At 37.2% G+C, this 127,511-nt stretch overlaps 6 protein-coding genes and 1 pseudogene across 10 annotated transcripts; 3 read left to right on the forward strand and 4 right to left on the reverse strand.

Annotated features, from left to right (window-relative positions):
* The first annotated feature begins 16,486 nt into the window (after positions 1 to 16,486).
* LOC126627684 (uncharacterized) lies at positions 16,487 to 22,897 on the forward strand. Its single transcript, XM_050297196.1, has 7 exons — positions 16,487 to 17,622; positions 17,810 to 18,023; positions 18,796 to 18,863; positions 19,040 to 20,696; positions 20,812 to 20,960; positions 21,428 to 21,614; positions 21,707 to 22,897. The coding sequence occupies exons 2-7, from the start codon at positions 17,873 to 17,875 to the stop codon at positions 22,345 to 22,347; spliced, it is 2,853 nt and encodes a 950-aa protein (XP_050153153.1). The 5' UTR covers positions 16,487 to 17,622; positions 17,810 to 17,872; the 3' UTR covers positions 22,348 to 22,897.
* Positions 22,898 to 23,549: 652 nt separating this feature from the next.
* Positions 23,550 to 25,598, reverse strand: LOC126627688 (uncharacterized). Of its 3 annotated transcripts, XM_050297201.1 has the most exons (5): positions 25,444 to 25,585; positions 25,215 to 25,333; positions 24,793 to 24,882; positions 24,179 to 24,252; positions 23,550 to 24,060 (listed from the first exon to the last, which is right to left on the reverse strand). In XM_050297201.1, exons 3-5 carry the CDS (start codon positions 24,862 to 24,864, stop codon positions 23,808 to 23,810), a joined length of 399 nt encoding a protein of 132 aa, XP_050153158.1. In that variant the 5' UTR covers positions 24,865 to 24,882; positions 25,215 to 25,333; positions 25,444 to 25,585; the 3' UTR covers positions 23,550 to 23,807. The 3 variants fall into 3 exon arrangements, with proteins under 3 accessions (XP_050153158.1, XP_050153156.1, XP_050153157.1); XM_050297199.1 differs by lacking the exon at positions 25,215 to 25,333 and having other exon boundaries at positions 25,444 to 25,598; XM_050297200.1 differs by having other exon boundaries at positions 25,215 to 25,579.
* Positions 25,599 to 32,816: 7,218 nt separating this feature from the next.
* Positions 32,817 to 45,969, forward strand: LOC126627682 (mediator of RNA polymerase II transcription subunit 12-like). 3 transcript variants are annotated; one of them, XM_050297193.1, is made up of 13 exons: positions 32,817 to 33,165; positions 34,560 to 34,783; positions 35,132 to 35,191; positions 35,464 to 35,569; positions 35,933 to 36,001; positions 36,135 to 36,188; positions 36,353 to 36,460; positions 36,986 to 37,135; positions 37,253 to 37,600; positions 37,698 to 40,057; positions 40,686 to 43,301; positions 44,230 to 44,554; positions 45,100 to 45,969. In XM_050297193.1, the coding sequence occupies exons 2-13, from the start codon at positions 34,659 to 34,661 to the stop codon at positions 45,550 to 45,552; spliced, it is 6,774 nt and encodes a 2,257-aa protein (XP_050153150.1). In that variant the 5' UTR covers positions 32,817 to 33,165; positions 34,560 to 34,658; the 3' UTR covers positions 45,553 to 45,969. The 3 variants fall into 3 exon arrangements, with proteins under 3 accessions (XP_050153150.1, XP_050153151.1, XP_050153152.1); XM_050297194.1 differs by having other exon boundaries at positions 34,598 to 34,783; XM_050297195.1 differs by having other exon boundaries at positions 34,606 to 34,783.
* A 1,023-nt stretch (positions 45,970 to 46,992) lies between these two features.
* LOC126627686 (rop guanine nucleotide exchange factor 2-like) lies at positions 46,993 to 50,491 on the reverse strand. Its single transcript, XM_050297198.1, has 8 exons — positions 50,252 to 50,491; positions 49,513 to 49,868; positions 49,195 to 49,311; positions 48,934 to 49,088; positions 48,776 to 48,850; positions 48,386 to 48,679; positions 47,452 to 47,796; positions 46,993 to 47,259 (listed from the first exon to the last, which is right to left on the reverse strand). Exons 2-8 carry the CDS (start codon positions 49,823 to 49,825, stop codon positions 47,137 to 47,139), a joined length of 1,422 nt encoding a protein of 473 aa, XP_050153155.1. The 5' UTR covers positions 49,826 to 49,868; positions 50,252 to 50,491; the 3' UTR covers positions 46,993 to 47,136.
* Positions 50,492 to 52,288: 1,797 nt separating this feature from the next.
* Positions 52,289 to 59,724, reverse strand: LOC126630155 (elicitor-responsive protein 3). The gene is made up of 5 exons (XM_050300285.1): positions 59,658 to 59,724; positions 59,271 to 59,336; positions 58,989 to 59,127; positions 58,724 to 58,859; positions 52,289 to 52,393 (listed from the first exon to the last, which is right to left on the reverse strand). The coding sequence occupies exons 1-5, from the start codon at positions 59,722 to 59,724 to the stop codon at positions 52,289 to 52,291; spliced, it is 513 nt and encodes a 170-aa protein (XP_050156242.1).
* Positions 59,725 to 64,556: 4,832 nt separating this feature from the next.
* Positions 64,557 to 66,039, forward strand: LOC126627687 (gibberellin 20-oxidase-like protein; annotated as a pseudogene).
* A 640-nt stretch (positions 66,040 to 66,679) lies between these two features.
* On the reverse strand, positions 66,680 to 70,594 carry LOC126627685 (transcription factor MYC1-like). The gene is made up of 8 exons (XM_050297197.1): positions 70,138 to 70,594; positions 69,444 to 69,704; positions 69,177 to 69,273; positions 69,011 to 69,025; positions 68,839 to 68,895; positions 67,836 to 68,735; positions 67,269 to 67,706; positions 66,680 to 67,028 (listed from the first exon to the last, which is right to left on the reverse strand). Exons 1-8 carry the CDS (start codon positions 70,251 to 70,253, stop codon positions 66,957 to 66,959), a joined length of 1,956 nt encoding a protein of 651 aa, XP_050153154.1. The 5' UTR covers positions 70,254 to 70,594; the 3' UTR covers positions 66,680 to 66,956.
* Between the last annotated feature and the right edge of the window lie 56,917 nt (positions 70,595 to 127,511).

The raw sequence follows: 127,511 nt of genomic DNA on the forward strand, positions 1-127,511 counted from the left end.
GTTACTTTAGATTAACATGCGTTCAATTTATATTGAGAATAACATGAAAGCACGTGTGACTGTTATATCTAACACGTGAATAGTTTACTATAACACTATATGTGTTAGAATATAAACAACTAATTGGCAATGAATAGCAAGCAACTTATTTAGGCCGAACTTCTACTTACAATATGGGATACTCTCACCAAATATAAAATCCCTAAAGTTGATATATTTCCTAAATCTGTTTTCAAGGTTAACACCAATTTTTTCTATTAAAACATCAACATCCCATAACCTCTTAAACAATGACAATGGATCATTTCCACCAAGTCCACCAAGGCACACAATTCGAGTCTTTAAAATTTGATCCAACAGTTACAAACAAGGGTCTACTTTAAAAGTTATAATAACTTTAACCGTTTGATTAAATTTCAAAGGTCTAGATTGTGTGCCTTGGTAGACTTGATGGAAAAGATCCGGCCAACAAAAATAAATATGTTTGAATTTTATACTATTTTTTTTAATTGACGATGGAGCATTTAGGGTAAACCGAGTGACATCATTTGGTATGAGCTTTACATTATAACCTTAACACAAACGTAAATATTAAATTTGGCTGTTCTAATAAGATGATGGGAGTAATGGCCAAATTTGATAACCCAAGCTCAACAATTTTATAGACACCTAACGAAACCCAAATTATCCTAAATTTGCACCAAAATAACCTACCAAACAAATAAATAAGTTGCACCAAATAACCCGTTACGTCTTTAAGCAACCATGCAACATTTATGAATTGAAACCCTTTTTTTTTTTAAGGGTTAAAATTAAAACTCTTGTGGAGCGTTTGATTGATCTGACCAAACTAAATTGAATTATTTAACACCAACTTTAGTTTGGACGAAACATGAGATTAATTCAGAATAAGCTGGGATTATACGTTATTTATGTTGGCTTATTTTACACCATTTAAAATGAGGTGCCTAAATAGAACTAACCCAACTCAAGCCAAATCAATTCAAGCTAATCAATATGGTCCAAACTATGCTAATCTTGTCACTTAGTACTATGATTTAGTGGTATTCCTTTAAGTGAGAAGTTTTAGATTCGATTATCGTCAAAAGACGAATTTGAACCACATTAATATGACTCGTCCATTGTCAGGCTTAGCCCACTCTTCTACCCTCCAATGTAGATAATATCGAGAGAAAAAGAAGAAGAAAAAAAAAAACTAAGCTAAGTTAATCCTATGTATGAAACGTATCCTAATGTGCATCTATTTTCCCACCAAATCAGTAGAAAATGTTACAAGCAGAAGGAAAGTTGAATGGTAAATCCAAAAGTACCATTTGTCTCCATTTGCATGCAAAGTTGGTTGGAAATGATTGTATTTGAGTGAGTGGTTCTTGTGGTCCTTGAAATTCCACTAACCCTTATGCATCTTCAACTTCAAGACAAAGCTGCATCATTGTTTGCTCTCCGTCACTCTCCCTTCTCTAGCCTTCTTCTATTTGACTCTTTTATATATTAATACTAAACTAATTTTTGTTAATTTTTTTTTGTTATATGGGTCATTGAAGACTCAAACAATCATAAATGAATCAATCCCCATCATCGTCACCTTCGTGAAAAAAGTTGGAAAACTTACTGGACATCGTTGATCATACAGTCACGTAATATTACTATTTAAGTGTTAGAATATGAGATAAATATTGTCGGTCATGCAATCACGTAATATTATTAATTTGTTTGGTTGTATTTTTGCATATGGTCTAATATCCTAGTGAACAGGGTGTTGGGTTTCTATTCATGCATCCTGAGTCATTCTCCTCTCCCCTAAATTATTGTAATAGTTTCATACTCTTTTCCTTCCCCTTAATAATGATACATTAGAAGAAGAAAAAATGAGATGGACGATATTGTTAATATTTCATGTTTCTATAGTAATACTACTAATAATTAAATTAATAGATATACATTATATACTATATATGAGTGAATCGATAACACTATATGGAAATGTGACCGTTAATCAGATAAAATTTTGTTGGTATGGTTCTAAAACTTCTAAAGTTGTAAATGTTTGTACCATACTTAGGGCCTCCGTATTTAGATCTCGTATAAATACTCAAGGGACTTAAATATAATTATGTAATAAAGGAATGTGCAAACATGTAATAAGTGAGGAGCCCTTATTCTATAAAAGGACTCCTCACCCTCACAATTAGAGAAGGCCATTTTCTTAGGCCATGGGAAGAGTTATCTCACCCTCAGAAGCTCTCTCCCTCACTCCCCTCACTTCTCAGAGAAATACAATATCAATGTGGACGTAGTCAAAACATTAAGGTGAACCATGATAAGTCTTGTGTTGTTTACTTTCATGCAAATTCACAGTCGGATTTACGTTGTTCCAAGACCTCCAGTTTTGTGCATCAACATTTGGCGCCATCTGTGGGAAACGATACAAAAAGTTGTGTCAGTTCTCTTTCATTTTTTCACCTCCACCGTGACTCTGCAAGAAAAACCCAAATTAAACAGAAATCTCTGCCTCTTAGTACATCATTTTCTATGTTTCCATTATAAATCTCTGCGATTTTTCACTAAACACCATTTTTCCAGACTCATGTAAAATACCCTGTTTCTTATTTAAAAGAAAAATGGTGGATCCTGATGTCGGTGACAGTTCTGGCGAGGAAGACAGCGGTGGGAAACCTGCCCTGCCATTTTCGTCCCTGTCCACCATGGCAAAGCTAACCCAAGCCCGTTGCTCGCCTTCAGGCTTCGCATCCAGCTCACTTTCTCGCTCCCGATCTTGCTCTAGCTCGATGGTGACGGTAAGCGAGATTCTCAGGTGGAATCTAACCGAAAGTTTTGATCTTTCCGGTGATTCGCATGTGGGTTCCGGCGAGCCGCATGTTCTTGCTGTGGATGACAGCCACGTGGATCGGAAAGTCATTAAATGCCTGTTAATGATATAATCCTGCAAAATGACGGATGTTAACAGTGGGACGAGAGCTCTGGAGTATTTGGGCTTGGATGGAGAGAAAAGCTGAGTCGACCACTGAGTTCTACTCAATCACCGAGTCGACCCGCCATGGATCTGGAAACTGGGTTTTATCAAAATCATATAAAGAGAGTGTCATTCTGACTCTGGCTTACGAGAGCCTCGGCGTCGTCTATGGCGATGTAAGCACTTCGCCTCTGTACATTTTACAAAAACACATTTGCCGTAGATATCGAGCAGTCAGAGACCAACGAAGAAATCTTTGGCGTATTGTCCTTCGTCTTCTGGACTCTCACTCTCGTCCCCCTTTTCAAATACGTGTTTATTGTGTTCAAAGCCGACGTCAATGGCGAGGAAGGAACATTCACCTTGTACTCGCTGCTGTGTCGACACGCTGTCGCCAGCCACAAACGTGCCAACAAGAAAAGTTCCGACCCCTTGGATACATTCTATAAGGACAACCCCGAAACCGACGAGTGCCGTACTTACAACAACTGATGGGTGGATCTCAATCTGCCTATGCCTTGGCCCGGCTTTGAGGTTGTCGTGCTTTAGATTTCACAGTACTTTCTCCATCCCTGTTTATGTTAATTAAGGTGGACTAAACTGAAACTGTTGTTGGGATACTGTCATGAAAAACTTGATTTGGAATGTTTTTTTTTATAATTATTTTGCTTTTGCTGCTGTCGACCACTATATACGCCCCAGTGACGCCCACACGAGGTTAGAGAGAGATGGTGGACATGGAGGATAACTTCCTTGATTTCGAGTCAGAAGACCCACTTCTCACTCACCTTGCCGTTACCAAAAGAAGAAGGAAGACTTGGAGATACGAGGTCAGGAAGGTTGGACGACTCTTGCTCATGCTACTAGAGACAACATCAAGATGGTTAAATGCATGGTTGCGAAGAATAAGAAATCACTCTGCATTGCCGAAGAGTACCAAAGGACTCCGATTCTCATCGCTGCTCAGTATGACCGATGGGATATAGTTCGGTACCATTACTCTCTCACTCCATCGGAAGATCTAATGCCGAACATTAGGAACTTTGGTGAAGAGGCAGCGCACAGACAGACAGAGATCGAGACGCAGTGGAAAGCAAAAGGAAAAGAGAAAAAGAAAAAGAAAAAAAATGAGTGATGGGCACGACTAGGCTGTCCAAGAAAAGCAAGTGGTTTGCAAGCAAAAGATACCTTACAAAGCAATATGGATGGACAGAGAAGGAGTGGGGAGAAAAGGAAAAGCAGAAAGGAAAAGAAAAAGTAAAAGCAAAAGCTTCCGCAGCCATCTGCCATACCACTACCTAACCTTCAATTGTGCAGATACTATCCCATTAACCAGCCATCTGCCATACCCACTTTCTGCTATGTAGTTTTGAATGATGTAATTTTTTTTTTATCTTTCGGAGATATCTGTATAAACCCTATCAGTGGGTAATAAAAAATAAAAAAAAATGGCAAAGCCCAAAATAAATGGGCTGGAATGTTGTGTAGAGGGCGAAGGCCCATAAGCCCAAAATAGCTCAAACTAGGCGATCAAAAGTACGCCCAGTACTCCAAAATTATTCGGCAACCTGCCACTATTACCACCAACCAGGTGATCAAAAGTACACCCAGTACTTCAAATTATACATGAGCATTACTCATGTCAATCATACATAAACATTCATGAGCATTACTCATTCAATCATACATAAACATTCATGAGCATCACTCATGTCAACATTCATAAGCATCACTCATGTCAACATCCTTAAGCATCACTCATATCAATCAACATAAACATTCATGATCATCACTCATGTCAACTAGCTTCAAAAGCTTCATTTACAAAAGCTCTAGCTTCAAAAGTTTCATTTACAGAGCTCTAGCTTCAAAAGCTTCATTTACAAAAGCTCTAGCTTCCAAAGCTTCATTTACAGAGCTCCAGCTTCCAAGCTTCACTTGCAAAGCTTCACCTACAAAGCTTCAGTGCAAGGTATACAAATACCGTCTCCGAACAACCGCCACTTCAACCCATACATGGATTCAATTTGAAGTCTCCAGTCAACATGCTCTATTGACCGAAGACTTGGAGGACTACATTATGTACCATATATTGGGCCTCAACTAGGCCTCATGAAAAACACTTGGGGGACTCTAGCCCATTATTCATGTATTGAGGAGCGAACCTTTATTCTATAAAAGGGACTCCCTCACCATCGTTAGAGAGCACCCATTATTCATGTACTGAGGAGCGAGCCCTTATTTTATAAAACGGACTCCCTCACCTTCATTAGAGAACAACGTCGCCAGCTGAGCAACCGTATCGCCGCGAGCATCACTCCTAACCCATCACTTATGTATTGAGGAGCGAGCTCTTATTCTATAAAAGGGACTCCCTCACCATCATTAGAGAGCATCGCCGCCTACTGAGCAACCATTTCGCCGCAAGTATCAACTCTAGCCCACCACTTATGTATTGAGGAGCGCCCCCTTATTCTATAAAAGGGACTCCCTTACCTTCAACGCCATAAGCCGATACAACCGAGGCAACATAAGCCACAAGCAGAGCAGCCTCGCAACATGTGCTACTTCGAGTTGAGCATCATTTCAGATTGAGCACCGCCTCATATCGAGTATCAGTTCAAGACGACATCTAGTTACTTCGGCCCACACATGGACTGAATTTCAAGTCTCCAGCCAAAAGACTTTCTTGACTGAAGACTTAGGGGACTACTGTTTGTACCATACTTAGGGCTTTTGTATTTAGATCTCGTATAAATACTCAGGGGGGCTTAAATGTAATTATGTAATAAAGGAAGGGGCAAACATGTAATAAGTGAGGAGCCCTTATTCTATAAAACGACTCATCACTCTCACAATTAGAGGAGGCCATTTTCTTAGGCCATGGGAAGAGTTTTCTCACCCTCAGAAGCTCTCTCCTTCACTCCCCTCACTTCTCATAGAAATACAATATTAGTGTGGACGTAACCCAAACATTGGGGTGAACCATGATAAGTCTTGTGTTATTTACTTTCATGCAGATTCACGGTCGGATTTACGTTGTTCCAAGACCTCCAGTTTTGTGCATCAACAGTAAATAAAAACGAGTATTGTACTTTACAATATAAATATGTCACTTCAATTATATTATAACATGTAAATTAATAACAATATTAAGATGAATTATAAAAGTTATCAACATATTTGGTGATATAATTCATGTTAGCTAGCTAGTAGTGTTTCCTTAAATAAAAAACAATTCCCAACATGATCCAAGACTTGGACATTGTCCTTAATGGGCAATTTCCACTGTCCAAACAATAAACAACCTTGTTTTCCACTTGTGTGTTAGTTGGCAATTTGGCATAGTCAATGTGTCATTGTTATTGTGTGATCAAATAAAGAGGTCCTTTCCACACTGTAAGTCTAAATTTTTTGAACAAACGATATTATCTACACCAAAAGGGAGATGAGTGAGCTTAGCTTCACAATAGATAGCAATAATGTGGTTCAAATTTCCATTTGACGAGAATCGAACCTAAGACCTCTCACTTACCAATAAAAAATAATATCACTAGACCGTAATATTAAGTGGCACTGCAAGTCTAAACTTATAATTTGTAAATTTTACCCACCCCAACACCTAATAAGATGACTTTGGGATGAAAGTATAATAGTAAAAAGAAACATTTCAACTCCAAGTTCTTGTCCTTTTACAATTGGTTTTCCCTCTCTTTTCTAAACAACAAAATTCCCACTTGATTATTTTTTTTAATCGATTTGTGCTACCCCAGCTTTTTTATTATGGCCGTAATCAAGCTGGTTAGAGAAGTGAGCTCAACTCGTTGTACTTAAGTTCTAATTGTTCTTATAATATTTCGAGATTTTAGGCCATTAGATTCTTTAGTTTCCTTGACCAAATTAATAAAAAATGATTTCAATCCATTGTTCGGATGCAAGCTACATAGTAGAGTAGAATTTTATTTTTTTCCATAAATTTTTATAAATATACGTGACATGTGAAGTGATTCGATGGACATTAGGGGAGAGGGGCAAAGTACTAGCTTGTCTCATATGGGCCCTTTTTTTTTGGTAAAACGATATATTTTTACACTAAGTGAAATGAGGAGTTTGGTTAAGCCACACAATAGGCAACCTAATTTGGTATCGGATTCACCATCCACAAGATTCGAACATAAGATCTCTAATTTACAAATGAAGATGAATATCACCAGACTGTAGTACTGAGTGGCTCATATGGGCTTTTGATTAAACAAAAAAGGGTTTTTATCACAAATAGTCATTGAGATTGATCAAACATATCATTTTGATCCCTTACTTTCAAAATCAATCAATATCGTCCTTGACATTCATTATCGAACATCAATTTGGTCATTCCGTTAAGATTCCGTCAACTACCCACAAAGCCAATGAAATGGTGATTTGTGGATTACACAAAAAAGGTCTTTTATCGCCAATGGTCCCTGACATTGATCCAACTCCTCATTTTAGTCTCTGAGTTTCAAAAATCTATAAATTTGGTCATTGACTTTCAAAACTACACGTCAATTTAATCTTTCTGTTAAAGTTTCATCAATATCTTTTGTCCCACTAATTCAATCATATGGCACCACGTGGATTAACTATAAGAATTTTTTTTTTTGTTTTTTTTTTAAGATTTAAAACTAAAAGCAAAATAAGAAACTAAAAACCAAAACTAAAAGAAAGAAAAAAAGTCCTTGTCGTCTTCATTAGGGCATGCTAAAAAAGAAAAGGAAGGCACCATGACACCACTAAAGTACTTGACCTCCTGAACTCATTCCTCATTCTCTCTAGTTGGTAATAATCCTATCAAATTTGAATTGAATTTGGATTCGATTTTATCGAATTTAGATTGAATTTTTTTTCCAATTGGGGTTGTGGGATGCGAGAAAAATGTCAAAGCAGAATACTCGTTCGCTGATTCTCTCTTAAAAAATAGTTTCTTATATTGAATCCACGTGGAGCCATATGATTGAATTAGTGAGACCACATCAGCACATAAACGAAAAATATTGATGAAATTTTAATAGAATGACTAAATTGATGTGTGATAGTGAAATTCAGGGACCAAATTTATCAATTTTTGAAACTCATGGACCAAAATGAGGAGTTGGATCAATGTCAGGGACGATTTACGATAAAAACACTTATTTTGTATAATTCACACTTGTCACCATTTCATTAGATTTGTGGGTCCCACATACAAACTAACAAAATAGTTGATGAAATCTTAACAAAATGACCAAATTGATATGGGGTAATGAATGTCCGGGACGACATTGATTGATTTTGAAAGTGAGGGACCAAAATAATGAGTTTGATCAATCTCAGGAACCATTTGTAATAAAAACCCAACAATAAATCAGCATTGAAGTTGGTAAAGTGTGTGTGGTTTTGGTGGACCCAGCTGCTTTGCAATGCCCAACTGAACTACCTTGAAGCTCAACTGCTCCTCATATTAATATGCATTTTCCCATGCAAATTCTTGTCCTTTTTTTTGTTAATAATCAAGGGTTGTAATTGTAAACTGAGGTTTCTTTTACTTTACATGCAGTAAATTTACAGCTGAGGTAAGTGACATGATGATTTGTAGTTCTAAGATATCTTTTTTGAAATAAGGTACAATATTCATTAATAACAAATGGAATACGTACATCAATGAGAATATGGTGCAAATAAAGGGCCTCGACAGTGGCGAAGCTACTTGAGAGGAAAGAGTGGTGGCCGCCCTCCCCTTGCCGGAAAACACGACTGGAGCATTGGTTCAGCCTCTCTCCTCATCGAAAAACTCGATTGGTTCATCCCTTCCTTGTTCGGTGATCTCATTCTGCTGCTTCGCAGCAAAGTTGATTGCCTTTTTTTTCAAACATCTAGGCCAAAACAACGTTATATGTGGGACCGTGTATCCCCTCATTCCCTTTCAGTCTCTATCTAAATCCTTTTCTTTTTCAACCATTGCCAATCAGAGAGTAAAGTTGTAGCGCTGCCTCTCAAATTCCTAGCAATGGAATTAAAAACCACTCAATCCCATTTGGCTTTTTGCTGATGCCAGCTTCCAGCCTTTAAAGCCACTCTTCAAGTAAATTTTTTAATTCCTAAATTTATAATCCCTAACCCTAATTAATTATTTAATACAAATTTTTGTTTAATTGGCATAGAATCATATGGTAATAAACTAATATGTTATTGGTTATTGATTATTGATATGATTCTATGATTATGAATATGAAATTATGAAATTATTTTTTAGGGTAAAAATTAAAATTTGAATTCTTGATTATTGATTAATTAATTGAATTATTACATAATGTATACAATTATTCATTTGATTAGTTGAATTTAATTTTTATTTATTGAATAATTTGTATACTTATTGGTATTGATTAATTTAATTGTTGGTTGGATTAGTTATTATGCATATTAGTATAGTCTACTCTAGGATTAAGAATCTAAGATTTTTTTTTTCTTTCCATTTTACAGTTATGTAATGGAATGATATTATAAGAAACAATGCTTAAATCCTTCTTCAAACATTTCGAGTAGTCGTTCTCTTTCAAATATTCCGAGTTGTCCTCTTCCTCCTTCAAATATTCCAAGAAGTCATCCTTCGAATATTCTGAGTAGTTCACAACAAAGTGAGGCCATTGAGTTGGATGAAATATTGGCTAATCTTCCTGCAGACCCTGGACATAGACGTTGAATGCTTGATTATCCATCTAATTATCATGAAGCAATTTGTAGACACTATCTCTAAAATGATCATTGTCAACCTAGAGACCACATCTTGCCAAGAAAAGTTAGTAACAATAAATGTTTTATCACCGGTTGTTTTGATAAGTTTAAGTGGTTGGAGTATATAGTATATCAAAAGATGCTGCATTTTGCTGTTATTGCTATCTTTTCAAATGTGATTTTGATCAAATGGGTAGCACTGGAAGTGATGTCTTCACTGAGTAAGGGTTTACAAATTGAAAGAAAGGACCTGAAAATCTTCGAGTCCATGAGAGAGGTGTTGGAAGTCTTCATAATAACATTGTACAACAAGCTAGAGATTTGATGACGCAAAAACAACATATTGAAACATTTTTTATTAAGCAAATCGATGAAGCTCGCATTAATTATCATACTTTATTGAGTGCCTCACTTGAGTGTACAAGATGGTTGTTGGGACAAGGTTTACCTTTTCATGGCCACGATGAATCGTTGAAATCAAACAATAGGGGTAATTATTTGGAGCTTATGCAATTTTTTTCCAAGCATAATGAGAAAGTTAGGAAGGTTGTGTTTGAGAATGCTCCAAAGAATCTTAAGTATACTTCTTTTGATATTAAAAAAGATATTGTATGTGCTTGTGCCATTGAAACTATAGATGCAATCACTAAAGATATGGAAGATGCATTTTTTTTCTCTTTTGGTTGATGGATCACGTGATGCTTCAACTAAAGAGCAAATGGTGGTAGTATTGCGTTATGTGAAAAAAAAAAAGTAATTGAAAGGGTTTTGGGTGTGCAATATGTCTTCTCTACAACTAGTAGCTCACCTGAAGAGACTATTGAGAGATTCTTTGCTACAACAAATTTGAGCATGTCCAAGTTATGGAGACAAGGCTATGATGGAGCTAGTAATATGAAAAGTGAGCTAAATGGCCTTAAAAAAAGATTTTGAACAAGTATCCTTAAGCATTTTATGTTCATTGTTTTGCACACCAACTTCAACTAGCTATTGTAGTTGTTGCAAAGGGAAGTGAGGGTGTCATCATTTTCTTCAACAATGCTAGTATTTTGGTCAATACTATTGGGATCATCGTGTAAGCATCGTGATGCATTTAGAGAGACAACAAGAACAAATTAAAAAAGCTCTTGATATTGGTGATCTTGAAACGGGTGGAGAGTTAAATCAAGAGAGTAATCTCATGCGTCATTGTGATACACGTTGGAACTCACATTATAGTACTATAGTTAGTATTATTGTTATGTTTGAAGCCGTGGTGGAGGTGCTTGAATGGATTAAAGATGATACCAACCAAGACAATTTCGGTGAAGCGAGTAAGTTATTCCATGACATACAAACTTTTGATTTGGTGTTTCACATTTTTTTGATTTGGTGTTTCACCTTTTTTTGTATGAGACTCGTATTGAGAATTACAAATGAGTTATCACAAGCATTACAAAAGAAAGATCAAGATATTGTGAACGTAAGATCCCACATCGACTAGGGGAGTGATCCTTATATGTATATTCTCATCCCTACCTAGCACGAGGCCTTTTAGGAGCTCACTGGCTTCGGAGTTCATCGGAACTTGGAAGTTAAGCGAGTAGCACACGAGAGCACTCCCATGATAGGTGACCTATTGAAAAGTTCTCGTGTGAGTTCCTAGAAACAAAACCGTGAGGGCATGGTCGGGGCCCAAAGAGGACAATATCGTGCTACGACGGTGGAGAGGGAATGGGATGTGGTGGACCCCGGGTCGGGATGTGACCGTGAATGCGAGTAGTGGGAGTATTCAAGCAAAGACTACAATCCTTGAGAAATGATGACTTTGGGGACTTGCTTGATGGTGTACAAAAGTTTTGTGATGAACATGATATTGTCGTTCCTAACATGGACGGTTTGTTCCTAACATGAATGATTTGCATTTCGTACCCGAAAAATCAAAGTGTAAAGCTCCAAGACTCACAAACTTTCATTACTATCGTGTGGACCTCTTTAAGTCCTTGATATGCAACTAAAGGAATTGAATGATCGCATCAATGAGGTAAACACCGAGTTGCTTCTTTGTATGACATGTTTGAGTTCGGTGAAGAATTTTGCATCTTTTGACAAAGAAAAAATTGTTCGTCTAGCCCAACTTTATCCTCAAGATTTTGATTGTATGGACCTCATGAATCTTCCAATTCAACTTGACAATTACATTCACGATATGATGATGCATAGTGAGTTTTCTTCATTAAGAGGAATTGGTGATCTTGCAAAGGAGTTGGTGAAGACCGGGAGGTGTGCAAGCTACATGTTAGTGTATAAGCTTCTTACATTGGTTTTGGTGTTACCGGTTACAACTGCTTCGGTGGATAGAGCATTTTTGCTATGAAAATTGTGAAAACACCATTGCGTAACAAAATGGGAGATCATTGGTTGAGTGATAGCATGTTTGTTTACATTGAGAGAGATGTATTTGCTCTTATTGATAATGAGCCTATTATGCAACGTTTTCATGATATAAAACCTCGCTGACAACAATTGTAATTTGTTTGTATTGATAAATTATGGGACCTCGCACTCTTTTAACTTTGCCCCTCCCCCGGTCAATTCCTGGCTTCGTCATTGGGCCTCGATGAAAATCTTGTCAAAGTTTTCAACACGGTTGAACGAAAAAGAGTATCCTGCACTAACATAATTAATTAGATTTGTAGTTCAATATCGAAGGAAAAAGAATATCACGCATCAACATAATTAATTAGATTTGTAGTTCAATATTAAAATACTTATATTCATATTCATGACAAATACAAGATGTATCTTATATTCAGACAATTTCATAACTCAATCGATCGCTTAAATGTTGTTAATTAAAACAATTATTTTTGGTCAAACAAAGTAAGTGCATAGATGGTTGTTTTTCTTCATTAGGAGGGATGTTTCGACGTGTAATCTCTTTCAACATTTCAAAAAGAAATAATGTAAAATGGGTGACTTATTAGATTAACAGATAGAGTTTAGGTAACTCGTTAACTTAACAGATTGAATTTGGATGGCCTGTTAAATTAACGGGTCAGGTTGAACACGATCCAAATCTAATAAACCGAACCCGTTTACAGGTCTATTGACTATCGCCAAAGTTTACACAAAAATCTACAACACTTTCACATGTATTTAACAAAACATAAAATTTTCCTTGGTGATTATTTGGTGTAAATTTTGTTTTTCATGTCAATATCTCTTTTAGTACTGCAGATACTTTTTTTATGTTGTATATTGCTTAAGTTCTTAAGGTTATTATTAACTTCGCTTCTTTTCAACAAAAAGAAAAGACATAACTTTTCTGAGGGTCAGGGGGTGGTACTTTCTTTACAGCCCACCTTCAATTAAAATTCAAATTTTAGCCTTCATTTGATATAATTACTTGACAAAGCGTTAAAATTGGGTCAAAGATACTGATACTGTCTTAATTCAATTTAGTTTCGACCTCTTTCATTCACTTTATGTTAGTAGAATGGAAAAAGTTTTGAGGTATATGATCAAGCCATTATCCATGAATATACCACCAATTGATAGGATATGCTAATAATAATGTGTAGGGTTTTTTTCAAGGTTTGTCTCTGAAATTAAACATTTCAATCAAAATGGTCCATGAAACAGGAAATCTGTCAATTTGATCACCAAAAATGGCTGTCAGAAATTAATATGGTCGTTCCCGTTAGCTTTCCGTCAGTTTTTCTATTAGTGTGTTGATGAGACATATGAATGAATCTCACTTATTCAATTATATGTCGCCATGTAGATTCATCATAAAATTAATTTTTTTTAAGATTGAAAAACTAAAAATGACAAAACTTAAAAAAAAAAAACAAAAAAAATCCTCCTTAGAATCTCTACCACTGCTTCCTTCCCTCTCTTTAATATATGGATGGATTCAAGTCGTTATAAAGGAAAGCTGTAGTGAGACATGAACAAACTGTCCGTCTGGCTTGTTTGAAAGATATATATATATATATATATATATATATATAATTTAATCCCTCCATTCCAATTAGGCATATTTGTCGATTTGCTCTCTAAATTTATATGGAGCTGTCAATTTCCCCCTGAACTTTAATTTAACTGATTACCCCTTGAACTTTTATAATTATCCAATTTCCCCCTTGAACTTTAATTTTAGCAGATTACCCCCTTGAACTTTTATAAATAGCCAATTTTTGTCCTGCGTTAGATTTTAAAAGTTTACATCCAATTTTTCATCCATTTTGATCACGTAAACAACACATGACAACTATATGAGAGCAAAAGTGATGAAAAATTGGGTATATGAAAAATTGAATGAAAGTTTTTAAAATCTAATGTCAAGGGGAAATTGGCTATTTATAAAAATTCAGGAGGAATAATCGGCTAAAATAAAAGTTCAAGTGGGAAATTAACTAATTTAAAAAGTTTAAACGGGTAATCGGCTCGCAGCTGCATATAGGTTTAGGGGTCAAATAAACAAATACATCTTCCAATTAATATATCTTTCAAACTTGAAGCCAGACAGTTAGTTTGTTCATGCCTCACTGCAGGCTTCCATTATAACGACTTGAATCCATCCAGATACTAATGATGCGAAGGACGACCGCAACGTTTTACCACCAAACCGCTGACACAGCTTTTAATCGTCATTCACTGTTTTCTAATGTACCTTTCTCTTTTCTTTTTTTTTTGCTTTTTTTTCATAGGAAAATATGTAACACTGTTAAATTTGCTTGCAAAACTATGTTTCAGTATATAGATAATGCGCAATATATACAGAACTTTGTGGATTTGTATTAGTTATTCGACTCGTGTCTACTCAATTTTCTTTAGCGTTGATTGTGCTATAACTTATTTCTATGGTTTGATTACTTAGGCTATAACCAAAATTTACTTATTCTTTTGTACAATATTTACTTATTAGATCTTAGAGGTGTAGTGTATTAAAGATTTATGCAGATTTTTGTTGAGTTTTTAAAGTGATAGATTTTCACGGATTTAGTAAACTTTATTACTCTAAACTTCATAAAATTTCATAGACTTTTAATATATATACTTTTATGAAAAGTAAACAAATTAAATGATAAACTTTTGCATAATTCTATGGAGTTCTATGCTATAGTTTAAAATTTCGTGGATTGTCATGAATTTTTTAATGACCAACTTATTAATATGCATTATTATGTTTTAGTTTTCATTATCGAAATGGTGATCATGACCATGGCAAGGTAGTCTTACAAGGTGATAGAAGTGTCACGTGTTGATTGTTGGCAAGAAGGTGATAGTAAAGTTGGTGTTTTTGGTGGTTGCCATAATAGCATGGGTGGTGATTGTGGCGGCGGGTGATGTTCGAGTGGTAAATGAATACCACAAGAATTTCATAAACTTTTTAGAGATCATAAAAAGTCTTTATTCCATTAAACTCCATATGCAATATACTCCAGTGTCGAATTGGTTAATCATTGTACATTTTAGGTTTTGAGTAACCAATGAAAGAAGTCTAAACTTGAGGTTTATTTTATACTCTACTTAATAATAATCAACCATGTCAACAAATAAACGCTATCAAAGTTGAATAAAATTGAGTAGTATAAGTGAGAATATGTTTATGCTGAACTCATGATATACAATAAAGAACAATGGAATATCGACTTTGGACTAAAAGAATAGAGGAAGCTGCTATCAAACTATCAAAGAGAGAAAAAAATTGGATGTCATCACGGACTATGCCGCCCTCAGACATTACTTCTGCAAGGTTTTGTCTCTCATTTGGTCAAACATTGATGACATATTTGATAACAATAATTACTAAAGATAGTATAAAACAATGTTCAGTTGTATTGTATCTGATTTGATTAAGAGTATTTGCCATTAAATTTGAACGATTTCTTTACTTGAGGTTTTGAGTTCCATTAATCTTTCTTAATAAAGAAAATTATAACATTGGTCATTGAATTTTAGTTAAATTGAATTTTGGTTCTTAAACTAAAAATTTGAGAGCATTAGTGTTTGATTTTGTAACAATGTGAAGTAATGTCGTTTTGGTAAATAGTACATTTTTGCTCATCCCTTAAAGTGGGGAGTGCTCACCCCACATTAGTTTCTGTAAGATTAGTTTTGTTTATTAATCTAAGATTATGAATATTGAAATTTAAACTAATTTAAGAGTAATCAACGGGGGTAGCATCTCACTCATTTTTTGGGTGAATAAAATTGCTCTTTTTGGGTAAATTCGTTAAGCTTCAGTCCCTCATTTGTCTCTTTAAAACTTTATTTTGGATAAAAATTCTAACCGTGTTACTTAGGCTAACCCTATATTTTGAGAAATTAACAAACTAGTATTCGTATTTAAAAACTTATAGTTTAGAGACCAAAACTTTGACCAAGCGAAAATTCATACACCAATTTCTCTTTTTAATACTTGTTTGGCTGGTGCTGTACACACGTTTTTTTTTTTGCTTTCCACGTACTTTGTAAACTTTTGTCATTTAATCATCTTTAATTTATTCAACCCGATTATGAAAAATTAAAAACAACATGTGAACAGTGAAAGGTAAAAAACACTATCCGTGACTAACATCACCTTACTTGCTTTTCTTGGATGAAACTCAAAATAAAAAATAAAATAAAAAAAGTCTAGTTTGTATCAATGTGTCCGTGTGTTTGTCTCAACGCTCAGAAACTCCCTCTCTCAGAAGCGTACACGACACAACTTGGTACATACATTTTCCTGTACAGCTCCAAAGTAAAGGTTTTTAGGGAAAGAGAAAGTCAGAGAGTGTGGGGAGTGGGATGGTGGTGAGTAGTGGCGACTTTGATGATGGTCTGGAACAGCAGAGAGGAGAGAAAATGGAGAGAGAGAGAGAGAGAGAGCCCAGACTTTTCTTCAATACAAAGCCTCCCTTCAATGGAATGGACCCCATAAAAAATGAAGCCTAACCCCAACTGTCACGTACTCTTCTTCTACTCTCTCTCTAACCCAACGCCACCAGCAAACATTGTAAAGCTTTTGTCTTTCCCTTTCCCACCATCACTTCCCTCTTCTCTCCCTCCACTTTTCTCAGTCTTTAATGGCTGCTCATTTCACCATTCTCCTTAAAAAATAGTGGGTCGGTGCTGGATTACCATTTCCACCCCCTTTTTGGCTGTAAAAAAAGATGCCCACAAGTTTTCAAAAAAATAAAAAGATGCCCTCTTAGCTAAAAATTAGAGAAGTCTTTGTTTTTCACCATTGTTTGGTTCAATTTTCTTGAATTTAATCTGGGTTTTCTCCAAAACTTCTCATATTTTCAGCACTGGAGATAATTCTGCAAAAAAAAAAAAAAATATTGGGCTGGATTTTGGGTGTTTCAAAAGGGTCGTTTTCAATGCTGCATTGCACTAAGCTGAAACTTTCATGCTGTGCTGTTGTTTTTTTTTTAATAAGAAAAACAAAAAACACCAGACGCGTGCCTGAACTTTTCTGAATTATCAATTCCATCGTGCAGAGCTCATGAATTTTGGATCGAATTTCTGAAAAGGAGAATTGGGTTTCTCTCAAACTTTTGTGCATCTCAAGCTTCTGATCAATTCTCCAACATCATTGCTTACTTTTGTTCCCTGAAATTTGAGGGGTGAATTTTTTGCCTTTGACCCCATTTGTGATGATCATAAGAATTGAGGAGGCATAATTGTCTTTGATAAGTCTCTTCTTCCAAGTGAAGGCCAAATTGCAGTAAATTTGAGCTTTTAGGAGTGAAAAAAGAAGGCTTTTGGTATCTTAAGCTTCGCTCTGTGAGAAAACTTGAGGAATTGGAATTGGAATCTGTTTGGTTTATGCAACAGACTTTTTATCCAGCTGCATTTCTGTTCTTTCGCTGTATCGAATTCGAGCCTCTGAATTTGAGGTAATTCCTTCATGCATGCCAAATTTTAATGATTAGAGTACTATCAGCATCTCTTGTATTTGATCCTTTTTGGAGTCAAATTTTGCCATGATTTGGTAGACATTTCTTTATCTTTGAAGTTTTATGTATCATTCAACTGCTGTTTGTTGAGTTTTTGGTTTTTCTGTTTGTTGGGGGTTTCTTGTAGCCGGAAGAGTGACAGATTTTGGATGTACAAAGCCTGTTAAAGTTAAATATTCATCCCTTAGTCATGGCAAAGAAGTCCCAGAAACGCTCTGTGCGGTATGAGAAAGATCAGTTGGGCTGCATGTGGGGTTTGATCAGTATCTTTGACTTCCGGCACGGCCGCCCCACCTGGAAGCTGATTTCTGATAAGAGGCATGGAAGTAAGCTAGCTGTTGGTAAGAACTCAGAATTCAGCTTTAACTGGAAGTGGTATTTTCAACATCCAAGGCTTTTGTCTGCTATTTGTTGCCAAGTTTTTTCATGCTGAATTGAAGTCACTGTGTGTTTTGGGCATTCTCCGGACAATTTTACTTAGTTGACATGTTTATCTGATGGGTTTTTCTTACTCTGACCTAAAATTAGGTTGGTCTTTACACGGTTCGGCTCTAGGCGGTTAGTCACCGTCTCGATTAATGCCTAGGCGTTTGAACATTAAGAAGGGCGCCTAGACCTACTGAGGCGCTTGCCTAGACCGCCTAGGCACCCGCTTAGCCCGCCCATACCCGCCTAGACACTAGCCTAGGTTGCAACTCATTTAGACAGAAAATAGATAACTTTCGTTTTACATTTTTTTTTCTTTCAATAAATTGTAAGAGACTTGTTGAATACTTAAGGGAACACACATTATATACTTGTTCTCCATGATTTCATTGTGTTCCAATAGCTCATAATATATATGTCATTCCATTTTGTAGTTTATGATAAAATCATCTATATTTTAATATAAACACACTTATTTACATGAAATATAATAGATTTAACTAAATCCGCCTAGTCTGCCTAGGCGCCCGCCTAGACCCCGCCTAGCCGCCTAGGCGCTAGGTCCCATCCCGCCGCCTGACTAGCGCCTAGCATCTTTTAGAACGTTGGTCTTTAGTAAATTTGATTTGGAATCATCTAAAGGGCAATATTTCGTGTTGTCATTGAATTTCTATTCTCTTTCTGCAGGTACTGGAATTTCAAGGAATAAGTTCGAGAGTTTGAGCAATTTGGATGAAAACTTTCAAGGCACCCTTGTAAGTGTTGTTAACTTACATGCATATACCCAACTGAGCTTGTACTTTGAAATTATATGCTAGTTTCTCCCGAGAAGCAAGAGTAAGGCGGGGGGAGGGCGGAGCTGGGGAGTTTATGTAGTTATTCACTAATTGAGTGATTGTGTAACTTATAGATTCTTACTAAAATGATTCAGGATGACAATGAGAGCTCGAAAGCAATGGTGGCAGTAGATGCTTGTAAGCCTAGTGTGAAGAAACTCATGGAAGAAGAAATGTCCAGTGAGCAGGACATGAAGAAGGAGATAAGCAATGATGTAGTGGAAACTAGACAGTCTGATTCAAGCCAGAGCAGAAAGGACCACAAAAGAGCAAAGAAGACTCGCAAGAAAAGCCATGATATGGACAACCATAATTTGAATGCTTTTGAGAACTCAGAATCTGGATGCTCTTGCAATCAGAATCTAGAGCAGAAACCTAGAAGTAACGTTGGCATGGATGAGATAATAGAAGAGGTATGTTGCCAGATCCATCAGAAATATATTAATGGTGTGAATCATGATGTGAATGGTGAAGCTCCGGCGAAACCAAACTACAAGCATTCTGATTTCGAAGAGAAATTATGCGTGGCAATCAAGGAATTCATGAATCATAAGTTTACTGATGGGAAACAACTTACGGAAGATCAGAAAATCCACCACTTCAAAGAACTACTGGATGCGCTCGAGGTCTTAAGTTCAGATGAGGAATTGCTTCTGAAACTTTTGCAGGATCCAAACTCACTGTTGGCAAAACAAGTCCAAATGTTGCAGGATGCTCAGATAGAGAAAGATGAAGAATGCGTTTCCTTTGCAGAGTCCAAGTTGGCCGAACAGAAGCTTGGTGATGTTAAACAATCTGAGGAGCTTGTCAACCGTAAACAGCGGTACTTTTTCAGGAGAAAGGTCAAGCCTCAGGAAAGAAACCCAAGCAAGGAAAATGAGGACTCTGAAGCTTCAAAGATGATCGTCATTTTGAAGCCTGGGCCTCCAGCATTACAAAATTCTGAAATTGAAGATGGTACAACCCCAGAATCCCATAACAATGTAAGAAATAAAGGGCCAAGTGAAAGATCCCACTTTTTTCTCTCGGAAATAAAAAGGAAACTGAAGAATGCAATGGGAAAGCAACACCATGGGTCATCTACTGTTGGAAGTTCAAACAAACTGCCTTATCAGCGTCAAAATTCGGGAGGTAGAGACAAAGGAATTGGTAAGGAAAAACTTGAAAGTTCCTCTGGTAAAGAACATTTCTACATTGAAAGAATTGCTAAACCTTCCAGTGGTGTCAAGAGGGCAGAAAAGACTGGGAAAGTGAAAGAATCTGAAATAAGTTTGAAAAATGAAAATCATGGCCTTGCGGATGAAAGGCTATCTAAACTCTACATTGAGGCCAGGAAGCATCTCTGTGAGATGCTGAGTAATGGAGATGAAGGTGTAGATATCTCAAGACAGCAGTTTCCTAAAACCTTGGGGAGGATTCTCTCTCTTTCGGAGTACAACGTTTCACCTTTTGGCAGTCCTGGAAGGGACTTGGAGCACGGCTTTGTTACGGCACAGATGAGATTATCGGTCTATGACAAACTTTTGAAGGCCAATGAGAATAAAAGGTCTCCTAAGCGAGAGAAGAATGTCAGCCCTCTTGGTGAGGTAGCAGTAGCACACAACTTAGAGAGTCTGCCATCTGTTTCAGACAACAACGTTGATTGTAAAGTACAGCCTACTAACTCAATACCAAGCACCTCAGATAATCTGATTCATGATAATGAAGTTGAAGAAATCCATCCTTTCATCATGGATGAGAAGAACTCTGAAGGTATTGATTCTCTGAGCTGTTGAATTTACAATGACAAACATTTTGAATCTTTGATTAGTGTCTCTGCTTGCTTTTAAATTCTTTGGTATTTTAGCATTTTATAATTTTTTTGTAGGTGATGTCAAGATTGAAAAAGAAAATGAAATTGTTGTTCGGGAAGAAGCTCTCTCTGAACGCAGTGGTTCTTCAGTTGCCATAAATGACCAAAATGAGGACATGTCTGAAATTTTTAATGATAAAAGATCTTCGGAATGCTCACAACAGGTAATACTATCTTACTTTATTGTGCATATGATTTTTTCTTCTTTTATTTTCAAATTTTCACATGTGAAGAAAAACTGTGTTAAGATGAGTTACAGTTTGAAATCAACATTTTTATTGGGTAAATCAATATATTATTCTCTGAAGCTCTGAAACACATTTAAAGGTCTTTCAAGATCTACAAAAGCTATTTCATGTAATGTATATATCTAAATCTTTAAACAAATGACCAAACACATGCTTTCTTTTGTTCTCCCTAACCAAACACCAAGCTCTTATGAAAAAATGTCACCTGTAATGATGTATTATTGGATTTTCGTCTTTGTCAACATATAAGGATGACGGGATGAGAGGGGCATTACTGGGCAAGACCCAAATATTAGTCTTATCTACATGTGCATTTTCTTTGGTAAACTTGCTGGTTATATCCGCCATCTCTATCCTGACAATCATTTTTACCTATCTTCCAGGATTCATATGACGAAAACCCAGTGCAATCTTCTTCATTAGCATCCCCTTCCAGCTCTTCAACCACCAAGCATGTTGAAGATTTAGAAAGTGCTATTGATATACAAGAGCGTCCAAGTCCTGTTTCAGTTCTTGAGCCACTATTCACAGAGGATGATATCAGCCCCGGGAAAACGATTTCTCGATTTGGTATGCTTCATACTAAGACAGTTGATTGACTTCAAATCGTTGTATGCTTTTTGCATTTCTCCATTAATATTAATTCATTCACTGATCTGCAGGAGAGCTACAACCACTAAAGATCGAATTTGAAGATTATGAGCCTTCAGCCACTGAGCAAGCTAACAATGTGAAAACCTGTACAGAAGGCAAGGAACTAATGTTTGATTTTGTAAAAGCAGTCATGCAAGCCTCCAGCTTCAATTGGGATGACTTCTGTATGAAGTGGCTTTCCTCTGACCAACTTATTGAGCCATCATTGTGTGATGAGGTAGAATTTTTTCCTAACCAGCTTTGCTATGAGCCGAAGCTCCTTTTTGACTGTATTAATGAAGTTCTGCTGGAGTTCTGTGGGCGTTATTATGGTTGCTTCCCTCGGGTGTCATCCGCGAAACCTAGTATAAGGCCAATACCAGATATGAAAACTGCTATAGATGAGGTCTGGATCGAAGTTTATTGGCATCTCCATCCACTTCCATTGCCTCGTACATTGGACCAGATTGTCACAAAAGACATGTCAAGAACTGGAACGTGGATGGACCTTCGATTTGATGCTGATATCATTGGTGTCGACATGGGTGAAGCCATTCTCCAAGAATTGATGGAAGACGCCATATTAAGCTATGTAGAAGGAAGTCTCAGAAGTGAAGATACTTCAGTTATGGCTGAGTCAAATGAAACAGAGAGCATTCTCAACTTATAAAACTCAGTCTGACTTCGATATGCCCATACCGAATACCAAGCCACCTTCTCGCTGAGGCAGTTGGAAAGCAAGTCATGTATGTGCATCCAAAGGGTGAGAAGCAAAATTTTAGCTTTCTTGGAGCACCATGGATCTGGTAGGAATTGGCTTTGCAACTTTGTTAACTGAAATCATGTAGATGGTACATAATCTGTCACATGTCAAAACTAAGGCTCACGGGGCGCCGGGAGCAGCAGTCATCACCTGAAAGTCCTTGATAGCTTGGGAACCGATATTCGGTCAGAACTCGGAAACTTTTCTGCAAGTCGATTATACAAGACAGATAAGTAATTTTGAGAGTTGTTCTTATTAAGTGTAGATTTATAGAGGGTTGGAGTGTTTAGTAGAGGGTGTTGTTGATTTCATTCATTGTCAACTGTGTTCTTTGTATTTTACTGTTGTATTTGAAACCTGTAAGGGTTGTTTTGTGACTGACTATTACTGGTGTTGTAATTAGCAATTACAAAGAAAATAAAAAGCTCATGCTAAGTTTGTTGTGTGGATTTAACAAGTTGGATTGTAAATTTGCATTTCTGAAAAAATTATATTACATATGAAGTGGAGATTCTGTTATTTACTCCAATTGATGCAAGTGTTTTTCAATCTTAAAAGTAAATTAAGAAGTTAGCAAATTTTATTTATTTTTACGTTTACAGACGATGGTATAACGTAGACAAAATTCATATAAATTAGAGGGAGGAGGTTCGAACTTGATGTAGTGGTGAACGCATACTGCTCTAGCCAACTTGATTAAGCCCAAGTTTGCGGAAATTAGCAGACATTGAATTCAATACTGGTATGTTTGGGCGAGGAACTTTCAAATTTTAAGGGATTTAAGCATGGTGATGAAGAAAATGATTTTGATAGGAGTAGGAGGGTTTAAAAATGCACCACATGAGCATTTAAAAAGGCATATACAGGAATTTGCAAATGACTACTTTCCTCTTATCTAACTTTTTGTGATCTATTTCTTCGAGTTGCCTGAATACCTTGAAATTTCGAAGTTGGATTTCACTAGCGCTCTTGACGATCTTGCGAAATTCATATTGCTACTTTAGATAAATCTTTTGTTTATTCTTTTTATCTTTATTTTTGAACTGAAAAACTGTATTAACTCTACCTTGATTTGAAACTTGTTAGGTGAATGTTACCACACAAGCCTCTTTAATAATAACGAAAAAATTATTTCTTAAGAAAGTGACTAAATTAATACAACAATGTTGTGCAGAGCAGCTCATTTGGCTCCCGTAACACAATTTACAGATACTACACAAATTAGCATTCTCATGAATTTGTAGTTGTACATTAACTCTATGCACGAAAATTGTATGGGGTTGAGTGAAAGAGAACCAAGGCTCTAGAGATTCACTTCCGACAATGTGAGATGGCTAATTTTCTTTTCCTAAGATAAGTTGAAATGGTTACTTTTGCCTTTTCTTCGCCCGTAGAGATGGGGTTACTGGAGCTGCCGGTCTTTTCTTTGCAAACGCACTGGTTCTGCTGTCTTCTTCATCATCATCGTTGTCATAATCTCTAGCAGCTAGTGCAGACTCCTCCGCAACTTTGGCAGCATTTCTTCTTGCGGCATCCAACTTGTAATGTAATTTCCTTTCAAGGGGATCATTTGAAGGTACAAATTTGGATGGCCGGGGAACTACAGCACCTAGTCCAAGCCTGCAAAATCCAATAACGAGTTCTGCAGAAAGTCAACAACGATACATAACAGCCAATGTAAACAAACTGAAGATAATTATACTCTTAACCACCCAAATAAATAAATGAATCAACTTGCCTAGCAGGTCGAGCATGTATTTCAAATGGCTCATCTTCTGCAGGTTCACTCATGGTATTAAGCCATTTTTTAGCCTGCACATCAGTCAATTTTCATACACAAAGAAAGTTAGCTTTTTGAATGTCAACAACGTTGCAAAGAACCGTATAGTACTTAAAACACCACGATTCATGACACCCCATTCATAAGGATTGTCAACCAGATCGCTATGGCATCAATAGCAAAAACAATGCCCATAAGCATAACCATGTAAAAGTCGCACAATCCTCAGCGTTATCATGTACCCAAAAAAAATCCCATTTGAAACATCCTGGGGAGGTTTCAAAATTAGTACAAATTCGAACGCCATTATTTTCTTGTCTGATAGCCAGCTACATATATTCACAACCCAATTACAGATGACAAAACAACCTTTTAGGAGTGATCACACACACACACACACACAAAGATACACAACTCCCAAGAAGCAACCATTTCATATCATCAAATCTCAAATTCTAACCGATGTACATTCTATGCCAGGTTCGGGTTGCTCTAGACCATATAGACCAGACATGCTAGGAGTAACCAGAAATGTACATTGTTCATAGCACCATGGGGAAAAATCATCTCACCAAATCCAAAGCTCTATCCAATTTAACTATTCCGGGACGTTTCTTTTTCTGCGGCGTCTTGTCGATGCTCATTGCAACTCCTTGCACAGCCTGCAGAAGATAAAACAGCCTTGAATCATAAGCATACCCAACGAATACTTTCTTATTTATTAGCAAGTAAAACCCAATTCATCAAGTAACAGCTAATTAGCCAAAAGGGTTTTGGCCGAAAGCTACAATCATTCGTTTCAGTTTGAAGCATCGAACCAACAATGTGGATTGCAACCTAAAGTCTGTACTGAGCCTACAATTTCAAGGCACTTTAAAATCAAAGCTACCCTAACGGTACTGAAATATTGGCAAACCCAAATCAAATCAGAAAATCTAACAACGAAAACACCATAACTGAAGCCGATACAAAGCTAGGGTTTTGAACAACGTACCAATTCCCAGAAAAGCCAAGATATTGGGAAGGTTTGAATTGGGTTCTGAGCAGGAGTGAGGATTTTAGGGTTCTTTTATGGCAATGGCGTGCAAAAGGCCAAGACTTTGGAAGAAAGAACTGCGAAAATAAAAGTGAAAATTTGAGATTGCAACGGCGAGGGTAAGAGATTCAAAGAGAAATAAATGGATTTTCAGAATTCGAAAAAGAGAGAGATTGATGCTTTTTACAGGTTTTCTTTTGTTGGGCTTCAACCGAACAATAGGACGCACATAAAAACTGTGGAATCTCGAAATAGAATCGAACCATGATAAATAAACCATATCGACCAAAAAATGTCAACGTAGATTCAAGAATCGGACTAAATCGTTTAATATCAGTTTCAGTTTTTATGTTGATAGAACCGTTTAAAACTGAACCGTAGCTATAAATAATTAATTAAATTTAATAGTTGTATACAGGTGTTACTAAATGAGTGGTGGAAACCAAACTAGTTTCATCTAGTGTGAACGCATGAGAGGATTTCTCGATTAGGTCTTTCACTTGTACGGTTCACCTATTGAGATAAGGCACGTATTTGAAAAAAGAAGGTCATTTTCCTTCGAAGATATCCAAATTTGACATTAAAGTTTTGATTTCATATTTTTCTTGGATAGAATGATCTTAAGTTATTCAATTACATCCTCCATTTTTCTTTCCTTTTTTCCTGAACATTTTTTTTAATCTCTTGGGAAGTCACTTTTGGGCTTAAATTATTGTATTCGTACTAACATTCTTACTGGATAGCGGATGTATTTGTATATGTATTTTCGTCTAGAACACCCCTTAGTGCTTAGTTTTGTGTATTTGAGTCTAGTTTTCAGTTTTTGAGTCAAGTTAGTGTAGATTAGCATCCCTCCTTATCTCCAGCCTAGAACGATCCCTACTTACACATACTACAATTATCTAAAAGTAGGTTTAATTTGTGTGTTAGTTTTGACCACATCAGATCTATATAGCTTAACAATATTTTGTCTTCTACAATGTTCCTGAATCTTAGAAGGTGATCACTGTCTTCCTTCATTTAGAGAATGAGGCACTACAATGGTTTCACTGAAGAGATTGCTTGAACTCTACATCAACTGGGGAGAATTCACAAAGGCTCTTTGCCAGAAGTTTGGGTAATTGGAGTTCGAAGATTACACAAAGGCCTTGTTTGAACTCAGGCATACAGGTACACTTAGAGAATATATCATTGAGTTTCGTAGATTGGCTAATCATACAACTGATGTATGATTTATCTTATTGAAAAGTTATTCTTCAAGAGGGTTGAAACATGAGCTGAAATTTGATGTTAAACTATTAAAACCCTTTATTGTGCATGATGCAATTGCTATTGCCTTACAAATTGATGCCAAATTAACTAAGTTAAGACCACTAGCTCTTAAGGCCTTGTATAGCCATAAATATATGCATACACCAGTACCTATTGCACATGTACTAAGACCAAAACCTCGTGCCTTGCCATTTAAGAAACTTACCCCCAACAAGAAGTACGAAGAAAGAATGATAGGTGAAATGTTAGTTATGTGAAGAAAAATCGGTTAATGGGCACAAGTGTGCACATAATCAACTCTTAATTCTTGATGTATTGGCTAATGACCTAGAATTGGAGGAAATAGGAGAAGCATTGCATACTAAAAAGCCTGAACTGCAGCATATGGAGTTAAGTGAGTGTGTTTTTTATGGCACATCCTCCAACGAAATTTTACAATTTTACAAACCATGAACTTAAATAATGTGGTCAATTGTCAATCAGTGAGAACTTCTTCTAGATTCGGATAGTACCCATAATTTTGTGGATGCTAGGCTAGTTAACAAAATGGGGTGGCAAATACAAAGCATTAAACCATTTGAAGTGATGATTGTTGATGAAGGTAAGGTGAGAAGCCAGGGTTATTGCAAACAAGTTCCTATGGAAGTAGGTGATTACCATGGTGCTAATGACCTTTATTTTGTACCATTGGGAGAGTGTGACATAATACAAGGGGTACAATGGTTATCTTCAGTGAGTCCAGTGCTGTGGGACTTTTAACTTACTATGAAATTTGAGGTAATAAAGAAGAAGTACAAATAAAAAAACAGTTTATTACCACAACCTTCTGTGCATGAAGTTTCTCTTCAACAATTAGACAAAGAGTTGTATAATTCTAATATAGGGATTTTGTTGTATTTGAGAGCATGATACCACTAAATAAGAATGCTTCCCTTAGACATTAAAAAAAACTGCATTTTAGGACAAATGAGCGACACTATGAATTCCTTATGATGTCTTTGGATTAACCAATGCCACAACCACCTTTTAGAGTCTAATGAATGACATCTTCAAACCATTCCTCGGACAATTTGTATCAGTGTTCTTTGATGATATTCTGATGTACATCAAGAATTGGGAGGACCACTTGTTTCACTTATAGTTAACATTTGAGCTATTAAGGACTCATCAGTTGTATGTGAAGAAGCAATAACTATTCTTATGGGTAAAGTAAAAGAATATATGAGACACGTTGTATATAGGAATGATGTGGCAGTTGACCCTACAAAAATTCAAACTATAGTGGAGTGGCCAATTCCAGCAAATGTAAAAGAGCTCAGGGGGTTCTTGGGACTCACATGATACTATATAAAGTTTGTGTCTGGTTATGGTAAAATATGTCAACCTCTTTATCAATTGACAAAGAATGATGGGTTTCAGTCGACTCAAGAATCTCATGAGGCTTTTCAACACCTCAAGCATGTCATGACCTCTCATCAGGTCCTAGTTTTACCTGATTTCTCCACTCATTTTGAACTGGAGTGTGATGCTTCAGGAAATGGCATTGGTGCTGTCTTGCAATAAACATGTAAGGCAATTGCTTTTACAAGTCAAACCCTAGGACAAAAAACAAAGAACTCTTCACATATAAGAGAGAGAATTGATTACAATTGTTCCATGCCATCAAAAAGTGGCAAAACTATCTCCAAGGGTGCCATTTTGTGATCAAAACTGACCATAATAGTTTGCAATACGTCCTAAATCAGATTGCAAATACTCTCTTTCATAAAAAAAAAATGGGTGGCAAAGTTACTAGGATTTGATTATGAGATCTATAAGCATGGAGTTGATAACACTATGGCTGATACATTGTCTAGGGTTCTAGGATCTTCTATCTTACCTAAAACACATTTGGAATATGAAATTCAAGGCCAAGAGTGCAAAGCCATTTCATATCCATACTTTGGGTGGTTGGATAAGCTCAAGATGAGTCTAGAACAAGATCTATGGATTTCACAAATAACAAGTGAAGTGAAAAGGAGTTTTGCAAGATCAAGTTTCAAGTGTGGATTCAGCTAGATCCAATTATCACTTAGACAATGGTTTTCTAAAGAGCACCATTCTACTCCTATGGCAGGTCATAAATGGGTTTTAAAAACTTATCATAGTGTTAAAAAAGAGTTTTATTGGGTAGGGGTGAATCTTTGGCTACAACTGTAGTGACACTTTGGACAATTAATTTTAGTTTTAGGGAATTCAAATATTTTGATATAATTGGAGAAATTCTTCCATACAAATGTTGTTTTTAGATTAATCTTCCATATACAAAGTTCTTTTTATATTTACTATTTCTCATGCTAGTCTTGATAATTTGATCAATTATTATTCACATCTACACTTTTGCATGCTAATCTTGATTATCTGATCAATTATTATGAAAAACACATCAACTTGTGCGTTAGACAATCAATATGTAATGCCCCAATTCATATATATATATATATCTCTCTCTCTCTCTCTCTCTCTCTCTCTCTCTCTCTCTCTCTCTCTCTATGTGCGTGTGTGTTTATTTGCACGCATGCATTTTTGCACTTTGAAAGTAAGCTCTCATGCTATAAATGGAGAAAGGAAGCCTAAAAGTTCATTGTTATTAGTGGAAGTATGTTATAAAAAAAGGTATGATATTAACCAAGTGCATGTACATCTCCAAGGATGAGACATATATAGTTATCTGGAGGAAGTCTACCTGTTTGGAAATGGCAAGAGCAAAGTAAGGGAAATGACATGTAAATAGCTCTCTTAAAAAATAATTACTTTTTTGCAAGTCCATCCATTTAGCAAGAGCAAGGCAAGAACAAAGGCAATTGTTGTTCACAAATATATTTTTTAAATATTTTATATGTGCAGGGGCATTTACTCTTATAATTTTAAATACACACTGACCTCTCATTTACTTCTTCCATATTCTTTTTCTTTGACGAAACTCTCTCTCTCCTCTTCCCACCACCTAATTTTCTCATCGAATCCACAAAGCCCAAGAAACTCTTCTACGCCACCACCCAAACTATCTCTCTATCCCTTCCTCCCACTACCCAATTTCCTCCTACCACTCAAACTCTATCTCTTCTTCTTATAGACAACAATCTGCCGATAACAATATGAGAGTCAGAAGATTCATTAGTTCCCAGCTTTGAAAGAAGTTGATGTTAAAGATGCTGCACAAGGTCCAAGCTCTGGACGTTTACAATATAAGGTCAAGCACTTGCTCAAGCTGGAGAACGCACACCTGTGGTCAAATCACACCCAGTTCCACCGGCATAATGTCATATCGACATCAACTTGTTCTTTGGTGTAAGGCTAAACTTAAATTGCAAAGGCAGTTGGCAGGCTTTGCATGGCCCACCAATTGCCCTCCACATAAATGAACTGCTAAAAGTGGTTTTTTGGACGAAAGGGCAATTTTACAGCTCATACCTTACCCTTTGGATAACATGTGGACTTGCTCTTAGGGCATATATTGGAAAGCTACATCACTGCCCTCCATCTATGATGGTGTCCTAAGAGCATCCCTAATGGAGGCTTTATCCTCTTTTGAGGCAGCTACATTTGTAGCTTTAGTGAAAAAAAAATTCATCTTCAATGGGCAAAAAAATAGGGTTACATCCACCACATGAGCTAGCAACTTCATTCATTAGGTAGCAAAAAAAATTAGGCTATATCTAACCCCAAAAATCAAGGGACCCACAACAATTGAGGACCCGGTCTTGGTTTTTTTTGTTTTTTTGTTTTTAGTTTAGAAATGGGTAGGCTTGATTTCTAATTCCAAAAATAATTTCAACGATTTATTTTTTAACCGTTTGTTTGTTAAGAAAACATAAACAAAAGGCTATTTCTTGTGTTATTGATCAAGAAAAAGATATTGTGCTTTGTGTTAATTTTCTAGATTGAAAAGTGATGCAATGAATATTGGTAGTTTAGAGACCTAAACTGAAAACATAAATAAACAACATACCTAAATTGTAAGGGCATTACAATTTTGTTATTTGACGGCATAAACAAACAAATCCAATGGTTGTCATGAAATAAAATCTTATCTTGTTAGATTTCATAGAAACAAACCAACAATTGAGTTTGAGATAAGAGAATCTAATCCAACGGTGCATAAGTCATAAAATCTAACTTTGCTAGAATTTAAATTTTTTTAGGTTGAAAAGTTCATAAGAAAAATTTAGGCTTATTTTAGCTACGGCCCTGGAACTTCATTCTAATCTTACTTTGCCCCCTGTAATTTAAAAGTCACCATTTTACTTCTTGAAACTCAAAATTCGTTCCATTTTGACTTGTGGACTCTTTCTTTTACCTGAAACTTATAGGTCGTCTCCTAAAACATATATGGGACCCAACACTCAATATGCTGCATGACACATCCCGACCTAGATCGAGGCATGTTGGCCGTCACGTAGGTGTAAGCCAGCACGACTCGATTCGGAGTCCTAGTGGACATTCCGAGTCAGGGTGTGTCACCACATGTGTAATAAATTTGATTATAAGTCTCCATTATGTGTCAACATTCAACAATCAGAGCATATTAAGTTTAAGGAAATTGAAGAGATGAAAAAAAAATAAAAAGAAATTGATTAGCCTGACTCACCCAAATCAAATCCACATAAGAAACAAATGGATCTAAGGTAATGTGGAGCGAATTTTAAGTTTTATAGAGACAACTTTCAAGTTTATGGGGGCAAACTGAGATCAAAATCGAGTTATAGAGGCAAGACACGAAGTGAAGCGAATTTTGAGTTGCAAGAAGTAAAATGACGACTTTTGAGTTACAGGGAGCAAAGTGAGATTAAAATGGAGTTTTAGCGGGCGTAGCTAAAAATAAGCCAAAAACTTAAGATAACATGTCAAAAATCAACCTAAGAAAAGTTAAGACAAAAATAAAGTTACTGACGTAATCAAATTACTATATAAATACATATGTAGCCCCATATAAAGCTAGAAAGGTATTAACCCCTCATTGAAAAAGATTTTTTTTAGAGCCCCAAAAAGTTCTTGAAGCTCTAAATTAGGTTATATTCACTAACCTTTTCAACTCCATATAAAGTCACTCGTTGTAGAAGCTCTAATATTGTCCTAGGGACTACGGAGAATAACTAAATCCAAAATAGTATTTACTCTCCATACTTTGACCTTGAAAAGTAACAAAATTTGTTGGTGAAAACTTTAGTAGAATATTCAGATGCATAATACATGATAATGCTAATCCTTCAATTAATTTGTCTTGCAAATTTCTTCAGTTAGCCGTAAATAAATTAAAGAAGAGTAAATTGTAACAATAGTCCATCAACTTTAATCAAATTGGAGTAATGGTCTTTCAACTAAAAATCCATTACCATTGGTCCCTCAACTTATCAAAATGTGTAGCTATAGTCATTTTCATCAATTTCGTCAAAATTTTGTCAAAATAAGTTATGTTGGAATAACCATTTATATAATTAGAGTCCCTCAACTCATCAAAGTGTGTAATTATGGTCATTTTCGCCAACTACGTCAAAAATTTTGTCAAAACGAATTATGTTGGAAGGACCATTGCTACAATTGGGTTAAAGTTAATGGACTATTTCTCCAGTTGAATTAAAGTTAAGGGATCAATGGTAATGAATTTTTAGTTGAGGGATCATAGCTGGACGTTTTGATGAGTTGAGGAACTAATGGTAATTGATTTTTAGTTGAAAGACTATTACTCTAATTGAATTAAAGTCAAATGACCATAGCAACAATTTACTCATTAAAGAATACCAAACAAAATGTTTGAACATTATTACTTTCTTTCCCTAAAATCGAACCAGTTCCTAAGTGTGTAACAACTCACTTGTTGAATCAACTAACTCACGACTCAATTATTTCACTTTTCGAACATCTCTCCATCAACCCACCATAAGAGAAAGAAATCCACCATGTAAAGATGAAGCATTAATTATGAGCATCATGTTAATCTTGGCGTGGATGTGGATCAAATCAAACCATAAATTCATTTAAATTTTGTATATTTCTTACCAAATCCTAAACATGAGGATGCAGATCACCAATTTTCTGTTAAAGCACAGAAAAACACACTTTGTATCGAGAAGATATTTGAAATCTGATTCAGCTTAAATAGGGTATCCCAACTTTATCCCCATTATACCCCCTCAAAAGTTGCCATTCTGCGGCAATCTAGCAAAATCAAAGAAGAAAGACAAGGGCAAAATTGGAACAAAAGGTAAAAAATGCAGAAAATAATTTTATAATGACTTACTAGCTCCAGATCGCCCATCCTTTCCTCTTTATTCTAACCCAGGAAGCAACGGACGCATCTTCGTCATCATCAGCAACAAGATTAAAAGAGTCAAACTCCTCGACCCTTGTTCAGTTCATCCCAATTTTCTCTCTCTACAACTTTCTCTCTCTAAAACCCATATCCTTCCTCTTGGAATCTCAAACCTTTCAGAGCCACGCCTCTGCAATCCCAAATCTTTTTCATTATTTTATTATACAGTTTTGTCCCTAAGTCTTCGCCTTTTTTACACCCATTGCCATAAAAACCCTAGCCTCACTTGCTGCTGGAAAACCCAATTCGCGAAGCTCCCGCAATACCTCTCCCGTGTGGAAATTGGTATTTTGTTCGAAACCCTAGCTGCAATTTATGGTGCTTTTGGTGTTAGATTCGATGATTCGGAATGCGAATTTGTTTCAGTACCGTTTGGAACTTAGCTCGGATTTAGGGTTCTTTGAAATTCTTTGGCTCAATAGCAGATTTAGGGTTGTATTAGTGCTTAGGTTTGGTATTGTTAATATTACTTTGTTTTGAAAATTGTTGCGTTTCTTTTTTGGGCACATAACCGATTGAGCTTGCAGTTTAAATATTTGAAATTTCTAATGTGTTTTAGATAAAGAATTGCAGATCGAATTGTTTGGGTTAAGTTCTGTTGCTTTTTTTGCCATGTTGAAAATTGGGACTTATTATTTACGTATATGTGTAATGTGAAAAATATGAACTTTATGAAACTGGGTTGCGAATTACGAGGCCAAAGATTTTATTAGCTGCTCTACGAATCTAACGTTTCATTCATTATATCAAGTTTGGCAACTTTAAGCAAATGCGCATCTCATTTTAGGTTCGAATACTCCTAAATGAACTTACTATTCATCGAGAGAAAATCAAAACTTTAGGCATTTCTTAGATATGTTTTGCCTGAACATGCGTGTGTAAAATTCTATATGTTAGTTGCTTTAGTAGAGGTGGTGTTTTTTTTCTTCATATTGGAACTCCAAACTATTTCATGATTTATATTGGAGGGAGCAAAGTTTCACGGAGCTGTAAATACCCGATAATTGTAAATTTTAGTGCCAGAAGCTTTAGAAGTCAAATTTTCAACATTATTTGTAGGATTAGGTTTACAATAGACTGTAATAACTAATCAGCAACAAATAGATTCTGTACTTGAATCACACTTTTCGAATCATCCATCTTCATTGTAACTTGTTTCTAAGAACTAAACTTCTTTTGCGCCATACTCCATCTGTCCCGTCTATATATAAATTGTGCCTTGAAGTTCATACATTATGCATACCATGCGATTCATCATAGGGTCTGAAAGAGTATGTCATGTTTACAAGAAGAGAGTTTTGCCTTGAAGGAATGTCAATTTGCATTATGTAGCTTATGACTGATAATATATGCATACATTATACTCATGAGGTGAATCCTTATGTAGCTTATGACTGATAATATTTGCATATGTTACACTCATGAAGTGAATCCTTATGTAGCTTATGACTGATAATATTTTCATATGTTACACTCATGAAGTGAATCCTTGCGGGTTGCATCCATTATCATCTCAAATTTGTATTTCTTCATTAAACTAATGTAACTGTACTTTCTTCTGGTGATGGCTTTCATCGGAATTAACGGGGGAACTGGGTTGCATCCATTATCATCTCAAATTTGTATTTCTTCATTAAACTAATGTAACTGTACTTTCTTCTGGTGATGGCTTTCATCAGAATTAACGGGGGAACCATGATTTAACTTAGTGGTCTAGCTTGGCAGCTTCTTGTAGCAGTTCGATGCTGGGGACAGTATGCCGATGATAGTTGGGAGAAATGCAAAGGTATCCTCCCACTGGCTGCACTAGTGCAGTTAACAACACAACAATAGGTGGGACATCAGGGAGGGATTCTACCCGAGCTGAATCGGCTGCATTGCCTAACTTACCTCTAGCTTCTAGGTAAATGTGCTCCACAAATATGGTGCATTACATTCTCTTTCATGGAAAAAAGTCTTGTTTTAGGTCATACTGTAATTTTAATTTCAATGGTATTTATTGTCTAGCTTTTCTATTTTTTTAATGAATAGTGTGTTTCTCATAAAAATTTAAATGATATTTATTACGTCATCATTTATTGGCTAGTTTGGCTCAAAATTTTGCAACTTCTAACATTTCCAATATTATATTTTCTCTATAATGGATGTATAACTTAGGTTTTTCTTATACGGAGTTACTCAATCTTTTGATTATTGATAAGTTGACTGTTTCCTTGTTATAAAATTTGGTGACCTGTTTTCAACTATGCAGGCGCACATCGCAGTTAAACCCTTACAAATTGAAGTGTGATAAAGACCCTTTGAATACCCGGTAATGTTCACAAAGATTAGTGCCCTTTTCTTGAAATATCTGTAAAGAAGAGACTTTATGTGCTGTTACAGTCTCGAGTTCCTTTTTTTATTTTATTATAATACTTACTTAAATGAAACAGGTTGCAGGAGTTTTTTACTGCTGGATATGCTAACTTATATGTTATTTTTAAAATGTTATGTTTATTTTATTTTTATATTTTTTGTTCATAAATTTATGTCTGCTGATTGTGGTTCTCAGTTATAAGTCATTTCCATTTTATTTAATCTCAGACTTGGGCCACCTGACTTTCACCCCCAAACGCCAAATTGCCCAGAGGAGACTCTTACCAAGGAATACGTGCAAGCTGGATACAGAGAGACTGTTGAAGGAATTGAGGTACAATTTTATATTCTACTAATTGGTTGAAATATATCAAGATGCTCTTAATTCTTAAGAAAGACTACCTATCTGAAAACCCACTATAGTTCTCTCTTCACAAAAACCCACCAAAGTTGATTCCTTATAACCATTTGTGAGCATCCTTCTACACTTCTTCGAAGAGTCATTTTTTGTCTTTTTCAATTTATAAGCATTTATGCTGCATATTTTAATGCTGAAGGCCATTTTTATATGGTCTGCTCGTATTGGATAACAATAATTATTGTTACTATTAATCTTGTTACGGTATTTTGTGATTCAAAATTTTGTGGGTCCAAACACATGGGTGTTTATGATGACTTTGCTTGCCAAATTTTCCAGGAATCTAGAGAGGTTTCTCTGAGTCAGGCTCAAGCTTTTAGCAAGCTTCTTGTCTTCAGGTGCAAAGAGGTACTCACTTAGTTTGGAAAGTTGTGTGGGCTATATCTATTTTGATAGTGATTTTGTCTACCACTTTCTTTGGTTTCATGTATTTTTCAATACTAGTAGATTATATGATATTTTGGGTTGTCTTAATTTCCAGGCAATCAAAAAACGTTTTAGGGCTATCAATGAATCCCGGGCTCAAAAGAGGAAGGTAGTTTATCCTGGCTCAGCTGTTTTTTTTTTTTTTTTTTGTTTAGGAAATTTCTTCTGCCGCAGAAATGCATATTGCCATATGCTTTTGCATTAAAGTGGTTTGGGGGTATGACTGATGTCACATTATGGACTGCTGTATGTTTATTTTTTTTTGCATGGCAGGCTGGTCAAGTGTACGGTGTTCCTCTTGTTGATTCATTGTTGTCAAAGCCAGGTGTTTTTCCTGAACAAAAGCCCTGTGGTGAAGAGTTGCGAAAAAAATGGATTGAGGTATGCCTTTTCTTTTCTTAAATACATAGTTGCTTCTAATAAATGTTAACCTTATTTTTGTATAGAAAGATTAAAGGCATATACCGTGCACTCCTTTCTAATTGCGCACTTTTGCTTGAGAAACTTTGAAATATAGAAATAGCTAGTAGCTATTACCCATTTGGTTACACTGTCAACTTATGCAAATAAGAAGCATTGTGATATGGTGACTTGGTTCTTGCCAAACATCTTAATGTCTTGCTGAGGGCAGCAAAATGAGGGCCACAGTTTTTATTATCTATACCCAATCAACTTGTCAAATGTATTTAAACACAATGGTTCATCAAAATGATGACAACCTAGTATGGCCACATAGCGGTGAGAATTTGATAAGGATGAAGAGGTATCCCCCAAAAACAAGTGGAGGGTCTCCCGGTCTCCCATGAAATACTAAGTTGGTTTTGTTGTTGAATTCCATGACTCGATAAGTCTTTCTATTTATTCTTGTTTATAATCTGATTATAATATATTCTCATTTGCTTCCAGGGTCTGTCACAACAACACAAGCGCTTGCGTTCATTGGCTGATCATGTCCCTCATGGGTATAGGAAAAGATCTTTGTTTGAAGTTCTTACAAGGAATAATGTTCCATTGCTGAGAGCAACTTGGTTTATTAAAGTAACTTATCTTAATCAGGTGGGTATTCCCGCACAATCATAACTGAACTGGGTTTTGATCATAACCTGTTTGCCAATACTTTTCATATTGGAAAGTAGCTGACACTGCACCATATTATTTCTGTATTTTCTGCAGGTCAGGCCAGGTTCTACCAGTTTATCATCTGGGACATCTGATAAACTTCAGTTGTCCCGCACAGAGCTTTGGACAAAAGATATTATTGAGTATCTGCAGTACCTTCTCGATGAGTTATTCTCGAGAAATAAATCTCATTCCAGTTCAAACAACAGAGATAGATCACCACAAACTTTATATACTGCGTCACTGCCACTAAGGAGTGATCCAGCATCAGCAGTCCTTGATGGTGAGGAGCCTTCCGTACATTTCAAGTGGTGGTATGTTGTGCGGCTTCTGCAATGGCATCATGCCGAGGGGCTGCTTCTTCCTACACTCATCATTGAGTGGGTTCTAAGTCAACTACAGGTATTACATTTTTATGTGTTTATTTTTTTTAAACACTATTTACTGATGTTTAAGTTATCTTAGTATGCCTCTTATATTCATATTCGTTCACTTGCAGGATAAAGAATTGCTTGAGATTATGCAGTTGTTTTTGCCTATTATTTATGGTGTTCTGGAAACTGTTGTTTTATCTCAAACATATGTGCGCAATCTTGTGAGAGTAGCTGTTCGTTTCATTGCCGAACCTTCTCAAGGTGGATCAGATCTTGTAGATAACTCCCGTAGGGGGTACATAGTGTCTTCTTTGGTTGAGATGCTTCGCTATTTAATACTTGCTGTGCCTGATACGTTTGTAGCTTTGGATTGCTTTCCTCTACCATCCTCTGTAGTTTCCTATGTTTCAAAAGATGGATTACCAAAGATATCTGAGGATGCAAGAAAGATTAAAAATGTTTCAGCAGAAGTTGCTTCTGCAGTAAGAAGCAAAGTTTTTGATACTCAATATCAGTCCCTGGCTTTTGATCGTATTGTTTCATCTATTCAGAAATGTGCTGAAAATCTTGCAAAGGCTGCAAGGCCTAGCTATCCAGGTCATAGTATAGCTAAAGCTGTACAGGCCCTAGATAGATCTCTTGTGCAGGGAGATGTTCGAGGGGCTTATAGATTTCTGTTTGAAGATCCTTGTGATGGAGTTGCAAGTGAAAGTTGGATTGCAGGAGTTAGTCCATGTTTACGAACTTCATTGAAGTGGATTGGGACTGCAAACTTGTCATTTGTTTGCTCTGTATTTTTCCTCTGTGAGTGGGCAACATGTGATTTCAGGGATTTTAGGACTGCCCCACCTTGTGAGCTGAAATTTACTGGCAGAAAGGATTTCTCTCAGGTATTTGTTGTTACTAGGCTTTTGAAGCTAAAGATAAGAGATTTGCAAAGTTCACCTCATCGTAAGAATGACAGCGTCCTTGGAGTCAGTAGTGTTGCAAAAGGTTCTACCCAGCAGAACAATTTTCCTGTCAGCAGAGTTTCCTTGGGAAATTCCTGTGAGGTTAAACCAAAAAATGTTGATCAAAGAAGTATGAAATCGTCAAATATATTCGAGAGCCCTGGTCCTTTACACGATATCATAGTGTGTTGGATTGATCAACATGAAGCAGGCAAAGGAGAAGGTTTGAAGCGCCTTCAACTACTTCTAATTGAACTTATCCGGTGTGGTATTTTTAATCCTCATGCTTATGTTAGGCAGCTGATAGTTAGTGGGATTATGGATATGAATGGACTGGTGGTTGAAGTAGACCGGCGGAAGAGGCATTTTCGTATCTTGAAGCTGTTGCCTGGGCTCTTTATGCGTGATGCTTTGGAAGAAGCAGGGATTGCCGAAGGGCCACAACTTTCAGAGGCCATGAACTTCTACATAACCGAGCGCCGCCTAATACTTCGTGGGCTTCTCTCTGATCAAAATAAAAATGTGTCTGTTCTGAAGCAAAAGAATTATCCAATTCCTGGAAAAGATGGTGGTTTGCCAGTAAAAGTGGCCAGTAAAAGTGGCAAGACTGATGCTGATGTCGAAGAACTAAAGGAAGCAATATCAGTTCTTTTGCAACTGCCAAATAGTTCATCCTCAACAACGGATACAGGGCTTGATGAATCCCACGGGAGTGTTAAGAGGCCTTTTGGGTCAATCTATAACAAGATGGATCTGGGAGAAGGCACCCCTGGGTGTGAAGAATGCAGAAGAGCAAAGAGGCAAAAAGTGAGTGGCGAAAGGAGCTCATGCATCCAAGGAAAATTTTCAATTCCTTCAGATGATGAAGATACCTGGTGGATGAGGAAGAGACCTAAGTCCTTGGAGCCATTGAAGGTTGATCCACCTGTTAAATCAACCAAACAGGTCTCTAGGAACCGGCAGAAGATAGTTCGTAAAACTCAAAGTCTAGCTCAACTTGCAGCTGCTAGGATTGAAGGTAGCCAGGGAGCATCTACAAGTCATGTCTGCAATAATAAAGTAAGCTGTCCACATCATAAAAGTGGAGTTGAGGGGGAAACCCCGAAGTCTATAGATCCAACCAAAATGAACCATGGTGGGGATATTGTTTCAATTGGAAAAGCTTTAAAGCGGCTGCAATTTGTAGAGAAGAGGACAATTACGGTTTGGATAATGACTGTTATCAGGCAGCTTGTTGAAGAGACTGAAAAGACCATTGCGAAGGTTGGCCAATTTGGTAGGACTTTCACATCTGTTGATGATAGGAGCTCCATGCGGTGGAAGCTTGGTGAAGATGAACTTTCTGCTGCACTGTATTTGATGGATGTTTCAAATGATTTAGTTTCAGCAGTCAAGTTTCTCCTTTGGTTGCTGCCAAAGGTTAGTGGCCCTAGTTCTACAATCCATAGTGGTAGGAACATTATGCTGTTGCCCAGAAATGCTGAAAATCAAGTGTGTGAATTGGGGGAGGCATTTCTGGTATCATCACTCCGAAGGTGCATTCTCAATCTTTATATCCTGTAAATTTTATACACAATGTTGAGATAAGTCTGTTTCTCTTCTCTGATTGCAGATTTACTTATCCTTCCCTCTTGTCATTTTTCTCTTTAAAAATGACTTTTATTGTGCAGGCATGAGGTTCACCTTTTGATTTTCTTGGAAGTAGATAGAATAAGTGAAATGAAGTTAAAATCTTGAGAGCTTATTGTACAAACCACATTCAAATAAGTTTAGCCCCCTTTTTTAAAATTTTTTTAATAGCAAGTGTAAGACAGTCGGAATAATTTGCTTTCTTCTTTCCAACTAAAATTAGTACACTTGTTCTTATAGTATTTGTAACCTTGGACCTGAATTGAAGTTGTTTAGAAACATACACTTATCAATCCTGTATGAAATAGTTTTCATGACAGCAAATACTCCCATCTTTGGAAGCTGTTTGTTCAAATTTTAAAAAATTACATGTACTTATATCATCATCAACATCAACATCCTTGTCTAATACTTTCTAGTAGTATGTGCCCCCTCAAATTTCCCCTCTTATCTGCTTGTCACTTGACGTAAACACTTTCCTTAAGCATTCTACTTTAGATTCTGTTTTGTCTCCTAACAATGGATTTGGTTCAGGTATGAGAACATAATTATTGCTACAGATCTTATTCCAGAAGTCTTGTCTGTTACAATGCATCGTGCTTCAGCCGTAGTGGCATCTAATGGAAGAGTTTCAGGTTCAGCTGCCTTAGCATACAGTCGGTATTTATTGAAGCGATACAGCAATGTAGCTAGTGTCATTGAATGGGAAAAGAGTTTCAAGCCAACATGCGATAAGAGACTTCTTTCTGAACTTGAGTCTGGACAGTCGGTAGATGGGGAGTTGGGGTTTCCGCTTGGTGTTCCAGCCGGAGTCGAAGATCTTGATGATTTTTTCCGCCAAAAGATTAGTGGGGTCCGGTTATCCAGGGTGGGTTTAAACATGAAAGAAATAGTGCAACGAAATGTGAATGTTGATGATGCCTTTCAGTACTTTTTTGGGAAAGAGAGAAAGCTCTTTGCTGCTGGTGCTCCTAAAGGCCCTCCTGTTGATAAATGGGACGATGGATATCAGATATCTCAAAAAGTAATTACAGAACTGATGGACTGCATTAGGCAAACTGGTGGTGCTGCTCAAGAAGGGGATCCATCTTTGGTGTCTTCTGCCATTTCTGCTATTGTGGGTAATGTAGGGCTAACTATAGCAAAGGTTCCAGATTTTAGAGCAGGGGGTAGCTATTCAACCTTTCCATCTGCCACTGATTCCTTGAACTTTGCTAGGCGTATTTTGCGTATCCATATAAGTTGCCTATGCCTCCTTAAGGAAGCTCTTGGAGAGCGCCAAACCCGTGTGTTTGAGGTAGCTCTTGCGACAGAAGCTTGTTCTGCTCTTGCTGGGGTTTTTGCTCCTGGAAAGGCCCCTCGAAATCAATATCACTCCTCCCCTGAATCCCATGATTCCAACACTAATATGTCTAATGACATTTTGAATAGTAAAGTAGTTCTTGGGAGGACTACAAAAGTTGCAGCTGCTGTTTCTGCACTAGTCATCGGGGCGGTTGTTCAAGGAGTTACTAGCTTGGAGAGATTGGTGACTGTATTCAGGTTAAAGGAAAGGTTGGATGTAATTCAATTTGTAAGGAGTAGTAGATCCAACTCTAATGGCAATGCTCGTTCTGCTGGGGCATTTAAGGGTGATAACTCGCTTGAAGTTTATGTGCATTGGTTTAGACTTCTCATTGGAAACTGCAGAACGGTCTCTGATGGATTGGTTGTGGAACTCTTGGGTGAACCCTCTGTAATAGCTCTTTCGAGGTTGCAGCGTATACTCCCTCTTGATTTAGTTTTTCCACCTGCTTTTTCAATATTTGCTTTTGTTATGTGGCGGCCATTCCTTCTTAGCACTAGCTTTGCAGCCCGGGATGATTTTAACCAATCATATCAATCTTTAACAACAGCTATAGGTGATGCTATAAAGCACTCTCCTTTTCGTGATGTGTGTTTGAGAGATAGTCAGGGTTTCTATGATCTTGTAGCTGCAGATGGTAGTGATGCTGAATTTGCAGCCATGCTAGAGTTAAATGGTTCAGACATGCATAAAAAATCCGAGGCTTTTATTCCATTACGTGCAAGGCTTTTTCTAAATGCCATAATGGATTGTAAGATGCCACACTCTTCATTTACACAGGTTGAAGCAAATCAGGTCTCTGGACATGGTGAGTCTAAAGTCCAATTTGCAGAGCGTGAAACAAAGCTTGTAGATAAGCTTGTACATATTTTAGATACCCTGCAACCTGCGAAATTTCATTGGCAGTGGGTAGAGCTTAGGCTCCTTTTGAATGAACAAGCCCTCATTGAAAAACTTAAAGACACTCAAGATGTGTCTTTAGTGGATGCCATTCGGTCGTCATTGCCTAGTCCTGAAAAGGTTGCTGCCTCCGAGAATGAGAAATATTTCATTGAGATCATCCTTACAAGGTTATTAGTCAGACCTGATGCTGCACCCCTTTTCTCGGATGTGGTTCATCTTTTTGGGAGATCACTAGCAGATTCTATGTTGTTGCAGGTCAAATGGTTCCTGGGTGGCTCAGATGTTCTTTATGGACGAAAAACCATTAGACAACGTCTTCTTAATATTGCTGAAAGTAAGGGTCTCTCAATTAAGACCCAATTTTGGAAGCCGTGGGGATGGTGTAGTTATGATGCTGATCCTGTGACAAACAGGGGAGATAAGAGAAAGTTTGAAGTCACCTCCCTTGAAGAGGGTGAGATGGTTGAAGAGGGAACAGACTTGAAAAAGTATGGGAAAGGGGCCACTCAAACATTGGACATTAAAAGCTACAATGTCACTCAGCAGCATGTGACAGAGAGGGCTCTCATTGAATTACTTCTTCCATGTATAGATCAAAGTTCTGATGAGTCACGCAATACATTTGCAAACGATTTGATCAAGCAGTTGGGTAGTATTGAGCAACAAGTTAGTCCAGTTACTCGTGGGACAAATAAGCAAGCAGGACCAACTCCTTCTGGAGTTGAAGGTCCTACAAGCAAAGGAAATAGCCGCAAAGGTATAAGGGGTGGCAGTCCTGGATTAGCTAGGCGTGCAGCAGGAGCAGCTGATTCTGGTCCACCGTCCCCTGCAGCTTTGCGAGCTTCTGTGTCACTTCGGTTGCAGTTGCTCTTAAGATTGCTTCCTATCATTTGCACAGACAGGTAATTGTACAATCTTTTTATGGTGAAGTCTTGAATTGTAATTTTGTTTCCATGAGCATGTGCCTGTTTGTCTTGGTTAGCAGTTGCCTCCCAGGCTGCTGATTGTTTCCATATTAGGGTCACTGAAGCGTGATTATTTGATTACCTTGTTCATCCAATTGTGATTTGAGGGGCAGCTATGGTGTTGCAAGACTTGCTTCTTGAATATCTATTCGGTTCCTTTTTCTTGCTTATGCAGTCTCAATTTCTTTTTCTAAACAATCTAGTTCGACTGCGTATTTAATAACCTGTTTTTTTGATACATTTTGTCTTTTGTAATCGTGTAAGGATGTAAACAGATGTGAATTATGAGTATATTGATGCTTGTATAGGATGCATCAGGTAGTAAAGAAACTGAAATTTCTGTAAGGATGATTATCAGGAGGATAATTTGAGAGCTTTTCTCTTTATGTTCTCTATGCATAGAAATGTTGTAGGGTAAAAGACACTTCAACCCCATAAAACTTGGTACCAAGTTAGCTAAGAGTTTGCTTGTGATGCAATATCCTCTTGACATTCATTAATGATTTCAGTTTGTACTTTATCCTTCAAGAATCCAACTATAACTAAGTAAGAAAGATCTGAAATGAAAAAATACATTTGTTGTTCTATATAGTTAAAAGCAAGAAATTTCCTTTCTTATGCCATTTATAATTTTCTATCACTAAAATATTTGGTGTATTCTCAGGCTCTTCAGTTGCCCCGACTGTTGTAATTTTTGTTATTTTAGCCTAGATATACATGCCTTTTGTAAGATGAAGTTCTTGCTTGGTTTAGTGTAACCTTTTCAACATTTGTATGCGGTATGTGTTGTGATGGTTTTCTCATGATTAGATAATGCTGAATATGTTCACCAGATAGACTAATTTAAACATGTTGGATCTGTCAGGGAGCCATCTGGCCGGAACATGAGGCATGGGCTTGCCTCTGTAGTACTACGTCTTCTAGGAAACCGAGTTGTGTACGAGGGTGCAGACCTATGCTTCAATATCATGCAGAGTACTTTCTCTAAGAGGGATGCAGAGTCTTCAACAGAAGCTGCCTCTGCAGCTTTTGCAGAATTGTCAAATGAAAGTCTCTTTGACCAATTATTGTTCGTTCTGCATGGGCTGTTAAGCAGTTGCCAGCCAAGTTGGTTGAGGTATACTAAGTCAACGATTGAGGGGGGGAAAGATTTAGCTGCATTTGATCGTGAACTGGCAGATAATTTGCAGGTTTGGTCTTCTGTAACCTTCTTCATATCCTCACCCCTACCATGTCCTACAAAAAATAAAAATAGGAAAGAAAAGAAAAGAAGGGAGGGAAGGCAAAGTTTTAAAGTGCTTCTCTTTTGGAAGTAGTAGTGGTATGTTATGAGCTACGTTACAAACTTCTTGTAAGCTTTATTGAACTTACTCTGCACTCCAAGAAAGGAAAAAGAAAGTGCCAAAGTTCTACCACTATATAGAGTGGGTACCGTCAGTTTCAATTTTAGTTTTCATTGTTTCAAAGTCCTTCCCCACTCCCCTCTTTTGAAGTTATGTCAAGTGATGTATATGGCATTATAAGTTTGCATTCCATGAACCTTACTGCATGAATATAGCTGTGTTGGGATTTTCAACAAAATTAATTAAATTAAAAAATATCTGTTTATGTATTGCGTGTCTAGTTGAGTGTTAGTACACTTTTGCCATTGTCTTTTCATTAGTTAATATTGATTTAAGAATTTCAGTTTAGGTAATTGGTTTTCTACCTGTCTTATGTGTACTTGTGAATGCAGAAGGACTTAGATCGTATGCAACTTCCTGAAATTATTCGCTGGCGTATCCAAACTGCAATGCCAGTGGTTATCCCTTCTGTTCAGCGCCTTGTCTCTTGCCAACCACCACCTGTTCCAGATACTGCTTTGGCCGTTCTTCAACCCAGCATATCGGTTTCTGGGTTGCATGCTGGAAGCTCACACCCACCTCAAAGAAATCAGGCTCCTCTGGCGCGGACAGTAACTAACATACCAGGGAAATTTAAACCATTGCCATCACAGGATTATGATATGGATATTGACCCATGGACACTGCTGGAAGATGGTGCAGGTTCAGGCCCATCTTCAAGTAGCAGTGCTTTGATAGGCAGTGCGGACCATGGCAATCTTCGAGCATCTAGCTGGCTCAAGGGGGCAGTGAGGGTGAGACGAAAGGATCTCACATACATTGGTGCTGTGGATGATGACAGCTGAGTTCGAAAGAAAATTTTGTTGTTGATTTTGTCTGGAATGAGAACCCCCTCAGCAGGTAACTTAATGTTTACATTCGCTGTGCATAATTGGTATCAGTATCACCGTGTTGTATGGGTCCATTTCTTTGATGATGGAGAATCTGTTGAGAGGGAATTTTTTGGGGGGGGACGCACAGGGTCCTTTTGGAAGAAATTTGGAGATGTTCTTATTCAGCCCATACAACCGGATCTTGTGGCTGCTTGACTACTAACCCTTCGATCACCCCCCATCCAACTGTGCACCTCCGCATGCTGCTCAGAGGTCTGTTGTATATATAGATGATTTGTTCACTTTACCAATTGATCTGAGTAAGATATCTGCAGAATGATATTTAGCTGTTCTTTTTTCCCCTTATAATCAATCTCTACGTTCTCTCTCTCTCTCTCTCTCTCCCCCACCTCCACATGTACACACAAACGTGTGCCTGCACAAACAAAAAACTCACTTGCATATTACATATTTCCATGTTTATATTGTCTATTGATTATTATACACATTTACATTTATTATATTGTCTGAAAATGGTCCTTTCCCTGTGTGTTGTCGTTGAAGATGGATATGATTTGTTAAATATAATCAAAGAAACAAGGAAATACTGGTAGATGCTAGCAGTGGAAGGGAGAGCACTGCAGTATCAGAAAAACAACCTCACCTGCTGTAGTTTATCGGTCTTGTAGCACTTAATAAGCTTTAGGAATGGTTGAAGCCTCATTTGGATGTCTTGTCCATGTTTAATCTGGTCAGATTGAAAAACAAAGTAGCTTATAGTTTACTTGGGATTTTCAGGAAGTTTGATTCTTCAATTTCAGTTGGTAGTGACTATGCATCGAATTCACGTTCTCTTTCTACTTTATTTAGTTAGTCATCCCAACAGCTGAGACTTATTTTATAGCGGCGTATTTTTCCAGCATTGTCGTTGGTATTATTGGATGGATGTTGTGGGTTTCGTTGTGATGAACGCTTAGTCTGTGCCGTGTATTCTATTCGTATATGTAATGGTGATTTCCTACAGGGATCTCTGCTTGCAAGTTCAAGGTTGCAATGGTGCTGTAGTATTTTTTGTGTATGCTATTTTGACATGATCTTTACTACTTCCCAACGAAAATTACTTTTGCGGTTGAATTTGTTACAATTGCAAGTATAAAGCGTTAATTGTGCGATGCTGCTGTCAATCTTGTGAACGAAATGTTATCGGATTTCTTTTCTTGATATGGTAGAAATGGTTTCGCGGTCTAGCTCTGTCTCCGATAATCTTATTGGAAAGAGTCTCCATCCACGGTTCATGTCCGCTGCCGAGTTTTCTCCCGGCAGGAATATGTAAAAGTCCTCGTAACCGGGGCAGCACCCAAGACTCCGGTTCGTTTCTTTTTTGTGTTTCATTGCAAGCTTCATGAAATGGAGGATTTGTTTTACTGGATGCCAATGTACTAAAAAATAGCTTAAAATACAAGTAAATAAGCAGCCAACGTTAAATTGTTTCAAAATTCGTTGATTCAAGCCGTAGATTTGATAAGAATGGTTGAACTCGGTTGCATCGTGGTCTCTCTATTTGTCTTGGTTTCTCACGGATCTCTCGACACAAATTACATCGTCAATCCAAGCAACAATGTTGAATGCCAAACTCTCCAACACTCTCGAGTAGCTCTCCAGTACTGATTGCCCCACATCCTGCAAAACCCGCCGATAAGAAACACTTCGATTAATTAGTCAAAATTTTACCCGTGCTCCAAGTGATGGCGTTTTACTCGTTTTCTGACGAGATATTTTCATGTTATCTGTCCCGTTTGGTGAACTAATTTGAAGTCCGTCGACTATGTTTTGTGTGATTTAAATGGATTTATTGACAGTGTGAGTGCTTACCTTATTGCATTGGATTTTGCAAGTATCCAAGGATGTCTGAGAGAGCTCAGGATATCTCTGCTTCAGACACAACAGCAAACACTCGGCTCTCTCCGCCAAAACATGATTCTTGTCGTTCCTGTCTGTTTCCGACATTAGATCTTTTACCATGGTCCATGAAGATTTTGAGTTGCTCATGCACGCTTTACGTCTCCACGTGTACATCGAAGCTTCGACCCTGTCTGCAAGATCAAGTGCTTCGTGTTCAGTTGCTATGTTGAGGCAGTCCAGAAGGTGGTCTGGAGAGAACTTGTCTGTGGTGCACATGTAGCGGTATATGGAGTCTCCAAGACAAGCTCTTCCACTCTGAGAAACAAATTGTTTTGTACAAGAGGAGAAAAGCCAAGTTAGATATAACCTACTACTTTACACGTAACAAAACGAACTAGGGTAGAAGAAGAAGTGATTTCCGCACACTTGTTTTCTCATATGCGTACTCGTATTGATTTTTGACTTTTAAATTGAATGAATCAAAGGGAAATTAGGAGATCAAAAACAAAGAGGGGCGGACAAAAGGATAAAAGAGTGCAGAAATTATTTCCCTAGCTTTCTAGCATTAATTGGATGATATTCTTCCAATATTACTCTTATAGAATTAAATATTGACACACCAACTTCAAGTCAAAAAGGTTTCATGTTCAAATTTGGGGTGTCGCCTGATCAACAAAAGAATCGAAATACCTTCTTCTGTTTTGACAATGTAATTTGATTTTCGGACTCAACGCATCACCCGAAATTTGTGGGACTTGCATTTTATTTTTCGTGTGAACATGCACGCCCCCATTTTAATTGTTCGTTTCAGACCCCGAAAATCTCAGGCGCGTCCTTGTGTCTGAGGAGTCTAGGGGTTTTCGAAACCATAACAATATTTATGTTAGTTGATTGAGGACTTTACCTTTGGAAGAGTTGACATGTATGAGTCTGGGATTTCCATCTCAGCAAGAATACTGCTATTGATTGCCATGGCTGCTTTGTGGATTTGATTAGAACTGTCACGTTTGTGTTTCAAATGTTTCCTTGCCTTCTCAGAGAGGCCTCCCGGAGGAACACATGGAACCGGCAACCACCATTTCTCCTCATTCCGCTGAACAACCACCCTTCTAAATGATCCTGTACGCGTTGAATTGGATGACATGCTCCCTTTTTCTGCATACCAGAATTCGGTATCCTGGAAACTATCAAGTACTTCCTGCCAAAAGAAAAAATTCACGTACTTTCAGGGCTTGATTGAATAACCAAGGGTTTAAATAATATGCCATTTTTTAGTGCACAAGGCAAGTCTTACAATAAGCATTGCGTCAAGCTTTTGCAAAGCTGGAAGGTTGATATAAAGATCAGATCTTGGCCTGCTTTTCATGAACTGAAAAACCAATAAACTTTATGTTAAAAACAGGCAAAGATAGCAGACTCTAATCGAACAAAAGACGGGTTTTCAACAACCACCTCCACTTCTGTCCCATCTTGTAAGTTTTGTGATATGGGGATAAGTTCTACGATGTAATCACAAACTGATAGAAGACAGTTCATCTCCCTCTTCCACATGGCTTTCTTCTCAGGATTCAGTGGCTCCAGCCTCAAGTTTTGTCCAAACACAGTGGCTGCGGAATATCCCAAAAGTTGACCCGTTGAAATTGAAATCGACAAATCAACATGTTTACTTCATAATCATATGCATCTTCAAAATTTGAAGATAGAGAAATTTACCGTAGAGGTTGGTTATCGAATTTGATATTGTGACCGCGGTGCACACACCTTTCCCACTTCCTGACATGTCTTCACCCAACAAGAGCTTTGCAAATCGTTCTTTCATCATCTCAAGCTCTGCCAATTTCATACAGAGTTACTTATTACTGCTTTTAAATTGTTATTTCCAGCGGGAAGTGATTTCCGCACACGTTTTTACTCCTTCTGCAGACCTCTCTTTATTTCCGTTTCCTCCGATTTATTCAATCCAAAGGCCATAAAAAAGGAAGGTGCGCAGAAATCATTTCCTTATTTATAAACAAAACTATTGAAACCTACCTGAATCAACTGCGTCGTCATCTTGAAGTGTTTCATCAGAGGCATTCTTGTTATGCAGCTTCATTCCAAGTCTGGTAAGAGACGCCTGGTTGGATTTTACATTTGGGTAGAACCAAGGAGAAGCTTCACCAGAGTAGCTGCTGTCATCCACAGACTCAGAGAAAACCGAGGTCTCTGAATTTGTCCGGCGGTACATAAAAGAATCACCACTTGTTGAAGTTTCCGCAAGCGAATGATCAGTTTGATCCACAGAAGAAGGTGAAGGCTGGTAACCCAGATCATATTGTTCATCATAACTTGGTGAATTGTCCATTGCAGCTCTAAAACTTGTGGTCTAAGTCTAAAATCTCAAAAACCTGCAAATACAAGTCATTTAACGAAAGTTACAATTTGGGTTTGTGGTAGGATTCAAAATCCAAAAAAGAAACCTGGGAATTGGTTTATATTCTACAATTTAGATTCAGAAAGACAAATCTATGAACACAAACAAACAAAAAGAAGAAAAAAGTACGAATTTTTTTATGCTTTGAAGAAAAAGCAAAAGAGGTTTGTCATGCGTTTTTTTCATCAGAGGACCAAAATGAATTATTGACTGATATACAGCTAAAACTAAAAGCAAAAAAGCAATCTTGGAGGGATTTTTTAGGCGTGAAAAACCAACTGAAAACTGAAAATTATTTAAAAGCAAACGGTCGATTGAAAAAAGCAAATGGTATATTGTAACAGTCTTTATTTTTACCTTTTAATGCATGGAATTTGAATTTGAACTGTTGAAGTTGGCCGACAACCGTTTGAAGTCGTTCCCTCCTGATCTTCAAACACTTTTGTCTTCTCTTTCTAAAAGAAGAGATTTCCCAGAAATGAACAATGTAACATTTTTGCCGTCCGATCGTCGAGTTCTTGAGTGATGAATTAAACAGCAAAAACCAGAAGAAAAAATGGTTGAATTTCAGACAGGTGGACAGCACCTTAGTTGGACATGAACGTAAGGGGCAGGGTTATATATATGAATCTGAATATATGAAATATAATACAAACTTTAGAAGGGAAAAAATAATAATTTGGAAACAGTTTGGCAGGTTAAGTTGAAAACTAAATTGTAATTTTAATAAGGAAATCTTTATGTATGTTAACATTTGTATTGACTAATCAATATTCCCTTGTGATATAGAACCAAAAATAAATAAAAATATTCATATGATGTGTGGTTATGATGCGTTTTTGAATCACAAGTAGCCACATTTATGGGTCACATTTGTTAATTGTGCTCAATTATCTCCATCAACTCCCCATCAACCTTAATCAACTTCCGTCATGCCATAATCACCTCCATCTGCCTTGTTTTTAGTTATTTGATTTTTATTCTTGTAATTTCCATTTTATTGACATTTACTTGTATAAATTGGTGATTTATTCGGTGTATAATACTTATTTATCATAAGAGGTTTGTGATTCATACTTTTTTTTTTAATATTAATATACATTAAAGGGAGGCAGAGGGTTTGAACTCAAGATGTAGTGAGATGAAGAGGAAAGCCCTATCTTCCTAAACAATCCATTACTTACTTGTGACTCGTTGATTATCATAGCATTTTCCATTACACACCTAAGGTTCGATTCCTCCCCTCCATTATCGTTGGTGGGGAAAAAAAGAAGAAAAAAGAACACTACTTATGACTTAAGACCAAAAATATAAAATAAAAAGTAAAATAGAACATGGGGATCTCAGTTGCATGTTTGTGAATTTAATATGAAATATATTAGTTAGCCTGGTCGGAGGTTAGATTAGAAAGCATGTGTACAACTTTTTATTAAGCCCTTCCTAACTTTATATTATTGGACCACCCGAAAAACTAAAGACTTGAATATTTAAAGCAAAATTCAGCTTCCGAAAAGTGTTGTATAGACGTGCCTCCCATATATCCATTTGTTGCAGAACTTTGTTACAACTTGGTCTTCATTCAATTAAACAGAATTTATTGATCATTACATATAATTCAATTAAAATATTGTATGAAAGTATGGTTTATTCTATTCTCTTTTGATTTAAGAATTGAAGGATTTTTTTATTGGGTGAGTTCAAATCAAAGAAAGTTTTTTGGTCCATCTCATTTTCTTTTTATTCATTTTTCTTTTCTATGAATAATAACATATTTATAATAATAAAATACTAAAAAACTCAATTTATTAATAACTCAATCAAAATAAATAAAATACAATTATCCTCAAAAACAAAATGTTTGTTATGCTTAATATATTAATGCTTCGTGCTTTGGACGCATGATAAGGTTGACAATAATTATACTTAAGGAGGTCAAACAATCCCCCCCCCTTAATTAATCAATGCATGAATTTGACTCTCTATGTGTTGATCTTGTACTCTTGTTGCCTGCATTGTTGCCTTTGTACTTGGAACCAGTAAGGCCTCGTTTGGCAGCTCGGACTGTACTGACTATTTCTGTCGGATAGGATAAATAGTCACTGGATAGTACTGACTAAATTAGTCGGACGTTTGATGCAGTATCGGACTAATTACCGTATTATTTATACTGTGTTTGGTTTTATACCGGATATGATAAAAAAAAGAAAAATAATGATAGAATAATCCACAAAGGGCACTGCCTTTAATTTTTCGTTCATCTTCGGCATAAAACCCTTTTTGGTTGATCTTCTGCAGACAACATGGATCTGTTAAAGGTATGTTTTACGACAAATTGAGGCACTGTGAAGGTGCGGCTTCAAGTGAAGACGAAGGTCCAGCCATGTCGACAAGGATTTACTGAGCTTTTGGCTCTTGAAGTTTTCCGGGAATCGATGAGATCTGCGATTCCGGCGAAATGGCAGTTGCAGGTCGTTGGGTTTCAGATCTTGTTAACCAAATCTATTAATTGGATTTCCAACACTCAGTAATTTCACAGAATTTTATAGAAATTATGGAGTTCTAAAACTTATTTTGAAGGGATCTATAACTTCCCCAATAATTTAGGGCAGAGCAGAGCAAAGTAGAAGAAGAACGACGACGGATGAACAATGACAACAAGAATGAGTCTTGCGAACGATGTGAGAGAGAAGAACGCGACGAGTAAGGGACAGAGAGGGAGAGAGCGAGCTTTGTTTCTCACCCGACTAATAATCCTTAGGTTTTAGGGAGGATAAATTAACAGGTGTGTACCGTATAAATCATGTGGGGCCGATATAATTAATCCGGGTGCTATTTAGTACGTAACAACGCCAAACACTCGGGCCCGTATTATTTATCCTATCCGATTCTTTATACGGGCTGCCAAACATATTTATAATAATAAAATACTAAAAAACTCAATTTATTAATAACTCAATCAAAATAAATAAAATACAATTATCCTCAAAAACAAAATGTTTGTTATGCTTAATATATTAATGCTTCGTGCTTTGGACGCATGATAAGGTTGACAATAATTATACTTAAGGAGGTCAAACAATTCCCCCCCCTTAATTAATCAATGCATGAATTTGACTCTCTATGTGTTGATCTTGTACTCTTGTTGCCTGCATTGTTGCCTTTGTACTTGGAACCAGTAAATGAGCTATACATTCATATGCTTGTAGCGCTCAAGTGTTGTTCGGCCTACTCCGCGATATAATCTCATGATATTCGAATCGTTTTATGATTGTTGACCCTAAAAACTACCAAACCTACGTGGCGCGCAGGTCGAGTAATCTATGAGCTAACTACGTCCTTCGGTTGTGTGCGGGGCGTGCCAACTTATCGGCCGAGCTCGGCTGAGGAGTAAAATATGCTGATGTTGTGTTGAGTGCGCGGCCGACTTCTGCGTCTTGCGATTGAGACCGAGGAAGGAACACGTCTCGGCCTCTTGGGTTCTCGAACCTGAAGACAAGGCTAATATTCTTACAAAGTTCACAAATCGTCGTTGTCGGATTCAGTCACAGTGATGGTATTCGTCAGAATAAACTCACGCCGAATCGACACCAAAGTGTAAGGGCACAAATACTCAAAGCGGATATATGTTTTAACAATAAACGTGGTTCGGCCGTCGGAATGCCGAACTCTAAATCTCACTTGAGAGTATCCAATCATAAACTAACTCGGTGTGCAACTGCAGAGCCTAATAAACTGTAACACCTCACTTCGCCGAGCAAGCTAATGAGATGACCTCGACCAATAAGGATTCGGAAATCCTTTTTGATCGAGACTTGGATAGATAACCAGTCACCCTCGACGCTGTGCTATCTATGCCGACTGAAGATGCTGCGAGACCGGCTGGTTCTATGGTGACAGTGTTATCTATGCCGACTGAAGATATCACTGGTTGCCTTCACAATGCTGTTTATCAAAACTTAAGGTGTGTCGGCGAAAAAAGAAAAGGAAAAATCTCAAGGTTGTCGAGAGAATTTGCGCAGGGCAGTTGTGTGTTGAATTGAAGGGGATTGTTTCGATGTCTTTTCTCCCTATTTATAGCAGTCAACCTGTATTGAATCCTATTCATTCCTGGATTAGAACTCCTTCTCATAATCCATCTTTATCTCGACTAATCCTATTCCTACTAGGACTTTAAACACAACTCATTATCAAATCGTGTTCAATCTCAACATCCTGATCCCGTCGAGACTCCCTCTCATAACAGGATTCGTCCACATTCCTTTTTCCAATAGGATATGATCCACTTCGAGCGCTCGGCCCATGGGCTGAATAACTTATGGGCTGAGGATGAATCTATCCTCGGCTTATCCCATTCTGGGTCAAAACAGATCTAACTCGGCCCAAAACAGTATTTTTGGGCCCAAACAATGATTTATTTGAGAGTTTGTTGTTAGAACCTAGCCTTCTGAGGAAGCCAAGAGTAGGAGTTGCCAAAGGGGGGAGAGGAAAGAGAAGCACTAATGTTTTTCCTCCTCCCCTTCCTCTTTTCATTTTCTAGTCGAGTGTGGTGAATAGTAGTCCATTTTTGTTGACTTAGTCTTTATCTAAGTGAGTTTTAATATCACTTTCTTTTTTGTTTCTTTTATACTCTTGATCCTTCTCTCAAAATTCTTCCACTCAATTTTATAATTTTCTCTTCTAAATCTAATGTCACCCTGCTTATGAAGTTGGATGTAATCCGCCTCTTGTTCTACAGTTACTCACTGACCAAATTTGTATGGTTTGATGGTGGCGCATGTTCAGGCTGTGATTCTCATTGTTACAACCTGTACCTTAAAATAATGTATTTTATTTTCAAACTATGTGAGATGACAATTTTCCCTTGAGTGGGTGTTTTGAGTAATTTTTTAGTCTTGACTCAAAATTCAATTTCTTATACTTTTTAAGGTCTTCCTAACTATATTCATGTATGTGAATGTGAAATCGAAACGAAACCCTGATGACGTAATTGTAAAATTTTTAACTTTGGAGGGTAGACTCATAATTTAACTTTAAATATTTTTAGAGGTGTGATATCTACTCACACTTTTTTACTTCTCACACACATTTCTAATTTTCGGCTGTCAGATCGGATGAATTGAAGACAATCAACAGACAAAAATTAACAAGGGTGTGTGAGAAGTAAAATATCCACGCAGCCCTATTTTTAAAGTGGGATTATACCCACTCTCGGTCCCTTTCTTCCCCTAACTGATGTTTCTGGACTGTTGGCATGTGTTTGTAGCGAAAATCAAGTCAGAGAGGCTTTGTAAATCTTACATGTGTTCTCACTGTGTTGCCCAGTTCCCGGCAAGCTAGTTCGAAGGGAAGTTGGCAAATCCAAGGTGGATTCAGTCTCCCATTGTCCTAAACGGTATTAGGTGAGCTCCAAGGTATTTTAACTACGTTTTATGTAATTTTGGAGAAAAAAAATGTGTTGAAATCAAGCTCAGGGGAAGCCTTGACCTTTATCTTCATTTTCTGCAATTTCTGGCTATATTCCGGCAATGACAGGAGAGGTCAACGGTAGGATTAATAGTGACGTTAGCAAATCCATTAGACTTAGGCCTGGTTTGGTACTGAGGTGATTCTGAAAAAAACTGGTATAAAAAAAAGCTGGGAGCTGTTTTTGTGTTTGGTAAACATTCAGCTTCAGCTTTTTTTCACAGTTTTGGGTGAAAAAAAGCCAAAAACAAGAAGCTGCAAAACCTAGCTTTGAAAAATCGATTTTTTTTCACATCTGTTTTACATAAAAGTTTACCAAACACTATAATACTGATTTTTTTTTTCAAAAGCACTTTTACAAAAAAGTTTACCAAACACTCTGCTACTTTATTTCACAGCTGCTTATTCTTATAGCACAGCAGAAACAACTTTTTTCCAAAGCACAGCAATACCAAACCAGCCCTTAATGGAATCTTCTAACGGTAGAGATATATTCCGATATCCCTTTAAACATTTTATGACAACTAGCGCGTGGTACTGGCGACAACGAGTGTGGCGTCTACTCGTCGAACCGTAATGGCAAGTACAGCAGCTATCCCATGGTGGCGCGATTTCCCAGCGATGACACTGCCGCGGAGGCTCGCGGTGGCGTGTGGCCAGAGAATGGCAACAGGGGTAGGACTTGAGACCTATCATAGGGATTTTTGGTGTTCTGAATCACGTGGCGCCCTCCGTTTGAAAATTCGATGTTTAAATAGTAGTTTTAGACAATTTTCCATAGAATGTCTTTAAAGCTTATTTTTAGCTTTATTCACATGCTTATTAGAGGTTAAAAAGGATTAGACAAAGAGCCTAATAAGGAAGGACTCTCTACTTACCTGTGAGTGAATCCTTTCGAAAACTTGACATTTTAAATTATTATTATATATGTTGATGCATATTACTATTATTGATAGTCTTTGAGGAGACTTATATCTAAATGATATCTTGAGACTATTGGTGATTTATTTTCACCACATGGTCATCCCACATGTATAGCAGCTACGACCGTAGGTTTATTTCAAGTACTTATATTTCTAGTACAGGCTAGATTCGCTAGCACACGCTAGTCATCGATCAGGTAGATGTCATTTCACCTGCTTGCTATACATTTGATTTACTTTGATTGTGTGAATGTAAATACTTTCTTTGATAAGATGAGTGATGTAATATGAATCTGATCATTGTTATGGTAGTATTATAAGTATGTAGTTTTTGACTATATAAGTGATTTCAAAATGGGGGTTATTACTTTGAAATAATCTTTAACTAGATAAACTTGATCCACTTACCCTTTGTTTTCGACTTCTTAGGATGTAGCAGGAATAAAGAAAACTTCGACAGTGACGAGTGGGCATGGCAGTGAGGTGTTCATGAACATACTTTCGATTATGCATGGCATTGCACTACTTTGTGTTTATTGTTGTATGAAACTACCATCAGTTCTGGAGTGATGTGATAATAATGGGATTGTATCCCTGAACATTTCCCCAGTTGGGGAGGTTGATTAGGAACACTTTGTAGTTGCTTTTGTTAATGAAAAATGAACTATTTGGTTCAAACTCTTTCACATCATAATTATCTTACTATGACTTTCGTTATTAAGTTGGCTTGTGACTTCATCTCATGATGGGGCCATATGGTCAATATAGTGGTGGCTAGCACATCATGGCCTCATAACTTGTGTTATTAAGATCAGGGTGTGTCACTCATGATTTAGAATTTTTAGTTTTTTAGTAGGTGTTTTTGGGTAGTGTAGGTTTGGCAAAAGATTGGGCTTACTTTTCATGATGTGGGTTTTTTATTTGTTAGTTCGGCTTTTGTATATGTTAGATTTCAATATGATCCTCTTTGGATTCTTTTGGTGAGGATTATAGAGATTCGTGAATCGTATTTGTTTATCATGCGATTAGTTTTTGTCAAGTACTGTTTGTGTTTAATTTTAAATAAAAATTTTAAATAATTTCTGACCGCACGTGTACGATGAACGAACAAAATTAAGGGATTTCTAGTATCCTCACAAAGAGAATCCAGCGAAGATCCGGATTCTGTTAGATTTGCTCATTCGTTTGTATCTGTTTTTTTAAATGTCATATATAGTAGAGATGGAGTGGTCTATTATGATACAACTCGTACTTTCGTTGATCATTGTCTGTGCATAGCCTCCATTATAGCAGTTACTATTGGCTTCTTTTATAGTTTCTTTTAATAGTAGACGCTGTTTGTATTCAAAGAATGTTTCTTCACTAGCTTTATTTGATGGTTTTACGTGCAAAATCTATCATGCGGTGCGTTATGAATTGAATGAATTTCTAATTGTCAGGATGGAAGTTCTTTTGATTTTGGATTGTGACTTGTGTTCCTAAACTGCTTCTAGTGCTTGTCAAGCCCACATATCCACCAGTATGGTGACTATTACGTTCCCCAAGTTGACCTTATTTTTTGCTTTTAAGTCCTTTTGATTTGAAGACTCCACAAATTTAATCCATGATGCATTCTTTTAAGTTCGCAAATTTTATTAACCTTATATTTAAGCCGCTATTGTTTTACCTAAAAAAATGTAATCTTTTATATAAAAATTCTCCCAAATGTAACATGCATTTTTTGCCATTTAATTATGATTTAGGTTTCAAGTGTATGTAAATCTCTATGTATAGTTTCTTAATCTTGACGATGTATCATACGTTAAGTTATCAAAATAACAATTATCACATAAGTTACATCTAGTGATATATTACTTAAATATTGTATTGGCAGAATTGTTTTAAGTGTGAAGAGATTGCATTGTTTCGTCATTTTCTTTTCTTAATAAAAAACAAACAATGAATCTTATTTTTTTTTTTTTTGAAGTGATAACGTGCCAATATAAAGAAAAAGAATACTGATTTCCATACATAGTTCACCTTTACCAGACTAAAAAAAGAAAGCATGATACTCATGATTAAGACCCTGTGATTCCCTAATTATGCTTCTACTTACTTTTAGAACCCGTTCTATGACAAAACAAAAACCTCCACCATAAAATTCTCCATAAGTTGGCAATGCTCCTACAGATTGATCCTCTTGGTTTAATTGTGTCCTCTGCGGAGAATTCCCTTGTCTCTACCACCTGCCTTTCTTTCTGCATATTTAGTATACAGTCATCATGCAACATGTTTGGCATTGAAAAATAAAAAATTTGACTTATAAACTTGAGAAATGTTCTCTTGTTGGTACAATCTAACATGTTACATTGCTAGACTGAAACATAATTCTGAGTTGTTAAATCTAGTTTCAATGCGTGATTATATTGAATTCATTAAGCACAAAATGTAAGTATATACGTACATTTGCAGTAAATCGGAATCCAATCCTTATCTCTCCTTTATAGGTGTCATCTTCAAGCACCACATTGTATGGAAGTGGTTTTAATTCAATGAAACCGCTGTCCCTTCCCACAGTAACTATACCACCAAGATGAATCCTGCATAGCAGAAATTAAAGCTAATTATTGGGACGAAGAGAAATATTAATGTTTATCAGAAAATGAGATTTATGAAAAGCATGTACATAATTTAGGTAAAAAAAGAGAGATAATTAGGCATTTAAGTACATGGTTTCACCAACAAATCCCGCATCTGTGAATAATTCAGTGTCCATAATTCTGAGTTTGAGATGAGTCAGCTTCTTCCAATTTGACAAGGGAAATTTAAACGTGATTTTTTCATTCCAGCTAACCTTTTCATCTTCACCTGCATGCATCACACAACCCATTTAATCAATTAGCCAAAGGATGGTATATATATGTGTGTGTGTGCATATATATGCTATATATACATGCATATGTCTCCAAATGGGAGTCCAGATCTGGAGAGGAAACAAATTTAAGACATACCTGATGACTGTTTGCTTCTATATTCTTGATTTCCACACTTTATGATCACGTAGTAGGATGGTCTACCTGTAACAGTAATTGAGTGCAATGTGACTAATGAGATAAATAATATTCAAGAAATTAATTCGAAAAGCAAAAAAAAAAAAAAAAAAGTACGAAAAATAGGACATCATTGTATAAATATTGAGGTTCTTTTAAATTTTGACATAGATTTTCAGGTACACATTGTTTTGATCTATAGTAAAAATAAGTGAGATCCACTTTTGTGTGATAAGTCCCTCCTGAATTTTACTAGATCTTAGCACGTACTAAACATAAAGGGAAATTGCTCCTTTCAAGAAGGGTGAAGGGGTTAAATTTGGATTTAATCATATAACCATAGCTTACCAAGAAGATTTGTGTGCCTAATGCCTTCAGCATCAACAAGAAGCACTTCAAGGGTTCCTACTTTCATGTATGGCTGCATGTTGGCATTCACTCACATTTCACAGAAGGTACCTGTATATGCATGGTATATATAATGCTAATAGAAAATGAAACCAATGGTGCATGTCAGGTTCACTAATTAACTGGACGTTTAAAGGAGTAAATTTGAGCGTGTTTTGGTTTAATGAAAGGCTTATACACGTTTCATGTCATTTAATAAAACCATATATGTTTTTTCTGGTATTAATGGAAAAAAATATGGAGTGAATCGTAGCGGTATTTGTTTTCACTTAGTTGGAGAAGGTCTTATGTTTCATTCGTATAAATGATGAAGATGATATATATTTTTGATGAGTTTAATTTTAACTACGATTAGACAATTATGAGTTTATTTCCTCCAATGTAACAACAAACAAAGCTTCGAACCATATAACTTGAAAAAAAGACTTGTAACTCAAGTAATTGCAAGTATTTATTCCTGCAACTGAAGAAGGTTTGATTTCTACATCCCCACTATGCTTTCCATGTCAAATCTGATGGGTTCTGCGCGATTTGGGCTCATTATGGGCCTAAGCCTAACAAGTCCCAAGAAAATAAAGTGTAGCTTTTGCCCTTGAAAAAAAAAAAACAAAAAAAACAAAAAAATGCTCAAATACTTCCTCAGTTTAATTATGAGCACAAAATTGCATGTGGCCATTTACCACAACGGTGAAATAGAGTTGAGCATTTGTACGATGAAGTGGATTTGAACTTTGTTGGTGGCTAATCTAACATCTAATCTAACAAAATCTATCGTTTGACCAAAAAAAAAAATTATGAGCACAAAATCTACAACATTATAGCCTAGTGGGATTTCCTACATGATATAAGCAATGTTTAAAATTTCTTGGGTAAAGTACAAAAAATTACCTCAACTATTGGTCTCACAACACTTTCATACCTCATCTTTTTAAAATGACAATGTCATATCTCATCTTACAAATTTGTCTCATACCTTCGTCAATTTTTCTGTTAGTTTCTCTGTTAAGTGCTGACATGGCTAGATACGGGGTCACTCACTAATCCAACTGGATTAAAATATAATTAAATATATTTTTTAATAATTAAAAATTAAAAATTAAAAAAAAATTATATTAAATCTCTCTCTCTCTAGCCTCTCTCCTCTCTCTCTCCCCCTTTCTCTCGCCTTTCTCTTCTTTGCATCCCCAAAGCCCCTTCCCACCCGACCCCCCCATCCCCTTCCCACCCGTCCCCCTCAACCTACCTTCATCACCTTCTCTCTCCTATCTCTCTCTTGCATCTCCCTCTTCTCTCCACCGTAGTCTCCTTCCTCCTCACTTCTCTCTCTCTCGCTGTGCCCAGAACCCCCCCCAAACCCACCTGGATTTTTTCATCCACCCTCTTTTGTCGGATCTACCTGCAAGCTCCAACCCGCTTCCCTCTCCCACTCCATGGCCCACCACCGATCTGCAGTTGTTGCCGTCTCCGAAGCTGTCAAGGAGAAAGGGAGAGAGAGAGAGAGCTGTCAAGGTCGGCGCCGACGAGGTTGCCGTCTTCCCCCAACCCAAACCCAGATCCCACCCCAAACCAGCCACTCCCAGTCCCACCAGGTGCCTTTCTTCTCTTCCTCCGCCGCTCTCTCTATTTCTAACCTACAAGCATGCATAAAAAACAAAGCACCCACCAATCATGAGAACACACCATTAACAAAAGTTCAAAAATCCATCTTCCAGTTTACCTCACTTTTCTAAGAAAATGGAACCTTCAAAATATAAAAAAAAATCATTTCCTTTCTCCCACATTTTCTGAGCAACCAAACAAAGCAAAACCATTCAATTTTTCCCAAAAAAAAAAAACCCAAGTTATATTCACAAGAGACTCGGCAGCGGTGGTGGGCTCAGGATTGTTGCTGCGTGTTGCTGGGCTTGAAGATGGTGCTGGGCTATGGGAGTAAAGGGAGGTGGCAGAGGCGATCCTCAACTTCTGCAAACCCGACGACGAAGTTGATTACTTGGTAATCGTGGGGCGACAAGGCTGTCAAGGATTCGCAGAAGTATTCGAACCCATATGGGTAATTTGGCAAGGAAGGGGAGGAGATCAATGGAGGGAGTGGGTACCCGGAGAAGGGTGCGGTTGGTGTGCCTGAGATTGGCGACTTTGATGTCGTCAGTTAGAATGGGGAAGAAGGTGATAGTCGTTGGTGGATGGAGTTGACGATGAAGAGGAGAGAAGGGAGGGTAAGTGCGAGTTGCAGATGAGAGAAATGTGGGTGGGGTTGCAGATGAGAGAAGAGAGAAAGGGGGTGGATTGGATTTGGGGAAGATGGGAGGGGGAAAGGGGGTGGGTCCCCATGTAAAAAAAATAAATGATTTTAATTTTTTTAGTTTTTAATAATTAATTAATTTTTTAATATTTTATTAATTTATTTAAGCCTCGTCACTATTTAAGCCAAGCCACGCCATCACTTAACAGAGAAAGTAACAAAAAAACTAACGGAGGTATGACATTGGCACAAATTCGTAAGATGAGGTATGACATTGTCATTTTAAAAAGATGAGGTATGAAAGTGTCGTGAAACCAATAGTTGAGGTAGTTTTTTGTACTTTACCCAAATTTCTTTGATATGATCCTTTTCATGGAATTATTCAAAAAATCAAAGAAAGATATAGAAATGCAAGTGAAGTCTAAACTTCACCTTATATCGGATAAATTTTTAAGTTTAGGCTAAAATCGACATATATTGTTGATATTTCTGACACATCTGTTAAATATCGGAGAAACTCTTATATTTCGTCCAAACCAATCTTTGACAATCCCTAAAGTTTCATTTTAACTTTTCATTATTTCCATCGAAAGTAACCGATATTGATATCGATGTTCGCTATATCCGTTGATATTTCTATAAATTTGCATATTTATATATTCACCGATATCAATATCGATATTCGATATTTCCACAAATTTGCATATCGATATTTTAAACGTTGGGTATAAGTAAATTAATGGTCAAGTGGAGAGTTTCACACTGAATACTTCTTTGACAATTAAATGGGAATGATGGTGCAGTTTCCTAAATGCAAAACAAAGGCCACTAGTAGCTCAAAGTTGCTTACTTTTTCTGGAAAATAACAATTTAAAAAAGGCAATTAGCTAAGATGATGAAAAATTAAATTTTAATCGTCAAATTGATTAGGTGTCTTTATACACAATTTGTATCACCTTCATAGACTCACCACCCATCATATTGTTTAAGGTAATTAGTTCAGCACTTTGATTTATAGAATCATTAGAACATCCAATTTTCCTAAAGAAAAAAAGGTCAGCTAGATTTTCAAATTGTCCTTATGTGTTTGAATTGTTCACCATGGATTCATAGAAAGAAAAAAAAAACTACAAAAGATATTGGCACTTTAGCTGGTAACTATTCTACTTTATCCTTGCTTTTGATATTTGGCCACTGTAGATGTCTAGATTAATTACTAAAAAGTAAAAACTACTCATCATTGGATGTCTAATATTTGGCCCAATGTGTGACTCATCGACTTGTTCGCTTTGTTTTGTCTAATATATTAATTTGTTTAGTTTGAGATGCCTTCTGATATTAGCGAATGTTTCCAATCAATATGTGTGTGTATATATATCTTTCTTTCAGTTGTTTTATAATTTCATTATCTAAATGAAGTTTTTTTCCCGTACCGCGGAGGCTAAAAAGATAAACTAAGTGACATGCTTCTTTGGATTTTTTTTTTTCTTTGTGGAAAACTAGAGTGGCAGACATGCAATGATATACTTTATATACACAATGTTACACATGATGTCCATTAATTCTTCTAAACCAATATAATATATAAGAGATAGGTTTCACATGATGTTCTATCTTCTACTACTACATATGCTTTGCTGGTCATAAACGTTTTCCAGGAATAACTATATATAATTAGGGTTTTATATTATATAGAGAACCCAGAAGCCATGCATAACATGCTAACAAAATTTAAGAAAGTCCATACATATGACCTGGATACCTACCTACAGCCTGTACTCTTGCCTCTTAATTTGTGATTGCAAATTAAATTAAATTTCAAGTCTATATAGTCAAACATGATGTATATGGTTGATTTTTGGAATTACATACAGCTAATTTACTAAAGTTCTGATATATTATTTTAGTCAAAATGATTTTAATTATATGAAGAAACAGTTCCCAAGAAAAAAAATATATGAAGAAACAACTAAATTTCCACTTTCCAATGTCAATATATTTGGAAAAAATTATATGAAGAAACAACTAAATTTCCATTTTCCAATGTTAATATACAATCAATGTCCTATCATTGTACACCATTTTATCTGCGTTACCAAGATATGAGAAACCTCGCCCGTACAGGGAAGCTTTATTACTTTCGGTGCTTAAATTATAGAAAGCATAAAGTCTGATTTCGACACCACTCATTATCTAAAAGAGCGTTCTGTATAATATTAAGACTAAAAATTATTCATGAATATAAAATTACTCAATAGAACCCATACACAACAACATTCATTATCTAAAGGGTAATGCTAACGAGACTAAATTTTGAAATAAATTTACAAACCAAATAATATGTCACCAATAGAAAATAAGCACGTTAATCAACGCTTAAGTAATAATCAAATCATCAACTCTCATATTATTTAGTTTGTAAATTTAGTTTCAAAAAAATAATCTCCGTAATATTATCCTCATCTAAAAGAGCATCCTAAATAATATCAAAACTATAAAATTACTAAATAAAACCCACACACAATAACGCGTATTAAGCTAATCTACGTGCTACCCCTTTGAACTAGACTTTAACCAACCATCTATTTAGTACCTTAAACCCATATGGACAAAGTAAACCTTTTAACCTACATTCTAGGCTCTAGACAGTCTAGATGCAATGTCAGAAATATCTCAAACGTCTGTGAAACTCCCCATGCTAGACATTTCTCAGGCAATATTGGACCCATCTTCTCTATCCTCTCTAGCTGAAGCCTTCAAAACATGGGGCTTCTTCCACATCACCAATCACGGGATCTCCAAAGATCTTTTCAGAAAACTATATTCTCTGTCGAATGACCTTTTCAGCCTCCCTTCTGATACCAAACTCAAACTTGGCCCTTTGTCTTCTGCCAAAACTTATACCCCTCACTTCATAGCCTCTCCCTTCTTTGAAAGCCTCAGAGTTTCTGGCCCCAGGTTCTTTGATTCTGCTCAAACTTCTGCGCATGTTCTCTTTGACCAACACAACTCTGAATTCAGGTATTATAACTGTATCTATATACTCTGTGTTTGTGTATGTATAACTATATAACTATATATATATATATTCTATAAAGATGTTTCTGTTTACCTTTTCTTTATGTAATTTCTCTTCATCCTAATTTTCTTGAGTTCGGAAAGAGAGTAGTAATTCAAAGTTAAAAAGCGCTCACTCCTGCATCCGAGGTCCTATGTTTGATTTTCCCTTGATGCAGTGTTGCTTGTATCGAAAGAAATTTTGCTTGAGGTTATAATTTTTATTTTATTTTATTTATTTCTTTCTACTAGTGAAATATTACAGGAATATGGGAGCAAGATGGCGGAACTATCAAAGAAAATCGTAAGGATTGCTTTGATGAGCTTGGGGGAAGGATTGGAGAAGAAACATTACGAATCTGAATTCAAAAAGTGCCATGGTTACTTGAGAGTGAACAACTACTCGACCCCTCCAGAAAGTTTGGAAGATCAACATCAAGAAGTTGGACTTGGAATGCACACTGACATGAGCTGTGTGACGATTGTGTACCAAGACGAAATCGGAGGGCTTCAAGTGAGATCAAAGGAGGGAAAGTGGATGGACATAACTCCATGTGAGGGGACCTTGGTGGTGAACATAGGAGACATGTTTCAAGCTTGGAGCAATGAGAATTTGAGGTCATCAGAACATAGAGTCATTTTAAAGCAGCCGAAAAATCGCTTTTCGATGGCCTTTTTTGGTGTTTCGAGGATGAGAAGGCGATTTTTGCACCAGAAGATGTGGTGGGAGAAGGTAATGAGAGGATCTACAAGCCATTTGTTTGCTTGGATTATTTGAAGTTCAGAGAGAGCAATGAGAGAGGGAAGTTTGAAAAAGTTGGGTTTACTGTGAGGGATTTTGCTGGGATTAATCACCAAATTACCAAAGGTGACAGTTAAAAACGAATTCAAAGTCTCTCTTGTAATAAATTTAGCAAAATTAGGAATTGTATTATATGATAATCTGGCTTTAAAATAGTAATGGTTGTGATTAAATTTGTATGTGCCAATGTGCTTGTGCTTATTAGCATTGTTTTTACACTAGTCCTTGTATTTTATCATTATTGTCCTTATTATAAGCATGTTTATTTTTCTACAATTGCAAACAATTATTCATTTCATCTTGGAAAATTTATGGAAAAATGTATTTTCATGTCATAGAGACATCTTACCTATTCTACTTGCTTGGTCATGTTTCACTCGATTTATATTCCTCGATTTCTTTCTATTTCCCGCCTGCCTCAAGTGATAAATGCTTCTGCCTAGCACTTTTTGTTTCCTTGAAGAATTAGATGAAATAATTATTTAATTTTGAACACGTGAAGATGGTGGGCAATTGGCAACTTGGCATTGCTTTGCCAACGCATTCCAAATAAAGTAATCCAACTCCAACTTACAATATTGAATGATGCAACTACTGTTGATTGGTGAACACTTTATCTTGAATTCTATGTCTGGAAATTGAAAGATATCCCAAAATTGTTATATATGTTGTGCTCAGAAGGTGTTAGAAATTCATGGGACATGGCCTTCCTTTCATCTAATTTTTTATGTCAATAAATACATGCAAATTGGAATGATGCTACACATGTTTCACGAAAATTCTATGGTGCTTCGGAAATGAAGAGAAAAACTTGATGTTGATTTGTCTCAAACATTTACAGTGGCAGCAACAGAAGCAAAAGAGAAAAACTTACTATATTAAAATCACATACGATACGAGACAAGTTATATTGGAATTTGGATGTTCCATTTGTCCATCACATTCACATGAACAAAGTTACTACTACTGAAGCTTATTATCCAATGACAAGGTTAAACAGTAAAACTGGGGAATGCATGTTACGAACCAGATCAAACTGCCCCAGTTACTGCTGCAGATTTTTTTTTTTCATCAAGCAGCTACATTACTCTTCCTGCGTAGAAATCCTACAACTACAACATTAGCTTTGTCCGGCTTCTCAGCACTTACCAGCAATTTTCCAAAGCACCTGCTTAATCATCCCCACTGGTGAAATCGCCGCTCCTCGAAACTGAAACCAACTCAGAAAGAGAACAGTTAATGTAGCAGCATCAGAATGTTTGAATATGAAAGCAAACCAACAAAAGAATTCAAATTGAATGGAGGACTTATTGACATTGGATTGACTAATAATACGGATGATTCAGGACGGGCATTTTAGATCACCGGATATGTTCTAGAGCCGGTTAGAATGCAACTACTAGTTCCATCAATCGTATTGTATTACACCAGAAGGCTCAGAAGTACAAACCTTTGATTTAAGGCTCAATGTGAGAACACCGTCAAGGATGGATGATTGGACCGAATGTGCATCTAAGTACAGATTGTTAATGGCATCCATTATATCAAGCAAGATATATTCCCGGTAAGGGCATCTCATCTCTATCAGAACCTCTTGCTCTTTTACACACACTTTCACATCTAGTGGCAAGCTTTCTCCGGAAACAAGCATATTGGGATATGGGTCAGTTTCGTCAATGTCACAGGCCTTTCTCTTCTTTACTAAAGACTTTTTCACATTGTTCTTCTTTGTTTTATCATAGTTATCTGATGTCTTCTCTACCCTGTTCAGGAATTTCCCTCTAGAAATAGCTTCCACGGTGTCCATGCAGGATTCCATCTCTTCTGCTCGTGCCTCAAGCTCTTTCAAGTACTTGATCGTATCATCAAGGATCGAAGCTTTATCAACCTGAAAAAGAAAATTCAGTAAATTCAAATTACGGAAAGTATGTTATTACAAAATAGTACATGACAGAACATGAAATTTTTAGTGAAAATAAATGTAAAGATGGTTTTCAACACAGGCATCTAAAGTTACCTCAGTGATAGAAGGAACCATTGACCTGAGGACCAACAATTTTGCGTTCTCTCTCATTTTATCATGTTCCCTGTTAATATCGTCACCTTGCAAATTTGGGAGCAAATCTTTTCCCGTATTTTCTTTACCGGTTGCCATAGGCGAGTGAACACCATACATTAAAGGAACAGTGAACAAAATCTTCTTTAATGTCTTCTGATGTACTGTTGGCCTACAACTACCAACAACTTCTTTCTTCCATTTCACAAAACTGGATTTGCTCTCTCCGTTGCAAAAACATGGATTTTCAATCAGCTTCATTGAGCTTCCTAGAAGAGTAGAAAGAGTTCTTTTGTAGTGTACATGTTCATCAACAGATCCAAGATACAAAGAACTTAGTTTTGTGTCATTGAAGTTTTGAAGTTCCTTTAAATGGATATGGTTCGCATTCTCGTGTTTAGCAAAAGAGTGAGCCTTTCCTTGATTAACAAAAGCTTCAGATATGGAGTCACTAGAATTCATGGAATCTTGAACGCCACTGCTGAAGTCTTCATCCATGAAATGCCAACTCTGAACCTGAGAAGCCACAGCATTGGTACCTTCAAGCATCATGGAGTCTTCTGTCGGATGATTGTGATCACAACCATTAGAACATTCATCAGAAGAGTCCATGTTGACCTCTTCATGGTTTCCGAGTAAACCATTAATTCCCCTCTGATCAAATTTGATTTCTTCCGAAGGGGAATATAGGTTCTCTAAAGGCAATGTATCAACTACGTCATGGTCAACCTTGGCAACTATTTGCTCTGAATCATCGTCTGGTTTGTGAGGGGCAGAGGAAGATTTCTCACAGCAATCAGGCTTTGAAAAATCTAGTAAGGAAGCCTTGATGTGTTGAATGAGATTAAGGTCCTCCGATACCTTTAGATATCACAGAAGGAGAAGAATTATTTAAACGAAGACAAATTAAAACTGTTAAAATAACTGGAAACCGAAAGTAATTTAACTCAAGAAGAGAAATTACCAGCTCAGTCACACCTAGCTCAACAACACCCCCCAGGTAGGGAAAGCAGACTACAGTCTGAAAAGCAAAAGCGTTGAAAAATATCACATTGATGGCGTTGTGAAGTAAACTAACAAATTAAACACAATGTGGAATGAACCAGAAGATGAATACCACGAAGGAATCACTATACCTGAACAGATGCACTCTGTGAGCAACCGTTGATATCCATCCATAGAAGAACAAGTTAACAGAGAAAACAAAAGCAGTCAGTCCAATTTGCATCTTTAATATTAAAAAATTTACAGGAGCTGAAATTAGCAGTAACTTTAAACAAATCACAACCAAGAAAAACCTACCTTCGCCAGCAAAGAGCGCGAGAAAACTTTACTATCCGTATGTTGAGCATTGCACAACCAAATGGTTTGGCCAGTTGCCAATGCTCTTCCTGGCAAACTATACACAAAGTGGAGAAATAAGTTACAAAATCATAATATGGAACGTATAAGCTGACATGAAATCTAGAAGCAAAAGAAAGGAAAACACATAAATACACGCAAACAGAAACATTAAGCAATAAAACAAGGGAACATTTTTTACACCAGTTGAAGAGATCAGTATAGTACCCTTCGCCAGGATTGAATATGAAGGACATGCAAAGCAAGTAATACCACTCGGCATCTGTGAGATCTTCCGGGGACAATACAGCAGAAGGCGCTTTAGCTTGCTGCTCAGTCTCAGTCTCACCTTCCAGAAGAGACTTATACAGCTCTCTGAGTTGCACATTCCTCTGTAAACCCATTTTATCGGTTTTAAGTTCCACACCTTCAACTTTTTTTCGGGTTTTGATGTCTCCATTGTAGTACCCCTCACCCCATTCCAGCACTCTACAAAAAAATGATCATAATTTAAAGCTAAACACGAAATGTCCTAAGCAACAATAACTGATACCTACCGAATAAAACCGAAAAAAGAAAAACTGCATCTAGGGATGCAGAGTTTATTAAATTTTCAGCCTACTTTCCAATTAAAAGAGGACATTTTCACTTTTCAAATTATAATTTTCCGGTTTTCCTTCCAAATTAATTTTTTCTTTCACTTTCAAAGGGATTTCAGCTCAAATAACTCGCTTTACCTGAGCGTAAGTTCATAAGCAACATCAGATTCATCTTAATTTCACCCATTTTTATACTGCAGAACTTCTTCATTTTACTTGCACATAATTATAAAAAAGCAAAACAAAATTGAAAATTGTTCATCACCTAGGAAATAAAATAAAAATAAATACTTGAAAAAAAAAAAAGAAAAAAAACACATTACCCTTGTTGTGTAGTTGACAATGACCAGAAAATTGCATAGCTCCACTTAATACTCCTCACAGCAACAGCAAACTGTTTTCTCAGATTCCCCGGCACCCTCTCATGATTCTGAGCCATTTTCCCCACAAATATAATTCAACTTACACAAGTAAAAAAACCCCCCACCAAGCTCAACAGCCAAGGAAAAACATGAAAATTTGGGTTTTTTCTTGGATTTTGGTTTCAGCTGAATGCTATTAGTGATTTCTGCAGAAAACCCATGATTTATATCAGAGTTTTGAGGGGGATTTCAGTGAAGTGCAGGCATATATTTTACAGTTCTTTGGAGACCAGAAATCCAGAAGGCTGCAAAGTTGAGCTATGGAGTTTATCTTGGTCTTATACTTTAGAAGCAAACTGTGCAGTACTACTGTGTTTGGTGGTGGTAAAGACGTGCACGGTGTGGGAGTTCTGCCTTTTTAAGCTTGAATTTTGCACAAGAATCTTCGTCTTGTTTTTTTTTTCAATTAAGTAATTCTTATTTCTGTGAAACAAAAAGAGTAATTTACTTGATTACAAACCCAACGTCACTTCTTAATGAGGTGTTTTTATTTTATTTTTTGAAAATATATTTTATTTATACAATCCACATACTATACTAAATTTTCCTCCTCAATATGCTTTGTAATGAATTTATAAAACGCATGCTTATGATCAGAACCGTTTATATTATAAATTACTTTAAAGATATTTTCTGAAAAAAAATCAATAAAATATGACATCATTTAATCATCGAGTTGTATAAAAACAAATGAACGACTACATTAAAGGCATTACGAATGATGACTGAACGACCTTATTTTCAATCAATTTGTATAGATGATCTTTACAGAGTGATTTATAATTTGAACTGTTCTGAGTATAAGCATGAACGTTCATCAATCTGTTACAAAGTATTTTAGGGAGAAAATCTTCCTTGATCTTAAGGAGCCAATCTTTAACGAACCTAACAAAACTCAAATTTGCCAAAAATATATATTTTTTCATTTTTTTTTTACTCTTGGCTGAATGATTCACTTTGACATTTGGTTACATAAATGCTTTTTTTTTTAGCATGTTATTATATCATCGTTGTATTTGATCAATATATAATTGTTATGTTGTGAATATTTGATTTAGATTCTTCAACAACAAAATGTTAAAAGTAGATCACTTTAGCTAATTGCCTTTTTTTTTTTGTTTAAAACTATTTTAATCACTGTGTTTGTACCTAAAATCTATTTAGATCACTGTGTTTTTTATCTAACCATTTTGGTCGCTGCGTTCTTGTGTACAATCTAAACCACTTTTGCTAAGTTCAGATTTTAAAATGCTATAATATTCACTATAAATTAAAGACTAATTAAAAATGTATGCAATTATATAAAACTCAAAAATCATTTAAACATTTACAAAATACACTATTTCAACATTAAAAAACGATTTGACGAAAAACAAAAAAAAAAACAAAAAACCCAGTACCACCGTCACCCCTCCCCCACCTTTCTCAAACTGAGCCATGATTGAGCACAAGAGGGCAATGGGCATCATCGCCAACAGGAGGATTAGGACGGAGCCGGATTCCCTCCGGATCATTTGGAACTGAGCCCACTCATCAAATGATTCAAGTCATTAAAATTTGATTCAACGGTTATAATTATTATAACTTTTAGAGAGATTCCCTATTTGTAACCGTTATATCAAATTTCAATAACCCGGATCATTTGATGAGTAGACTCAGTTCCAAATGATCCAGAAGGATTCGGTTCCGATTAGGACCATGCGTAGAAAGGAAAGAGCGAAATTGTCTACTTTTCGTTTGAGATTACTTGTGTAAAAGGTATCAATCAACTTGAAGTGTTTTAATAGAAATTAGGATAAATTACACAAAACTACGTTCACTATGGATTGAACTATAATCTCATACCTCATCTTTTAAACATTGAAATGTCATATCTCGTCTTATGAATTCATTGCAATGTCATACATTCGTTAAATTTTATGTTAAGTTTGACTGTTAAGTGATAAAGTGGCAAGTGCAGGACCCACATCCTTACCTATTCAAATTAAAAAAATTAATTAATGACTACATTTAATTTTTTTATTAAATTGTGGGACCCACCCCTACCACCCATCACCCTCACTTTCCCCTAGACTTAGCAATTTCTGACACGACTCGGTAACATGATACGAAAACGACCCGAAAATAATGGGTTTCGAGTCAACATGATAACTTATCGGGTCATTATCGGGTGACCCGTTAAGAACCCTTTAATAAAGGGTTCTTAACGAGTATACATGCAGGTAACACGTGGGTAATCCGTTTCGACCCATTAAGAAAATTTTTATTTTGATAGTTTTAAAGTTTAATTACTAAAAGATTTATTATAAAATACAACAGCCATATTAATATTTACAATGTTTATACCATATTTAGGGCCTCCGTATTTAGATCTCGTATAAATACTTGGGAACTTAAATGTAATTATGTAATAAAGAAAAGGGCAAATATGTAATAAGTGAGGAGCCTTTATTCTATAAAAGGACTCCTCACTCTCACAATGAAGGGAGATCAATTCCTAGGCCCTTTCACCCCCTCTCAAAGCCTCACTCTCATTACAAAGGCTCTCACATTCTCTCCCTCACCTCTCAGATAAATATATAATCAGTGTGGACGTAGCCCAAACCTTGGGGTGAACCACGATACATCTTGTGTCATTTACATTTCATGCAGATTCACGGTTGGATTTACGTTGTTCCAAGACCTCCAGTTTTGTGCATCAACATTTGGCCCCGTCTATGGAAATCGACACAAAAAGCTATGTCGGTTCTCTTTCATTTTTTTTATCTCACCACCGTGAGACCTCACCACACTCCACCTTGAATCTGCAAAATTTGCAAAAAAAGTAACCCAACAACCCAAAGTTTTTCTCAGAAATCTAGACACCTGCAGAAACCTCTCTCTCTCTCTCTTTTTACAGAGACCGCAAACTCTTCAATTAAGTCTTAAAGTTCCATTTTTTCATAATCAGCAGCAGTGTGAGCGTGATCGTGAATGCCAAAAAAACTCATCTCTTCCTTCCTTCTTCCTTTCTTTTACAGATTACTAAGTGGAAGAGAGAGAAAGTGAAAGAGGTGAAATAGAGGGGTAGTGATGGGAAACCACAAGTTTAAATTACCAGATATGATAGCCCAATTCCTGGTTTAGCAAGCTGAAAGACATGAGCGAGATTGTTTAGCGTGCGAAGTGGTTTAGCAATTCTCACACCCTCTCCAGCTCAGCATGCAACGCAACTGGAGATGTCTTCTTCCTCTGCAACTCCGGATCAGCCAGGATCCCCCAACTTGGAAGCTCATGAGCTCCTGGTCACCCATCGTCTCCGCATTGCGCGTCATGGACTCACCCAACTACTTCCAGAATGGCGACACCAGGTCTAAATAGCTGCAGCCCATGTCGGCAAGGCAGCTCGCCGCTACGCTTTGGGAAATAAACGACATGCCGTCTCAGAGGGTGAAGCAATGCAGAAGAACTAAGTGAGTCGAGCTTTGAGTTTTCGAAAGGAAGAAGTGTCGTTTATTCAGCAGGCTGTGAAGGTGCCACCAAACTCAGTGTCTCTGGACTAGGCCTGAGTCTTCGACTTCTTCAGGGCCGCCTGCAGATCCATCCCCACCATCATAGAAATCTATAACCTCGACGACGTCGTTACGCCCTTTCACCTCCTCACCGTCATCACTTCCAAGATCCGCAAGAACGCCAACGTCACTAATCCTAAGGTCATCGATATGCTGCTCTTCAAGGCAATGGAAGAATTAAATAACGTCACGGAGCATGCAAAGCAGCGATGCCACATCATTGGCCAGTACGTCGTTGGTCAGCAGGGACTTATGCAGAACTCGGGTAAGAAAGGAGGACCGTCATCGATCGAAACGCAGCAGAATGAGAATGATTCAGTGGGACATAGGAGAGTGTCCCCAAGGCAATTGCCTAAAACCAGTTCAAGAAGACCAGACCGACACTAGAGAGGAAGAAGATAAGTTTTCTCAATAATCAGTCTATTATTATTCCTGCCATCTGCCAAAAGAAAGAAAAACAAAGAGAAAGCAAAAACAAAAGGATAATGCCATGTGAAATAATTTTCTAAGAAAGCGAAAAGAGAACGACAAAGGCAAAAGAGGGAGGTGCATGTTGTCACCCCTATTTGTCGGTTCAAGCGAGCCAAGCTTCAAAGTTGCAGAGAAAACACAAAAGCAAAAGAAAGGTGCGGTGGAAAACAGAAAAGCAAAAGCAAGGAATAAACACCTGCACTGCAAAAGCAAGGAATAAACACCCCACCAGAGTGATGTGGTTTACTTTCCTTATTTTTGAATTATGTAATTTATTTTTTGTATCTTTCGGAGATATCTGTATAAACCCCATCAGAGGGTAAAAAAAAAAAAAAAAACGGCAAGCCCAAAATAATGGGCTGCAATGTCATGTGAAGGGCAAAGGCCCATATGACTAAAAGAGCCGGGCCCTTTATTATCACCAACTAGGTGATCAAAAGTACGCCCAGTACGCCATAATTATTCGGCAACCTGCCGCTATTACCACCAACCAGGTGATCAAAAGTACACCCGGTACTCCACAATTATTCGGCAACCTGCCGCTATTACCACCAACCAAGTGATCAAAAGTACGCCCAGTACTCCAAAATTATTCGGCAACCTGCCACTATTACCACCAACCAAATGATCCAAAGTACACCCAGTACTTCAAAGTTATACATGAGCACTACTCATGTCAATCATACATAAATATACATGAGCATTACCCATGTCAGTTATACATAAACATTCATGAGCATTACTCATATCAATCATACATAAACATTCATGAGCATCACTTATGTCAACATTCATGAGCATCACTCATGTCAATCAGCTTTAAAAACTCAATTTACAAAAGCTTTAGCTTTAAAAGCTTCATTTACAGAGCTCTAGCTTCAAAAGCTTCATTTACACAAGCTCTAGCTTTAAAAGCTTCATTTACAGAGCTCCAGCTTCAAAGCTTCACTTACAAAGCTTCAGTGCAAGGTATACAAATACCACATCCGATTAACCACCACTTCAGCCCATACATGGATTCAATTTAAAGTCTCCAGCCAACAGACTCTATTGACCGAAGACTTGGGGGACTATATTATATACCATATATTGGGCCTCATGAAAATACTTGGGGGACTTAGCCTATTATTTATGTACTAAGGAGTGAACCCTTATTCTATAAAAGAGACTCCCTCACTTTCATTAGAGAGCACTCATGAAAAATACTTGGGGGACCTAGCCCATCACTTATGTATTGAGGAGCGAGCCCTTATTTTATAAAAGGGACTCTCTCACTTTCGTTAGGGAGCATCGCTACCAGCTGAGCAACCGTCTCGCCACGAGCATCACTCCTAACCCATTATTCATGTATTGAGGAACGAGCCCTTGTTTTATAAAAGGGACTCCCTCACCTTCGTTAGAGAGCATCGCCGCCAGCTGAGTAACCGCCTCGCCGCGAGCATCACTCCTAACCCATCATTTATGTATTGAGGAGCGAGCCTTTATTCTATAAAAGGGACACCCTCACCATCATTAGAGAACATCAACTCTAGCCCATCATTCATGTATTGAGGAGTGAGCCCTTATTCTATAAAAGGGACTCCCTCACCTTCAAACGCCATAAGCCGAGCCAACCAAGGCAACATAAGCCACGAGCCGAGCAGCCTCGCAATGTGTGCTACTTTTAGTTGAGCATCATTTCAGATTGAGCACTACCTCATACCAAGAATCAGTTCAAGACAGCATCTAGTTACTTCGGCCCACACATGGACTGAATTTCAAGTCTCCAGCCAAAAGACTCTCTTGATTGAAGACTTGGGGGACTACTGTTTATACCATATTTAGGGCCTCCGTATTTAGATCTCGTACAAATACTCGAGGACTTAAATGTAATTATGTAATAAAGGAATGGGCAAATATGTAATAAGTGAGGAGCCCTTATTCTATAAAAGGACTCCTCACCCTCACAATGAAGGGAGGCCAATTCCTAGGCCCTCTCACCCCCTCTCACCCCCTCTCAAAGCCTCACTCTCATTACAGAGGCTTTCACATTTTCTCTCTCACCTCTTAGATAAATACAATATCAGTGTGGACGTAGCCCAAACCTTGGGGTGAACCACGATACATCTTGTGTCATTTACATTTCATGCAGATTCACGGTCAGATGTACGTTGTTCCAAGACCTCCGGTTTTGTGCATCAACATACAATATATTCTATATTGAATATATAGTTTTGTATTATTATTCTATATAAGTTTTAAAAAAAAAGTTTTAATTATTATTTATTTTTATTTATTATGAGGGTTCCTTATTATCATTACTAGGATAAATTTTACTTAACATGTTATTGTCCAAAATTAAAATAAACTAATATAGTATTTGTATAGGTAAGAACTAAGAAGACATACATACAAGTATGAAAAATGTAAAAGAATATATAAACACTCGTGATTCATCATTATTCCTCCACGAATAGATAATGGTTACACTTACATTATCATTTAGATTTTTAAAATCCTCCAAACCTTCATGAATAATGTTTTTTATTTGAGGGGAAAATTAATAATAATTATTATAGAAGTGTAAAAAAATGTAAAAAAAAAATATACAATCACTCATAGTAACAAACTTTACAACTTTCATGAAAGGATGAGCTTCGAAATCCAACACTATAATTCATAAACCTTAAATTTATATTTAACCGTCGGTTGCCATTTACACTTTATTCTTCTTACTGAATTTCATTTTTAAAATTTTCTTTTTTGAAAACATGATCATCTGGCAGATGTAAGAATATGAACGGTTCAGATCTTTGATATCACATTTTGATATTTATGGTTAAATGAAATATGAGTCGATGTCATATAGTTTGTAGAAACTTTATAAACATCAAGCAATATTTTCACTAACCATAAAACTCTGAATATAATATCAACGATCCAAACCGTTCATCTTCCTGCATTCTCTAATAGATCAAGTTTTCAAAAAAGAAAATCTGAAAAAGAAAAAAAAAAATTTTGATGAGAACAATGAAGCGTAAATGTAAACAACAATCAATGGTTAAATTTTGATCTATGATTTATATGATTATAGTGGCGACTTTCGAAGTTAAGCTCCTCATGAAAGTTGTAAAGTTTGTCATTATGAGCGTTTATATATTTTTTCTATATTTTTTTTACACTTCTACATTAATTAAAAAACTATTAAAGACTTTAGGTAAGTGAAAATATACTTAAAAGAAAAATACGTTTTTATATTTTGGATGTGACAATATGGTATGTATTTAGTATATGTTTTTCATTTGATTATTTATTGGTTTAAAATATTTTCCTTAACAGGTAACGGGTCGGGTCATATTACCTGTTAATATTATCGGGTCGATTTCGGGTCGGGTCATTTTACCCGTTTATTTTAATGGATGTTACACGACACGACTCGTTAAGATATCGGGTATGACATGAAAACGACACGAACACGGAAAACACAACATGAATGCCAGGTCTACTTTCCCCCGCTCATTCCGTCTCCCCCTCCACCTCCCTCCTTCCTTCACAACCAAAAACCCATATCCCACCCATGCCAACATCTCCCCCCCCCCGGGCCGCCTCCAACCCCCCATCTTCGTCTTGTTGAGCCATTGTAGACATCAAAGGTGCCTTCGACTGAAAATTCGACGATGCCCACCACATTCTGCAAGAGCTGCGCGTGCCTGACTCGGTCCCAAACTCGGAGCTGGTTGAGTTCCACTCAATGTCTCAGGGAAAAACATGTTCTTGGTTCTGGGAGAAGAGAAGTGAGAAGAGAGAGAAGAGGGATATATTTTTTTATTCATATATTGTTTAGATAAAAAATTATTAGTTTATTAATATTTAATTAATTTTTTAATTCAATTAGGTAGGGAGTGGGCTTCTTGTCTGCCACGTCAGCATTTAAAAAATATAAAAGTTAACAGATGTCTGACATTACAATGAATTCATAAGACGAGGTATGACATTGCAATGTTTAAAAGATGAGGTATGAGATTGTGGTGCAACCTATAGTTGAGATAGTTTTGTATAATTTACCCTAGAAATTATTTTGAAAAATTTAAGTATTTTACATGGATTTCTTCATACTCGGAAGTGCTTTTAAACTTACTTATTGTCAAATAGCGTCAAAAATATTTTTTATTTGTCACGTAGGCATTTTAGAATCATTCTCAAACATGCTCCTAATATGTGCATTATTCTTACGTGAAATAGAAAAATGAGTAATGCTAGGTAAATCAATTTTTTAGATCAAAGTTGCAAGTTATATTATGACGTGTCACCAATAAAACATAAACACGTTAATCAATACTTAAGTAATAATTCAATCATCAACAACCACATAGTTTATAAAATTTGATCTCTCTAACATTACCCATAGATCAATAATCTAAGGCTTCATTTGGTGTATATTAGATTAGATTAGATTGACAACTCACTACATTCAAAGCATGTTTAAGGTTAAAGAAGTAATAGGTGCAACTTTAAGACTCAATTCAAGTTTTTTATTTTTATTTTTATTTTTATAAATAAATAAAATATATTGAGAGAAAAAAAGGGTAAATAACACAAAACTACCTCAACTATTGAGCCAATCATACTTTCATACCCCATCTTTAAAACATTTCAATGTCATACCTCATCTTAAGAATTTGTTACAATATCATACCTCCGTTAGGTTTTCTGTCAATCTCTCTGTTAAATGCTGACGTAACTTGAGATGAGGCCCACTTTCAATTCCAACTAGATTAAAAAATTAACTAAATAACAACAACAACAACAACAACAAAGCCTTTTCCCACTAAGTGGGGTCGGCTATATGAATCCTAGAACGCCATTGCGCTCGCTTTTGTGTCATGTCCTCCGTTAGATCCAAGTACTCTAAGTCTTTTCTTAGGGTCTCTTCCAAAGTTTTCCTAAGTCTTCCTCTACCCCTTCGACCCCGAACCTCTATTCCGTAGTCACATCTTCGAACCGGAGCGTCAGAAGGCCTTCTTTGCACATGTCCAAACCACCGTAATCGATTTTCTCTCATCTTTCCTTCAACTTCGGCTACTCCTACTTTACCTCGGATATCCTCATTCACAATCTTATCCTTTCTCGTGTGCCCACACATCCCACGAAGCATCCTTATCTCTGCTACACCCATTTTATGTACGTGTTGATGCTTCACCGCCCAACATTCTGTGCCATACAACATCGCTGGCCTTATTGCCGTCCTATAAAATTTTCCCTTGAGCTTCAGTGACCTACGACGGTCACACAACACGCCGGATGCACTCTTACACTTCATCCATCCAGCTTGTATTCTATGGTTGAGATCTCTATCTAATTCTCCATTCTCTTGCAAGATAGATCCTAGGTAGCGAAAACGGTCGCTTTTTGTGATCTTCGCTAGATTGCTCCGGTCATTAGTGTGGATAAGTATATAAATGGATAGAGATAGGAAAGCAAACACCAGATGTACGTGGTTCACCCATATTGGCTACATCCACGAAATAGAGGAGTTCTCATTAATTGTGAAGGGTTTACACAAGTACATAGGTTCAAGCTCTCTTTTAGTGAGTACAAGTGAATGATTTAGTACAAATGACATTAGGAAATATTGTGGGAGAATGATCTCATAATCACGAAACTTCTAAGTTCCGGAGTGTGGCATCGTCTTGACTTGCCTTATCTGTCTCATAGGTAGATGTGGCATCTTCTCTGGAAGTACTCTTCCTCCATCCAGGGGTGGTATCTTTAACTGGTGGAAATGCACAAGGTAATGTATCAATTTCACTTGAAGCTTACTTGTAGTTTCAGGCTTGGTCAAGCGCGATACAAACCATGTAGTATGAGTCCTCCAAGTCGCCGAGCTAGGGGATCTGCTGAAAGAGGTGACAGACAAGGTAAGCAATCAGAGCTCCAAGCAATCAGTCCCAGATCAGAACTTTGATTTCGAGTTCCGGCTGATTGTTCACATTCTCCCTATCTTGCAGGCAGCATGAAGGATAAAGAGAAGAAAAATGAGAAGAGATGATATGGGATACTTTTGCTTTTGAAGAAGTAATTTTTCATAGGCTTATTCTTGAACTGGGCTGGAGGGTTTTCTGGTTTCCTCCAGAGTATAAGGCCGACTGAAGAATTTGAGGGTCAAAACAAGTCCATCAAATCTATAGTACGTTCGACCCTGCTGATATGGGATACTTTTGCTTTTGACAGGGTAGTGGATGTATCGGCACGTGTGCTGTTACGCTTGTCTCCACATGCTTCCTTGTATCCTTCTCACTTGCCCTATCTGTTCCTCAGACAGATGCGGTATCTTCCCTGGAAGCATAAGATGTTGAAGATGAGTACTCTAGAGCAATGCCAGGTAAGTAATCAAGTAAGGGGTTCCAGGCAGTCAGTTCCTAACTGGAAGTTTGATTCCAAGTGCTGACTGATTGCTCTCTTTCTCCTTGTCTTGCAGGTAAGAACAAGGCTAAAGGAAAGGACAGGGAAAAAACATGATATGGGATACTCTTGCTTTTAACCCTGATGATATGAGATATTCTTGCTCTAGTATAGCTTGTTTGCAGAGGTATTATCGGGGGGAAAGAAAGCTGAATATTTCGAAAGGCTTCTTTGGGAGTGCCCTCTCAGATATGAGGAATGGTTGAGCATTTTTGCAGGTCTGCCTGTCTGTTGGGGATGGAGGTCAACATATATAGGAGTCTCCCTAACAACAAGTAGTAATGCTATTCTTTTAACCTGCTTGGTCATAACACGGTAGTGGGAGCTGCCAGCTTCACATGTTTTAACTCTGTCAGAGCACTTTGAAAAAGTGGTCTGTGGTATCTGGAAAGCTGATGTTGCGTGTAATTTTTGAGAAAGCAATCCTGCTAGGGGTCTGGCTCTCGAGATTCGGAGAGCGGTGTCTCTTCGATTTTCGAGAAAGTAATCATGTTGGGAGTCTGGCTCTCGAGAATCGGAGGGCGGTGCCTCTTCGATTTTGGAGCAAGCAATCTTGTTGGGAGTGTTTTCTCGAATGTGAGAAAAGGTTGGGCATGTTTGCTAGTCTATCTTGCCACGAAGCACAGAGGTTGACACACAAGGACTTTCCAATTATCCAGCAGTGGTACTGTTCCTTTACCCTTGTGGGTAATAATATGGTAGCTAGACCTTCAAAATTTATGTGTCTAAACTTTGTTAGTGTTGTTTCTTTGCTATTCTTTTACCCTTCTTGGTCAGAGCGGTGTAGTGGGAGCTGCAAGCTTCACGTGTCTCAACTTTGTCAGAGAACTTTGGCAAAGTTATCTGTGGTACCCATGAGCTAATGTTGCGTGTGGGAAGTGGGTGATTGAACAGTAAGATTCATGTGCTTTCTACTTCACCAGAAATCTTCGACATAATGCCCATAATTTCCGCAAAGCTGACAGGTGCTGACAAGGCTGGAAAAGTAGGTGCCTCTTCGATTTCTGAGATCGGCCCTCGTGGTCTCTGAGCAGCCCAGCTTTTGAGAAAGCAAGCGCCTCTTCGATTTCTGAGATCGGCCTTCGTGGTCTTTGAGCAGCCCAACTTTTGAGAAAGCAAACGTCTCGTGGTCTCTGAGCAGCCCAGTTTTTGAGAAAGCAAACGCCTCTTCGATTTCTGAAGCTCTGTCGAGTACAAATTTTTATAGAGGCTGGCATTAAGTTCCAAAGCACACTTGAATCTCCACCAGTAGAAGCTCCATTCTTGCACTTCTAAGATCTTGATTTGTCCGACCTCTTCTCTCTTCAACACCTTTGAAAATGTCTGGCCCATCCGACCGTCGTTTTAACTTGAACCTTGTTGAAGAGGCAGCCACGCCTTCTCCATACAACATATGGCACCCATCCTTCGTCTCCCCTAATGGTCCTCTTACTGTTGGGGATTCTGTGATGAAGAATGATATGACCACTGCGGTAGTGGCCAGGAACCTTCTCACTCCCAAAGATAATAGACTACTTTCCAAACGGTCTGATGAATTGGCTGTTAAGGATTCTCTGGCTCTCAGTGTTCAGTGTGTAGGTTCTGTGTCTAACATGTCCCTACGCCTATTTGCTCGAACCCGCCAAGTTGAATCATTGGCGGCTGAAGTGATGAGTCTCAAACAGGAGATTAGAGGGCTCAAGCATGAAAATAAATAGTTGCACCGGCTCGCACATGACTATGTTACAAACATGAAGAGGAAGCTTGACCAGATGAAGGAATCTGATGGTCAGGTTTTACTTGATCATCAGAGATTTGTGGGTTTGTTCCAAAGGCATTTATTGCCTTCGTCTTCTGGGGCTGTACCGCGTAATGAAACTCCAAATGATCAACCTCTGCTGCCTCCTCCTTCTAGGGTTCTGTCCAGTACTAAGGCTCCAAATGATCCCCCTCCAGTGCCTGCTCTTTCTGGGGCTCTACCGACTGTTGAGACTTCTCCTAAGCAACCTTTGTGAAGGCTCCCTCTTGTTTGTTTATTTTGACTCATGTATATGTACATATTTGTGACTTATCGGGGATATCAATAAATAGCTTTCCTTCATTTCAACGTATTGTGTTAAATACACCAAAGCCTTCTTCGCTAAGTTCTCTGAATTTTCTTTTGTTGAAGCTTGTATGTTGAAGCTTTGTGAGTGAAGCATGTAGGTTGAGGTAAGAAGTTTCTATGGCCCCCTTGCTCATTTAACACTGCATCCGGGTGCCTATGGAGATACAACGACCCTTGCTCACTTATCACTGTGCTCGGGCCACACAGCGCGCCACTTATGGGTGACGCCCTAGCTTTAGCGTGATTTCGTTCTGAATTCATTTTCATAAGGATTCGACGTAACTGTGGAGTGCCGGCTGTCGACTACCTGACGCCCTCCCCCTCATCGTTTACCCGGGCTTGGGACCGGCAATGTAAGATAAACTTACATAGGCGGCGGAGTTAAAAAAATTAACTAAATATTTAAAAAAAAAAAATTAAAAAAAAACCCACACCCAGATCCCCTTCCTTCCATCTCACCCCTCTGCAACTCTCGCCCTCTCTTCCTCCATCTCCACCTCCCCTCCCCCTCCATCTCCTACACACCCATCACCCTCACCCTCACCAAATTAATCCATGTAACCACTTTCAAACAAAATACCCCAATTCCATCCAAACGCTAACCCTAAATTTCAAATTCTTAGCACTAATCGATCAGGATTTTCTGGGTTTTAGTTTGGGGTTCGGGAGAGGAGGCGGGGACGATTGGGTTTGGAGTCTAGGAGTATGACTTGGATATGAGTGGGTTGAAAACAGAGTTGAAGTTGGGGCTTTTTTGTAGCGGATCTACGAGACCCGGCTACCAATATCGATGACCATGGTGACTTTTTGTGACGGCGAGCTGACGAAAAGTTAGATGGTGGTGGGAATGGAGGGGGAGATATGCACGAGGTTTTGAGGGTTCGGTTGATGGCGTGGGAAAGGAAGGGTGGAGGAAAAGTGGGATGCGAGAAAGATGTGGGTGGACGGGAGTTGTAGAGAGGTGAGGGGTAAAGAAGGGGATCTGGGTATGGGTTAGGTTTTTTTATTTTATTTTTATAAATATTTAGTTAATTTTTTTAATCAAGTTGGAATTGAAAATGGACCCCGTCTCAAGCCACATCAGCATTTAACAAAGAGATTGACAGAAAACCTAATGGAGCTATGATATTGTAACAAATTCGTAAGATGAGGTATGACATTGAAATGTTTTAAAGATGGGGGATGAAACTGTGATTGGCCCAATAGTTGAGGTAGTTTTGTGTAATTTACCAAAAAAAAAAAAAACTACGAAAAAGCAGCAAAGAGCTACAACCACTGGAAAAATAGAAAGCATAAGTCAACAACGTTGCACCAAAATAGCAACGACAAACAGTAACTATTTAGGGGGATATTTCATTCTTGTACAATAGACTCATTAGCAGTGGAATGAGCGTTTTCCCAAGAACTCAACCGAAGTCTAACAATAGACTTAATTGAGTCGAGAACCATCGCTTAGGGTTGACATGAGTTCGTGAATCTATACTTGTTTTGCTCATGCTGTATATAATACATAGTAGTAAAAAGACATAACTTCAACGCTATCAACGATACAAAATTTCCCTTCCAACTGCTAGCAGCCCACATGACAAAAAGATGCCAAGGATTCCTTAGCCAAGGGACGACATACCCGAACAACTCGGAAGACAAATACGATTAGTAAAAAGACACTCAAAGAAGAGGTAGCAATGAGACTTAGTAGCATTAGAGCATGGGACACAAGTGATAGGAGCCCACAAAACAAATGTCAAAATCCTATCCAGAGTAGAAAGCTTGCATTTAATAGCCAACCAAAGAATGAAACTCGTATAAGGAATATTTTGATTATACCAAACAAGTTTAGGCCAACCTACCTTAGGCTTAGATTGTCGAAACTTACCTTGAGCAAAAGCAGCAGAGTATATGCCAATGACAAAAGAGTCCATTGAATCATATCATCAAAGCTAAGAATATTTGGCACAATATTAAAATAGAAAATTGAATTTCCAACAACTTTTGAGAAGAATTGTTAGGCCAACACCAACTAGAACTATTTAAAATATTGCAAACCAAAGGAGTTTTAGGAAGCCTGGATAATGCAATCACCAATTTGCACGATGATCACCAAAATCCAACACAAGCTAAAGCATACTACTCATTAACAGCTATGATAGCCTTAGGCTCTCTAGCGACTACTTTGCCTCTAACATGCCTTCATGCCTTTAGTAGTCACCTCTCTAGCGGCCCCCTTGCCTCTAACATGCCTTCACGCCTTTAGCAGTCACTTCGGACTCAACAGTTTTCTTATCTGACACTTCATCTTTAGCAGCTCCAATTTTGGCAACTTCATCCTCAACTACTCTATCTGCAGCAATTGAGAAACTAAAATCAAGTAGTTTCCTCCTTCTGTGCAGACATCATATATGTGGTAAAGGCAGAAAGAGCAAGCTTTGAAGTCTCTTTGGTAGCCAAATCCACATTTTCAACTGACAAACCTTCCTCCCTATTTCTTATAATGGCGAGCCTTTCAAAAGTCAATCTAGCTTAGTCACAGATGGATACTTCACTTAATCTCCGAACCCAGGCATTGGGGGGCAGCGCAGAACTCTTGCGCTGAACGATCTTTTTCAACCAAGACCTTCAGCCTCTTTCCGAAAGTAGCATAACTCTCACGAGCAAAAGAAGTCCTTGAATTACTGAAGGTCTAGCAAGTAGGCTAACCTGCCAGCAAGGGGCCTCGTGCCTCTCTCGTAGCTCCAAGTCTTGCTGACCTTAACTTTGCAATTCTAGTGCCGCATCGATTTAGGAGGTAGTAGCCGCATCATTTACAACACATACCGTAGTATAACTTTGCACAGTCCTCAAACCTCTTAACCTGTGCCAACCTACACCACAACTCCCAATCACACCATCCATGGCCTCAGTCGAGCCGCGCCGACGCCTACCATTTAGCAGCCTCTGTTGCCATGTCACTCAGTTGGTTTCCAACCTACCAGTCTCGAGCTGCCTCGCTGTAGCAACAAGAAGAAGGAAACTATTTTCTTATCTTTTTGGAGCAATAAAGACAATAACAATCGACTTTTCACCGGGCAATCAAATAAGAAAATTGGAAGAAGGGGAACAATATGCTCTAATTTTTTTTTCTCTTTCTTGTATGGAAAAAAAATGCTCTATAGGTTTATTCAATCCCCTACTTAAGGTAGAATTAAATAAGGTTTTTTATATTAACACCCTACAAAATGTTGAATGTTCCCCATACTAAAATTTAATATTAAATGACTTATTTACCCCATTATGCAATGGCAATTTTGATCTTATTAGGTTTAAAAAAAATAAAATTTTCTAAATACACTCCAAATCACTTTTAGCGTATTATATATCTTCTCAACTATTAAAACCCTCCCATTCTCCATTGTTGAACAAAACCCTAACCAATGAAACTACAAACATGTTGATTGAGCAAAATTATTTTGACGAATGATACACGAAATCGATGTTTCAGAAGCTTCACATGAGGTAAGACTTCATATTTTTCATTGTTTTAGTGATTTCGATGACATCGATAATTATTAATCTTGCGTTTGCTGCGTTATTTAAACTTCTATATTCGTATTCATCTTTTAGGGTACAAACTTAGAGAAATAGCATTGGACTTGCTTTGTTGGACTATGTTGAGTTGGAGAAGTAAATTATGACCTAATGTATGTGTTTTTTCGTTCCTTTTTGGGTCTCAGGTTCGTACCGAGGAGGGGCTAATGGAAGCGATTGCAACAGCAACGGGGGAGAAGAAAGACTGCTTGTGCTTTGTTGAAGTCACTATTCACAAGGATGACACAAGCAAAGAGCTGCTTGAATGGGGATCCAGGGTCTCTTCTGCCAATAGCCGCCTGCCAAATCCTCAATAAAAAAGCCATGCTTTAGAATGATCTCAAAAAATACAAATTAGAAGAAGATCTTAGTACTTTAGTAGATTGAATTATTTTATGGATTTTCTTGAATTATTTTATGGATTTTCTCATTTACTTGAATGTGGAGTGTATGTACAAAATATAAGATGCATATTGAGAATGTGGGGTGTGGAGGTATTATAGGAAAGTATGTGGGGTGTATTAATATAATTTTTAAGTGAAATAGCAAATATGAAGTTTATTCAACAATTTGTGAGATGTTAATATAATAAGTCTAAAAATTCTATAGATAGTTGGACTTTATCTCTTAGAAGACATTTAATATAAGTTAGAGCTCACAATCCAATGCAGTCGAAGAGCCAATTTGGGCAGACCTGCTCAACTAAGGACTTCTATACCTCCTACTCTTTTCCTCGTGTAGCCCAGTATGGACTTCTACACCTCCTTTAATTATTTTCCATTTAAAACCCTTTTATCTGTGTGAAACTTTTAACAGTGTAGCCCAAAAATACTAGTGTTTTACATTGTAACAAGCTTGAGAACTAATACTCACGAATTTTTAATTCGGGAACCAAAGTGTTAATTGGGCAAAAGTTAGTAAACTAATACTCCAATTTTCTAATTGGATTATCTCACAAGATTGTTTGAAATATGGTTTTCTTAATTAACCCAACGCGTCTTAGGTTAAATCATCTCCTTTTTCCTAGTTTAAATGAATTTATAGAGTAGGTGTAATATTTATTATAAATAATATCATATTATCAAATTCTAATAATTGTAGTCAATCTATCTTTCATAAACTTTAGAGAGAAATGTTAAAGGGACTGTCTTAAAAGTGAGACTTTTTATGAATTCTTTACCACTTTACAGTTTAATGTTAATTCTCATGCTAATATTAAAAATATTGTGTAAAAAATATGAGATGGTAGAGAGTTCATAAAACGCCTCACTTTTGAGATAATCCCATTGACATTTCTCAACTTTAGAAACACAATCCGCGACTTTATAAAATAACCTTTTTTTATTGAATCTTTTCATAAAATTTAGAATTACAATCCGATACTTGGCTCTTCAATAATCAAGAAAGCCGCCACAACATGTTACATGTGGTCCTGCTCCTGAATTGTTAACCAGCCAAAGTGTGGTAAATTTTTTCTTCTTTCGGTGCATAAAGTAGGCTAATATTAAAGCTAATATTAAAGCTAATATTAAAGCTAATATGCCATGACTTTTAAAGATAAAATGTTATGTTCCAGTAATGCAATGCACTTGTAAGAAAGAGATATATACATTTTAATCAAGAAAGAAAAATGAATCAACACTCTAAAACACTTTCGCATTCAGGTGAGAGGGGTTTTGTTTTGATCTTTGCCAAGTAGGGGATGATTTTGCTAGAACCCGTTATTTTCATTACTCGATCGGCGAGTTCTTCATTTTAGTTTGTCTTCAGAAACTATATAGAAGCTTGTTGTATCTTGTAGTATATAAAAGATCTAAAAGAGTTGCCTTATAAGTATACTTTGGGTATGCATATTGGATCTATCTTGTTATGATAGTTTGCATTCGTTGTGCATGAGTCTCTAAACTAACTTTTTAGATCACATTTGCAAATCATGTGATGTGTTGTTAATAGAAAATAAGCACATTATTCAACACTTAAGTAGTGATTCAATCATCAATAACCACGTCATATGATTCAAACTATGGTTTAAATAAATGGTCTCCTTAGCATTACCCATTATTTTAACATTGTGTTCGTTATTAAATTTGTGTTGGGATTGGTCATTATAAAAAGATTACCTATATTTTGCGCTATAATTTTAAGTCATTTTGATGCCTCTTATGATTGTTATATTTTTTTTGGCTTAATTGGATTAATAGTCTCTGTAGTGATAGGTAGTCAGAAGATAGCCTCTTGGTAAAAAAAAAAATAAAAAAATTAGGATTTAAGCCTCTGTGGTGAAGTCTGTTAGGATTTAAGCTCAACATTAAAAATTTCCTCAACTCTTCATTAATTGTTAGCACATGAGGCTCACATGTGAAGCTAAAAAGGTAAAGTTAGCCTCACATGTAAGCATCCGTGCTAACATGTTAATGCCTCACATGTGTGACTCACGTGCTAATAATTAACGCAGAGCTGACAAAATTTCAATTTTGGGCATAAATCCTAAGAGACTTTACCACATGGGCTTAAATCTTTTTTTTTTAACTACAGAAGCTATCTTCCAACTACCTTATCACAACAAGACTAACAATCTAATTATACCTAATTTTTTATAATACAGTGATACATATTAACACTCAGTGATACTATAGACATGCAAATATCAGTGAAATATATATTCATCAACATATTAAATTTTAACCAGCCAAGGCTTATATGGTCCACAGCAAGGTCCCACCAAATTGCACAAATGACATGTGAATCATCAAAACTGGATAAGTTATCAAGAATGATACGCGTTAACTCCATCAGTCAAATCAAATCAAATACAAAAGGGAATAAATTGACTCTAATTTGATCAAGTTGTATCAATTAGGGTTTAATTTCTTAAATCAAAGATTTTGATTTAATTAAGAGCTAAATTAAGTAATCAATTCAAAGCAAATCAAATCAGAAAATCAATCCCACAAACCAAGAGATTCAAATTAGGGATTCTAAACTCAGACTTGATCCATTGCCTATAATTACTTGGCTCATTTTCAGGAGATGGATTGCAGAGAAAACGAAGCAAGTCCAAGCCTTTGGAGAAAACTAGAAAGCTCTCTGGCAAAATTAAACACCAAATGCCAAACGCTCTTGTTCTTCATTAAGCTCGTGGAGAATGAATAAGCATAATAAACACCCATGCCGGTTCATCCACCACGTAACACTACTTGCGGTATGGCTTCGTTCAAAATAAGACTCAACTGTCCTTGAAGAAGCCTCAAGCCCAATTCAAGATAAAGTGTTCACCACCTTTGAATAATACAAATATTGGAGATAATTAGGGGAAATTCTTTTTCTTGTAAAAGGATACCCACAAAGATTGTAACCCTACAAATTCATTCATACAAATATTATTTTGTACATGTATTCTTGTCTTATTTATTGCAGGAAATTTCGTGTTTACAGATACATAAGAAATTGGTATCGAACTTACCATCTACATGAGTCAAATCTAAGTAAGATCTTCCACTTATAAGTGGAGAATAATACTAATAGACCGTAGTATCGTGGCTTTAGTTGCATTACTTAATCATTGCACATCACTAATTTTCTTAAAAAAAAATAGAAAAAGGACAAAAAAAGAGAGATGTACACTCTATATCATTTTTATTAGGAGTGTTATACGTTCAAAAAACAAAAGGTACACATTGAAACTGCATGGTCCATTTTAAAAATCACCTCAAATTTAAAGGGTGTAAAATGTAGGCCTTTTTTTTGGGATATTTGAACCTATATACATCGTCTTTCATTTCAATTCTTCCTTATTTAATAGAAATCAACATTAATAATAATTGGTGAGAACCAATTTATCATTTGAGTTACATGAGGATGGCAGAATGATGTTGCCAACACCAAAAACACTATTTTTAATGGAGTCTTTATCACCCTCCACAACGTTACTCTCGATAAACCCCTAGTTGCCTTGTGTGACCATGCCAAATAATCTTTCCCCACCTCTTTGGAATCCTACCACACTCGATGAGTTAGTTCTTAATCTTCACATAGTGTTGATTAAACCTGAATCTTGCTTTATTTAAGATATTTGTAAGAAGATGTATGTTGATCAGGTAAGCAAATCTTTATGTAAGAAGATCCCTCATTTATGCAGGATTAGTGACCAGACCTAGAGAAGTACAATCACCACCTATGTGTTGAAATATCCCACATCGATCCTATCTCTGAGAAAATAAGACTTTAATATATCCTAACCTCACTCCAACTAATACTGAGGCCTTTTATGATAAAACCTCATACCTGACGAATTGTGCAAGTGGTAATTACCAAGTTGGGGACAATGTCGGTGTTGTTGGAAGTGGGCCTTCAACCCGTCTCTCTGATAATTCTACATGGTATCAAAGCTAAAGAATGGGTCCATACTGCCACGTGATGGGTGGGTCCCTTGGCCCCGCATGTAGGGAGAGTCTCCTTGGCTCCACGTGGTTGTCGATGTGTGGATCTCCCATGTGTGACATGTGTGGATCTCCCATGTGTGACCACTAATTGTGTCTCACGTGAGGGGACGTGTTGAAAGATCCCACATCGACCATATCTCTGATTCTTTAATGCACGTTCCATCTCCTCTGAATATCCAAGAGGTAAGTATTTTAAATGATAATACAACTAATCCTAATATTAGTGTAAGTACTTATAAAATGTCAGCAAGACAAAATTGTGGTGTGCCACCTAATAAGGGAAGATCAAGTATCTGATTGCTAAATATGTATCATGTGAGCGTTGTTCACCAGAACGTAGGGCATTGGTAAATCATATGGAATCAATCAAAATTCCAACTCAGGTAGAAGAAGCCATATGAGACCCCAAGTGGACACAAACGATGGATGAAGAGATGTCACCATTGCAAAAGAATAAAACCTGGGAGATTGTGCCATTACCAAAAGGGAAGAAACCTGTTGGCTGTCGTTAGGTGTTTACAATCAAGTACAAGGCTGATGGATCAGTGGATAGGTACAAAGCAAGGTTAGTGGCCAAGGAGTATACTTAAACGTATGGTGTAGATTACAAAGAAACATTTTCTCCGGTATCAAAGATGAATATGGTGTGTGGTTTGATTTCCTTAAATGCAAATATGGATTGGCCTCTTAAACAAATTGATGTGAAGAATGCGTTTCTTCATGGGAACTTATAAGAGGAAGTGTATATGGTCTTTCGACCAAGATATGATGTGAGTGGTAATATAGGAGTGTGCAGATTGTGTAAATCTCTTTATGGGCTTAAGTAATCGCCTTGTGCTTGGTTTGATAGGTTTACTCAAGCAATGAAAAAAATATGGGTATCAAAAGACCCATTCAGATCACACTCTATTTTTGAAGCGTAGGCCTAGCAAGTTGACTACTCTAATCATTTATGTGGATGATATGATTATTATAGGGGATGATTCCGAAGAAATTCATAACTTACAGGTAAATATTACATCTGAATTTGAGAGGAAAGATTTGGAGAATTAAAGTACTGCATTAAAGTTGAGGTCGCTCGTTCACCTAAAGGTATTTTCTTATCGTAGCAAAAATATATGTTAGATTTGTTGAAGAGACTGGTATATTAGGGTGTAATCATGTGGATACTCCTATGGTAGAGAAGCATCAATTGGGTATTTACCCAGATCAAGTTCCTGGGGTAGATATCAAAGGTTTGTGGGGATGTTAATTTATTTATCTCATACTCGTCCTGATATTACATATGTTGTGAGCGTTGTAAGTTAGTTTATGCACTCACTCAGTGAAGATCAAATGGATGCGATAATGCGAATTTTGTATTTCTGAAGTCTGCACCTGGTAAAGGAATACTTTATGGAAAATATAGACATCTAAATGTTGAGGAGTTTACAGATGCATATTGGGCTGACAATGTTACTGACAGACAATCTACATCTGGGTATTTTACATATGTTGGAGGTAATTTGGTTATGTGGCATAGTAAGAAGCAAGAAGTGGTGTCAAGGTCGTTTGTGGAAGCTAAGTATAGAGGTATGGCGCACGGAATATGTGAACTTTTTTGGTTACGTAAACTTTTGAGATGTCTTGGTTTTGAACCAAATGAAGCTATGAAGTTATATTGCGACAATAAATCTTCAAGGGAAATAGTTGATAATTTGATGCAACATGATTGAATAAAGCATGTAGAGTTTGATTGACACTTTATCAAGGAAAATCTTGAAAGGAAGATTGTGTCTATACCGTTGTGAATTCACAAGAGCAGTTGGCAGATATTCTTACTCAAGAAATATCTAGTAAGGTTTTCCAAGACTCAATCATCAAGTTGGGCATGTATGATATCTATGCACCAACTTGAGAGGGAATGTTGATTTGAGTCTTAATTGTAAATGTTATTGGAGTTCTATTTTAGGTAGGATTATGATATGTAATCTTTAGGATTTAGGTTCCTTATCATTTTTTAACTACTTTTCATCTTTGGTGATGGTAGCCATGAAGGGGAATGATGGTGATTATTCATTATTGGGACCTGTCATAAATGACCTTCGCCATTTGCTCAAGTTATTCACAAAGGTGCAGATCACACACATGTATCATGAAGGTAACACAACAGCCCATTAGCTGGCTCGAATGGGAGTCGGCAGTGACCAAGAATTTTTGTGGGTTGAGGAGGCTCCTGATTAGGGATGTATTACTGGATGATTGTTTTTAATTGTTGCATTATTGTTCATTTGAGGATAGGTTTCTTTGTTGTGTGGGACACTCTTTTTTCCTTCAAGCGGGTTGAAATCCCCAGCAAGGTTTTTATCTAGGCCCATCATGCACACTATTCTCAGTTTGTTCATATTCAACTTTGCTTAATGAATAACGTACCATTTCCAAAAAAAGAAAAAAAGAAAAAAAAAGGTGTGTGTGCCTATATATTGTAAACCCTAGATGATGAATAATATAGCGAAGTATTCAATGTATTTCATGGAGCGGTCAAGCGAAACTAAAAAGTTATTGAGTGTAAGTATATTGATAGATTTTAGTAGTTTATTTTTTTCAAGTTAATTTCTCTTCTATACGCAATAGGATAAAAGACACAATTCATATCTAAAATTTAAATACGGTGTAGAGTGTGGTTATATGGGTTCAAATAAATTTTCTCCTTTTTTTATATAAAAATCACATTAAGAATACATTATACGTCACATGTGAGAAATTTATTGATATAGAAACTACAAGTCATGTAGTGTATTATTTCATGTATTATAAGCGTGTAGAGTTGATATGTTCAAATTTTAAGATATTGTATTTTTTTTATTACAAGTGTTATTACTATTCTTAGTTACTAAGTGAAGTGCAGAGAGTTTAAATCCGAGAGCTAATTGGTTGAAGATGAATATCCTATTTACCACTAGAGCAACCACCATATAAGCATAATAGGAACATCACGTGACCGTAGTTAGAACTATTCCAACCGTTGGAGTAAAACTCATTTTTTTAGGTTCTAAACTTACCCCAACTTGCTCCAACCCTTGGGGCAAGTATGAGTTTTAACCCAGAACTTAGTTCTAGGGAAAATTAAGGCCAGAATTCCCCCCGAGTTAGTGGGGCTAACCTACCAAATATGTGTATTTTTTTAGTTTTATATTTATAAATTTACTGAATCCAACTGTCACATCTCGGCCCAGGCCCCGACCACATCCCGAGCTTGACTCCATCGTAGTACGATATTGTCAATTTTGGGCCCCGACCACGCCCTCACATTTTGTTTTTTGGAACTCACATGAGAACTTCTCAGTGGGTCACCCATATTGGGATTACTCTCGCTCGAACTCCCTTAACTTCGGAGTTCCGATGGAACCCGAAGCCAATGAGCTCCCAAAAGGCCTCGTGCTAGGTAGAGATGAGAATATACATATAAGGCCTAGAGGATCCACACCCTTGGGCGATGTGGGATGTAACAATCCACACTTCCGGCCAAGGATTGGCTCTGATACCAAATTGTCACATCCCCGCCTGGGCCCTGACCACATAAGAAAGATTTGACGGTCCAAATTTAAATCCAACAAGCAAAAGTTAAAGTAATTAAATTATGTTATGTGCTTCATATTCTTTTATAATGTTCTATAAGTTTCATGGTGTTAGTTTAGTGATTTTTCAATATTTATCGGAAGCAAAATATTTTTAGGTTAAAATGTTTATAAAATTAAATTAGGATAGTCTACATAATTCTTTCAAAGTTACTTTAAGAAAAAAAAATTATCCTATATTCATTTTTTAATAATTTAGTGCTAAAAATTTAACTCTGAATGGTTAGAGAAGAAAATTATTTATGTGCTAAAACCTAAATTTTATGGATTAAAATTCTAGGTTTTAACCCAAAAATTGGATCTCTTGCCAATACTACACTAGGTAACCCACATCTTTATATTTAATATATTTGCTAGCTCTCACCAGTCACCAGACTCACTACACCATATGCATTACTTATGGGAAAGAACTTGGCTGCTGAAAAAATCAGCAGCAGGTCCTGCTGATCATCAATCATAGATGGACATGTGTTCAATCTGTGATTAAAAAATCAATCACTTGGACACGTGTCCATCTGTGATTGGTGAGCAGTATAAGTAGGCGTTTTCTTCGCTGGGTTAGATTCCCGATCCACTCATCTTCAAACAGGGGTTCATCATCCAGAAAGATGCACCGCACTCCAGACCAAACAATACCCGCCAGAGATTGAGCTCGACTCGAGAGATGGAGACATAAGGGTGCGACCCCGAGCAAGCATCGAAGGAATTAATCCAATGGGTAGGAATCAAGGAATTGAACCCGTTCTTATTTATGCACCCACCCACCTATTTGGCTTTTTGTTTTCTTTGTATTAATTTCTACCCACCTCGACTGAACCCACCACCATCGTTCCATCAAACTCACCATAAACTCAAAAAAAGCTAGACGATTCAAATCCAAACTTATGGGCATATTAGATATCCCAATTTAAAACCCACTAGTGAATGGTCACTTGAATTTGTATATAATTGTCCACTACTAGTATGGTATAATATGATACTGAAGTTAGAGGACACGTATAATTAATTCACTGTCCAGTAGTACATAGATTCGTGATTAATGTTGTCGTTGGCACATTTTTGGTTTTCAGGTTTTGATTGGTATCAATGCAAGGTACGAAATTCAACCACAAAGGGGAAAGCTGCAGATCTCTGAAATTAATGTTGCTCTGGTTGTAATAAGTTCTAGCTGTCAGAAGGGTACAATGTGAAGATTATGATGATCAATGAAATGGCATAGGGAATTGATATGTCTTGCTTCATTAGGGTTTCCCTCTCTTGAAAAAAATTAATTCAATTGCATGATGTGTTGCTATCTAGTTCTTCTCAAAATTTGATTCGTATAAAATTATAATTATGGAGATTCAAATTTGAGTGCGGAGAGAAAAAAAATTAAAAGTACGTTGAATTTTTTTTTATAATCTAAAGCTTTGCAAACCTAGACATACTCAAATTCGAATCTCTTTGCTTGTAATTTATTTTATGTTATATTATAATATATTGTTTGGAAGACAAAGATAAAAACAGCTAAAGCTTTACACTTACAACATTGTTTTTACTATGTGCATGAGATATAAATAGAGGAGTAGCTTTCGGCGAGAAAATAGTACCTAGTGATGAGGCCAATGATTCCCCATGACCCCAACAGCTTCAAAATCCCTATTTGACCTTATAAATAGTTGGCAAACTAAATCATAACTTCCTTCTTCTTCTAATTCTGTTTTCTTTATCGTCCCTATATTCTTTTTCTTTCTTCTTGTGTGTGACTCTATTACGTGAACCACGGGCTTAATGAAATGTCTTAGTTGACAAGCATTGGCAGTCTCAACATTATTCGACAGTTTCCTACAGTCGTACTGACAAACCTCTACTGATCATAGTAGTTGTCGACATATGCTCATTACTACATCAAACACTTTGTGTGATGAGGGAGTATTCGTGGCGCAAAATGTTTCCAGGTAACACAAAATCTATGGCAATGTAGAAATCGTCACACAAAATTCATCATGCAAAGGTCGTGAAGAAAGACTTTGCGCGACGACGAGTGCAGTTTCGTTGCACAGCAAAACGATTGCGCGACGCTTTACTGCTCGTTGCAAGAAAGGTATACAAACAAAGGTTTTCATCGCGCAATATAAGAGGGTACAAGTATGCTTTGTGATGATAAATTTATGGGGACATTTGTGGTTCGTCTCAAAAATGTTTGCACGACGAAACATGTAAGACGACCGTTGTTTTGCACGACGACATAACTTCGTCACAAAAGTGTAATTTTTAATTTAAAAAAAATAATAAATAGAATGTTATTAAAAAATATATTTCACACAATTGACAAAAAAAAAATTAATGAATAGAAAAACAATTTAGTTATAATATAAATAAAAATGTATGTACAAAGTTCAAAAAGAAAGCGGGAAAAAAACTACGAAAAAAATGAGTCATAATCTATGTGCAAGTCGTTCGGAGGTGCTTGGTAATCTTGATGCTGCTATTGGAAGAGGGTGGGGTTGGGGACGGGGTTAGAGGTTGGCGGGTCTAATTGTTATGTATGCTTGGGGTGAAGGGGCTTTGACGGCAGTGGTGCAGAAAAATTGGGGAGACGGATCCTAGAGGAACTGAGGGCCTGTACAATCAATGATATATGAGTCTTGTACGATGCGAGCTCACTCCTTAGGCCAACGACTTCCTGCATTAAAGCTGTAACCTCGCCCTTCAACTACGAGGATGAAAAGGCTCCACTATCCCGTTGTCTGGCATTTCCCATCCCCCGACAATATGTCCCTGGCCTCCAATCGAAAGTCTGGTCCAACGTCTCTGTAAGGATGTGAAACCTCGCATCCTCAGGGGGATCTATAGATGCCATTGACTTGTCCAGGGGAAGTTGGGAGATGAACCCCCGAAAGACCAACTAACCCTTCTCCACCATAGTCGCCTTTGAAATAAAACATGGAATATTAATAGCAAACAATTTGAAATAATTAGTATAAATCTTTAATGCATAATAAATTAATTACATGAAGGGACTCAGTCAACTCATCCTCGGGCTGAACATAAACATCAGCAAAGACGTCGATCTCCGGGAATTTTGAACCTCACGAAATAGAAAAAGATAAGGAAAATGTTACTACGGAAACAGAAAAAAAAATATTAGCGACATTTTAAAATTGTAAATGAAAGCTTTAATATATACCTTTTGCCACACCTCCATCCTATATGAGAGGCCTTGAACCCGAATGGTGGAGAAGAGTCTTATTCTCTCGATTGATCTTGTTCGCCTTTGCCTTCTTTTGTTATACACAAAATAAACATATTAGTTGTAATATTTAAAGAAAAAAAAAGTAATGAACATTAGTAAAAATTTTAAAAAGTAAAATGAACGAAGTCCTATTTAAAAACGCACCACATAGCCCGGGTCCTGAAAATGACCACAGAGCCAAACCCAACTATCTTCTCGGTCATTGAACTCCTTCTGGCAACCCTCCTCGAGAGTGACATGCGGATCATCAAACATCTCGAAATATTGGTGCATGTCACTCTTCCACTGCTTGTAACGTTCGGAGAAGAGCCGATTGAGGTATGCCAACATGTCCTCGTTGATGTCATTGAAATTGTAGTTTGTCTGCAATGTAACAAATATTACGAAAGTATTAGTAATCAAAGACATTAATAAATATAAATATATAAATTTTACATGAAAAGCATTAAAAAGGCGACAATACTTAGTGACAAATGATTGCACACCGTGTTCTTCACCCCTTCTGGCATCGCCTTCCAAGACTTCCACAGCATAAGGCAAAAGGTTCGCACGACGTGCCCAATGTCGTGGACCAATGCACTATGCTGCTTTTCCGTTAGTGCTACCCGATGTCTCTCATCGTATCTGATTGTGATACGATCGTTGATCACCCGGGTGATGTTTGCCGTCTTCAATTGCCAAAAAGGTCCTCGGGTGTTTTTCTTGGCTGCAAAGAAATGAATAATTAACGTTAACCCAAAACTAATAACAAATCCTAACAAAATTTCGGCAGAACCTCCCTATAATTAAAACATTTCCTAAAATCCTGAAAATAACATAAACAATATATGTATCCAACACAATGACAACAATAAACAATATATAATAACTTTTTAATCCTTAAATGATATAACTTAACAAACTGAACCTAAAAACAAAACTAAGTTAATATGGGAATGAGGGAGTAAATTAGGATAGTATACCAAGCTGTGGACATGAGGCATCGGTTGTGGATCCCAATGGCGACATCTACTCTAGAGTGCAGGGGCGCCAGTGAGCACGTACGGCGCTAACAGGGAGCACCACCGAAGAATTCAAAGATGCCGGCGCCTGTGGGACTAGACAACCAACTAGGTCAACCGGATTCACCGGCCTAATGTCCATCTCTGGAGAACCAACTGGGTCAACGAGGTGTAGTCATCATTGCCTTCCGGCTTCTAATGAGTTGTGACATCTACAAAATTAAAAATAAATTTATTAGATTACAAAAATAAAAAGTATCGTACACATGCATAATAATTTCTACTTAAATTTAAAACGAATAAGAACCCTAAGAAATTGGCCGAAGAAGATAGTGGCTTGAAATTGTAAATATGTGCATAACTTTTTTAGTTGATTAAATTTGAGATCTTCACTTTGGATCCCTTTAAGATATGTTAGAAATTGGTAGATCCCCAATGGGTGGAAAAAAAACAAGCAGATAAGCATAAATGTTATCTCTCAAATATACGGCCTCAGTTCACATAAAAACTGCACAATTAAAATATAAAGTAATTGAAAAAGACTCCGATTTGCAGATTCATTATCTTTAAACAAAACTATACTTTAGGCCAATTGTTGATAAAGCATTAATATCAGCATAAAGAAAAATTATTTTCTATTTTTAATTTGGAAAATAAGACCTTTAGCATATTACTTCATAAATATGTGTATTTATGCGTGCATGCATATGTCTGTCCTTGTACAATTTCATGATTACATTGTACACTTCTATGTATCATGTCTACCCTTTATACACATGACATATCATATACAGTAATTGCTTGTCAACATATTCATTAGAGCTTTACAAATCGTTTATCTAATTTCTGTTTGATAAGATACAACAAATTTATCAGAATAAAATTTTGATAAAAATAGTGCACATTAAAGCAAGAAGAAAGTAAGTTTAAAACTAGTGTCTTCCAACCTATAGGAAGAGGGCTTCTCAAAATTCCACACAAAACTTTAATACTGAAGGCCTATAATAAGGCATCATACATCTTTCTACCCCTAATTGCTACAAATTCTTGATGCTTGACCCATACCAATTTCTCAGTGTGCATCTCAATATTTACTTAATCTTCATCATCCCAAGTCCTAAAAAATGTATACCAAAAATATGAGAAGTGAAATGAAGCAAAACAATGAAATTCAATTACTCAAAGAAAAAGCATATCTTCCCTCGCTGGAAATTTGAAAGTGGGTAGTTCATCAATGAAATACATAAAAACACCAAATATATTCAGTTCACTTTGACTTGTAATTAAAATTTCCATACATGTAAAAATGCACCGACAACGGCATCGCACTCTGCAACCCGTTGTACATTGAACTTCCACTGCCGAAATTGCCTCTTGAAAAGGGCGTCCATATACTTCCGTTGGTTCTCATCGGTTTCATCAATATCCTAAACAACCTGTAATGGCAAAAAAATAAATTTAAATTAGATATCACAAAAATATTATTTTTAAACAAAAAAAATTACACATTCTTTAATACAAACTTATCGATAACTCTTGCAGCATGGAGTTCTTCAAGTCCACCGACACCTTTTTCCAAGAACTAAACTCGGTAGAACACTGGTTCTGCACCAATCCCCCTATATTGAACCTAAGTTTGGCAGACGCTTCAATCGAACTTTTGTCATCAAAGGAGGGCAATCGTTTATGTCGATACCTCTCTATTGCAATCACAACATTTCTCATTTTTGTTTCCTACCACAAAAATTTTAAACGTAATAGGCTATTAAAACAATAATTACAACCATATCAAATGTAAAACAACTAAAACAACAATAATTTTCATTTTACCTTTCTGTTCACACGAGCCTTGTACCTTGCAACTTTTCGTTGAATCTGAAACTAAATCGGTCATCTTTTGAAACAAAACCTTTACAAAATAGGGTTCTGAAATTGTGTTTATATAATACACGACACACTTTGGGTGACAAATCCTTGGTCGCGCAAAGTGTGTTTTAAATGCACGCTATAAATGGGAGCGTTTAATGCGTGACTAACTGTGTTCACAACACTTTGCGTGACCAATATGAAAAATGAGTACAAATCCTCCCCGGATCTAAAAAAAGGAAGCCTAAGGATCAAATAATTTGGGTCGTTGAAATTTGATCCAACGGCTACAAACATAGGGAGCCCTCTAAAGTTATAATAATTGTAGGCGTTGGCTAAAATTTCAACGGCCCGGATCATTTGATCCTTAGGCTTCGTTTTTTTAGATCCGAAGTGGATCTGTACTCATGAAAAATAACTTGTCGCGCAAAATTTTGGCGCCAAATTCTTGCGCGACGAAACTATTCGTCGCGCAAAGTTTTTTTTTTTTTTTCAATTCTTCCAATGTTTGCGCAATGTAATTGTATTTATGTCGCGCAAGTTACACATATGCAACGAAATCTTCTTCGTCGTGCAAAATATGGTCGCGCAAGTTTTTTTTTTCTACTAGTGGCTGGCATAAGCTTTTGGCAAATGTTGCAAGAATCAGCAATTGGCCACCATGTGCTCGATGAAATGGTCAAATGAAGTTTTTCTTTGTCGAAATTATGACCCCATTATTTGAAAATCCTGACTCCACCACTGATAGTACCGCCATATGGTACAATACTTCACTCATGTATTATAACATGTGCAAATTTCTTAATAGTACTAAACTCTAAAGTATCAACATGTCGCTCACCTATGTTATAAATGAATTAAAAATAAATTGTGTTAATATTCATGTACATAAAACTTCAACCTCTCTCTCTCTCTCTCTCGATATATATATATATATATATATATATATATATATATTTTGATATTCTACCTTTTATTAATTACTAGTTTAAATGAAAATTTTACCCCCTTCTCTTGTTTTTCCTTTTGTCAAAAAATATATATCCCATGTTAAAGAGAACATAATATTGTTGCAGGTGGTGGATTGTCTTGGTATATATCAACTTTACGTCCTAGATTCAAAATCTCCCATACCTTTTAGTATAGCTTAGATTAATAATATCGCTTATAATAAAAAAAAAATAATATTTAATTATCTGTAATTTCTAAGTAACATTAGTAGTTAATGATAGTAATCATGTGATGATAAATACATAATCCAAATAATAGTGTACTATATAATTGAGTTCTTGTTTTTCAAACCCACCCCACAAGTGTCTTTGTCTTTAAGTTTTGAGTGCTTTATGCCCAAATTATGGGATGGTAAAAATGAGCTTCAAATGCAATCGGTAGTCCTGATCGAGCTGAAAGTGGTTTTGGAATTTTGCCTTAAGCGTGGTCATATTATTTGGAGAATTGCATGCATGGTGCCCTTCTTGGGGTGCTTCGTCTTCGTCTTTATCCTCTGGTGTTTTTCTTCTTATTTGCTATACACTTTTGTTCCCTTTGTTTTCTAGTTTCTTGTTCAGAGGAAAAAAACATATAAGACAACAGCAACAATAAAAAATAAAATCAAAACCCTTCACGGACTTGTAACGAAGCATTCTGTCTTGCTACTTATATTAGCAAAATAATAATAATATTAATAACGATCATATGTCCTACATTTTGAATATGGCACTAACAACTGATCGGGGTTTGTTGATGCACAAAAATAGGTTAAGAACAGTGTTAAGTGTTGAGGATTGACTTTCCTTAAGGTTGCTTTGGTCACGAAATGAGGATAATATGTAGAGAGATTATGGATGAGAAAACAATCACACGATGTTTGTGGTTCGCCCTAAATTGGAGGGTAGAGGAGTTCTTATTACTAGAGTAGAGTTTACATGATACAATGGTTTAGGCCTAATCATCATTAGTGAGTTTTAATAATAATTAAGGAATCTTAGATCAAAAGAAGCTTAATTGTGGGAGAATGATCTTAGAGTCTCCCATTTTCGTTCGCGGTCAATATGGAACTCTAAGACATTATTATGATGTTGGCACATGTTGCATCATGATTAGTCTGCTGATGGAGAGAAACTCATGTCTTCGGCATGTGTGCCTCCACATGAACTTTTCAGTAAGTCATGAGAGTATAAAATTAACTGATACTCGATAATTTTAGAGCTACTGAAGTATGATACAAACTACAAACAGGGACAAATATTATTCATAATCTGAACCGATCTGTGGTTCAACATAAATAATAAATTAATGAAATATAAAACACAGTAGTCGAATTTCGAAATATTTGCTTATTTATTATACGAATATTTGGAAATTTTGGTTTTTGTAGAGAAAAAGGATGTTGGGGACATGTTGGGATAAATCCAACCTTGATTTTGGCAGAGATTTTGTTGTTCCGTAAGCAATTTGCTTCCAGACAAGGGAATCAGATTCCTTCCATGCAAACGTAGTCCATCCCTGCACGTAAAGAAAGCTTACTAAATTATGGACTAAAGGAAATTTGAAATGGTCTTGCATATATAATTTTTAAATGGAGAAATTAGGTTCTCATCATTCCTTTTGCTACTTCATTGATTAAAATCCTATTCATTTGCAATTTTTGATCAAGGTCCTTATGTATTAATAACATCATTAATTATTTCTAAATATATTCATTTAATGTTAAAAATGTTACAATTAGTATATTGATATTTATGACTAAATTTTTTATCATATATTTTTAGTTTTAGTTTGTACCCATTTTTAATTTGTACCAATTTTCTTTTCAGTTTTAATTTGTACCCATATATTAATTTCCTTTTGTGCCCATATTTTTTAAAGTTTTATTTGTATTTGTACCCATATTTAAAAAAAAAAAATTATTTGTACCTTTTTTTTTTTTGCCAAATGTACCCATGCTAATTATATGTACCCATTCATGTAATTTTTTTTCAAATTTTGAATCTTAAAATGTACTCATTCTTAAATATACCAATTTATTATATGTAAAATGTACCTTTTTTTATATAAAATCTATTCAATTTTTTTTCTAATCCATTTTTAAATTTATATGGGTACATTCTTTTTTCTTTGATTTTCAAATGTATCCATGTCAAGCTTAATCGAAGAAATTTACTAATGTTATTAAGCCTAATATCTTTTTTTTTTTTTTTTTGGTGATTTTGAAGAATGTACTCATGTTTTGATACAATAATTTTTTGGTTAATTTTGATGATGTACCCATGTTTATCTACACACGCACAAAATAGTATATTTATATTTTAATATTTTTAATCCCACAAATTATGGTTTTTTATTTAAAATCTCATTTATATAAACAACTAAAATTTTTAATTTTTAATTTTAACAAATATAGTAACGTACATAGAAATAAATTATCACATTAATTTCAGGGACTTCAATCAAAAATTGAAAACCAACAAGGTTTCAATCAAAGAATATTAATAGCTAGAGACCGCATCCAAAGTCTCCATTTTTATATATATTATATAAACGGAGCATACTAAAATGATGAAGTTTTCAATATTTTAAAAAAATTCCTTCTTAATTAAGAGTCTAAAATAAAAAAAAAATTAATTTTAAAAAACCAAAACTAAATAAAAGTAAAAATTACAAACAAGTAATAAAAAAATAAGATGTAAAGAGTAAAATGTGGAGCGATTCGTTATTGCAATATTAAAGTTGCCGTTGTAGGGTAAATTTAATATTATTACATTTTATTAAAATAAAAGGTACCAATATATTTTCTATTGATTGGAAGGAACCAATATCTTTTATTTTTTTATATTTTACCGTAATATTTTCCTGTTATGAATGACAACCACTAGCTCAACCATTTTTTTTTTCATTTTTTTTTTTTTGAACAAATGATATTAGCTACACTAAGGAAGATGGGTGGATTTCACCTCACAATAGACTAGCAATAATGTTGGCGAGAATCAAACCTAAAGCTTCTTACTTACAAATGAAGATGAATACCCCTAAACCGTAGTACTAAATGGCACTAGCTCAACCATATTAATGTATACATTATAATACTTAAGGTTATAAAAGACCCTAGGTGTTAGTCGGGTAGCATGCAGGGTCTAGCACCTAGGCATAAACAGTTTATTTTATTTTAATTAAATTTATTATATAACATTTAAATAAATGTCTACATACACTTAGAAGTGAGAGATCTTAGGTTCGAATCTCGTGGATGATGAATTTGATACCAAATTAGGCTGCACATTGTGTGGCTTTGCCAAACTCCCCCTCCCCTTAGTGTAAAAATATTCATGTACTCAATAAATAAATAAATGTCTACATACACTTAAAAATAATTGCATGCTCATGCATAAATGGCAACATATAAAATACTAAATCATATTGAAAACATGAGGAACAAACATATAATGAATGTTCGTCCAAGTATCCAACAAATCTCTTATAATGTTTTGAAAATATAAATACAAAATGAAAGTTTATATATTTTCTGTTTAAGTGGGAGTCTCAACTTATGCTTAAGATTAATCGTGGCGGTACTTAGGTCTGAACTTTTAGAATGCTCATAGTACTATACTTTAAAAATAAAAACAAAAAATCAATCTTAACTTGTAAGTATAAGATCTCAAATTCAACTCATTTTGAAGACAAGCTCGATACAATTTAAGGTAAACCAACTATGTGATTTAACCTAAATTGCCAGTAAGTTATAGAGTATCATTGTATGTGAAAAAAACAAATTTCAATGGTCGTTATGGTGCTTTACGCCATGTGAAAATTAACGGGTACCATAGTTGTTAATTTAGGTATTTAATAAATATTTCAAGCAAAAAGAATAGAACTTAACTAGAATAATACTAACGAACTATTCAAGCACTGCAAATCAACTACTAAAATGCTACAAATGCACTATAAAATTACTAAGTAAAAACTCTGATAATGAAAAATTTCAAAGAATCACTTGAAAGTTTGCTCAAACATTGTATCACAACATTTTAAAGTTCTCTTACCGAATTGTTGTAGTGCGCATTTCTAACAAATCTAGCTTAAGTTTCATGATACTTTAAATTATCTTTTGTTTTTTAGCTATCGATTGTTTACACTAGATAAATCTAAATTAAAAAAAAAATTAATTCGTACTTGATTGAAAATGGAAAAAGGTTACTGTTCTAATTAACTATTTAGATGAAGAGGGGTAGAGGACAAAATTATTAATGTGGGATGAGTTACAAAATTAAAGATGCCACCGGCCACCCAGTCATGGCTTCAATGCGCATATAATAAACCCTGGACGTTGATTTTTTGCATCTAGCACATGGAACTTTGATATTGTGTTGGGCAAGGTCCACGCTTCTTTGCTTCTATAGCTTTTGTATGTTTAATGTTTATTTTATTTTTTATTTTCTACGGGTTGACCACCAAATGAAGAAGGCCCATTGAATTTGAGTTATCGGGAGTGGACTATAAAAGTAACCTTTTATGATGTCTATTGGGCCTAAAAATGCATTTGAATTTCTGGAGCCCCAAATTTTAAGGGTTGCACAATAATTTTTTTGAGTCTGAATATCAACACCCAAATTTTATTTTAATTTTTTTTTCTTAAAACGATAGCACACTTCAAATTTTATTATTTAATGTAGATAATATCGTTTGCTAAAAAAAATATATTCTTCCAATTTAATAAAAATGTGTGCTTTCAATTTCATTCTAAAAAATGTTGGAAAGAAATATCAAATTTAATTTCAAATTCCCACGCCAATTTGAAATTCACGCATTTTACCCATTTGAACTTGGTATAATGCATCTCCTACGACTTGATTTCTAGGTGAAGTTCTCTTTTCTTGACCAGTTTGTGGCGACTCCACTCTGGAGATGGTGTTTGCTAGGGTGTTCTAATCCTCACTCTGGAGATGGTGATTGGTCGATTTTGTTCTCAGAGTAATGGAGATTTATTGGAGGATTATTGTTTGTATTGTGACTAGGGTGATGTCTTGCCTAGCAAGTTATGTGTCCTTACTTATCAATAATGATTTGATGTAGGGGTGGGCACGGGCCGGGCCGGGTATTGCAAATTTGATCACTAAAACCGGCCGGACCCGCTTATAAAGGAAACGGGCCTGCTTATAAAGGAACCGGGTCGGGTATTGCAAATTTGATCGCTGAAACCGGACCTAACCTGGCCCGTTTCAAACTGGTCGGTTCGGGACGGGTCCATGGGTCTTTTTTTTTCTTCTGGTTTTGATAACCACCCGGACATGCCATCCTCCAGATCTTCAACTCGGTCTCTGACATTAATACACACATCTACTTGCCGCGCCGTTTCCAAATTTGGCAAAACCATAATCCCAATTCACCACGAAAATTCTATTTTCTCAGTAGCCAAACAGAAAACAAGAAGGGACAACCATCGATGGTGACAATTCGAGCTCAGAACTCGACACAGATTTTTTTTAGGTCAAAAGGTTCAACTTTTATTTCCCAGATTAGTTTACTCAGACGATGGGTTGGTGTATGTGACGTCTATGGCTTCGAAGATTCTGGGTTTGATTTCTCAAGCTCGAGTTTGGAAGTCTCTGGGTTTTAATTTCCCAGATCCAAAGTGTGGGGGTTGCAAGTTTGGTGGTGGTGGGTTCTGGATTTCGGATCTGAGCTCGTAGAGCGACGGATATGTGGAGAAATAGGGGCTAAGAGTTGAGAGGGTTTGAAAGAGAGAGCTGCGGCCTTAGGGTTTTGAAGGTAGAAATGGAAGGATGGACGGTGGCTTTGTGATTGTTGATGAGAGGCATGAGTGTTGTTGGTGTTTTTCAAAGAAAAAAAAGAAAGAAAATATCATATCTGATATGAGTGAGAGAGGTAGAGAGATGCACATGATTTTGTTTGGTTGGGAAAGACAGATGATGTGGGTAGAGAGAGACAGAGGGATGGGTTAAAGGGATCCAGAAGAAAGTGGGGATGGCATGGGTTAAGGAGATAGAGAGAAAGTGGGATGTGATGTGAGTCATAAAACAATAATAAATTGAACACAGGACATGTTAGAAACAGGCTGGGCCGGGGGCCCGTTCACTTCTATTTTAAGAACCGCCCTGCCCCGTTAAATTCGTATACCCATCCCGCCTTGTTTGGTGTTCTGAAATTTTGGACCCACCCCAAATTGCGGGTGTACCTTGACCCGCGGGTCCTGGACCCGTTTGCCCACCCCTAATTTGATGTGGTCTTAGTGATAACATTGTCTTGGTTTAGGTATGTTATGTCTGCCGTTTTTGTGACAGATTTGTACCTTTGGTACTCCTGCTGGTGCAAGTGCAGCTCATGGTAACCATTTAAGAGATTACTTTTTATGCTTGTCTATTTAATTTATCTCTATATCAATGCATCGGTCACTGAATAAATATACCCACTGTGACAAACAACCCTTGTAATTGGTCTTGCTCATTAATCGAAATACTATCGCTTAAAAACTTATAAGCCATTTGGTATCCGGCAATATATGATAGAGTGTGGGATGCAAGTTGGATTGAATATTTCAACTCTAACTAAAAATTTTGATTCGAAATTTGAAAATTCTGAAATCAATAAATTTTGAAAAAAAAAAAGAAAGATGAAAATTGCAATGGTTTGGAGCTTCCAATTTCCAATCAAAGTTTTTCTAAAATGTTCTTAACTTATTGTTTCTAAAATTCCGATTGCGTACTAATAGTATCTTGTAGCAAGTTTTATACTTTTATCATGTCATTGTTAATTTTGATTGTACTTCGTTTCTTATTTGTTAGAATTAGTTATACATTTTTCTATTTATTAAAAACTAGAGGAAGCTCACACACTATGTGTGTAAATACAAAATATTTAAAAAGAAAAAAGTATGTGAAAAAGAACGAAGTTGGAGAGAAAGGTGAAAGAGCGGGAGGGTGAGAGAGGGACGTGAGAGTGGGATAATTTTCTTTTTATTTTTAATTTTTTTTAAAGTTAAGAGATATTCTTGGATGGCCGGTGTAGGAAAAAACATAACAACAAAGTTCTTTTTGTATGAAAGTACTTTACATCCATGAATTTTTTTTCCTGATATTTTCTTTCAATTATGCATGGAAGGGTATAATATTATTTTTCTTGGTTTTTGGTTGACAAAAAAATGTTCTATTAATAGGTGTGGAGTAAAAAAATAATCAAGAAAATCACGAAGGCGACATGTGAACTTTTGGATGAAGAAGACAAAATTACCCTTGAGGCACACCGGGATTCTCACGAGCATGCAACTGACAATAACAGGTCAATCGAGGTCAAAGCTGATCAAAATGGTATTCTTTTAAACCCTCTCATCACTCCTCATCAAATCCTCACCCACAAGGTAACTCCCAATCATCATTTTCAAATTAGGATTAATTGCCAAAATCAATTGATTAATTTCATAATTAATTGATTAATTGCCAAACTAATTGCAAGATATTATTTTACAAAATATCTTGCAATCAATCACACAATCAACCGGCCGGTCCTAATTCTCCTAATTGGGTCGGCCACAACCCTATATATAGCCACTCATTTTCTCCAAAACCTAAAGCCAATTCTCTTAAAAAATTCTCCAAATTTCTCTAAACATTTTCTCTCTCAAATTCTAACTTTGGCACTGGAGGTTCTTCGGCCAAAGCCCTCCCTCATTCATCGTGGATGCGTGATGCTCTTGGCCTTAACCTCAGGTGTTAATTGTTTTGCAGGTGCATTTTTGTCCAAGAAGAAGAAGGCGAAAATTTGCATCCACCAATTGGTGCTTTCATTGAGAGTTTGATTCACACGTTTGAAGAAGACTTTCGCATTCAAAGTTTCTCGTTCGTTCGTAAATTTTTCATACTTTCTTATTCCTAGATTTTTTTTTAAATCTTTGAATAGAGGTGAGGAAAAATACAATGACGGGAAATTCGAAAACCACAAGGAACAGAACTTCCCGTGTTCAAAGATTCGGATCAAATGATGGAGGACGAGATGTAGCCCCACCACGACGATCCACAAAGCTCAAAGTGATGGCAAGAGGATCAATTTTACCACCATGGAGCACCACCATCATGGCAGCCACGAGGACCACCGTGGCAGTGGGGAGTGGGCCAATTATATGGCAATAAGTCCACGGTGAAAAGGGAGCATTGAGACAGCCACAAGCCCAGGCCCATGCCACTTTACAACAATGATGTGAAAATATATAAGCACACAAATTAAAACTCTCTTTTAACAATTGTAATATATGTATAAGTAGGGATCGTTCTGGACCGGAGATTAGGAGGGATTGCTAATCTATGCTAAACTGACTTTAAAACACAAAACTAGGCTTGAAAACACTTAACTAGACTCAAAGAATGGAAAACTAGACTCTAATACACTAAAACAACTTAAATGACTCAAACAGCACAAAACAAGCTAATTAGACTCAAACTAGACACTAGGAGTAAATTTGGACGAAAATTGGTTTTACTTTGACTCAAAACACTTAAAAACACAAACTAAAATAGTTTCTAACTAATATGACTCAACAAAGTAAACGGGGATTTGGTTTTGACGAATTTTAAGTAAAAACAAATAACTAAAGACGTAGAACAGATTGTAAACGAATTTGGGAAATAAGATGGTTGATGGATTAGCTAGAGGTCCATTCTTCACACATGACAAACTTGTACCTGAATCGATTTCCAATTGCTTTTCAATAAATTATGAAGTTCAACACCCCAGATTAACCATGATGCACTAATTAACCCTCAGATTTTCCTTTACTCATTGAATTGGATGAATGCATGCAACAACCCAAATCATTCTCCAAATGTCCCCTACATGAATGCATAATAAAGATACAATAAAAAATCTTTACGTTCCATGAAAATCATAAGTGTTGACAAGACATTCGTAACCATGAATGCATGATACGTTTGCCAAGAATTCAATTAACGCGATTGTGACTAGCAACCTTCACTACTCATGAATATAAATTTATAACGATTATGTGAAACTCATTTATATTCTAGCATCAAATTCATGCATGAAAACTAAGTATGCATCCCTAATCAACATACAAGAATCAGTTTTGAAGAAAACAGTCAATTGAATTGCATTCACAACTTATCAAATCACAATTGGAAGAAATCAATTCATATCTCAAGGATGTTCATGGCTTCGAATTTCCCCCTAGCTAAGTAGGGGTTTAACCACTCATGTTCACAGCAAAATGAAAGAAAAAGAAATTAAACATTGTAAATTAGAACGAATTACACCTAGAATGCTCAAACAATCAAGCTTGAACATCCAAAAGGACTCCATTCTTTCTTCTTATTGCGGCACAAAGGTGGATGAAGTGTATGAGATGTGTTTTGGGGTCAGGAATGTGTTTTTGGTTGAATGGAGCTGCGGCAAGGATGTATGGTGGTGGAGAACGATATAGAATGGTGTATAGGGTGCGGCAGAATGTGTTTCTGAATGGTATGGGGGGTGGTGACGAATTTTGGTTGAAAAACTTATATTTGTAGGCTAGGCTTTTCATAAATCCTGATGGGAAAAGGCTAGGGTTTTGTAGAAAAAGGCTTGGCCCAATCCAAGATGGAAAAGAACTAGGGTTTATGGCAGATATTGGGACTTCTAGAAGGGTTTGGGGTGCCACCTTTCTAGGGCTTCTAGAAAGGTGGGTGCGGCATGTGTTTAACGGAAGATATAGGCATTCTAGAAGGATTTTAGGTGCCCTTGCAGTTGATTATTCGTCTTCCAAGTTTTGAATTGATTTCTCCATCTCTTTAGCACGTTCATAGCTTCACTTGATCTTCAAAAACGTCCATTCCTTGTGCTCCACATGCATGCAATCCATTCCAGCCTATAATTGTTCTAAAATGCTTCAAAATTCACTTTCTTGCCAACTTTGCCAATTAAACCTACAAACAAACGAAAATAGCTTAAATCACTATAATAAACACAAACTAACTATGAAAATGCAAGGAAACAAGCTAACTAAGTCGCATAAATATGCTCCTATCAAGCAACAAGCCCAGGCGCTAGAAGCAGCCCAAGCCGCTACCTCAGCAGTGCAGGCCCAAGCCTCATCTACTTGGTGTATGACCCAATCTGCAGCCCATGCTGCAAGGCAACCGAGCCAGGCCTAATGCGAGCCTGCCCAAGCCTCTGCCCCAATAGCGTATGCCCACGCCATGCACACCTCCACTCATCGCACGACCCAAGCTGCACCAAAGAGGGCTTAGCGCCCATGCGCTCCAGCGGCCAAGTCCGCATCCATGGTTCGACCCATGCTTATGACCCAACCCAACCTACTTTCGAGGTCCAATCCGAGGTTCGGCCTATTCTCATGGCCCTGTTAGCAACCCAAACCGGTCCAAGATTGGTTCAACCGTCCCGGCTTCAGATTTCTGGACCAACAATTGAACCGGGGGTATTTTCACCCCATTTCTTTGTAGATTTGACATTTCCCAACTCAAATCTCGCGCTCGGAGTCCATTAAACTTCCACTAGGAGATGCATACCGTCCAAGCTCTTCCAACCCAAATGGCGAACAACACTTATCTCGACAAGTCATAGAGTTGACAAGCGCCCTCATGCAGTAGACGACCTTGGTGAATCAACTTTTACAGCGTACCGAGATGCAACGTGCCCCACATGAGGTGTCCCACAGTATGACAAGGGCAGATAATGAACTTCTCAAGCAGCCATTAACCAGTCACGAATCGAGCGTTCTGTTGAAATACACTCTCGACTAGGCCCCCGATAGCGTATCCTCTTGTCTTAGCGCACGAAGGAGAATGCACTCTCAGTTAAGCCAACGGATGAGCATACACTCATGGTTGGTGCCACACTTCGATAATCAACATGAGCAAACTTCCAAGCGAAGTGTTCATTCGCGGCTAAGCCATCATTGAGCATCATCTACCTGACATCGGAGTAGGCAGCACGAAGGATGGAGAAAAGCAGTTGCACAATCCATCTTAAGTTCAACTGGCTGCTTGTGAGTAATTCGCTCACCTGCCAGGAACGTACCACATGCATCACAGCAGCGACATAGTCGAGCACAAGGAAGAATAGCCTAGACAAATAGGTCACGACCGGGGGCAGCTGAGAGCTTCACTACCCCAACAAAGCATATTCAGGAAGAAGTAGAGAAGCTCATGACTGAGCAATTGCATGATTTCCAACGCAACAAAGCTACTGATGAGGCGCTCCGATGAGACATAGCCAACATAAGTGGGTCAACTTTCATTGACAAGATCGAGCAGATGGAATTATCCCATATAGGTTGTTGGATACAAATATTACTTCTGTTTGGACAAACGCAGCAGCTTAGCCTAACGATGCCCTAGGGGTAAACGAGTACCAAAAGGACACACTAACCTAACTACCAAGAACTAAATGCAAGCTTTTTTTCTCAACACTCCAAACGATTCAATACTGAAGCAACACATCACCAGTAGCCAAACATCATGGACCTCGTAGTCTAATTCCTCCTACTACACACAACTTGGCCTAAACTGACCCAGCTCTGCGCTTACAGTCATGCCTACTTGCTTCATGGCTTTCGGTAGCCCTTGATCTATCACCATGGCTCTTAACCGGGCCAATCCTGTACCAAGGCTCCTAGCCCTATTGATCTTGCCCTATGGCTCCTAATCATGCTGACCAAGCCCATGACATTCAAAACTTCAAAGCATCAAACGACGGAACATAAGACAAGGCTTTATTAGCAGCCCTTGCTAGTGAAAGACTTAGCGGTGAACAAGCTTGCTATCTATTCAGATTCTTAGTTGATCACCAACCAAGCCTCAGAATGGCACATGACGAAACATCTAACGATGGCCCAATACTTGAAGAAAGTCCAGAAGCAGCTCGCTGCGCTTTACACTTACACCCTTACAATGGTTCCACAAGCAGATCGCTGAACAAGACCTCATAGACTGATGATTATTTCAGTTGTCTAGCAGTCCAGCTTTCCTCAACTGCATTCACGATAATGACTTTCATGTTCTCCAGTGCGAGAGGGTAAACCAATCCCCCGACACCCATCTAGGTATGCTCTCCAGTGCAAGAGGGTAAACTAATTGCTCTCCAGTGTGAGAAGGTAAACTAATTCTCCGACACCATATAAGTCTGCTCTCCAATGCGAGAGGTTAAACTAATTGCTCTCCAGTACGAGAGGGTGAACCAATTTCCCAACACCCATATGGGTCGTCTCTCTAGTACGAGAGGTCAAACTAATTGTTTTCCAGTGCGAGAGGGTAAACCAATTTCCCGACACCCATATAAGTTTTCTTTCCAGTGCAGGAGGTTAAACTAATTGCTCTCCAATGCTAGAGGGTAAACCAATTATCCGACACCCATCTGGGTCTGCTTTCCAGTGCGAGAGGTTAAACTAATTGCTCTTCAGTGCGAGAAGGTAAACTAATTCCCTGACACCCATCTCGGTAAGCTCTTTAGCGTGAAAGGGTAAACCAATTCCCCAACACCCATATGGGTAAGCTTTTCAGTGCGAGAGGGTAAACTAATTTCCCGACACCTATCTGGGTAAGCTCTCTAGTGCGAGAATGCCACACAGCTCAAAAGATCGAATACTTGAAGACCAACTAAGCAGCAAATGGTCAGGGGTAGCAACCATTTCACGCTCACTTCATCTTCAGCAGCTCCGATCTTGGTAGCTTCATCCTTGATTGTTTCATCTATAGCAGCTGAGAAATCAAACTCAAGCAGTTTCCTCATTTTTGGTAAACAGCCTAAACCGTGCCCAACCACACCACTTCCTTAGCCTATGCGGAGCTCGCCCTTAGATTCAGTCAAGCCGAAAAGCACAAGCTGTCACCCTTACCACACCATCTCCTCGGCCCATGCCAAGCCGACTTCTGGCTCTTGCCAGCCGACGTGCCACACCACCCCGACGGCTGCCCAGTGGCAAGACCACCCAAGAAGAAGACAAAGAAAATTAAGTTTTTCTTACATTGGTGCGGCGCAGAAAAGACAAAGAAATCAACAGAAGACGGTTATTTGCACAGGCAAGCAAAGAAGAGTGTTAGAGGAAGGGTAATAAATATCCTCTAACTTTCTTTCTTTCTTTTAAGGATAAATAATTGCCCTCCGAATTTAATTTAATACCCTACTTAAGATAGGCTTAAATAGGCTTTGGAGGTGATTTATTTCCTTTTCCTAAAAGAATCTAATTCCAAGTCCAAGTGGGAATTTGCATCAAAGTTGGAGATCTCTACACTTGCTGCCTTCTGCCCTTTCCTACGAGCAGCTCAATAGATGTGGGGGCATTTGTGGAGCAAAAAAAAAAAAAATCAAGAAAATCATGGAGGCGACACGTGGACTTTTGGGTAAAGAAGACAAAATTACTCTTGAGGCACACCGGGATTCCCACGTGCATGCAACAGACGATAACGATTCAATCGAGGTCAAGGCTAATCAAAATGGTATTCTTTTAAACCCTCTCATCACTCATCATCAAATCCTCACCCACAAGGTAACAACAGACGATAACGGTTCAATCGAGGTCAAGGCTAATCAAAATGGTATTCTTTTAAACCCTCTCATCACTCATCATCAAATCCTCACCCACAAGTTAACTCTCAATCATCCTTTTCAAATTAGGATTAATTGCCAAAATCAATTGATTAATTGCCAAACTAATTGCAAGATATTATTTTACATAATATCTTGCAATCAATCCCACAAATCAACCAAACCTAAGCCTAATTCTCTTCTAAAATTCTCCAAATTTCTTTAAACACTTTCTTTCTCAAATTCTAACTTTGGCATCGGAGATTGTTTGGCCAAAGCCCCTCCCCATTCATCGTGGTCGTGTGAGGCTCGTGGCCTTGACCTAAGGTGTTAATTGTTTTGTAGGTGCATTTTCGTCCAAGAAGAAGAAAACGGAAATTTGCATCCACAATAGGTAATATAGATAAGGTAAATCAGGATTAAATACCAGGTCAGATATAGGGTTTAAAGAAAATACTAACTTTAAGAAAAAGTATCAAGTCCAACCTATTTTATTTGGATTTAGTCACACTTTGTGGCCTAAGACAATTATAAGGATATTACAATCTCAAAGACCACCTAGCTCATTCCCTCGAAAAGGTCACTAGAAATTTTTCGACCACCAGAATTGTCATGCACCAATCCCGACATATGACCAAGATCGACACGTGACGTCACCACATCCCTGTTTATCTATCATGTCTCACCTCTGAGACAAGACCAAAACACAACCAATAATTCAACCACGTCGTAACTTTCTTTTATTTCATGGTTGCATCTAACATTTACGTTAGACTGCCTACATACCATAAATATGGATCAGACCATTCGTAGTTCACCATTCACTAAACTTCGGCGTTTATCACAACATAATCTGACAAAAAGGCATAATATTCCTCAGTCAATTATTAGGCCTTGACAAGCATGAATTACTAGATTCAGGGCTACATAATGAACCCACATGACATTCAAGATTTCCATTTCATCAATCATATAAATACCTAAGTTTTCAACATAATACCGTAATCCATAGCATGTAACATTTCAAAGAACCAACAAAGCACAATATTATTCTCTAGTCACATTGATCAACTAATCTGATCATAATAATAACAATCATATCCAACATTATTCAACAATCACTTCAAGTAAAAAATTCGATGAATCAAAGATGCACGACATTAACATTTAACTTTGTGAATCAATCAACAAGAGCACATATCATTTTACAAAATTTAATAAAGGAACTCTACGTAACTCCCTACCTGGATTCCAAGTAATAACATGGTAAATAATTTATAAACACAATGTCTACTGTGAGTAATTCTCATTCACTCGAAGTTAGGGTTTCAGACTAACTTTATGGAAATAAGCAAGAGTGGGAATTCCAAACTACTCAACGAAATCCAACTAAATTATGGTCGCCTATTGAAATGTACCAAGTACAACTAATCCTCCTAACCCTGGGTAGGCAGTGATCACCCATCGCAGATATACCAAGCATGATCACTCCTAGAATGCGTATGGTCCTCTATTGCAGACATACCAAGTAGAACCATATGCATAGTCTAATAACATATGCAGTGATCACACATCATGGATATACCAAGCATGATCACTCCTAACATTTGTACAGGCCCCCATTATGGATATACGAAGCATGATTGTATCCTATAGCTCTAGGTAGTGATCACCTATCGTGGATATACCAAGTATGATCACTCCTAGAATGCATATGGTCCCCCATTACGGATAAACCAAGTAGAACCACAAGCATAGTCTAATCGTCCAGGCGGTGATCACCCATCCCGGATATACCAAGCATGATCACCCATGTAATATGTATGGTCCTCTATCATAGATATTCCAAGCATGACCATCTATGTTCCACTGTTACATTGTGCAGTTAGTTCAACGCACAACCTACATTTACCTCAACCCTTATGATTTACAAAGTAGGCACCTGCACTATCAACTTCTCATGGCCATTAACTATCTTGTCATACAAGCATATATGTTCTACATAATACTTCTAATAAGATTCTAGGCTTGCATTTCTATACTAGTAATCTTATATCTCATTCGTATTATCTAGAAGTTCAATAAACATGTATAACGCAATAAGGTGCCACTTTCTTGAAAATCGAGGTGCACATCACCTACAATAGATTGCTAACCAAGATAAGCCCGTTGGGCTCTACTAGCTCCCTAGTAATGCTAATTTTAATACTTAAGAATGATTCAGAAATTGACCAAAGTTAATCCCTAGTAATTTAATTAGGAAGATTCGTTAATTCAATTTTTGATCCGTAAGTTCCTAAGATTCTTAAATATTACGTACAACAACATATTAAAGTTTGGTGATGATCCAACGGTCGGATCGTCGTTCGCTATAATGGTCAAGTGGCGGACCTTAAATAAACTAGGTTTAAGTGGCAGAATTTTACAAATCGAGTGTCAAATATGGAATCGGAGTATCAAATGTAGCCTAAAAGAATCAAGTGGATCCTCAGGCAACGCGTTGATAGGAGCATATTTATGCGACTTAGTTGGCTTGTTCTTGTGCATTTATGTCGTGTTTCCTTAGTTATTTTAATGTTTAAAGTCATTTTCGTGTGTTTTCAGACTCTAAGTACAAAGTATGCAAGAAGATGCATTTTGGAGGCCTTTGGAGCATGTTTCGGGCTTGGAATGGATAGCAAATGCATGGGCCAAGTGGATGGACGAATTTGTTCTTGGGCTCGTGAGGAGTGGATTGATGATGGTGTGATTGGCGTAGCTTTCAAGATCGGTGGACCTCAGCCGTGGCACCTTCAGAACCGACGATTTCGTTCTTTGCGAAATTTGGGTTAAACCAAGTGGGGCATAAGTGGAAATGGAAGAGGGGATAATGGTGGTTAGTTTCTAGTGGTGGTGAGCTTTAGATTGCCGGAAAAATGGACTGAAAAGTCACGGGTGAGTCGGGTCGCACATGTTAACAAGTTTTGGGCGCTGCTCTTTTCCCCTCTCTTTTTTCTCATTTCTCCCCCTTCTCATTGGTCACGGGCGAGTCGGGTCGCACATGTTAACAAGTTTTGGGCGCTGCTCTTTTCCCCTCTCTTTTCTCTCATTTCTCTCATTTCTCCCCCTTCTCATTGGTTCACTACCTTTTCTCTATTTTTTATTCGTTCCGCTCCAAAAAGTGGGGGTTTCGTTTTGTTTATACCATACTTGACCAATCCCAAAACTACAAAGCACCGGTCAACCTTATATCGTCAAGGACCCAGAAGATTTTCCCTCCAACCAGGAGGCCAATCACAGTGCAACACATGTCAACACCAAGAGGCCAATCACAGGGCGACGCATGTCAACATCAAAGGCCAATCATAGCATGACACGTGTCAAGGCAAGAACAAAGCTAGAAACTCTCTTCTATAAAAGAAGATCATTCTCCCATAATAAACCCTAATGTTATTTTGCACTAAATCATTCACTAGTACTCATTAAAGGAGAGCTTGAACCTATGTACTTGTGTAAACCCTTCACAATTAATGAGAACTCCTCTACTCCGTGGACGTAGCCAATCTAGGTGAACCACGTACATCTTGTGTTTGCTTCCCTGTCTCTATCCATTTACATACTTATCTACACTAGTGACCAGAGCAATCTAGCGAAGGTCACAAACATGACACTTTTTGTTGTACCAAAGTCTTCATTGATTTTGTGCATCAACATTTGGCATCGTCTGTGGGAACGACATTTATTCCCACTTTATTTAGCTTTGTCAAGCTGGTTTCCACCATTCGTACACTCTCTTTTGACCAGGCATCCCTTTCCAACATGGGGAGCGGAGGAAGCCAGAACACACATAATGACACCCCTCTTGCACTTAGTGCGAAGCAACGAAAAAAGGAAGGAAAAAAGCTTGCTCTTCAAGCTAAAGTCAAAGAGTTGGAGGCTTAGAATAACAAAATAGCAATAAAGAATGAGATCCTCAAAGAACAATATGAGAAGCTCTTCGAGATGTTCCACGAAACTAGGCGTACCCAAACATGCGAGCGTGTTGCCCCTGTGGACATCAACCATTATCTGTGCTCCTCAACACGAAGGGTCACATTTTTTCGACATGGGTATCCCTGATAAGGAGCGAGTTAATCATCAAAACATTGATCAACATGAAACTTCTCTCAACCCAGCTGCTTCGACCCGAAACAGGAGAAGTAGAGGAATACACCTCATTGTAGAAGGGTTGGAAGGATCGAAAGCCATTTGTCGTGACTGTTGAGACTTCTTAAAGCAACATCGAGAGAATCCCCTCCACATAAGCTCAAAGATTAATGACCCAAGGGTTTCTAAAAGACTCGGTCCTCTCCCACGACCCAGGCCAGCTGCCCATCTAAAGAAGGAACAACAGGTCCCAGTGGAACATGAAGGTACAGGGGACTTGGAGGTATTCCAACAGACTCGCCTTAGAAGTTAGTACGGCGAGTCCAAGGAAAAATCACACACTCAAACTTTCCTACTTCTGAGAGACGATGAAGACTTACGAAAGAAAATTCCAGTGGTATATGACTCCACTCAGGACCCCCTTGTCCTACAGCTCCTTGAGGAAGTAAACAAGTTGAAGGCCGAACGTCAGGCTGAGATACCTGACTGGAACCAACCCAGGCCTGACCCTCTCACAAGGAGGATCCTCGACACCCCCCTTTAAGCGAAGACAAAACAAAAGCTTGGTTTAAAACTCTATACTGGAAGGGAAGACCCGATTGAACACCTTAACCTCTTTGAGTCCATCATGGCATATCGGATGCATACTGATGAAGAGTGATGTCTTCTCTTCCCTTCCACCCTTTCTGGCGGAGCTCTAAACTGGTGCATAGTTTGTCTCTCAACACATATTCCAGACCGATTGTTTACATTTTGCAGATGACGACTTGTACACTATTCGCCTGAAGCTGGATGAGTCACTACGAAACTATGTTGATCGCTTCAGCCATGAGTATTCTCGCTGCGTTGAGGCAGATGACAAGATCGCCTTTAAAACCTTAACGGTAGGCTACGTGATTGTTTCTTCAAGTACATGATCAATGCCAACACTTGGAAGACTTACTCTGAGGTGATGGCACATGCTTACAACCACGCCTCCGCTGAAGTAAGGACATACCAAGGGAACCCCCATATGGTTAACCCCTATCAACAAGTGGGAAGTGGAAGTCAAGTTTTACTAAGTGAGAAGATCTTGGCCATTCAAACACCCATTGCATCATCTCTTGCCTTATTTAGCTACTCGCTAAGTCACCAAACATATTTGTCTCTCGGTAAGAGGAATGATTTTTACTCTCAGCAAGCCTATTACAACAAGAGGGATAAAAGTTCGTATCAAGACAACCAGGGGTGAACGTACCGTCGATTATTATGACTGTGGGGCCAAACCTCACTTTTTCAAAGTGGAGGACCAGGTACTGAAGGAAATGCTATTATAAAAAGGCATACACATTATAAATGTTTTGACTCTCAACCGCTTGAGATCTTTTGTCACACAAGCCATTCGGCAAATATTTAAATAAGAGGAAATTCAGACAACTTCTTCTGAGTCTTCTGCATTTCTAACACTAGAACACTTGGTCTACGCTGACCTACCCCTATACTCAAACTCAAAGCTTCAACATGCATACTTTGACACAAAGTATGTGATATTAAGTGTTACAACCAACATGGTTCACATATCGAAAGCATGGATCCCTTCATGCATAGCAAAACATTCATAAGCATCACTCATGTCAATCAACATAAACATTATACATTCTAACACATTCATACATAAACATCATACATTCCAACACATTCATACATAAACATCATACATTCCAACACATCCATACATAAGCCAACTGTGCTTCAAAAGGGTTCAACATACTTTGTGTCATTCGACACTTGCTAAAATGTGCCTCGACACCTTGCCCTTATTCTCACTAACCAGGTGATGAAATGTGAAGAAGAAACTCATCTTCATGCCACCAACCTGATGATGAAATGTACAACCCGTACTCTCCTTCATGCCACCAACCAGGTGATGAAATGTACAACCCGTACTCTAATATCATTTGGCAACTTGCCACTCATGTCACCAACCAGGTGAAGAAGGAACTCATCTTCATGCCACCAACCAGGTGATGAAATGTACAACTCGTACTTTCCTTCATGCCACCAATTAGGTGATGAAATGTACAACCCGTACTCTAATATCATTTGGCAACTTGCCTCTCATGCCACTAACCAGGTGAAGAAGGAACTCATTTTTATGCCACCAACCAGGTGATGAAATGTGATGAAAGGTAATGAAGGAACTCACCTTCGTACCACGACCAAGTGATGAAAGTAACTCACTATTCATTCCACTAACCAGAAGACGAGTGGTACAACTTGTACATGTGAACTCCTAGCATTCACAAATAATAAAAAACCCTCAAGTTTTACAACTCAACTAGGGGAGCACTTATGCCTAACAAGAGTTATAGTAACCAACAAAGTCTTATTGCAAGCCAACAACGGCTACAGTGCATGGTATATGAAGATCAAGCTCTTCAGCCCTCTTGCATCTGCTTCAGACATTTCTTCTCTGTAACAATGCAAACACTACAACTCGTAGAAAGCTTCACACACTCTTGATCAAGACTGTTCGAAGCAAATTCAATTTATATAGTTTATCCAAGCCTTTGACTACGACAAGGTGTGGCTTGCATCACAATCTCTTGCTCAACAGTGTGGAAGCAAAATTTGTATATGTTGTCTCTCCCACATTTTCAAATTTCTAGTTTTCCCAAAAAAAAAAAAAAAAAAGGGAAATTGGGAAATTCAACAAATTTCTAGTCTTCCCAATTTTTTTTTTAAAAAAAAAAGGAAATTGGGAAATTCAACAAAGCTTCAACTCCAAAGCTTCACCTACAAAGCTTCAACACAAAAGCTTCAACAAATGGAGGGCAACTACAATTCTCAAAAACTTATACACTCTTGATCAAGATAGTGTGAAGCAAAATCAATTTATGGTACCCAACAATGCTTCAATCTCAAAGCTTCAACAAAAAAAAGTTTCACCACAAAAGCTTCAACAAATTAGGGGCAACTACAATTCTCAAAAGCTTCACACACTCTTGATCAAGATAGTGTGAAGCAAAATCAATTCATGGTACCCAACAAAGCTTCACCTACAAAGCTTCAACACAAAAGCTTCACCACAAAAGCTTCAACAAATGGAGGGCAACTATAATTCTCAAAAGCTTCACACATTCTTGATCAAGATAGGGTGAAGCAAAATCAATTCATGGTACCCAACAAAGCTTGAACCTCAAAGCTTTACCTACAAAGCTTCAACACCAAAGCTTAATATATATATATTTTTTTTCTTTCGAAAATTCGAAAATTCAGAAATTCGAAAATTCCAAATTCAAAAAAATAAAAAAATAAAAAAAATCGAAAAAATGGTGAAGTTTGGTTACTTTGGAAATTTGGCTACTAGCAAGACACCTCATTCGTCAACTCCCTCGACTGGAGACTTGGGGGACTCCTACCATATGCTACTACACCTTGGTACTTGGAAGTTTCACGACTACTCAGTGACTTGGATTTTTCAAGTCTCCAACCAAGAAGTTTTCCTCACTTGGGAAATTAAGGTGGCATCACCTCAACCTACATGCTTCACTCATAAAGTTTCAACATACAAGCTTCAACAAAAGAAAAAATTCAAAGAACTTAGTGAAGGAGGCCATTTAGCACAATACGTTGAAATGAAGCAAATCTTATTTATTGATATCTCCGATAAGTTACAAATATGTACATATACATGAATCAAAATAAACAAACAAGATGGAGTATTCACAAAGATTGCTCAGGAGAAGTCTCAGCAGTCGGCAGAGCCCCAGAAAGAGGAGGCATCAGAGGGTGATCATTCGAAGACTCAATACTGGGCAGAACCTTAGAAGTAGGAGGCACCGAAGGTTGATCATTTAGAGCTTCATTACGCGGTACAGCCCCAGAAGACAAAGGCAATAAATGCCTTTAGAATAAACCCACAAACCTCTGATGATCAAGTAAAATCTGACCATCAGATTCCTGCAGTTGGTCAAGCTTCCTCTTCATGTTTGTAGCATAGTTATGTGCGAGCCTATGCAGCTGTTTATTCTTATGCTTAAGCCCTCCGATCTCCTGTTTGAGACTCATCATTTCAACCGTCAATGACTTAACTTGGTGGGTTCGATCAAATAAGCATTGGGCCATATTAGACGTAGAACCTGCACACTGGACACTGAGAGCCAGAGAATCTTTAGCAGCCCACTCACCAGACCGTTTGGAAAGTAGTCTGTTATCTTTGGGAGTGAGAAAGTTCCTAGCCACCACTGCAGCAGTTATATCATTCTTCATCACAAAGTCCCTAACAGTAAGAGGACCAGTAGGGGATAAGAAGAATGGGCGCCATATGTTGTCTTGAGGAAGCATGGCTACCTCTTCACCAAAGTTCAAGTCAAAACGATGGTCGGATGAGCCAGACATTTTTAGAAATGATGAAAGAGAAATAAGGTCCAATAAATCTTTGAAGTATAAAAATAAGAGGAAAATTCATACAAGCAATAACTCTCTGAACGTATTTCTTGCACACAATTGGTGCCCCTATAAAAGAAAGGGCAACAGGGTTGTTGGTTCAAAAATCGAAGAGGCACTACTCTCCGGACTTCGAGAAACGGATTTTCCTGAGTAAAATTTGTCGACAATCTTCACACACAACATCAGCTCCTCAGGTACCACATATAAATTTGCCAAAGATCTCTGACAAAGTTTAGACAAATAAATTTTGAAGGTCCAGATACCCTATTATTATCCATAAAGGTAAAGGAACAGTACCATTGCTTTATAACTGGAAAGTCCCTATGTGTGTCAACCTCCGTGCTCCGTGGTAAAGCAAACTGGCAAAAATGCCAAACCTTTACTCATATTCGAGAAAACACTCCCAACAGGATTGCTTGCTTAAAAATCGAAGAGGCACCGCTCTCCGAATTTCGAGAGCCAGACTCCCAACATGATTACTTGCTCAAAAATCGAAGAAGCGCTGCTCTCCGAATCTCGAGAGCCAGACTCCTAACAAGATTGCTTTCTCAAAAATCGAAGAGGCACCGCTCTCCAAATCTTGAAAGCCAGACTCCCAACAGGATTACTTTCTCAAAAATCGAAGAGGCACCGCTCTGTGAATCTCAAAAGCCAGACTCCCAACAGGATTGCTTTCTAAAAAATCGAAGAGCACCGTTCTCCAAATCTTGAGAGCCAGATCCCCAACAAGATTGCTTGTTCAAAAACCTAAGAGGCACCGCTCTCCGAACTTCGAGAGCCAGATTTCCTTGGATAAAGCTTATCTGCAATCTTCACACGCAACATCAACTTTTCAGATACCACAGACCACTTTTTCAAAGTACTCTGACAAAGTTAAAACATGTGAATCTTGCAGCTCCCACTACATTGCTATGACCGAGAAGGGTAAAGGAACATCGTTACTACTCGTTGTTGAGACAATTCCTATATATGTCGACCTTCATCCTCCACAGCTAGGCAGACCTGCAAATAAAAAAAATGCTTAACTTTTCTTCACATCCAAGAGGGCACTCTCAGCAGAGTCGCTCGAAATACTCAGCTTCTTTTACCCCTAATAATACCTCCACAAACAAGCCACACCAGAGCAAGAGTATTTTATATCATCAGGGTTAAAAGCAAGAGTATCCTATATCATGCTTTTTCCCTGTTTTTTCCTTTGTCCTTGTTCTTACTTGCAAGACAAGAAGAAAGAGAGCAATCAATAAGCACTTGGAATCAAGCTTCCAGTCAGGAATTGACTGCCTGGAACTCCTTGCCTGATTACTTACCTGGCATTGCTCTCGAGTACTCATCTTCAACATCTTATGCTTCCAGAAAAGATACCATATCTGTCTGAGGAACAGATAGGGCAAGTGAGAATGATACAAGGAACCATGTGGAGACAAGCGCAACAGAACACATGCCGATTCATTTATTACTTTGTCAATAGCAAAAGTATCCCGTATCATCAAGGTCGAACGCACTCTTGATTTGGTGGACTAGTTTTGACCCTCAAATTCTTGAGTCAGCATTATACTCTGGAGGAAACTAGAAAACCCTCCAACCCAGTTCAAGAATAAGCCTGTGGAAAGTTACTTCTTCAAAAGAAAAAGTATCCCATATCATCTCTTATCCATGTCCTTTTCTTTGTCCTTATTGATGTATATAGAACAAGGAGAATGAGAACAATCAGCCGGAAAATGAGATCAAACTTTCAATCTAAGACTGACTGCTTAGAACTCTGATTGCTTACTTTGTCTGTCACCTCTTTCGGCAGATCTCCTCGCTCAGAGACTTGGGGGACTCCTACTATAGGGTTTGTATTGCACTTGACCAAGCTCGAAACTACAAGTAAGCTTCAAGTGAAATTGATACATTACCTTGGGCATCTCCATCGGTTAAGATATCACCCCTGGATGGAGGAAAAGTACTTCCAGAGAAGATGCCACATCTACTTATGAGACAAATAAGACAAGTGAAAACGATACCACACTTTAGTACTTAGAAGTTTCGTAATTACTCAGCGACTTGGATCTTGCAAGTCCCCAACCGAAGAGCTTCCTTCACTCGGGAACTTAGGGGAGCACTGTTTGTACCATACTTGACCAATCCCGAAACTACCAAGCACCGGTCAATGTTATACTGTCAAGGACCCAGAAGAGTTTCCCTCCAACCAGGAAGCCAATCACAGCGCAACACATGTCAACACCAAAAGGTCAATCACAAGGCGACATGACAAGTGTCAAGGACAGAACAAAGCTAGAAACTGTCTTCTATAAAAGGAGATCATTCTCCCATAATAATCCCTAATGTCATTTTGTACTAAATCATTCACTAGTACTCACTAAAGGAGAGCTTGAACCTATGTACTTATGTAAACCCTTCACAATTAATGAGAACTCTTCTACTCCGTGGACGTAGCCAATCTAGGTGAACCACGTACATCTTGTGTTTGCTTCCCTATCTCTATCCATTTATATACTTATCCACACTAGTGACCGGAGCAATCTAGCGAAGGTCACAAACTTGACACTTTCTATTGTACCAAAGTCCTCACTGGTTTTGTGCATCAACATGTTTTATAATAACCCTTATTTTTATTTTTAACTAACTTAAACGCCTCTAATTTCTTTGTTTCAACTCCGTTTCGCAAACGGTTTTCACTTATGCACTCGAGGAATCGAACTATATTCGAAAACACTAAGTGTGACCTTGAAAGGTCTACTAAATTTTAATGGTTAATTATGAAAATCAAACTTTGTATCTAAATAATTAAAATTCTAAAATTATCTAAAATATAATTAAATAAAATCGTATAGATACAAAATACGTAAATTAAATAATGAAATTCCGGGGATGGGATTACACAGGAATTCTCCCAGAAATTTGTTCAACTACTAGAACTTCAATCCAGTTATTAAAGCCCAAAAATCTCACCTACAAAGCGCAATTGTAACTCAAAGGCCAATCATTGTAAAGCACCACAAGCCAATCTTAAATTTCTAGAAAAGTGTGAAACGAGGGGTATGTGAATTTAAAATCATGCATGCTAATAAAATAATAATTTAATAAATTGGACTTTTGTATAATCGTGCTAAGCCTATGCAATTTATGCACATTTGTCATGCCAAATCAAATTATGATATTGACGCTATTAGCAAATCATGTCAATCATACTACATGCTTAAGTGGGCCCAAGCTACATGTCGAGGTTTGTCAAGTGGATCATGGTGTGGATGGTTACGAAAACTAACCCCTACATAGAACTAAGGTTGTCGAAGACTTGGGCTACTTAAGAGCACCAAAAGTTCAAGCTCATAATCTTTGGCTTCACATGGGAAAGTCTGAGAGAGAGAAAAAACCAAGCTTTCCTTTTCTGTTACAAACCAGATAGGATATTTAGGAATCAATCAAAACTTTAAACTGAGCTACCTAAATCATAAACATGATCAAGTTCAACCTAAAGCCGCGCCCCATTAATAGAGAGAAAGAAAATTTCCCTTCCAAGTTTATACAAGAAAACGAGAAAGAAAAAAGGATGAGCATTGCCAAAGATGGAGACTGTGGAACCTGGTGCTCAAAAAAGATGTCTCGAGGTTAGTAACTCTCTTCAATGCCATACTAAAGAAGGAACCTATAACTACAACCAATAAAAGGAAGGGAAAGACTTAGAAAAAGGAGGAATAAGAGAGGAAACCAATGGATTCCCAAGCTAGAACTTGAAGGGATCTCTATAAATTGGAGAAATCAGTGTGATGAAAAGAGACAATAACGAGGGAAATGAGGGGAACTAAGACAAGATTGCACCAAGCACTAAAGTGCAGGAAACCCTAGTTCTCGAAGGATAAGCTTTCCTTATGTTATGAGGATTTCCTTAAGC

Source organism: Malus sylvestris, chromosome 7 (genome assembly GCF_916048215.2).
Source record: "Malus sylvestris chromosome 7, drMalSylv7.2, whole genome shotgun sequence".
NCBI classification, from domain to species: domain Eukaryota; kingdom Viridiplantae; phylum Streptophyta; class Magnoliopsida; order Rosales; family Rosaceae; genus Malus; species Malus sylvestris.

Coding starts and splice junctions, on each gene's coding strand:
- LOC126627684 (XM_050297196.1), top strand. CDS start 17,873: ATGGCAAAGAAGTCCCAGAAACGCTCTGTGCGGTATGAGAAAGATCAG. Junction 18,024..18,795: donor TGGAAGTAAGCTAGCTGTTG/GTAAGAACTCAG, acceptor CTCTTTCTGCAG/GTACTGGAATTTCAAGGAAT. Junction 21,615..21,706: donor GAAAACGATTTCTCGATTTG/GTATGCTTCATA, acceptor ACTGATCTGCAG/GAGAGCTACAACCACTAAAG.
- LOC126627688 (XM_050297199.1), bottom strand. CDS start 25,536: ATGGTTTATTTATCATGGTTCGATTCTATTTCGAGATTCCACAGTTTT. Junction 24,883..25,443: donor AGCCCAACAAAAGAAAACCT/GTAAAAAGCATC, acceptor TATCTTCTGCAG/GCTGTGCAAGGAGTTGCAAT. Junction 24,253..24,792: donor TGGATAGAGCTTTGGATTTG/GTGAGATGATTT, acceptor ACTGATGTGCAG/GCTAAAAAATGGCTTAATAC.
- LOC126627682 (XM_050297193.1), top strand. CDS start 34,659: ATGCAAAGGTATCCTCCCACTGGCTGCACTAGTGCAGTTAACAACACA. Junction 35,192..35,463: donor AAAGACCCTTTGAATACCCG/GTAATGTTCACA, acceptor ATTTAATCTCAG/ACTTGGGCCACCTGACTTTC. Junction 35,570..35,932: donor AGACTGTTGAAGGAATTGAG/GTACAATTTTAT, acceptor CAAATTTTCCAG/GAATCTAGAGAGGTTTCTCT.
- LOC126627686 (XM_050297198.1), bottom strand. CDS start 49,825: ATGGACAATTCACCAAGTTATGATGAACAATATGATCTGGGTTACCAG. Junction 49,312..49,512: donor TGACGACGCAGTTGATTCAG/GTAGGTTTCAAT, acceptor TGAAATTGGCAG/AGCTTGAGATGATGAAAGAA. Junction 47,797..48,385: donor ACATGTCAACTCTTCCAAAG/GTAAAGTCCTCA, acceptor TTTGTTTCTCAG/AGTGGAAGAGCTTGTCTTGG.
- LOC126630155 (XM_050300285.1), bottom strand. CDS start 59,724: ATGAAAGTAGGAACCCTTGAAGTGCTTCTTGTTGATGCTGAAGGCATT. Junction 59,337..59,657: donor TAGGCACACAAATCTTCTTG/GTAAGCTATGGT, acceptor TTACTGTTACAG/GTAGACCATCCTACTACGTG. Junction 59,128..59,270: donor TAGAAGCAAACAGTCATCAG/GTATGTCTTAAA, acceptor TGATGCATGCAG/GTGAAGATGAAAAGGTTAGC.
- LOC126627685 (XM_050297197.1), bottom strand. CDS start 70,253: ATGGCTCAGAATCATGAGAGGGTGCCGGGGAATCTGAGAAAACAGTTT. Junction 69,274..69,443: donor ATATTCAATCCTGGCGAAGG/GTACTATACTGA, acceptor CTTTGTGTATAG/TTTGCCAGGAAGAGCATTGG. Junction 67,707..67,835: donor TGGTTCCTTCTATCACTGAG/GTAACTTTAGAT, acceptor TTTCTTTTTCAG/GTTGATAAAGCTTCGATCCT.